General features: G+C 36.9%; 3 protein-coding genes across 3 annotated transcripts; all 3 read left to right on the plus strand.

Annotated features, from left to right (window-relative positions):
• The first annotated feature begins 213 nt into the window (after positions 1–213).
• On the plus strand, positions 214–20,253 carry LOC129449212 (cysteine-rich venom protein ophanin). The gene is made up of 6 exons (XM_073872548.1): positions 214–320; positions 2,179–2,269; positions 3,138–3,280; positions 3,667–3,752; positions 3,849–3,931; positions 19,791–20,253. Exons 1-6 carry the CDS (start codon positions 309–311, stop codon positions 19,931–19,933), a joined length of 558 nt encoding a protein of 185 aa, XP_073728649.1. The 5' UTR covers positions 214–308; the 3' UTR covers positions 19,934–20,253.
• LOC129448769 (cysteine-rich venom protein tigrin-like) lies at positions 9,419–19,749 on the plus strand. The gene is made up of 5 exons (XM_073872549.1): positions 9,419–9,781; positions 13,628–13,718; positions 18,647–18,789; positions 19,423–19,508; positions 19,588–19,749. The coding sequence occupies exons 1-5, from the start codon at positions 9,770–9,772 to the stop codon at positions 19,712–19,714; spliced, it is 459 nt and encodes a 152-aa protein (XP_073728650.1). The 5' UTR covers positions 9,419–9,769; the 3' UTR covers positions 19,715–19,749.
• A 3,432-nt stretch (positions 20,254–23,685) lies between the features above and the next one.
• Positions 23,686–95,256, plus strand: plcl2 (phospholipase C like 2). The gene is made up of 6 exons (XM_055211363.2): positions 23,686–24,148; positions 57,111–59,597; positions 63,788–63,991; positions 77,894–77,969; positions 88,884–88,993; positions 94,190–95,256. Exons 1-6 carry the CDS (start codon positions 23,924–23,926, stop codon positions 94,370–94,372), a joined length of 3,285 nt encoding a protein of 1,094 aa, XP_055067338.2. The 5' UTR covers positions 23,686–23,923; the 3' UTR covers positions 94,373–95,256.
• The last annotated feature ends 48,923 nt before the right edge of the window (positions 95,257–144,179 follow it).

Below are 144,179 nucleotides of genomic sequence, written 5' to 3' on the forward strand. Positions count from 1 at the left end.
TATGACTGGTTTTGTGCTCCAGGGTCACTTTTTTTTTTTTTAATAGATAGATAGTAAAATTCAGCTGTGATAAAACTGACTAACAAATAACATTCATCTCATGCATGTGTGCACGTCATGCGTGTGGTGTTTACAGTCAGGTGAGTGTTGCACATTTGTTTAGACATTAATACAACATGGGACACAACCCTTAAACTGTTTTGTTGTTTAACTTCACAGAAATCAGTACGACCATAACGTCCGTACAGGAGGAGATTGTGGACCTTCACAATGCCTTCAGAAAAGCAGTGGAGCCGACGGCCAGTAACATGCTGAAAATGGTCAGTTAATCTCGTAATTTCCTATTTATAAGTTTGCTTTTTAAAGACGAAGAGCTCAGATGCAAAACCCTCTAACTGTGAGTTTACACCAGACGCGAGTTCAACGATTTGCGCGAGTACAAAGTCAAGGCAAAGACGCGATCAGAAGTGTCCTCACGTGGGGCGATGCGAATGACGCTATATGAGAGGCTAACACAGTCTCACCCCATGTCGTCAATATTTGAAGTCGGTTTAGGATTAGATTACGCAAAATTAAACAGTGTACGCGAAATTAAACAGTGTACGCGAAATTAAACAGTTGTCACCTGGCGTTGGGGTTAGAAACAGTTGTCACCTGCCGTTGGGGTTAGAGTTAGGTTTGGGTAGGGATGTCATTATGTAAATCTAACCCTAAACCGACGCGAAAATGGTAAGAAAATAGGAGAAGAGAATGCAACGGACGTAATAGTATTGAAGTCCCCAGTTCGTCAAAAAATGACGCGAAAGGTATACCCTCCGCGTCACATATTGACGAATGGTCAAGTGTCGTCAAATATTGACGACATGGGGTGAGACTGGGTTGTTTGCTGTGAAAACACGCGCTATTTGCCTCAAACACGTCTCCGGCCAAGTTGAAAATATTCATCTCCAGCGGAAAATTCGCATGACACGAAGTTAAATCCCGCGAGTAATCTAGAGCGAGTAACGCGATGCCCCGCATTTGGTGTGTAGCATAAGTGTGTCTGACATTGTGAATTAGCATTTTTATGACTTAAGGATGTTATGACACTGTAGGCACAACAAAATTTAAAATTTTCTAATGACAAAGGCTCTATATGAACACTGACAATTATATAAATGCATAAACAACAGAAGTTTGATTTATATCTTGTTGTCTTTCTTCTGAAATTGCCTTTATATACTTAACTCTGTACCCGCCATTGACGAGTTATCTTGTCAAATTAGAGAAAACATTTACATGAAAAAAAATTCTGATGAGGTTTTATGGTAATCTGCAATACGCGATTATACAGCCCACTTACCCAATTTATAAAAAAACTGCAGCATAATAAATTTTTTTTTACTAATTTTACACTCTGTGTATGTTTTGATAATCGTTTGAATCTGATCTCTAACAACATTCCTTAAAGGAATAGTCTACCCTTTTGCCATATTAAACGATGTTATTACCTCAGCTTAGACAAATTAATACATATCTATCTTTTTTCAATGCGTGCACTGTACAGTGCGTCGTGAATGTGTTAGCATTTAGCCTAGCCCCATTCATTCCTATGGTACCAAACAGGCAAGCCACCAAACACTTCCATGTTTTCCCTATTTAAAGACTGTTACATGAGGAGTTATACCAGTAAGTATGGTGCCACAAAATAAAACTTTTTTTTGGTACCTTAGGAATGAATGGGTCTAGGCTAAATGCTAACATATTCTAGGTTGAGGTAATAACATAGTTTAATATGGCAAAAGGTTAGACTATTCCTTTAACAAAAATGCAATTATTTCATCTTTTTGCTAATTTTTTTTTTTTTAAAGAAAATATAGATAGGATGAAACGTTTTTTTTTCTGTTTTGTTTGTTTGAAAATTATGGGCAACTTACAGTAAAAAAAGGCTGGCGGCGAATGAGTTAAAGTAAATTCTAAATCTCTTGAATGACTCAACACAAACACATTATGTTAGACAAACACGCGTTTATCCTTGTTGCGAAATAACTTTGTATTTGCCGTTTTTGTTCTGTCTGATCCCAGAAAAGACATTTGGGGTGATTTTAAGTTACTTAATATTTATTGATTAGAAGATGCTTTACAAGTGGGACTATAGGTTGTCGAAAGAGTTGTGAAGCATCTTGTTTTTTTTTTCAGAGCTGGAGCGCTGATGCGGCTCAGTCGGCCCAAGGCTGGATCAGTCAGTGTAACATGACCCACGGTCCCTCGAGCAGTCGCATGATTAATGGTAACAAACTTACAGAGCTTTTCATGATACACGTTGTTGCAAATTGGCCTTACAAAGATAACAGAAAATAATAATATTATACTTTTTGTAAAACATTATGAAACATACACTGTAAAAATGTTGGGTTATTTTTACACTGCAAAAAAATTATTTTCAAGAAAATAATTATTTTTGTCTCGTTTTCAGTAAAAATATCTAAAATTCTTAAATGAAGATGCTTTTTCTTGATGAGCAAAACCACCCAAGAAAATAAGTCTAGTTTTTAGACCAAAAATATAAAATTTAAGTGATTTTGTGCATAACAAGCAAAAAAAAACTGCCAATGGGGTAAGCTAATTTTTCTTGAAATTTTCTTGAATTTAGTGATTAAGAAAAATGTTCAAGATTTTTTTGCTTACCCTTTTGGTAGATTTTTTGGTTGTTTTATGCACAAAATCACTTAAATTTTATATTTTATATATCGACTTATTTTCTTGGGTGGTTTTGCTCATCAAGAAAAAGCATCTTCATTTAAGAATTTTTAGATATTTTTACTGAAAACAAGACAAAAATACTAAGAAAATCTTTTCTTGAAAATATTTTTTTGCATTGTAACCCACCATTGGGTCAAAAATACCCTTTGGGTTGTAATTAACCCATGCTGGGTTGTTTTAATCCATTGCTGGATCAAATATAAACATTTTCTGGGGTAATTGTACTCAGTGTATGACATCAACAAGGTTATTTCTAAATGTATTTTATTTACAGAATGAGCATCAGAACTAAAGTGATAGTTTGGGCCGAGGCCCGGTAACAATTAGCAAAGGGTTCACAACTGCGACCCTTTCATTTCCGGTTAATGACTGTAATCTGTCTCTGTAATGGACAGGATATGAGTTGGGTGAAAATCTTTTCAAATCCTCTACGGTCTCTCCGTGGACTGATGTGGTGACTGCTTGGCACAGTGAGGTCAACAATTATCAATATTCCACTGGATCCACCAATGGCAAAGCGGTTGGACATTACACACAGGTTAAAAATGAGCAGAAATAAAATAAAGATGAAGTGTGTCATTTGAGTATCATTAGCAACAGCAGTACAAAATCATAATCGTTTTATGTGACCCAAGGCTGGAGAAGATTAACTATAGGTTAACTACAACCTGTATACATTCTTTAAGCTGATTGCTTGATCAATAGATGTCAACTAATGATGTGATCATTTGCAAGCAGTGAGAAACTTAAAAACGAATCTGTTGGTTGCTTCAGAAATGACACACTTTACCTTTACATACATCTAATTATGAGTCTATTACTTAAACATACTTTTAAAATGTGCAGTTAAATAAAAGGCATAGTCTTTATGATGGAAGCGTCTCAAGCTAAAATTGTATGTTTTTCTTGTTTGAATCTTTAAAGGTGGTCTGGTACAGCTCATATGAGGTCGGATGTGCCGTGGCTCAGTGCGGAAGCTACAGCTTCTACGGATGCCATTATTATCGCGCGTATGCACACTTTCTCTCAGTTGATTTTACCATTTTATGCTATGTTTTATTCCTGAATTGAAGTGGTTTCTTCGGTTATTTATTGATTTATTTCAGAGGAAATTTCAGAGGAGTACCTCCATATTCATTGGGGACTTCGTGTGCTGACTGCCCGGACAATTGTGAAGATGGCCTTTGCAGTAAGTGTATATTTTTCTTCATTATAATCTTGCAAGTTTGCATTGCAGCATGTTTGATTTATGAATAATTGACTTCTGATTCTTTGTGTTTTCTCTAGCTAATCCTTGCAAGTATATCAACACATTTATCAATTGTGATCAATTGATAGAAGAGGCCACTTGTGACAACTACTACGTAAATGAATGGTGTCCTGCTAGTTGTCAGTGTAAAACCGAAATCATCCCTATTGCACGTAAATGAGTCTTTTATGGCATTTGTTCATAAAAGGTCGACGTGTTTACAGCTGTCGTAAATCTGATCATTTGCATGTAGCGTTTCTTTCTTAATACTGTGAAATCTTTTTCCTTTAACAAAAGCTTACTTACCAAAGTGGCTCGCTATTCAGCACATAAATCATGTAATTTTCTATGCGGTGACCTCAAATATGACTTTATTACTTGCCAACTGAGAGAAATGAAGAAGGATATAGTGATTTTACAGCACTATGGAAATGGGCAATGGTATTGTTTTGCAGAATGATATTACCTCATCCTCTTTTTTAGTAAAGCTTACACAATCAAGTAAAACCATCTGTGTTTCATGAGTCTCATTTAAGTGTCAAGGGCAGAATTTAAATTAATCGAACAACTGAAATAAAACTGTGGGGATACGTGTAGGACAACCAATAGACTGTAGTACATACACATTTCTGTACAGTCCTGCATCAGTTAATGTCGTACACTTTTAAAACGTGTTATTAATGCGTTATTATTGTGTTATTAATGTGTTATTATTGGAACAACAAATGTTGTTGTCCCTTTTGCAAAATGACACATAATGTGTTAAATAGCATAAGCCAAAACAATGTGTAAACATTAATGCATCATTTTCTTGGAGTGTACCTGTTTGAATTCATGTCCTAATTCAATGCCCTAGTCGTGCATTTTACATAATCACTTCATCTGTGAATATTAAACTAGTAGAACCTTAAAATTTAAGTAATTAGGCTCAGAAGATCCATGTTTGACCAATAATAATGGTTAAATCGGTTCATCTGGACATCAAAAAGAGTAGCTGTAGACATGGTACTACAGAACAAGGGTTTTCAAACTGGGGTCCGGAGACCCCCAGGAATCCCCCAGAAGGTTCCAAGGTGTCCCAGTTACTATTTATCTAACACAGTTTAAATGTTTCGTTATAAAAAATATGCATATATAATTTAGGAAAGGAGTCCCTTGCTAAAGGTTCATCAACCATGGGGGTTTAAACCCCCCTGCTACAGTACATCCCAAAACTCCAAACAGCATTGTCAAACAACTTACTTGCCATAATCTAATTTGTTCGATAAGATTAAGTCCTGTCCCACATTTTTTTTATATTGCGTGTCTTAGATGTCAAAAGTGAAATGGGATGTGTAAGCACTTTCTATTTGACAAAAAAAATTAAAGGGGAAATGCTAAAAAAATTACATGAAAAACATAGGCAACGCTATATACCCAAATATGGAGCATTTGGGCTGTTGTAGTTGGCACTGCCCTATATGGCATTTGTAAAAATATTGTTGTTGATTTCTGTACTAGTGTTTTTCCAGCGGGTGGCTCTGCTGCACACTTCATGAAAGCACAAACCTTTATACTTCCTGTCTGCGAGTGATAATTTTTCACCAATGATGCTGTTTAAATGTATGGAAGCCCATTTCCGCCACATAAAGAAAAAACATTTTCAGGTAAAAGTCATAATTTCGACTTTATATCTCATAATTCTGAGTTTTAAAGTCGTAATTTCTTCTTTACCCAGAACATGATTTTTTGTATGTGGCGGAAATGGGCTTCCATATTAATGTGTTTATAACTAAACCATTTACTATAACTGCAATTTTTTGCTGTGTTTCTTGTGCACAACTTTCACCTGCTTGAAACCTCAATAAATATCTATATTATGTGCACTGAAATGTAATGAGAAAAGACAGGTAATATGGCTTGCATGAAACAATTTGACATTTATTTGTTTATATATATATTGCAAAAATAACTGTTGGTACAGTCGATATCTTGAGTAAGGTCCTATAAGCAGGTACACAATCACATATCTAAAACAATATCAGCCTATAATAGCTTTCAGTGGCTATAGACAATTTATTAGTTTGTGAGTTTATGGGCTATAGAAAGTAAACATTGTGGGTCCTATAGTTGGAACTGTGTTTAACTTCAGACAAATCTTTCACTACCTTTTAAGGGGAAACTGGCTTGATGGTTTAGTCTCCCTTATGCCAATTAACCATTGGGTTTTTTTTTTTTTTGTAAAAGTGTAGTAACCATGGTTTCTGGGGTATTGATGACTATTAACAAAATCATATTTTACGGGAACAACCATGGATTAACTATGGTTTTTGAAAACCATGGCTTTCAAAACCATGGTTATTTTGTGCAACCATGGTATTACTATAGTAACCATTGTTTTTTTTGGTTTTTACTGTAGTAAAACCATGGTTAATTTTCGTAAGGGATGGTTGTCTGCCAGTTGCGACAAGATTTGCTGATTCTGTCGCTATCTTTAAGAATCGACTAATACAGAGTTTAACATCTTTTTCTATTTTTCTATCTTTACCTTTTCTGTCCTCGTGTTAGACTTGATGAGACTTTTATTGCACTTATATATTGCTGTTCTTGTGTTGATCTAACTGCTTCTAATATTTACCTTTAGCATCTGCTAAATGATTAAATGTTGTTCCGCATCCTGGCAATAACTTGGTTTATCTATAAGATTAAAACGTGCTTATTTTTTAGTTGTTGGAGTAGTTTTAATATTCAGGTAAATTGATTGAAATAATATAAGCACATATTTCATTATTAAATCATCATATTTCAAGATCTGCAGAATGTGACCAGATATCCGTCTTGACATGCACAAATCTTTCAAAAATTGACCGATAAAAATCATACTCTAACTTAAAACTAGTTTATATCTTTTATTATCTTTATAAAAGAACATGACATTTTAGTCACTTTGACTGTCTCTGCACCTAAGTATATCACATTAGCTTTACAAGTCATTTCAATTTACTGTTTTAGTTGATTTTTTTGTTGACATTTTTGTGCAATATATAAAATAGTAAGTTAAAATGACTTCACCCACCTGCCCACAAAAAACAAATAAAACGTATACAGCAGCATCAGTAACTTAATGCTTATTGCTTTGTTATTTATACAAAGGGTGAAAGTGTTGTGACAATGTGTTATAAGATGTATTAGCCTTATTTTTAATGATTAGATATTTTTGTCTCGTATACATATAATTTCACTGTTAAACTCACTTATATTGTAAGTTATATTTTTACTTTTTAACTAATTCATTTAAAAATGAATGTCTAAACTGCTTTTAAAGTATTAAAGCAAATGGCAAACATTGATGTCATTATATTTAAAGCATTGATGTATGTTAGGATAAGACAATATTTGGCTGAGATAAGCTTACAAATATTTGAAAATCTGGAATCTGAGGGTGCAAAAAAATCTAAATATTGAGAAAATCGCATTTGAAGTCCTTATATATTACTAATTATAAATACATTTTGTATATATTTAGAGAAGGAAATTTACAAAATATCAAGGTCATTTCAAGGTTTAAACTCACATATATTGTACGTTTTATTTTTACTTTTTGACTAATTGACTTCAATGAATGTCTAAACTGGCAAATGGCAAACCTAATCCCAAATCTGATAATTTTAAGCGTAATGTAAATATAATTTATCATTCATCAAGTGCAGTCACAATAAGAATTCAGCATTGTTGCTGTTATGCATTATACTGTTAAATATAATTTGGGCATTCCTGTAATGAAATATATATTTTATTTTTCTAAAGCAGGGGCGTCGGACTGGGGGTAAAACCAGTACTGATTACCAGGGCCCCAAAGGAAGAGAGGGCCCTTGAAAAGTCTAAAATATATTATGGGGTGGGGCATGGGGGCCCATCAGGACTGCCTATGCATAGGGCCCGAGATCTTGTGCATCGCCCCTGTTCTAAAGATCTGTAAAAAACTGAAATCTTTGTTTAATTAATTGTTATGGTCAAAAAAATTATAAAGTGACTCTGGACCACCAAATCAGTCATAACGGTAAATTTTCTGAAACAATTCTGAGCTTTCTATTGATAGTTTATAGTTTATAGTTTATAGTTGATAGTATAGTTTGTTATAGGATAGGATAATATTTGATAAGATATTTGAAAATCTGAGGGTGCAAAATTATTAAAATATTGAGAAAATTGCCTTAAAAGTTGTCCAAATAAAGTCCTTACCAAGCATATTACAAATGATACATACATTTTTATATATTTACAGTAAAAAAAAATAATTTAATTTTAATGAATGATTTTAGGCTTAAAATATATAATTTTGACCCATACAATGTTTGTTGGCTATTGCTACAAATATCCTGTGTGACTTATGATTTTGTGGTCCAGGGTCACATATAAAGAAATAGTTGTGTAAACAGAGTCTTGTTTTGAAATACCAAATTACAGACTTTAATGTCACAATTTAACCTACACCGCATAACTTACACAGTATTTACATATAAAACCACATTAAACTGATTGTTGCCTATCAATAAAAGCTTTCCTTTTAAATGATGCTCACTAAGTTTAAACAATTTTTCAAACAATGATAAAATCTTACACATTTAAAATCTATTGTTTGCTTTTACTGTAAGTCTCTCAATTTTGCATTGTTTTGTGATCATATTGCACAAGTTGTGTCACGTGAACAGTGACATGGGGACACTTAGTCGGGTATAAAAACAAGGTTGTGTCGCCTAATAAAGAGCACAACAGTTTGGTCAACCGGACTCTTGAATAAAGGAGGAACATTTATGTCAATTTAAGTATTAAGGATATACAGTATAGTGTAATTGATAGATTTTTTTATTTCTGTTAATCTGATTAATTGTAGATCTCGGAGAAGAATCAATATGTTGATGTTTTTTATCCTGGCGTTGCTCCACATGAGCTCTGCCCTTAGATTGGTAAGTTCAATTTCATATACAGTATGCATAAAGTTGTATATAAAGAACTGATCATATAATAATTTCAACTGTTTTTTTCTGGTTATTAAAATTATAACTTTTTTTCTGGTTATTAAAATGTTAATTGAAATACATTTGTGATCACAAAACATATCATAAGGGTCAGTTTTATGAAATTGAGATTTAAACATCACCTAAAAGCTGAATAAATAAACATTGATGTATGGTTTGTTAGGATAGGATAATATTTGGCTGAGATAAGCTTACAAAAATGTGAAAATCTGGAATCTGAGGGTGCAAAAAAATCTAAATATTGAGAAAATCGCATAAACAGTTGTCCAAATGAAGTCCTTATATATTACAAATTATAAATACATTTTTGACATATTTACAGTAGGAAATTTACTAAATCTCTTCATGGAACAAGATCTTAATGATTTTTGCCAAAAGAGAAAAATATATTATTTTAACTTATACAATGAATTGTTGACTACAAATGTACCTGTGCAACTTATGACTGGTTTTGTGCTTCAGAGTCACATTTTTTTTAAATAGATAGATAGTAAAATCAGCTGTGATGAAATTGACTAACAAATAACATTCATCTAATGCATGTGTGCATGTCTCATTCCTGCGTGTGGTGTTTACAGTCAGGTGAGTGTTGCACATCTTTATATCTGTTCAGACATTAATATACAACATGGGACACAACCCTTAAACTGTTTTGTTGTTTAACTTCACAGAAGTCAGTACAACCCTGACGTCTGTACAAAAGGAGATTGTGGACCTTCACAATGCCTACAGAAAAGCTGTGAAGCCCTCGGCCAGTAACATGCTGAAAATGGTCAGTTACTCTCGTAATTTCCCTTTTATAAATTTGCTTTTTAGATATGAAGAGCTCAGATGCAAAACCCTCTAAGTGTGTCTGACATTGTAAATTAGCATTTTTATGAATTCTGCCAATAAATTGTATGCATTTACATGCTAACATAAAGTGGCAAATATTCAAATAGGTCCCAAGCCGTCACTGGGGCAGTACTTGTGGCGGCATTTCACAAAAATCTAGGGTATGGCATAACTTCTTCCAGTTGCTGCGTTTCACAAAAACCTAGGGAATGGCATAACTTCTTCAAGTCGCGGCGTTTGCCAAAAACGTAGGGTATGGCATAACTTCTTCCAGCTGCGGCGTTTCACAAAAACCTAGGGTATGGCATAACTTCTTCAAGTCGCGGCGTTTGCCAAAAACGTAGGGTATGGCATAACTTCTTCCAGCCGTGGCGTTTCACAAAAACCTAGGGTATGACATAACTTCTTCAAGTTGCGGCATTTCACAAAAATCTAGGGTATGGCATAACTTCTTCTAGTTGCGACGTTTCACAAAAACCTAGGGTATGACATAACTTCTTCAAGTCGCGGCTTTTCACAAAATCCTAGGGTATGGCATAACTTCTTCTAGTTGCGACGTTTCACAAAAACCTAGGGTATGACATAACTTCTTCAAGTCGCGGCTTTTCACAAAATCCTAGGGTATGGCATAACTTCTTCTAGTTGCGACGTTTCACAAAAACCTAGGGTATGGCATAACTTCTTCAAGTCGCGGCTTTTCACAAAATCCTAGGGTATGGCATAACTTCTTCTAGTTGCGACGTTTCACAAAAACCTAGGGTATGACATAACTTCTTCAAGTCGCGGCTTTTCACAAAATCCTAGGGTATGGCATAACTTCTTCTAGTTGCGACGTTTCACAAAAACCTAGGGTATGACATAACTTCTTCAAGTCGCGGCTTTTCACAAAATCCTAGGGTATGGCATAACTTCTTCTAGTTGCGACGTTTCACAAAAACCTAGGGTATGACATAACTTCTTCAAGTCGCGGCTTTTCACAAAATCCTAGGGGTATGGCATAACTTCTTCTAGTTGCGACGTTTCACAAAAACCTAGGGTATGACATAACTTCTTCAAGTCGCGGCTTTTCACAAAATCCTAGGGTATGGCATAACTTCTTCTAGTTGCGACATTTCACAAAAATCTAGGGTATGGCATAACTTCTTCCAGCCGCGGCTTTTTGCAAAAACCTACGGTATGGCATAACTTCTTCAAGTCGCGGCATTTCACAAAAACCTAGGGTATGGCATAACTTCTTCAAGTCGCGGCTTTTCACAAAAACCTAGGGTATGGCATAACTTCTTCAAGTCGCGGCTTTTCACAAAATCCTAGGGTATGGCATAACTTCTTCAAGTCGCGGCTTTTCACAAAATCCTAGGGTATGGCATAACTTCTTCTAGTTGAGACGTTTCACAAAAACCTAGGGTATGGCATAACTTCTTCAAGTCGCTGCATTTCACAAAATCCTAGGGTATGGCATAACTTCTTCTAGTTGCGACGTTTCACAAAAACCTAGGGTATGGCATAACTTCTTCAAGTCGCTGCATTTCACAAAATCCTAGGGTATGGCATAACTTCTTCTAGTTGCGACGTTTCACAAAAACCTAGCGTATGGCATAACTTCTTCCAGCCGCGGCTTTTCGCAAAAATCTAGGGTATGGTATAACTTCTTCAAGTCGCGGCGTTTCACAAAAATCTAGGTTATGGCATAACTTTTTCCAGTCGTGGCGTTTCACAAAAACCTAGGGGTATGGCATAACTTCTTCAAGTCGCGGCTTTTCACAAAATCCTAGGGTATGGCATAACTTCTTCTAGTTGCGACATTTCACAAAAATCTAGGGTATGGCATAACTTCTTCCAGCCGCGGCTTTTTGCAAAAACCTACGGTATGGCATAACTTCTTCAAGTCGCGGCATTTCACAAAAACCTAGGGTATGGCATAACTTCTTCAAGTCGCGGCTTTTCACAAAAACCTAGGGTATGGCATAACTTCTTCAAGTCGCGGCTTTTCACAAAATCCTAGGGTATGGCATAACTTCTTCAAGTCGCGGCTTTTCACAAAATCCTAGGGTATGGCATAACTTCTTCTAGTTGAGACGTTTCACAAAAACCTAGGGTATGGCATAACTTCTTCAAGTCGCTGCATTTCACAAAATCCTAGGGTATGGCATAACTTCTTCTAGTTGCGACGTTTCACAAAAACCTAGGGTATGGCATAACTTCTTCAAGTCGCTGCATTTCACAAAATCCTAGGGTATGGCATAACTTCTTCTAGTTGCGACGTTTCACAAAAACCTAGCGTATGGCATAACTTCTTCCAGCCGCGGCTTTTCGCAAAAATCTAGGGTATGGTATAACTTCTTCAAGTCGCGGCGTTTCACAAAAATCTAGGTTATGGCATAACTTTTTCCAGTCGTGGCGTTTCACAAAAACCTAGGGGTATGGCATAACTTCTTCAAGTCGCGGCGTTTCACAAAAACCTAGGGTATGGCATAACTTCTTCAAGTCACTGCCTTTCACAAAAATCTAGAGTATGGCATAACTTCTTCCAGTGGCGGCGTTTCACAAAAACCTAGGGTATGGCATAACTTATTCAAGTCGCGGCGTTTCACAAAAATCTAGAGTATGGCATAACTTCTTCAAGTCGCGGCGTTTCACAAAAATCAAGAGTATGGCATAACTTCTTCAAGTCGCGGCGTTTCACAAAAATCTATTACATAATATGTTAATATTACACAATATAATATACAGTATAAGATGTATATTAGTGAAACTTATTCAAGTGCTTGCACAGCACCAAGAATTTTTATGGGATTATCAAGACAGCAATGGTATATACTTAAATCTATACAAATTTGAATAATATACAATGTAAAAAGTTAAAGTTGGGTCAATTATTGATAATGCCTAAAAATTGAATGTTTTTTCAACTAAAATTTCTCAGTTTAAGTGAAATAATTAAAGTTAAAACCATTACATTTAAAGTGATATTAATAGAGTATACAACCCTGACCCAAAACATAATGTTAGCAATGTTGGCAGTGAGCAAGCCAAAGGTGAAAGTGGCAAAGACGGCAAAAATTACAATTGTGTTTAAGTGGAGAAATCCAACTTAACTTGATCATCTTGTTCAGGCTTGATCATCAAAGTATTTTTTATCTAAGTGTTTGCAAACTTAAGTCTTTTCTTTGTAAACAGCTTGTGAGTAAAATCAAATGATGTGATTAATCATTTTAATTTTTTAAAATAGTATTACATTTGTAATAACATGTTGAAACTTAATCAAAATGGGGCAAAATCGTGTAAAATAAATGCATGTACTTATTTGTAACATTGTTAAACATTTCATGAAGCAAATTAAAATTAAAATATTTAAATACTAATATAATTGTAATGTCTTCATGATTCATAAATGTATGGTTTCACATGCTGCTATGACTGTATAACGTTGCTGGCTGCCTATTGGCTGATTCCGAGGTTAAGAGCGGCCATTTTAGGTTGAAATCATTGTAGTCCTCAGTTTGCGGCACTTAAGTCACCACTTAAGAATGAGTCTTACACTTTACTGAAAGTTGCTTTTAGCTTCTTTATAAATGTCTCCTGCTCTCAGACTGGTCCTACTCCTTACTAAGTATTTTGACACTTAAGTCATAGCTTAAGACTATTGTTAAAAGCATTTCTGAGATGTTTTATACATACAGGCCTAGGTGTAAAAAGGCCCTAAAGTCATTTACAAGTGGGACTATAGGTTGTAGAAATAGTTGTGAAGCACTGGGTCTTTTGTAACATCTTGCTTCTCTTTCAGAGCTGGAGCGCTGCAGCGGCTCAGACAGCCCAAGGGTGGATCAGTCAGTGTAAAATGACACACGGCCCCCCAAGCAGTCACATGATTAATGGTAACAAACTTAATGACAAACTTTTCTGCAAATTGGCTTTACAAAGAACAGAGAAATATAAAATCATACTTTGTATAAAACATTATGAAATACACTAAAAATGCAGAATTATTTTCAACCCCTTGTTGGGTCAAATATAAACATTATCTGGGTTAATTTATCCCAACATCTTGGCCCGTATGTATAAAGCCGCTCAGAGTAAAATTTTAGTCTTAACTGTGTCAAAATTCTAAGAATGACGTCATTTTACTCTTATTCCTAGACTTAAGAATACATTTGATTTATAAAGCATCCTAAGTGTTAAGACTAGGTCTCAGCTCCTAAATTATTTAAGAGAGCTGGAGAGGTCTCTTAACCTAGTTAAGAGTAACAAGAGGGCAGCAGAGAGGCAGAGGATCATTCACTTTACAACAAAAAATTTGTTAGAATTACTTTAAAGAGCCCCTTTCATGGATTTCAACTTTTTAAATCTAGTTACAGTATAATGTAGCAGTTTTGAGCATAAAATAGATGTGCAGAGTTACAAAGCTCACACTCCAATTTAAAGGAAGATATTCCCTTTAACTGAAGGCATTTTTAATGTACTACAGTAAACGCCTGAGATGTAGTTCTACAGTTATTTCCGTGACCTGATGACGTAGACATGTGCATTTGAATAATGCCCGCCCACTAGCTGCTTATACCCGCCCACATGCTGTTGTCAGAGAGAACTGATTTGTTAAATAGCCCAAGTCTGTTTGCTAAAGGTATTGCGGAGTTATTGATTTAATGTTAGAAGCTGTTTTTTTATGTGAGGGTAAAATAATATTGTACAGTATGAAGAGTTAGTGAAATAGTGGTTACAGTTTATACAATAAACAGTAGCAATGCAATTCCTTCGCACTGAAACCAGAAACTATATTTCTCCTCTCGTCATTTTTGTGATCACTGCTTCCTTAAACATGTAGAGGTCAAGGCTGGATTTGTGCAATTTTTGCTCCTAAAGGATTAATCTGTTCCTAATTTGTTACCTAGTGCTTTAGGATCACAACCAGTATAGGCTACATTATTATGTGTATATTTATTAGTTGTGTACGATCGCGATGCTGTGGAAAACATAACAAATAGTTAAAAAAATTAAATAAACTGACATCATATATGGGAGTTTTTCATGCGTATTTGCGCCATGTTGTGTGGAGAATTCAGTAAATCATACAAAACCATACACTGTTACAATGTAATCGTTTCAAATCATGCAGTATAGTGTTACATTGTAAACTTGTAAACTTCAGAGGACTGTAAAATAGATCATCTCTTGTGCATGCACGTTAAATGAAGCATTTTAACGTAGCCTGTTGTATGTCTAAACTCAACCGCTGTTTAAACCTGTATAGCTCTAAATCGACAAGCAAATGCATAAACGACGACAATAGTTTTGTTGGTGTATAAAACGAATGAAGCAGTTCTCGTTTATACAAGCTCATTTGACAAGAGCCGCGTGCCGCGGTAAAAGTTTGAGTAGTGGAGAGAGACGGAGCTTCTATAAACCTCATAACCCCTCTTACATTTATACTCAGTGCTGTGTTTCTCAATAACGTTGTTTTTAATTAAACATAGCGTGCTATGAAGACTTTAAAACCTTTATTACTTACGATGTTAGCGGCTGCTGTCCATGGGAATGGTGCTGAATTGGTAGACAGCGATCTTTCTGCATCCATAGTTCAAACAGGCATGTTTATACATTCATTTATACTTATTTATAGCTAGATTGTCTATTCAAAGAGAGTAAAAAATATTTTGTATCCACTGCGCCTTTTTGGCAAGAAAGTATTTGGCTACTTTCATAAAAAAAAACTAGACTTTGTAAAACAACAGTAGGCGCGAAACTATCTGCACTAGAGCTGTAATGTCCGGAGCCCGACAGAATGCAGCCCGAACCCGAACGTACATTTAGATTGACAGCTTTCTAAAAGCCCGAACCCGTCTACAGCCCGACATTATTTAAATGTGCGCACACACACAGCTTTTGTCAAGAATGAGAAATTTACACAGGTTTTAACATTATTTATTCATGACTAATAATCTACACGCCACTTGGAAGTTGAAACAAAGAAATAAAATAAGTCATCTGTAACATTGTAACATCTCATTCTAAATGGGCTTATGCAATACACTATAAAAATCCCAATAAAATTATTATTTCTTAACGAATTAAATTAAGATAATACATTCTGACTTAAGATGGGTATTTGGCAATAACGAACTTAAGAGAAAGGCTCCGCGGGATTTGCGTACGCACTTCTCTCCATTACTGCCAACATTAGTCTATATCCTCTGTCTAAATTATGTATTTAAGACTCGATTCATATTTAGTTATACATTGAAAAACCTACTCACCAAGATTAGGCTACATGTTTTTGATGAGGAAAATCATTAAATCCACTGTAAATGAATTCAGCGCGGTCCTGCGCTACTGATAGTGCATCCAGCAGCATTGAACTTGACCGCTCATTTACCTCACAAAGCGCAAGCACGAGCCCGGTCCGAGCCCGTGTAAAATGTTACAAATCGGGTTCGGGCAAAGATCTTCAGTGTGTTTACCCGAGAGAGTTTGGTCTGCGCTGCAGAGAACGCGTGTATGGTAGGCTATTTATTTTATTTTAGCTGTTTAGATGTTTGGTGTCTGGACTGGACATCGACTGTGTTTATTATTATAAAGCAATTCTGCACCAAGGTTTGCCGTCATGCTTTTACACAGTGAACGAGAGTAACAGGGAATTATGTGACAGACAACTAGTCCAGTTCTCTTCAGTAGGCTACACAGCAGAGCTTCACCAAAAATGACAACATGTGGCCACGATCAGACTGCTGCACCTGTGCTCTCACTCTTTCTAAAAAGCCCCGCTGTGACATAAAGCGGTTTTACATTACAGACACTATGCAGACACTTAAATAAAGAATTGTAATACAATAGATTACCTTTATTTCTGAATATGGAAAAATTACAGACGTCTGAATTTTTGTGACCCTGTTGTTGCAGCCACAACACATCCGAAGTGTAAGGCGGTTACAAATGTAGCATTGTGAAGCATCCTGCTCAATTCGTCCTTGGGAAGGAGTTTCTGTTAGATTTGTTTCTTTCTGCAAACGTTCTAAATCTGATTCAGGCTCAAACTGCAAGGCAATACCGATGCAATAGCCTACTAGAGGCAGTTTACAGAGACCATTTTGTTTGATTATCTGTACACGCATGAGAAGCAGAAACCCGATTATGGTAATGGACATTTCGAACGCTACAAGGATTGACCAATCACAATTGTTTAGAATCCCTGACCAATCAGAGTATACTTGCCGTTTGTGGGGGTGGGGCTTTGAAGAGACGCGCTGCAATCAAGCGTTTTAGAGAGAGATGTTGCAAATATCTATATTATGAGAAAAATAATGCGTTTTTTTTAACTTTAATTCAAACAACAGATTTGTGGTAGACCACAACAATAAATATATAAACTTTTTTGTGGTCATTTAAGTGGCTCTTTAATTCAAATGTATTTCTATAGTACTTTTGAAAAAAAATATTGTTGCATTGTTGCAGAGCAGAAAATGTACAATATATACATGTTAGTAGTATATAGACAGTAGATAGAAATAAATATAACATGAAATATAAAGAGTATAAGGTTTTTATACAATGTATATTATATTACACAATATAATTACAGTATAAGATGTATATTAGTAAAAAAAACATATTTAAGTGCTAGCACAGTACCAAGAATTTTTATGAGATTATTAAGAGAGCAATTGTATATACTTAAATGGTATATACATTTGAATAAAATACACTGTAAAAAGTTAAAGTTGAATCAAATTATTGATAATGCCTAAAAATGTCATGTTTTTTCAACTTAAATCTTTCAGTTTAAGTGAAATAATTAAAGTTAAAAATGTTTAAATATTAGGTGTTACCAATTGAAGTAAGTTTTTAAGTAGAGACGATTTTACATTTTAAAGTTTATGATAGGTAAATAAAATACCATAAAAATGTAAATAAAATCTACAATAGCATTATCAACCTCAAAAAATGCGAAGTATATACAAGGTTGCAGTGACATCATTATGTAAAGTGATATTAATAGAGTATAAAACCCTGACCCAAAACATAATGTTAGCAATGTTAGCAGTGAGCAAGCCAAAGAAAGCGACAAAGATGGCAAAAATTAAAACTTTGTTTAAGTGGAGAAGTCCAACTTAACTTGATCATTTTGTTCAGGCTTGATCATCAAAGTATTTTTTTTTATCTTGTGTTTGCAAACTTTAGTCTTTTTTTATAAACAGCTTGTGAGTAAAATCAAAATGATATTATTCATCATCTTCATTTTTTTTTAAATAGTATTACGTTTGTCTATTTCATTAACATGTTGAATCTTAATCAAAATTGTTCAAAATCGTGTAAAATAAATGCATGTACTTATTTGTCATATTGTTTAACATTTCTTTAAGCAAATTAAAATATTTAAATACTAATATAATTTGAATGTCTTCATGATTCATGAATGTATGGTGTCACATGCTGCTGTGACTGTTTACATTGCCGGCTTTCTATTGGCTGATTCAGAGGTTAAGGGCGGCCATTTTGTGTTGAAATCATTGTAGTCCCTTAGTTTGCGGCACTTAAGTCAGCACTTAAGAATGAGTCTTACACTTTACTGAAAGTTGCTTTCAGCTTCTTTATAAACGTCTTCTATTCTCAGACTGGTCCTACTCTTTACTAAGAATTTTTTGACACTTAAGTCATAGCTTAAGACTATTCTTAAGAGCATTTCTGAGATGTTTTATACATACGGGCCCTGAAGCGATAGTTTGGGCCGAGGCCCGGTAACAATTAGCAAAGGGTTCGCAGCTGTGACCTTATCATTTTCGGTTGTGTAATCTGTCTCTGTAATGGACAGGATATGAGTTGGGTGAAAATCTCTTCGAGTCCTCTATGGTCTCTTCGTGGACTGATGTGGTCACTGATTGGCACAGTGAGGTCAACAATTATCAATATCCCGCTGGATCCACCAATGGCAGAGCGACTGGACATTACACACAGGTTAAAATGAGCAGAAATAAAATAAAGGTGAAGTGTGTCATTTGAGTATCATGAGCAACAGCAGTACAAAATCATAATCAAGGCTGGAGAAGGTTAACAATACAGGTGGGTTAACTACAACCTGGATACATTTTTAAGCCGATTAGTTGATTGATGAGTGTTGTGACTGACTCCTAATTTTAGCAAATAATGAGACACATGAAAACAAATAGTTTCAAATTGTTAAATGACACACTTCAGCTTTATAAGTACTTAAAGGAACAGTATGTAGGATTGTGGTCAAAACTGGTATTGCAATCACAAAACTTGTGGCTAAAACTGGTACTGCAATCTCACAACTGGTGGCCAATACACAACATGACAACATAAACATCAGTTGAGGGCTGCAACTCCACTTTTTAAATGAAAATATCCTGGCCGGACCACTGTTGTCAGTGATATAAGTATTTGAAATGCAAATAATTTCTTAATGTCTAGTGACTTGTCAGGGCCATTTTATGGTTAATTGATATACATTTCTTACATACTGTTCCTTTAAACATACTTTTAAAATGTGCAGTTAAATAAAAGGCATAAAGTCTTCAAGATAAACGAGGCTCAAGCTCAAGTTGTTTCTTGTTTGAATCTTTAAAGGTGGTCTGGTACAGCTCATATGAGATCGGATGTGCCGTGGCTCAGTGCGGAAGCTCCTTCTTCTACGGATGCCATTATTTCCGCAAGTATGCACCCTTTCTCTCAATTGATTTTCATGTTTCATTTGAAATAAACAATCTTTGTTTATTTATTGACTCATTTCAGAGGAAATTTCAGAGGAGTACCTCCATATTCATTGGGAACTGCGTGTGCTGCCTGCCCGAACAATTGTGAAGATGGCCTTTGCACTAAGTTCTTTGTTTTCATTATAATCTTGCAAAATGTCTCATGACTGTGTGGTCAGAGTTTGCATTGCAGAATGCTCGATACATGCATCATTAATTTCTGACTCTCTGTGTTTTCTCTAGCTAATCCTTGTCCGTATGTCAACCAATATGCCAATTGTGATCAATTGAAAAAAAAGCACACCTGTGACCACTCCTCTGTGAAGATATGGTGTCCTGCTAGTTGTCAGTGTAAAACCGAAATCATCCCTGTTGTACTTATCTGAGACTTTTATGGCCGTCGTTCATAAAGGGTCGGCGTATTTTTAGCTGTCGTCAATCTGATCATTTGCCTGTAGCGTTTCTTTCTTATTACTGTGAAATCTTTTTCCTTTAAACAAAAGCTTACTTACCAAAGTGGCTCGCTATTCAGCACATAAATCATGTGATTTTTCTATGCAGATAACTATGACTTTATTACTTGGCAAGTGTGAGAAATGAGCAAGGATATAGTGATTTTACAGCACTATGGAATTATATATATGGTATTGTTTTGCAAAATTTTACTTCTTCCTGATTTTTAGTAAAGCTTACGCAATCAAGTTAACATCTGTGTTTCATGAGTCCCATTTGAGTGTCAAGGCAGGACAATATTAAATAAATCAATCAACTGAAATAAAACTGTGGGAAAAGTGTAGCACAAACGACTAGACCAGTGGTTCTCAAACTGGGAACCACGAGATGGTGCCAGGGGGGCCCCAGTTTTATGACATTTCATAAAACACATTAATTTATCATGAATTCTGTGTAATTAAACCTAAAAAAAATAAGGCTACTAACCAACAGTTAGTATACTTTGTATACTTTAACAAGTTTTGTCTTATTAAATGTTACGTTTTAGAACAAATTTGTTATAAAAAAAAAATTTGGGGGGCCGCACGCTGAAAAAGTTTGAGAACCACTGGTATACACTGTAGTACATACACATTTCTGTACAGCCTTGCATCCATTAATGTTGTACCTGTTTGAATTCAATGCCGTAGTCATAATCACTTTATCTGTGAACAGAACGTTAGAATTTAAGTCATTAGGCATGTTTTACCAATAAAAATGATTAAATCAGTTCATCTGGACATCAAAAACAGTAGATTGACAAAAACAAAAGTTGAAATTTTCAAACTGGGATCTGGGGACCCCCAGGAATCCCCCAGATGGTTCCAAGGGGTCCCCAGAAATTTTCAGGAGAAAAAAAACAAAGCAAAAATTGTGACAATGTGTAGCCAATTATTTAAGTTTGTGAACAATTTGCTGTATTTTATACACAGTTACTATTTATCTAGTCTCAATGTTTCTTTATAAAAATATGGATGTATAATTTAGGAAAGGGGTCCCTTGCTAAAGGTTTATCATATGCGGGGGTCCCTGCTATTAAAAGGTTTTAAACCACCTGCTACAGTACATCCCCAAACTCCACCTAAACCTATTAAAAACAGAATTATTAAACTACTTATGTAATGACTGGATACAGTAGTGAGGACGCACTCGCAGAGTTTGTATGGAATAAATAACATTTAATAAATAAACAGAAACAAAACACGAGAATCAAAACAACGGCAGGTAAATGAAACACAGGAACAGGTAAACGTTAACTGGAACAGACAAGGAAGTAATGACAATGATCCGGCAAGTGCACATACAACAGGCAGGGGTATATATACAAGCAGACTAACGATATACAGGTGTGATGAGGCAGGTAATTAATTAACAAGAGTCCAGGTGACGACAATCAGAACAGAAACAAGAAATGACACGGTTTAACCGTGACATTACCCCCTCCTTAAAAAGTGGCTTCCAGTTACATAAACCCAAACATAAACAAAAGTCTGGAAGGGTGAGTCTGAGGGGAGGGATGGAGGGTTTGGAGACCACAGCGGAGCCATGACACGGTTCAACCGTGACAACTTACTTGTCATGGTCCAATCATGTCTCACTTCTTGTCAGAAGTGAAACAGGTTCTGCAAGCGCTTCTTTATGACTATACAAAATTAAATGGGAAATGCTAAAAAAATGTAGAAAAATAACATGAAAAATGTAGGCAACACCATAGAGCCAAATATGGAGCATTTGGGCTGTTGTAGTTCCCTAATATTGTTGCAGAAAGAACAAAAGAGAGGTTGATTTCTGTACTACAGTGTTTTCCAGGAGGTGGCTCTGCTGCACACTACATGAAAGCACAAACCTTTAATACTTCCTGTCTTCTAGGAATATTTTTCACCAATGATGCTGTTTATATGTGTTGACAACTTTAAACCATTTATTGTAACTACACGTGTTTGCTGTGTTTCTTGAGCCTTTCACCTGCTTGAAACCTCAATAAATATCTATATTGTGTGCACTAAAAATGTAATGAGAAAAGGCAGGAGATATGGCTTTTATGACAAAATTTGACATTTATTTGTTTTTATATATATATTGCAAAAATAACTGTTGGTACAGTCGATATCTTGACTAAGGTCCTATAAGCAGGTACACAATCACATCTCTAAAACAATATCAGCCTAAAAGCTTTCAGTGGCTATAGACAATTTATTATTTTGTGAGTTTATGGACTATAGAAAGTAAACATTGTGGGTCCTAATAGTTGGAACTGTGTTTAACTTCAGGCAAATCTTTCACTACCTTTAATGGGAAACTGGCTTAATGGTTTAGGCTCCCTTATGAAAATTAACCATGTTTTTTTAGTGGTAAAGTGTAGTAACCGTGTTTTTTGGGGGGATATTGATTATGATTAACAACAGTAACCATGGATTAATAGTTTTTGAAAACCATGGCTTTGAAAGGTTATTTCGGGGTAACCATGGCTTTTTGGTTTTAACTGTAAAACCATTAATTTTCGCCCGGCTAAAAAAACCAATAGACACCATTACAGGAATTCTATTGGTTTTATTGGGAATTTTATTGATTCTAATGTAATATGGCCCAAAACACAGTTTATTGGTCTTTGTTGGTCTCTAATGGTTTGTATTGGTTCTATGTATTGGTTCTAATTGATTATGGCCCAAACACACTACAGTGTAGTGGTTTTAATGGTAAAAGCTAATGTTTCCTATTGGTATTTTAATGGAAACCATTAGAATTTTCTGTAATGGTTTTATTGTTTTTTTCAGCAGGGCGGAAGGGCTGGTTGTCCATCATCCTGGCAATTACTTGGTTTATCTAAGAATAAAACTGGCTTAATCTTTATAGTTGTTGGGGTACTTTTAATAGTCAAGTAAGTTGATTTAAATAAAATAATATAAGCACATATTTCATCTGTTGTGCAAGAGCTGCAGAATGTGAACAGATATCTGTCTTGACATGCACAAATCCTTCAAAAATTAAGTCACAAAAGTCATACTCCTATTCTGAGTTTATAAATTATACCTACTTTTGTCTTTAAGGAATAAAAAAAATGACCTTATTGTGGTTTTAATGACTTTATTAAGTAGCAAAGTAATGGTTGTTTGCATATTGGTTAATCATAAGTTTACATTTTACCCTTTATGTTATATACATGCATAGTGTGGCTGGTGGATGAGAGGTAGCTGGACTTAAGATGTTTGCCTGGTAGACAATTAAACATGCAAAATAATTCATAAAGTAAAATAAAAAGGAGATGAGCCATATCTAGGCCATAAGCAACCACTCCATAGAACAACTCAGCAATGACTTGGCAAAGTAAACCATGTCCTAACAAGTACCTTAACTGGTAAAAGTTGTCAGGTCCACTTTTCAAATTTGATAATAGTTTGTTAAATTATGTGTTTTCATAGTTCCTGGGATTTCTTCAAGAACCAACACTTATTTCAAGCATTGCGCAACAGATATGTGTCTCGACATGCATGAACTTCACTTCAAGCACTTCCATGTGAAGCCAGCAAAAATGTAACACCGCGCAAACAGCCTTGAGTTAAGTTTGTGTTGATTCACGGGCTTCACCAGTGTGGATCGTCTGTGCATTATTTTGATGTGAAGTGAGTTCAGCAGATGGCAGTATCTGTCAGAAAGGGCTCAGCGGTCCAACAATGAGACTTGCAACATTGTATCGCACGCGCACATTCGCTTTCGAACGCGGTGCGCGGTGAAACAATGTATCGAGTCCGACACATGAAGCAACGCCGACGGGAAATAAACCTGCGATGGCTCATCATTTCTGTCTAATGTCTTTTCGGGAGCTCAAATCGCTCGATAGCTAATACTGCCAGGCGCAGGCTGCTGTGCGCGCGCATACGGAGCTCATGGCGGAGTTTGTCGCCGAGACCTGCGGGGTGTCATCGCCCAACGGCGGCGGGAAATCTGCCCACCCCGGCGATGAGACGGGCGGCAGGGATGAGTGCGAGGTGTCGGTCTCAAACGGGGACTGTGGATTGTGCGGACCCGAGAATCCAGAGCTGGAAGCGGCAAACGCATCTGTCGTGCCGGACGGAAAACCTGGGATACCACGGAAGGCGAGCATTATAAAGGTAAAGAATCATTGCAATATACACAGTTCATGGTCTTTTCGAGGCGTTTCACGGCAAACCTAGGCTACATCCACAGGTTTGGGGGGTTTGTGAATGCACGGAAACCAAAGCCTACACACAGTGGACATGACATTACTGTTGCAACAAGATCGTCTTTAAAACCACATTTGGATTTCATAATGCACATTACAGGAAAATAAAGTTGCATGTACCTTCTTGCACAATACATGTATGCCAGGGCTGGCAACTGTGACATATCAACCATTCCAGGCAGGTTTAGTTTACATATTTGAGTATTGAGGTAAAGCTTACTGTAATAACGGGTAACATGAGCATTGTTATTAAGTGTGTATATAATGGCAATCAATGGTTATTTAAGGCAGCACGTCGATGTATTTAAAGCAATATTGGTGCTTATTTAGCAGCAATAATTTAGCAGCTTTATTTAGATCACAAATATGTATTTGGTTACACTAAGTGGCCCAATTCTAGTTTATGGGGGTGAGATTGGGTATTTAAATAGTTAAGCTAACATTACAGTTTCATTTTAACAGTACAGTTGGTTCAAGGCCACTTTTAATTGCGTTTAGAGTTATTAACAAATGGTTATAATGCACTTGAATTATGAAACATTATAGATAATATTTTATGTTCACGTGTCCAATCAACACCGTGCTTTATTCAGTGACTGTATAGTCATTATTTTGCTATTGGGAAATTTTGACCGTTTGCTTGTGACAGGAAACATTGCTCTACTTCCCCTTGTTGACAGTTGTGGCACATGAAGCCATTTTGTCAGCTCTGTGTGATGCTACAGCATGTTTTTTTAACAGATCTAAGTCACTTTTGGCTCAAGTTTACTCCGACAGACAGATTAGATGTAGGTCATATTTTTGCTGAAAGATGCAGTCAGTCATACTAACAGGCAACTTTCAAACAACCTCATTTCAGTTTTGTCGTCGTATTTGCTTTTTATCAGAATGTCAGAATGAGTTGTTATAGTTTTGTGTTGATTCAGACACAAAGACAGAATGTGACAAACGTCTGAAGTCTCGCGTAAAAGTGCTTGAGAAGAGGAAACGCTTTCTCTGCCGAGTTAGTTTCGCTTAACACTGCTTTTAGTTCCTGTACTAACTACACTGTTTCCTGTGGAAAGATTTACCATTTGTTTCTCAGCTCAGTCAATTGATGCGGTAAAAGCGATCAAAGGTTTCCCACGAAAGAGCCGCAGTAACATCTTCAGCATCTTCAGCGGTTCTCACACTTGTGTAGGGTGCATCCCGCTCGCGGCGCCCTGTAGAAACTATTTTTCGGAGGTGTAATACACAGAATCTATGATAAAGTAAAGTATTTAATAAAATTTCATAAAACTGGGACGCCTGGCACCATCTCACGCCCCCCAGTTTGAGAACCAGTGGAGTAACACCAGCATTTTTACACCATCTTTGCAAATGGGGCCTTAATTTGGACTGACAATGTACTAAACCAGTGCTTTTTAAACTGGGGGCCCCTGAAATGGTGCCAGGGGGCCCCAGTTTATTGGCATTTTATAAAATACATAAATTCTTCATAAATTCTCAAATTAAATCTCATGAGGCTACTAACCAACAGCACTACATTGTAAAATTTTAATATGTTTTGTAATGTTTTGTCATAAATTTTTAGTGCTGCCTCACGATTAGTCGCGAGTCGTTTGCAGAATAAAAGTTTTTGTTTACATAATATATGTGTGTACTGTGTATAATAATTATGTATATATAAATACACACATATACATGTATAATTTTAAGAAAAATATATATTTATATAATAAATATTTATATTTATATATAATATAAATTATATATAAATAAAAACATGTATATACCCATGTAAATGTTCCTAATTATATACATGTGTTTGTGTGTGTATTTATACATAATTATTATACACAGTACACCCACTTATATTATGTGAACAAAAACTTTTATTCTGCAAATGATTAGTCGCGACTAATTGTGAGGGAGCACTAAAAAATGTTTTTTTTGGGGGGCACGAAAGGATGCACCGTACACAAGTGGGATGCTTGTTGAAAAAGTTTGAGAACCCCTGTACCAAACAATAGTAGTTCTTTTGTTTTAAGATATTGGTATTTGTTTTAAAAATATTTTTAGTTTACAATATATTGATTTAGGCTACTAGAGCGAAGCTTGGAAGCATATTTGAGGATATGCATGTATATTATACTGTAGCTCAAGCATTTTGTGCTCAAAAAAACCTGTGATAGACTAAAACTTCATTCAAACAGCACTTTGCTACCAGAAAATACCCGTAAAAATGTCAGAGAGGCTTCTGTGTGAACAGAAACACCTCCAGCTAATGTTCTGGGATCACTCCTGGAAAAAGGACCCAACATTCCCGGAAAGCCCCCTGTGTGAACATGTCGCAGATACGGTGCCGTAAGGGGTATGCCGTAGTGAGGACGTGCATGTCATCACAACAATGAAATTATGGTTTAGCTCTTTAAAATTAGGGATTTACATGCAGGTTTAGCTCAACATACCATATAGATAATTTATTATAGCATGTTAAAATGACCACTTTGTCTGTTTTTGGGCGTGTCCTTTAAAATACAAATGAGCTTATCTCTGCACTAAATGGCAGTGCTGTGGATGGATAGTTCAGATTAAGGCGCGGTATTATCCCCTTCTGACATCACAAGAGGAGCCATATTTCAATGAGCTATTTTTTCACATGCTTGCAGAGAATGGTTTACCAAAACTAAGTTACTGGGTTGATCTTTTTCACATGTTCTAGGTTGATAAAAGCACTGAGGACCCAATTATAGCACTTAAACATGAAAAAAGTCAGATTTTCATGATATGTCCCCTTTAAGGTGTTTATAAGCCAGTGATGGTTATACTGTATGTACAACTGTGAAAGTAGTGCAACTTGTGTGTCTTATGGTGCTGAACTTTGAGACGCACTTCGCCAGCAGATATGTAATGACACTATTGACATTTGTGTCTTAGAGTCAAGGAAAGCTCTGACTGATCTTTGTCCCCACAATAGTGTGTCATGACGAAAAGAACAAAGTATAGATCATATCAATCGTCTCCAAGTTCCTCTGCCAGTTTTATTTCTGTTAACTCCTCCAGCACGTACTGTACAAGCCCAGACTATAGATGAATATGGATAAAACACAGATCCAGTCATGTGTCATTATTAACAATATTCATACAGTGGTGGTCAAAACACCTGACAGATCTAAAAATATTGACCTTTTTGGCTCCAAAACATGATTTCATTTTATAACGATGTTTGCTTTGAGCACAACAAATATCAAGTTGAAGTAAGTCGCACTGTTTTTATCCACTTGTAACATTAATATTTGGTATGTCCCCCTTTTCGTTTTCTTCATCAGTAATCTTATCTCATCCCTTCTGCAACTCAAGCCAAAGGCTTTCCTCTAAAAGTCCAGTTTATTTTCCAACTTGCTGCAAATTTGTTTGATGGGCTTGAGGTCCAGACTTAGAGAGGTTCAGTAAGAAAAATGACCTACTATCTAAATCTATTCTATGGTTTATAGAGCATAATTATGACTTTGTATATACAGTGGTGGCCATGGAGAAAAAGACACAATTGAAATCAAGTCTTTTGATATCATTTTAGCGATTAGCTGTATCGTGTTGTCTCCTTACCTGTTCTCAGTCAAGATGTAATGTTAATGCTCATATGATTCTCTGGTGTCTCTTGACATTTGATGTTTAAATATGAGATGATAACCCATTGAACTTTTGATGGTGCTGTACATTTTGCACCTGACTGACTGTATTTCCGAAAATCACCGCATCCTTTTAAACCATAGTGCCTCAGTGATGTGAGGTGTGATCGGCGGGCTGCCGCGCATGGCGCGGATCGGCGGGTTGCTGCGGTGCAGGGGCACGGAATTATCCGTTTGTTTTTTAATCATGCATGGTAATGTTACTGATGTCAAACGCCTGTCTGCATAGCTCGACACGACGTCAAACACGCATCTCCAGACCCAGTCTTTACTACCACATGCGCTTGTAACGCTAACCAGACATCCAAATGCCGCCATATCCACAATAAATAAATAAATAAACCCACATGATCATCGTTTTCGTGATTGATCATCGATGCCACGTTCGAGTACTCGAGCAATCATGCCCATCCCTAAAAATTTCCTGTATAAAAAGTAGATTCATACAAATGTTTCGGCTCATAGTCCTTCTTTAGTGTAAGGAGTAACTTTGTGTGTCCACCCCAATTTATACAATTGACAATCCATCCGTTTAACTTTAATTTGTCTTAAAATCACATTCTTCAAAAATCATATCACATCTATGGCTGCATAATGATTAATCGCGACTAATCTTTTGCAGAATAAAAGTTTTTGCTTACTACATATATGTGTGTGTATTGTGTAAAATATAGGGCTGTCAAAAGATTAATCATGATTAATCGCATACAAAATAAAAGTTGTGTTTGCATAATATATGTGTGTTCGCTGTGTGTAATAATTATTTTGTATATATAAATACACACACATGGATGCATGTATTTTAGAAACATTTACATGTATATATATTTATTTAGATTTTGATATAATTTATATTATATATAAAAATATATACATGATGTGTATGTGTATTCATATATACACAATAATTACAGACTACACACACAAAAATTTTATGCAAACACAAACTTTTATTTTGTATGGATTAATCGTGATTATTTTTTGACAGCCATAGTAAAATAATTATGTATATAAATAAATACACACACATGCATACATATATTTATATATTAAGTATTTATATTCATATATTAAATAATTTATGTGTGTGTTTGTTTGCGTGAGTGTGTGTGTGAGATGTAAACAACTTTTATTCTGCAAACGATTAGTCGTGATTAATAGTTATGCAGCCCTTATTAAATCTTTAATATAGTACAACCTTTCCAATTATACAAGATGCAGGTATAAAGTGTTTATTTCATGTTTTTTTTTTTTTTTAAATATATATATACATTTAAAATAAAATTGACATTGATTTTACTGCAAAAAATAAATTAGTTGTATTGTGTTAAAAAGCAATATTTACCCATGTGTGTTTTGAACAAATAATTTTCATGTGTAGAAAATGCCACACAGAGACTTTGGTTGTATTTGGTTCGTTTACTTTTATTCTACTTCCTGTGGTCTGCGCAGACGCAGATGTGTCGTCAGAAGCGTGCATGCATGGGTGGACGCAGGCAGATTAAAGAGAGCCTCAGTTTGTTGAAGCACTTGTGTTAACCACTATGCCACACCTTCAGCAAGACCCATCATGTCCATTTGACAGTAATGTTAGTTTATTCAAATGCTGGGGAGACTGTTATGTCAAATTTGCCTTTGTATAATTTCAGTTTTACATGTGGAAAAATGTTTTTTTTTTATGCTTTCCAGAACAAGTCGGGTAAAATAAGGGCACCAAAAAGTGCTTTTGTACGCATTTGGACATTTCTGTTTAAAATTAAAAAGTGTAATTTTAAATGTCCATGAAATGTAGCTGTGTGGCAGGCAACAGACAGTATCAGTAGGGAGTAATTGCTTCTCGACTACTGTTAATGTCCTAATCCGTGGTTTGGTACAAGTGAGTTCTTCTTTGCTGTCAGAGGATGTGGTTTCAACATTAACAGACATGTTCATGTCGCTCTGTAAATGAAGCTATCTCTCAGGGGCGTTGGCTACATAAAGACTGCCATTAAGTTCAAATTTAGAAACGCAAAGTATTTATAAACAAAGTTATGAAGAAATTCGCGACTTACATATGTAAATCTCTTACGTGAGATGCAAACCTGACTGGTTATTTGAGTTCAACCCTGTTACACTACATCTGCTACATGTAAAATCACAATTTTTAGCAACTCATTCAACCCCAACCGTAGCTTAACCACATCTGTGCTGTTGACCATATACAGTAGTAGATCATGTATGAAACTCTCTATCTTGAGATACACAACATCTCTGTTTTATTGCATAAGCTGTTATTTTGTTTGACTAAAGCAGCAGTTTTAAAGGTTGTTATTGCTGACATGAGGCCAAGAGGAGTCATACCAGCATGTGCCCTCAAGATCAAGTGCAAGCCCTTTTCTTATGCATTCAACAGGATGATTTTACGTAGACAGCCTCCGATCAGCGGTTCAGATCATTAATATCCAAATCAAAATATTTATGTGACGTGAATTAATCGGTCATAAACTGATATTAAGCATGCTTTAAATATCACATACTACAGAGTGCGCATCTGGTTTAACATAAAAATTAGAAGTATAGACCCCTTAAAAGTTTGTAAACATTGCAAGGTCTCTGGGTGGGCGGGGCTTAGCTGGAGGCTAAAAGAGCCACGGAGGAAATGTTGACAAGCGTTAGCTAGCACATTTTAGGAGGAATTTATTAAACATGGATGTATGTGTACAGTCGCTAATTCTGCGGGACCGTGACAGCTATTTTTGTAAATTAACTCTCACGATTTTAACCAGGTTTTGGATATTTCCTAGACAACATATTAATTATTTTCGAGTGGTTTGGGGAATTTTGTCAAGGCTTATTGTCTAATGTAACCTATTGCTGGGCTAACTATGATTAGCAATGTGGATTATTTTAAGAAACTATTCAAATGATGACACACACACATCTATCGCTGTATGTTTGTTTAACATTTAAGCTTGGCGACTTTTCACCTATAAAACAGAAACTTGCTGATTTGTACTAGATAAACCAACACACCAGTACATATGCATAGATTCTTTTATCTGATATGAAGTGTGCACTGCAAACACGAGCATTATTTATGATCGTCTCCATCCAGTCTGTATGCCGTATTGCATTCAACCACATGTCTTCTTTATTTCTGTGAAGGAATGTCTGCTTTAGTTAATTAGTTGATTAAAACTTTAGTTTTGAACCAAAAGTGCTTTTCCTTCTATTCTGGCAGCCAAAAACACATCAAGATGACATTTTAAAGTCAAAACCTTAAACTTTTAGCGTGCCTGCTAAGTTCCTGCTTATTTTTTGCCTCCAGCTAGAGCGGTGACGTCACAGTGACGTAGGCGATTAATAGGGCTGGGTATTGGCAAGGGCTTTACGATACGATACATATCGCGATACATGGAGCATGATACCATGTGTCAAGATACGATGCGCTGCGTTGCTTTCTTTTTTTTTATCAAAAAATTAAAAAATAAAGCTGAAATAAAAAAAATGTAAAGCCAAAACTAACGAGACATTGGCCAAAAGGCCGTATATGACAGACAACTGATCAGCGCAACTACAGTAGCGGCGGAGAAGGTCATTTGACGCACACAGAGGGATTCGATTTTTTTAATTTTTTTAAATACTGGTACTAGAGATTAAAATATTGACGCACTATTGTGGAAAAATTTATCGTGATAGTTAGCCGTATCGATAGTTTTGCTCAGCCCTAGTGATTAAGCGATCTATTGTCCTGGTTTTACGAATACACGAGGGTTTGCGTACAGTGCACATGACGCAAATTTCTCCCTAGAATAGTACATGCAAAAGTAGCACTTACTTTGTACGTCTGTGTACTAGTGCTGGTCCGAATACCAGTTTATGAGCTTTCGAAGTTTTCGTTAGTAATAAAATGGCATTGTATTTCTGTGTTTAAAGCAACACTAGTTTCCATTTAAAAATGACTTACAGCTCCCCCATGTGGTTGAAAAGCGCAACAGTGCCTGGTATCAGACACTCTCCTGCAGGCAGGGGGAGGGGCGGGGCTGTGTGCTCTACCCTCCACTGCCACTTTCAGAGTGTGCTTGTAGCAGCTAGGAGGCTGCTCAGGTTGCAGCAACAGTACAATTTGTCCAGTTAAAAGTTGTTCTATCACTGAAATAATTTTAGAGACATTATTAAAAGTTAAAAAAAACTACATAGTGTTGCTTTAAATTGATATTTTCCATGCTATATGTGCGATGTTTGGTACGAAATGAAAAGGAAAATTCAATAATTTTATTTACATTTGCCATTTCCTACAGTCCTTTTTAACTACAGTTTTTTAATGCTTTATAATTTGCAAAATTTAATTGCAAATGTATTACCCAAATTATTTAGATGTGTTTTACATGGTCAAGCAAAAACTGTATCAGAATGATCATTTAAGTGTAATTTTCAAGTGGGATTGCATTTTCATTTACATAGCGTGCAATGGATGTAGCAAAATTCTATTGAAAATGCATTTCGAGTTGACCACGCCCCACCCCTGTGGCATCTCCCATTGCATGTGCTCTCATGGGAAACATCGCGGATTGAGAGTGTTATCTTCACTGACTGATTAAATAAGGAATAAACTGAGCAATTTTAGTGTTTATGGAGATTATTTCGTGTTAGTAGCTGACATAACTACAGCGTTGTTTGATCCTCTTACAAAATTGTCTCCATTATCAGATGCCATCAGCATGTATTTTAAGCTCTGTGTGTGATGGAGTGAGATAAGAGTACACATTTCAGCTTATGAATGGTGTTTTGTGTTGTTTTTGCACATTTTGATGCATAGATGACAGGGGAATGATAATAAAATACATCTCTAGTCATTTCATTCAGGAAGCCTCTAGTACTTAGTTTCAGGTAAGCTAAGCTTCTGGTTGCAATGCAGTTTGAGAGTTTTTGACTGAATCAATCATAATTTAGCACGAATTTAAGCAATAAGGTATGATAGGCTGTGTTGTAAAAAGCTATAAGGTATAAAAGCAATAAGGTACTTGAGGCTGTGTGAATAAGTAATGGCTGAAGGCCGTTGTTGGGTACAATGCAAAGCGGAGTGCCTGCAACCCCTTCAGCCGTTACTTATTCACTATACAGTACTTGCCTCGAGTACCTTATTGCTTTTATTAAATGCATACCACACAATATTAAAGTAAAACAATGTATTAGTGCAACTTTCATGAAGTTAAATCAATAAGGGTAGTGATAAGGGCACAGTGATGAATAGAACCGTTGGGTGAAGCGGTCATAGCCGTGTTTTATCGTAAATAAGAATAGATTGAAACTAACCATTTTATAATTGGCTATATTCCCTACATGCATTATTTACCACATTCATTGCATCTTGCAACATCTTTTGCAGCGATTTTTGTGTGAGCATATCAGTGAACACCCCTGACCCCTTAATGCATTTTAGGAAGGATTGTTCCAGTGCACCTATGCAGCCATAGTAGAGGTGGGGGCTGATAGAACATAAACCGAAAATTCTCGGGCCAGCATCATATGTCCAAATTTCAGTCAAAACCGCTCTATTTCATCATAAACAATCTGAAAACAAGGCTTTAAGTGTAAAATACCGAACTTTAAACAATATGTTAAAAATGCCACATTGCATTCAAAGCAATATGCGCCATATCAATAAAAGGTGCACCACTTGAGCAGAGTTTTAATGTGGGGCTTTGACAAGAAAGACGACAACGAGCCAAAACAGTAAAAGTTTGAGTAATATTAAATATTTAGGATGTAAGCGTTGGGATATCGTATCGAATCAAATCGTTGACATAACAACTGCAATTGAATCGAATCGTGAGACTAGTGACGATTCACACCCCAGATCCCTATAGCCCTTTTCACACAGAAATTCCGTAAAATGCACAGGACACGCATCCTGGATTTTTCCGGAATAGTTAGATTTTTTTTCCATTCACACTGCCAAGTTTACCCGGCATGTGATGGTCCCGGAAAGACACGTGACCTATTGAAAGTCCCGCCCTCTCTCCTACGCAGCGTCTGAAGTTTGCATATTATATATTATTTCTCTCTCCAAGAACCACTCGCATGCATTTTTGTTTATGATGAGATTATAAAGGAGCGCGTGACGCACCGTTCTAATGCTGGTGAATGATCTCAGCTTCAGAGTGGATATATGACGAGCTCCCTGATCTCTGCTTTAATACAGTTTTCAGACATTTCTCATCGTGATTGTTTATATGTATTTAAAACCCGCATTTTGAGGAGCTGAGCGATATATCTTGTTGGGATGACGCGCGGGTATTTTCATTTATTATAGCTCAAATGAGCACGTGACGCGATATGCTTTTATGCAGCTGAATGATCTCCGTTTCAACGCAGTAAGTAATGAGCTAACTTACCTGATATCTGCTTCAGTCCAGTTTGCTGCCATTTCTCGTCGTGAATGTTGTAAATCCCTCATTTTAAAGAGTTGAACCAACTTCATGTTGCCATGACACGCGCGTCCTCACTACGGCACGTGCGTCATTGTTTATGCGTCTCATCATTTCTTGATTACTGCGTCAATCTAGTTTGCAACATTTCTCGTGGTGAATTTTTATATGCATGTTATCTCTCGTTTTAAGGAGCTGAACCATAACTTGTATTATGATGACGCGCGCGTCCTCAATACGACACGCCCATTACGGCATTCTTTCGGCTTCTTGTTCACACAGAGGGTTATCCGGGTATCTGACTAGGTCCTCTTTCCGGCAACGATCCCAGAAGATTAGCGGAACAAGTTTTTGTTCACACAGACGCTTGTCTGGCAATTTTACGGGTATTTTCTGGGACCAAAGGTCTGTGTGAATGGGGTTTATGCTTGCCGAGGTTCTGTTTGTCACAGGTTTAGAACTTTGGACAGCGATGGGTTAAGCACAAAGGCTCATGGGAACATTTAATGAATGTGGGTGTTGTGAAGTAGTTCATACTAATAAACTGTCTGCCCCCACTTCAATTTATATATGGTCGTGATCAAACATCCGTGTTGCGTTGGCGTACAAACGCACCTCTGTCCTTGTAGAATGACAAAGGCTGGCATTTTTTCCAAGCTCTTTAATTTGTTAGTAGATGTTGACATGAGTAGTAGTGCTTTGTTAATGAAAGAACTGCTGTGTCTGTTAACAGGCATGTACTGTGTCAAAAAGGTCAATGTGCACGTTGTTTTAAACAACAGTAGATGCTTGTGTTAAATGAGAGATCTCGGTTTAATATCTGTGGTTTGCTCACTGTGTGCATTGTTTTAAAACAGTAATTACGGAAAACATTTAAGTACAAGAAAATTATAAAAAAATATTTTTTTCATCTGCAAGTACCCAATGATCTATCTAACAGTTTAAAAATGCTGGGAACGTTGGGTCAAATATAGTCTCAGCCTAAGACGTCACAGACCATTGGCTGAATGTCTAATGCACAATTGAATATTTCTAAGTGATTTTTAATGCACTTAATTGCAAAAATTTTGCTGAATTTATTATGTAAAAATTAAGGTTTCCGTTTGAGATGGACTTGTTAATCTTAACAAACATTGTATGATGTTTGCTTTATAAACATTTTTCAAGCTTGTATCACTTTCATGGTTAAAGAAGAGCTGCCCAGCACCCTGCATTAAGATTTATATTTCATATTCATTAGGAAAGACTTTAGTTATACTCTTTCTTCATAGTAAAAGAGATTGTGTGTAAAAAAAAAAGGGCCCGACGTGATTGATGTGCAATAGCCTCCCTGTCACTTCTTTCCTCTGTAATGCAGGACTTAATAAGCACTCCATGGCACCATTATAGAGCCGAAAGGGACATTTCACATGTCTCATGAGCATCTTGAGACGTGCCCTGCTGCTTTGTGAGTGTGTGTAGGAGGTTGAAGTTGGATCATGATGTTATGAACATGTCCCACAATGACAGAGGGAAGGTTATATAGAAAACTTTGGCTTTGGGAAATACACCTGAGAATGCACAACTTGGGAAACATCACATCCTTTGTGGCTGATGTCAGTATAGTGCTTATGCCAATGCAGTTTAATTACAGCTATTTAAATATACACATTTTTCTTAGCATTGACTGGAAATGTAGTAACAAAATGTGTAAACAAAAATAGTAAGAGTTTTACATTTTTAGTTAGAGTCCAACTAGGGATGCATAACGATTAATCGTGATTAATCTATAGCCGAATAAAAGTTTTTGTTTACATCATATATATGTGTGTGAACTGTGTATAATAATGATGTATGTATAAATATGCACACATGCATGTATAATTTGAAGAAAAATTTGTGCTGGGCAAAGATTAATCGCGATTAATCACATATAAAATAAAAGTGATTTTTGCCATAATATATGAGGGGCTGTCCACACGGAGACGCGTATCACTGCATACGTATAAATTTGTTATCGTATTGGCGTTTCATCCACACGGATCCGGCGTTTTGGGAGACTGAATCCGCTATTTTTTGAAAGCGGGTCCTAAAGTGGATAAATCTGAAACCGACACCCTTGCGGTTTCGTCTGTACAGCCAATCCGTATATTTTGTGAAGCGAAAACGTCATCACATCACGTGTCGGAAGCGTTACACGTAACAGCAACAAACATAACGGCGGACTACGTGATTGTGTTCGTGCTACAGAAGCTACTAAAGCCTACTAGCTTTATTACAGCAAAATCTATTGCTTCTATGCAATTGTGGTGACCAATAAGCGATAATGGACAACACCATACGTTGGTTATGCGCATGCTCAAAGTCTTCTTCTCCGTGTATAGTGTATATCTGTGGCAGAATTACAGCGCCCCATACTGGTCCGGCATATATACTACACCGCTTTCAGTCGGTTTCAGTGGTTTCGTGTTTACGGATTATTTTTTTAGAGCAAGGAAAAAAAATGATCGGATAGGGAATGCACCGGCTTCGTGTGGACATAGCCTGAGTGTGTGCTGTGTGTATTATGTATATATAAATACACACACACATTCATGTATGTATTTAAGAAAGATTTAAATGCGTATATATATATATATATATATATATATATATATATATATATATATTTATATTTTTATATATTTTATATTATATATGAAGAGTTTCGTTGCAAAACGAGATAACCACCATTTTTTTAATTGTTCAGAAATCTCGTTTTTTGGTTGTGCATTACAATTAATTTCAATTCAACTGCAGTTGGTTTGTTTTGATTTAAACCTTCATAACTTAAAAAATACAGCTAAGTAGCACCATAAAACAAAATAATAACATGATAACATAATAATAAACATGTTTTGACAAAAGTGTTAAAAATGGAGTTAACTCGTTTTGCAACAAACTCTTCATATATATAAATAAAAAAATTCTAAAATGAATATATATCTGTGTGTGGTAAAATATACATAATATTACACATAGTACACACACACACACACACACACACACATAATGCAAAAAAAAATTACTTTTATTTTGTATGCGATTAATCTTTGCCCAGCACTAATTTATATCATTTTAAATATTTATATACATTATAACTTATACCAGGGGCGGATCTACCGGGGTGGCACGGGGTGGCAGTTGCCACCCTAAATAAAAGCATTGCCACCCCATATGCCACCCCAGCGCTGGTATCCTAATATATATAATATGTACCCGAGTAGGCTCTTTTAACCAGAAAGGCAATGCAGCTTTTCTCTGTGTGTGTTTAGGGGTGGGAGACACATATCTGACGATGATTGGTGTGTGTGTCTTAGAGGGGGTGGGACAACTACATAGCTGATTATGATTGGCTTAATTTCCATCGTTAGCCAATCAGAGGCAGCAGAGTTCATACCCGGTCATAGTCCGAGCAGAAAGTCTTTTACCGTGTAAAAAAGCCCGCACAGTTTGCCAACTTGGTGACTTTGTCGCTATTTTAAGAAACTTTTTAGACACCTTTAGCGACTTTATTAAAAAATCGACTAGGACAAATCTAGCGATCTTTTCTGGCGTGGTTGGAGACTTTTGAAAAAACTGCCGTGAAAGGATGCATCGCCCCATCCAAGGCACTCACATACAGCCCGGTTCTCACGCTGCAGTCCATCCGTGATCCGAGTCGCACAAACCCGCGACAACAGAGCGATGGAAAGTACAACGAGCTCAAAGCAAAGGTAGCGGACGCAAGCACAAAGTATAAAAAGCACAAAAGTTACTTTTTCATCGTTGAGGTGAAAGGCAAGAATGTTTATGAACGTGCAACTTATGCCCATCGATCTCTTCACGTCTGTAGCAAGTAATTCTGATCTATTAAAGCACCTCACATCATCACGCATCCCTGCAAAACATTAGTGGTTTCTTTTTAGTGTCTTTAAATGATTGATTGATATGAAAAGAAAGGCTGATATCCATTTTTTTTAACCAAAAAGAATAGAAAAATCAAATACTATGGGAGTGGAAGGTACAAATAAAACATAAAAATATGTTATGGAAGAGAGAGGAGTAGATGAAGTCATGAAAGAAAGAAACATATGGATGGCAAAGACCTAAAAATAAGTGAAAACACAGAAATCCATCATGAAGTGAGTGAATGGATTAAAGAAGAGGGTTATGAGATGTGTGCCTTTCAAATATGTTTTACATTAATATAAACTAGGCAAACCTATTTTATTTATATAACAGTCTTTATACCATTATGTTCAACCTTGCTCATCATGGTTACAGTCAGTCTTTTTAGATATTGGTAAGATGTGTGTATTAAGACAAAGGGTGCTACAGTAGAGATGCTAAAGGTAGCTGCTTGGGTACTTATAGGAACATTTGTTGTTGCGTTTTTTATGTTATACAGATTTGAGGTCCAGTGTACACTCTTAAAGGGAAATTCCGCCTTGAAATGATCCTAGGGTTAATAACAAACGTGTACCGAGTTCGACCGTTCACTGGAGTTTGTTTTCATGCTAGTCTAACGTGACCAGTGTTATTGCTAAACGCAAATTAGCATGTTATGGTAGCCTTCGGGGCATCAGTGCATTAAAAACGAAATCGCTATGTCTATACTACTAATAATGCTCAAAATAACCCCACACTTACACTGTAGCACAATGAGGGTCTCTATATGTAAACCGAAGCATTGAGAACTTTGCAAGTGTACAGGCAGTTTATTGGAGAGAGGCATTTGCCGTTCGCGTCTGGATCGCGTGTCCGTGCGGGCGCCATCTTGGGAGGACTGAACTCTCGCGTGAAAGCACAACACCTGTTCAGGGCAACAACGTTTCGCGCGAGAGTTTAGTTTTCCCGGGATGGCGCCCGCGTGGATGTGTGGTCCGGACGTGAACGGTAAATGTTTCTTTTTGGTGGACTGCCTGTGCGCTTGCAGGGTTCTCAATGCTTCGGTTTGCATGTGGAGACCCTCGTTGTGCTGCGGTGTAGGTGTGGGGTTATTTTGAGCATTATTGGTGGTGTGGACATGGCGATTTTGTTTTTGATGCACTGATGCCCCGAGGGCTGCCATGGCATGCTGATTTGCATTTAGCAATAACACTGGTCACGTTAGACTAGCATGAAAACAAACTCGAGTGAATGGTCGAACTCGGTGCACGTTTGTTGTTAACCCTGGGATCATTTCAAGGCGGAATTTCCCTTTAAAATGAATGTGTTAAATTAACACATCTTGTGTCTAGTTAAGGACAACACATCTAGTGTGTTGTCCTTAATTTAACACATCTCTGTGTTATTTTTGGAACAACACACTTTGTGTTGTTTTAACACATCTTGTGTTGTCCCTTTTATTTTTTATGAACTTAAATGACACTTAATGTGTTAAAAACAACACATAATGTGTTAAATAGTTTAACACAAAGCAATGTGTTAAAATTAACACATCCAGGGTGTGTTAATTTTAACACATTGCTTTGTGTTAAACTATTTAACACATTATGTGTTAATTTTAACACATTATGTGTCATTTCGTGCTGATTTAGAGTTCATATAAATAAAAGGGACAACACAAGATGTGTTAAAACAACACAAAGTGTGTTGTTCTAAAAATAACACAGAGATGAATTTAACACATTCGTTTTAAGAGTGTATACACCGAATATAGTATATACAGTATATCATTTCTTGTATCCACGACAACCATGCAAGGATGCTTACTTCATTGCCACCCCTCGTAGTTCTCATGCCACCCCCTTGCCACCCCATGAATATTTTTCTAGATCCGCCCCTGACTTATACATAAATGTATATACAAATGTAAACATTTCTTAAACATAAATGCATGTGTGTGCATTTATCTATACAAAGTTATTATACACAGTTCACACACACACTTTTATTCTGCTATAGATTTATCGCGATTAATCGTTATGACCTAAGTTCAACATTTATCAATATTTTATTGTATCAAATTAAATATATGGATTTGTATATGGATTTTCTGCAATGCTTTATGGGATTGTCTTTTACTTGTCACTTGATACATCCCTACTAGCTTTGTGTCAAGAGTGCCTGTGATTAGGGCTGCAGCTATCGATTCTTTTTGTAATCGATTAATCTAGCACTGAATCGATCGATTAATCGAGTAATCGGATAATTTTTTGTGTGTTTTTAAACAACCAAAACAAATAATGCATAACGAAAATGACTTGGCTGTAAAATGTTCAAGCATTTGGCTTTTATTTCTAAAAAAAACAGAGGTATTTGGCTCCAAGAAATAAGCCTATTTATTTCAATTTTTTACCCATTTAGTGTTTATAAGTGCTAGTGCCAACAATTAAACACTTTAATTTATTAATATGAACAACAGGTTTCATGCTGTAATCTAGCCCTGACATCAAAGTAAATATCTGGTTTATGTACATTTCTACACCTGCAGCATTTACCATTAGGCTTTTAACATATAATATATCATTTCTGGGGTGAGCCTATTTGCTATGGTAACAACCTGTGTGTATGCGCGCACGTGCACTTGTGTTTGTGTGCACGCGTTCTGTGCGTGAGTGACACCCCAGTCAGACGTTCAGTTGCTTCATTGCATTTTGGTACTGCAGAAATACATACATTACTTTTCAATAGAACGCTGCATTTGGTTTGCATCACTTGCATTGCGGTGCATTTTAGGTTAAGAATCCGTTCGAAAAATCACAACATCACGTCCTGCTGTATACAGTGAATGCATGCTGAAATTATTTTTGCGTGGCTACATAAAAGTTTAAGCATATGTGATGCATTGCGCTATCGGTCTGACTCGCGTGAGAGAGAATAACTTCCTTATGCTAAACTCTAATAAGCCCATATATGATTGCACTGTGGTGCCGTTTTTTGGAACACACACCTGTAGTGCATGCGTGTGTGTCAAGGGGTTCTTTTTTAATCTATACTGTCCTGCAATTGAACGTGAATACGTTTACTACTTAAAAACATCAAAGCTAAACATCATATCTAGTCAAACCGCATAACGACATCGCTACAAATACAGTATGGGAATAAATCAGCGGAAGCTACGTTACCTTGTTTCATCGACGCTTGGTGAAACAGCAGTGCATGTTATCGGTTCAGATGCTGAATGTAATGATAATGTAATGATCCCAAACTTTAGACATTCTCTCTCTGCCGTTTATGGACATATTCGCTCCGCCATCACGCCAACTAAATTCAAAATGTACCACGCGCTATGATGTGCTTCCTGAACATTGAACAACGGTCCGTGTGAATCAGATCTCGGCGCGTGTAGTGCGCGTCATAGGAATTTAACGAGGCTTCGAGGCAGAATTTTTGCCTCGAGGAATTTTTTTAATTGAGTAAATCGAGTAACTCGATGAATCGTTTCAGCCCTACCTGTGATGCAATAAAATGCTGTCAAGGCAGCTCAATAAAGCTGTAGACATTGTATTGTTTATGTGTACACAGTAGGGCTGCAGCTATCGATTCTTTTTGTAATCGATTAATCTAGCACTGAATCGATCGATTAATCGAGTAATCGGATAATTTTTTTGTGTGTTTTTAAACAACCAAAATAAATAATGCATAACGAAAATGACTTGGCTGTGAAATGTTCAAGCATTTGGCTTTTATTTCTAAAAAAACGGAGGTATTTGGCTCCAAGAAATAAGCCTATTTATTTCAATTTTTTACCCATTTAGTGTTTATAAGTGCTAGTGCCAACAATTAAACACTTTAATTTATTAATATGCACAACAGGTTTCATGCTGTAATCTAACCCTGACATCAAAGTAAATATCTGGTTTATGTACATTTCTACACCTGCAGCATTTACCATTAGGCTTTTAACATATAAATATCATTTCTGGGGTGAGCCTATTTGCTATGGTAACAACCTGTGTGTATGCGCGCACGTGCACTTGTGTTTGTGTGTGTGCACGCGTTCTGGGCGTGAGGAAGAGTGACACCCCAGTCAGACGTTCAGTTGCTTCATTGCATTTTGGTACTGCAGAAATACATACATTACTTTTCAATAGAACGCTGCATTTGGTTTGCATCACTAGCATTGCGGTGCATTTTAGGTTAAGAATCCGTTCGAAAAATCACAACATCACGTCCCGCTGTATAGTGAATGCATGCTGAAATTATTGTTGCGTGGCTACATAAAAGTTTAAGCATATGTGATGCATTGCGCGATCGGTCTGACTCGCGTGAGAGAGAATAACTTCCTAATGCTAAACTCCAATAAGACAGAGATTATTATTATTGAACAAAATATGTCAGATTACAAGTTGCCCATATATGATTGCACTGTGGTGCCGTTTTTTGGTACACACACCTGTAGTGCATGCGTGTGTGTGTGGGGGTTCTTTTTTAAACTATACTGTCCTGCAATTGAACGTGAATACGTTTACTACTTAAAAACATCAAAGCTAAACATCATATCTAGTCAAACCGCATAACTACATCGCTACAAATACAGTATGGGATTAAAATCAGCGGAAGCTACGTTACCTTGTTTCATCAACGCTTGGTGAAACAGCAGTGGATATTTTCGGTTCAGATGCTGAATGTAATGATCCCAAACTTTAGACATTCTCTCTCTGCCGTTTATGGACATATTCGCTCCGCCATCGCGCCAACTAAATTCAAAATGTATCACGCGCTATGACGTGCTTCCTGAACATTGAACAACGGTCCGTGTGAATCAGATCTCGGCGCGTGTAGTGCGCGTCATAGGAATTTAACGAGGCTTCAAGGCAGAATTTTTGCCTCGAGGAATTTTTTGAATCGAGTAAATCGAGTAACTCGAGGAATCGTTTCAGCCCTAGTACACAGGCGTGGACATTTTTTTAGAGACAATTTCAAGGGTCACTTTCAGTTTTTCTAGATTTACTATTTATAGGTATGTGTTTAAGTAAAATGATAAATTCAACTGGGTGATTCTCGTGAAATTAGACTTATGAGGTGTCATGAGACATTTAAGATAAAAAAGTAGGGCTGTCAAAATAAACGCGTTAAAAATGCAGTTTTTCTTTATCTGCACGTTTTAGATGCGTCTTCTTTCACTTTTTATTTTCGTTTTTAAAGCATTCAGAAATTATAGAAAATAGTAGAGGTCGACCGATTTGTCGTCCGGCCGATTAATTGGCCGCTTTTCTAAGCGGATTTAAAAGAGGAACTATATTGTATGGTGTAATAGCACTTTTGGGAGTACTTCGACTCGCCTGAAAAGTCCGCTCCCCTTCTCCCTCTCATAATGGGAGAGAGAAGGTGTTACTGTGCTGAGTCGAAGTACTCCCAAAAGTGCTATTACGCCATAAAATATAGTTCCTCTTTTAAATCCGCTTAGAAAAGCGCTACGTTTTATTTCGTACCACCAAACTTGCTCGTATAACTACTCGTCTTAAATAGGAAAAACGTTGATGTGTTTGGTCACTTCTAACTTTATCTCTGATTGGTACCATTGAATGAATGGGGCTAAGCTAAATGCTATCGAAGTGTCGCAGCGCGTTCCAGCGCTTACGTGCACGCACACAGATGATAGAGGGATGTAACAACAATTCTTAGTTAAGGTAATAACATATTTTAATATTGAAAATGAGTAGACTATTCCTTTAACTGTTAAGGAAAAGTATCTGTTGTGTCATTATATTAAACCCTTGCATTATCCGACCTACAGTATCTTAAAGTGGTCTGTCTCAATGTCAAAGTTAAACAATAAAAGAAAAAGATATATGCAACACATATTGATATTGTTTTTGCTCTGCGTTAACGGGTATAGTTCTGTCATGCTTTGTCAGATTCCAACAATTGTTCCAATTGTTTTGAAGTTTTTTAATAGAGAATGTTAAAAATTAAATGACAAATTTTTGAACATTTGCTCATCCCAACTCAATTTGCCAGCACAGATCACAAATGATGCAGCAGCAAACAGAAATGGAGAAAGAACAAGGTCTTCTAAAGGCAAAAACATTTATAAAACTATGGCTGATGGTTCTGTTGAAAATGTAAACAGGCTGTTGTAGACATACATTTGCATATAGCATATATATTATCCAAATCCATGCTGATTAGAACATTAAAAACTAGAAAAATGTTACATTTAGGTAAATTTAGAACAGATAAAAGTGTGCGATTAATTTGCGATTAATCGCGAGTTAACTCATGAAATCATGCGATTAATCGCGATTAAATATTTTAAATCTATTGACAGCCCTATAAAAAAGTAAATGCAAAATAAGAAGCATACAGTTACAAACATCTCTTCATGTACTATTTTGCAGATCATTTTTAAATTACGTCATACAAACCAATTGTGTTGTTTTTTCCACATTTAAGGGGACAATTTTCACTACCGCAACGTGTCCATGGCTGGATTTAGGTTCTTTGACATGGAAAATTTATCATTAAAAAATCTAAAAAATAAAAAGCTTCAGTGCATGTTATACTATAAACATTTACATTAAAGAAACGTGTAGCATTTGGTGATCATTGGTAAATGTAGAGACAATAATAAGGAATATAAATGTGTCCAAGACCAATTTGCTCACCCCCCACAACAATTTTCAATCATTGTTTAAGCCTAACATTTTCAAAAAAAAAAAAAAAAATGTTGGTAGGGACATAATTGACTGTGACACTCAAGATGGCTAGCAGGTAAGCAGTTCTTATTTTTTTTCTCCAGATAAAAGTTGATATTTTGTTTATCATAGTACTTAGACAACTTTTTAGTTCTCATTACCGAAACATGAGTTTGTAAATGAATTTATTTAATGTAATATAATGTTGCTCTAATGATAATTGTTGATAATGATAATCTAAAAAAAATTTATAATTCTATAGGAAATATTTTTAAATTCTCTAAAAATAATGGTTATAGTAAGTTCAGACCTTAATCTTATAAAAAAATTGGCTTCAAGGGCTTTTTAAAAATTCTGATGCAGGACACCTTCTAAATCTGGATTTCGTGAGAATCACCCAACAACATTTCTGCCAAATAAAAATAAAGTTTTTATTTACATTAATTTACTAAAAACAGAAATGGGGAAAACATGGTCAAAATAACAAAAAAATATGGTGTGTGTTCCGATCTTCAATACTGCAGAGAAAACAAGTTCATTTCTCAACAACAAAATACTAATGTTTTACATGCATTTTAAAAAATTAGGAAAACCCCACATTTTTAGTCAGATCTTTTATCTCCAAGTCTTTTATATTTGCTGTTTGGTGACTTTGTGTCATTCCTGAGGTTTGCTTTTGTTGAAATTCAACAGACACTTGACTCAAGTGGTCCCAATACATCTAGAAATGAAGATTAAAGTCAAAACTGGAGTGGTCTCTTCATTTTTTCCACGGCTGTATGTGCTGCATATCAGTTGGACTTTAAAGATTTTCTCAGGCACAGACACATTTTGTGTGCACTTGTTAATGTCGTTGTAAAAATGTCTTAAACAATGTAATTAGATGTGAGAAAAGCTTAATCTTCTTTTTTGCAGGTGCCACTTGGTGTAATGAATCGACAATGAAATTCATACATTTTCAGCCATCCAGTTACCTTTAGCACTGTGTATAGCATTAGTGGGATGTTGTTGTGTTATTAAGATGAATGTGTTGAGTATATTAAAGCTCGCAGATGTCATCTGCTTTTCCTCAGGAAAGCACTACAATCTGTACTGCAGTGTAATCTCAAAAAGGGACATACTGAAGCATAGCAAATAAATATTCTCTGGTGCATATCTGTGAGGGACATACAGTTCAGAGCGGTGCAGTTGGCCAGAAAAAATGACTTGCAATCCATTTGGGACATAAACTCTGATGGGATCCGAGAAGCGTGCTTTATCAGACAAACACAGAGCAAATTCTAAAGACAAATCCTGCTGTTGGATCTTTGTCCTTTAGTCTCTTTAATCCCTCAATTAACATGTGTGCGCTTTTATCTCTCGCAAACCTTCGCTCGTATGTTTTGGGTTTCTGGGAATCTGTCAGCCAAGCAGATGACAACCGGCTGTTTTTGACTCATTTATTTATTTAGGTGGAGACTGTTCTGAATTATAATAGCACTTAAAGCAAAAGTGATCTTGGGAGTTTTCGTACATTTAATATTTGAAGACTTTTATTTTTTTAATGGACAATGGATATCTAGGAAATCAGTGATTGAAATCAAACATTGATGCTTCTGATCTCATAGTTAGATTTAGATTTGAACACAAATTTCACAGACAGGATGACATACTGTACAGTATTATGAACAATGCCAGATCTTCGCCATCGCCGATTTGCTAGTATGTTGCTTAAAGAGACCTTTAAATTGTTTTCGCTCCAGAATATACGCTTACATAATTGGGATTTTTTAAACAAAATGATTGTGTCGAAAAACGGCACACCTCTCTTGGATTTTGCATGCATTTTGCGGAAGTTTAATACTTTGTCATAAATGTTATGTTAGTTCGAGAAATGTTAAAGAGCAACTATCATCCGATTCATGATTTAACATTGTGTAGGTGTGTATTAGTTATGGGTGCAACGAATCACAAAACTCACGGTTTGGATCACATTATGGTTTTTGAGGCACGAAACGGATAATTTTTCGGATCAGCGAAAAAAGGTGGGAAAATCGAATAACAAATCAAGAAATTAGAAACATTCATAAAAAAGAACAAAGTTGCACATTAAGTAAGGTCTAAAATTATCATTAGGTATACAGAAATAGAATCAACACTGTATTTATTGTATTAATTAAATGTAATAATTATTTTTTCTAGAGCTTCAGAAGTGATTTTCTCTTTGTCTTGGGTTGTTTGAGTAACATTAATGACACAGAATTAAGTAGGTTAATTGAGGTTACTGTCTCTTTAAGACCAAATAGGCACAGACTGGTTTCTGCTTCTAATCAATACATACACTTTAGAGATAAACAAATGTTTTATTAGAAAAAGAATACTGTGGAGATCATTTAGTTTGAATCTGCTCTGTCAAGAACAGAAAGATTTAATGTTCGCTTGCTCTATGAAACGCGTCTTTCCGTGTGCGCAGTATTGAGTGCATGCGCGCGGCCGCGCACACAGACAGAGGGCGAATTACAAACGCCGCAGATAACGTCCCACATAAAAATGTCACGTTGTTTTTCATTGCTCTATTAGCCAAATGTATTTTAATACACTACAGTATGAGATACAGTGACGCAACTCTCTAAAGTTTACACATCGAGAGTTCTGAATCTGCTAATCTTTAAAAGGTGATCACATCTGACTAAAGCTGGACCGGACACATTCAACCGCAAGCGTGTTTTGCGTAAAGTGTTACTGCTCACTTTAGCGTCTATTTGTGGTTAAATTGTTTAAAATCACTTGAATGTTAACATTTGCAAACCTTTGAAACATGTTCAAATAATAAACTTTCCCTATTTAAATTTGTGTATTAATCCGCGAATCGTGCGAGCCGAACCATGGGTCGTGATCAGTACGGATCACTTATCAACTGCGTTCCATTGCAGCACTAGTATTAGTACATGCTAATGATATGCAAAAGGTACATACTGTAGCTTAAAGTAAACGATAACGTGAGTTGGCTCACGGGGGACACGACGGTCATTATCATAATTCCTCACGCTTTGACTCGCAGCTTGTAAGTTAACTCTTGTCAGCAATCATTGCATTGTGAGTGAATCTTTCAAACATGGTAAGGAGTGTCACATTTCCGGTTGATGTCAAATGTATTCAGGCCAATCACAACGTACAAATTGGCTGGCCGTTCAGGGACACAGAGCTTTTCAAATCGATGAGTTTTGTACAAATTAATGTGTTTGAGGAAGGCAGGGATATCTGGAGCTAAAAACTTTACGGTATGTGGAAAATAATGTTTTTTTTAACCATAAACCACATTGTATTATACCAAATACACAAAAGAATGTTTTTTTTAGCAATGAAATAGGTGCACTTTAATAGTCCTATTTAGTCATTCATGTGAATCATAATCAAAGCATATGCATTAAAACAATGAAACGCCTGATCCGACCCCAGCAGGGTTTAAAAGAGGCCATTATGTAATGGCCAGAAAAAAACTTTTACAGAAATAATATAACTGCCGTTTCGACACGAGGGGTTTTACAGCATTGTTTTCTAGCCTGGGGATGTAAGGGCTTTCCTAACACCGAATCAGGATATCCTTCTTGCCAAAAAAAAAACGCCTTGCCTAGAGGACACGAGTTTAGAAATGCACCGCCCCGTATGTGGCCACACCTAAAGGTCAAGCATCCTCTCAGACAGGACCCTCTGCATTTTTCTCCAGATCAAACAGATTATATTTAGTCATGTGGTTCGGCTTTTCCTCAGAGCTTTTTTTCTGTAGACTAGATGACTACTGTAGGAGTTCCCTTCTGCTTTTAAGTCTCTTTTGTTTCCACCGGGTTCACTCACAAGCTCTTTTTTGTTAGAAATGTCACTGTTTATAGACTTTAACACTGTCAACCAGCTTGTTACCACATCTAGCACAGATCAGATCAGTTGCATGTAAACAGGAAAACATGCCCCAGGTCACCACTTTTGGCCACTTGCATGTTTATATATTTAAATTTTAAATTCCTCATCCTGGTTCATGTACTGTACGTGATCCACTGATGTGTTCAATGTGAACATTGTTGTTAACTCTTTCACCGCCAAGTCAGAGAAAGCAATTTGATCATAGTCACATAACCTTGTGGCCCCCAGAATATTAAGTTTTATGCATATGAAAATTTAGTTAATCAAAAGAAAGAAAATAGCCTCTACTTTTATACAAACAATGATGATTTATTCATTCACCTTTTGTCAATACTTATGGGTAAGTTTCATAAAAAAACATATTGTACACAAAGCGATGTAAATCATTTCTTTGTCAATCACTTTTTCCAGATCGAATTTGGATTTGACTTTTTACATTTTAATGTAGTTAAATGCTTGATGATGACATTAGCCATCTGAGGCTGAGAGACTAAAGTTAAAGTAGGCTAAACGTCTCATGTATATGGCACACTTTTCTGGAAACACTTCAGCAACTTCACAAGTCGTCCTTTTTATTGGTTGAACTATACAGGATTTCCGGGAGACATGTGTTGCGTTATTTATTGGTCTGCCTTGAAACAACACACAGCTGTTTTTTGGGAGGTTCACGGCATAAAGTCTTTCAAAGACGTCCAATAGTTTTCCTGGACGCATTTGGTGGAGGTTTAAAGAGATATTTGTTGTTATGAGATGTTCATGAATTACTAATTTACTAGTTGCACACTGTTCTGTTATTGTGGGACATTTCCTCACCCCTAAACATGGCACTGCACAAAGCGAAATGTGATTGTTTGCTTTACGTGTCAGTCACATGGCCTCTTGGGTGGTCTTTGGGCTTTTCAAAGTGGCCATGGTTCCCAGACTTTCAATACTACATCAACTTGAGTGTAAGTAGGGGTGCCCGATAAATGTAGATATACACTCATAATACGTGGCCGATAACTATTCTGAATTGCACAGCCAATATTATTCACAGCTATTTCTTGTACTGCGGCTTTTGATCAGTAAGTCCTTATCGATCCGAATCACTTTTAGTTTGAGTCGTTTATAACATGCATTTGACGAAATACGGCGTACCGCAGGGATCAGTTTTAGGTCCTATCCTGTTCTCATTATATATGCTTTCATATATACATTTCATATATATGCTTTTCTTGTATAAGTTTTCACTGCTATGCAGATGATACCTCGATCTCCTAGGGGATTTTTCAACCCGGGAGTCAGCCTTCATTGGCTTAACTTAGCACCCTCTTCTATACGTTACATTAGTAATACGCTCGCTTATAATGTTGATTCATAGCTGCAGCAAATTCTGCTGCTTATGCTAGCTGTATTATGTTATGCTATCTGTCATTTCTCTGTGTTTTTTTCCTGATTTTATTAATGTAAAGCTGCTTTGAAACAATTACCAATTGTGAAAAGCGCTATATAAATAAAATTGAATTGAATTTGAAAAAAACAACACTCGTCAAACATAATCATACATATTCTTTATTATCATTAAAGTACATGAAAAGGTTTCAAGAACAGCAATATAAATATATCCTTAAGGCATTTCCTGGAGCTGTGTGTTATAGCTGCCTGTGTATGGTTCTTCGTCTGCAGCGCATATTGAGTTTCTGCACAAGAGCGCCCTCTGGCTTTTGGATGTAGTGGCATTTCACTGTAATTCATTGAGAAGCATAGCAAGCATCATCGGCTGATACATCGGTGCACCCCTAAGCTTTATCCGCTCCTCCTAGTTTACACAGATTATCTTATTCACTTGTTTTGGGATCTATACTGTAGATGCTTTACTCTTTTATAAGATGCACAACAGCACCCCCTACATATAACAGTGAAAACACGGAAAGGCTGTGATTTTTACAAAAGCCTTACAAGAAAATCTTATTCTATAAATATATAAACATACAAATATATCAGATGAAAGTACAGACCCTCTGCTTTCAAACAAAACAGGAAAAACACTTTCGTTCTATCTTCATTTGTTCTCTTTTTATAACGTCCTAAATATGGGTATGTATCTTCAAAATATATATATATATATTTAATTTAAAAACTTAAATAATTGCGCATTTGTAAAGAATATTTGTAAGAGATCAGATTCAGAATGATTATCAAAACATACACTTTTAAAATTTGTAAAATTAGCGGATGCTTCCGTTTTTTATAAATTGGGTAAGAGAAGAATTACAGATTACTGTAAAAACTCGTCGGGAAAGCGTTATTGGCACGGAAATGTTTCTTAATTGATGAGATAACTCGTCAGTGGCGGGGAAAGATTTAAACACATTTCCTATGTTTTGATATACATTACATATAACATACTGTAATTCAGGTGGCTAAAAGGTTTTTATTTACCTAGTTTTATATTTGTTTGATAATTGATTAAAACTTTTAAGAGGCCGTTCAGATGTCGCATCTCAAAACGTGTGCTAAACAAAGTTGAAAACGCTACTTCCTTCTTTCCAAAGTGCTCTAGTGGATACGCGTCTCCGTGAAGTCTTCTAGCAACCATGCTTCGCGCTCTCCGGGACGGCGAGGAAAAAGGGATGAGTGGTCGGATCTTAATTGCTCATCTGCACCTCATGTCAATCATATCATTGTCACCATGCAATCAATTAATCTATTCAGGACTTTGGAGTGTTTGCCCAGAGAAAAGCTGTCAGTCACTCAGAAGCACGAGAAGGAGGTTTGGGGTTAATTTGCCTCAAGTCACAGCTTCCAATAATGACACCTCATAGGGAGGGAGAGCTGGAGATGTAACGCAACACACATTGAACTGTGGATGAGGGAAAAGAGGCTTAAGCCATTAGATACCCAGATTAGGAAAAGAGGAAAGATGAGGAGAAATATGCAAAAGATTAAAGTATGTATGCTGCTGTGTCATTTCGTTTTGAGTATAATATGTATATAATTGTTTTTCAACACAGGGAGTCAGCCGACATTGGCTTTATTTAGCACCGTCTTCTATACATTACATTATTTATACGCTCGCTTGTAAAGTTTATTCATAGCCGCTGTATTTTGCCACTTATATTGTCTGTCGATTTTTCTGTGTTTTCTCCTGCTTCTATTAATGTAAAGCTGCTGTAAAACAATTACCAATTGTGATAGGCACTATATAAATAAAATTGAATTGGAAAAAAGTGTTTAGTATCTAATAAATCACTATCTAGTTTGCTATGCAATTACAAATAAATCAGTAATATAAATTTTTCTGTCCAACTAGCTTACAGTATGTAATATTGATTTCTACCATTTTAGGGTCACTTTTACTTATTAATATTTCTCAACATATTATTATAATAGCAACTTGATTAAAATTATGGAATAACACACATGGATTTATGAAAGTCTGTGACCGAAAAATCCATAATATATCAAACAAAAAACACTACCTAACTGGTCTCAAAAATGCATAATAGTTTACAAATGTGAAAGAAATAATAGAATTTAACCAGTATATTTACAGAAATATTGTGCTTTTTAATGTTAAAATAGCTCTGCGGCCCTCCTATGAGATGTCGATCTCAGAAATGGCCTCAAGCCTGTTTGAGTTTGAGATCCCTGCATTACAGCATTTATCACTGACTGACATTCAGTGTGTACTTATTAAGGTGAGCCTAAAAGTCTCATGTTTATTGGACCGTAATATCAATTTTTTTAGTTTGTAAGAATTAAAGATAACCATTAAAATATGTATAGCTTTTTATTTTTAAAATGATATATTTTCATATGAGGAGGTTTCATACTTTTTCAAAAAAAAATTCAAATGTTTTTGGTACAGTCATCCATTGTGGTAATTTTTTTAAGGCTTTTTAGTATGCATACCTTTTTTCCCCCAGATTTATACTGTATCGACCGAAATTAAGAAGTAGATCATGATAAAAATTTTGGCCATATTGTCCAGCCCTGTCATTGGTGAAGCATTGTTCATAATGTTAATGTAAGCAGGTCAAGAACAGTTGGTTAACAGAATTTAGGAAATTGGATACTGTCAAAATCATTAGGCCTTGCGTTTTAATATTTAATGGCACCAAAAACCAATGTGTAAGATATTCTTAGGTCGGTATTGAGTGCTGTCTGACAAGACCTTAAGCAGCTCCTGCCCTAGATGAAGGTCTGTTTCTCACCACTGATCTTGCCAAAGGCCCCTGTTGCTTGTAGATGATTGAGTCAAGTTATTTTTATCACTGTCTAAATTATTATTTTAAGTGTCAGTCAGTCAGCAGCAATAATTATTAAAGCTTATAAATTATATATTTGAACTAATTTAGATCTCTTTAAGGTGTTGTAGAAGAATATGCAGTAAACATGGCTTCAGGCCTCTTATAATAAACATCTTGGTGCGGTTTCCTGGACAGGTATTAAACAATAAGCTACACTGCAAAAATTACTTTTCTTTCTTAGTTTTGTTGTCTTGTTTGTCTTATTTTCAAAATACGTCTAGTTTTTAGATAAAAATTCTGACTGGGGTAAGTATGGGCTAAGGTAAATGTAATATAAATGTCCCTGGCACTTTATCTATTATATCTGTTTTGGTTTGTTAAACAAATGGCAATGAAAGCTGTAATAAATGCACTTTTTGATGTTGAGAGCCCAGATATAACAATGCAGACAAAAATACCCACGCAATAACAATTTCTGGTAGGGTTTGGGGAAAAACACGTCTTTTTTGTATTATGATGAAAGTGTATTTTAAGGGACATACTTTACTCAATTTAAAGTCCCTCTGAAGTCAGGAAGTCAGACCATTTATTAAAAATGGTTTGATATAAAATTCCCCAAATGCTGTTTTTCCACTATATTAAATGGCTTTGCAATGTATTGTGTTACACTGTCAGTTAAAGGAATAGTCTACTCATTTTCAATATTAAAATATGTTATTACCTTAACTAAGAATTGTTGATACATCCCTCTATCATCTGTGTGCGTGAACGTAAGCGCTGGAGCGCGCTGCGACGCTTCGATAGCATTTAGCTTAGCCTCATTCATTCAATTGTACCATTTAGAGATAAAGTTAGAATTGACCAAACACATCAACGTTTTTCCTATTTAAGACGAGTAGTTATACGAGCAAGTTTGGTGGTACAAAATAAAACGTAGCGCTTTTCTAAGCGGATTTAAAGAGGAACTATATTTTATGGCGTAATAGCACTTTTGGGAGTACTTCGACTCGCCTGAAAAGTCCGCTCCCCTTCTCCCTCTCATAATGGGAGAGGGAGGGTGTTACTGCGCCGAGTCGAAGTACTCCCAAAAGTGCTATTACGCCATAAAATATAGTTCCTCTTTTAAATCCGCTTAGAAAAGCGCTACGTTTTACAGTATTTTGTACCACCAAACTTGCTCGTATAACTACTCGTCTTAAATAGGAAAAACGTTGATGTGTTTGGTCACTTCTAACTTTATCTCTAAATGGTACAATTGAATGAATGGGGCTAAGCTAAATGCTATCGAAGCGTCGCAGCGCACTCCAGCGCTTACGTGCACGCACACAGATGATAGAGGGATGTATCAAGAGTTCTTAGTTAAGGTAATAACATATTTTAATATTGAAAATGAGTAGACTATTCCTTTAAGGAGCGCCATCTGATACTGTCTCGTTTATACAGGCGCTGCTGCAGCTCCTCCTTGTGTTTTTTAGAGAGCTATGCAATCATTACGGTGATCTGAAATCATTGCGATGAGGTCAAATAATCGCGGCGAGACGATAATTTAATTATTGTGACAGACCTTCTTTCTTTCTTAGTGTTTTGTCTTGTTTTCAGTACAAATATCTAAAATTCTTCAATTAACATGTATTTTTGATGAGCAAAATGACCCAAGAAAATAAGTCTAGTTTTTAGTTTTAAAAAAAGTGAAGGAAAAAAAAACGTTTTTCTTTTTTTATTATTAAGTGTTAAAGAAAAAAGTTCAATATTTTTTCTTACCCCATTGGTTTTAAGGACAAAAATTCACTTATATTTTATGTTTTTGCCTAAACATGACTTATTTTCTTATGTCATTTTACTCATCAAGAAAATGCTTAATCTTAATTTAAGAATTTATAAATATTTGTATTGCAAACAAGACAAAAATACTAGGTAAGAAAGTTATTTGTTTGCACTGTATACATAGATTGTTTTAGACTATATTATGGATACTTTTAAAGTGCAAGGCAGCGAAATGGCACTAAAATGGCTGCTTGTGTGTTAATAAACCAAAGCTTTTCGGGCTATTTCTGATGGTCCATTAGACACAGGATGATGCAGTACATTACACTGATCAGGAACATTGCTTTTTCTACGTAAGAGACATTTTGGAGGCTGTCGAAAAGCTGTCACTTTAAATTAAATCTGCATTTCCTTAACAGAACATGAGTAAATACAAAATAGCATTTTACTACATATTAAAATCAAAATGTTAGTCTATAACAAAGACCAAATCTCAATTCAGCATGCAAGTATGCACTAACAGTATGTATTGATGTATATGTGCAGTATACATTATATACCAGGGGTCTCCAACCTTAGCAAGGGCTACCACAATGGATAAAACAATCTGAAGGGCTACTTTTTGATAGCGTCTACTAAAACGTTTTTGTTTAACTTGTTTATTTTGTTTCAATTGTTGATATGTTTTTTCATTGTTTCAAATGTTAACATGCATAAAAGAAGCCAAGCTAATATAAAAAATGTTATAAATATTAAAATTGAGGCTTAATATAATGTGCTTTGGCATGCAACTCACAGACCCTCGGGCACCATGTTGGAGACCACTGGTATATACAATAACAATAATACAAGAATATTCAGCTGGTGTCAGTTGAAGATGTTGATGGCGCCTTGAGAGTTCATGATGAAAAACGATATACAGTTGTTACCGATAATGCAGATTGATTTGAGAAAGGAAGTCTAAAGTTAATTCAGGCTTTTTATTGTATCATATGATTACTCAGGAGGGTTATTCCCCACAACCACAATTAGGTTAACCTCCAGAGCTCAGTTATTTCCAATAGGAAAGCACATTTCCTTTGACCCAGCTAGAATAAATTTCCAATGGACTGAAGCCATTGACATTCATTGGGGCCATTAGTGTGAGTAAAAGCTCCAGCACCTGCACCACATCATATACGGAGACAGGCGGGTGGATCAAGGCCAAACTGAGCTCTTAAGAAGTGATACAGGAGTTATCATGGGATAGTGACTATTTGTGGGTGCTGGAGGTGACCTGAAGAACATTTTTAAGAGACTGCTAGAACAGAGAAAATGTTGTGTGCGTTATGCTGGAGACAGACCTAGATTAAGTCAGCACCAATATGAAGTGCACTGCATTTATGTAATCTGGTTGGCCCAGTGTATCTATTAACTGCTTATTTGTCGGAAAGTTGGGGAATTTTATAGCAAGCCATTTTTTATAAATGGTCTGACTTCAAATGGACTTTATATTGAGTAAAGTATCTCCTCTAAAATACACTTTATCATAATACAAAAAGAGACATGTTTTTCCCGAACCCTACCAGATATTGTTATTTGCGTGGGTATTTTTGTCTGCATTGTTATATCTGGGCTCTCAACTCAAAAGTGCATTTATTACAGCTTTCGTTTCCATTTGTTTAACAAACCAAAACAGATATAATAGATAAAGTGCCAGGGACATTTATATTACATTTACCTTAGGCCATACTTACCCCAGTCAATACTTTAAGTGCTCTCTCTTTGTGAAAGTGTTGTAATTATTTTCTTAATTAAACCCTGTTTAGCTCAATATTTTCCTGCCTTTGGGCTCTGGGAGTTATAAAAGAAAATGGCACATTGATGTTCCAATTGGGTAATAACAGCAGCAGTGATTACAGCACACATCAGCAGAGATGATGAAACTGAGCGAGGACACATCGAAATAACCTCTCCAAAGCTGTCCCATGTATTTGAGACAAGATGAAAGAAATATATGTCTTACATGACAGGACTTTATGTACTACAGGTGACTAGGCAAAAATGTAATCTCCGTTATTTGACAATGTTCTATGTTAAAATATTGTAACATAATTAAATAGACAATTAATCGCAAAAAAATTGATTGCACTGGGTCACTTCAAGCACTTCATTCAAACAAGTAAAATGCGCACGGCTGCACAGGCATTCATACGCAATTTAAATCCCACCTGGTGATACTGGATGCGCACTATCTTTCATATCTTTCAGTAGTTTATCAAATAATAATCATATAGTTGAATACTGATTTAGCATCCCTTTATTTTCCAGGATGGCTCCAGGCGATGCAAGGAGAGGAAGAAGACGGTGTCGTTCAGTAGCATGCCAACAAAGAAGATCAGCAGTGCAAGCGACTGCATTAATTCAATGGTAGACGGCTCAGAACTGAGGAAAGTTCGCTCCAATTCCAGAGTATACCATCGCTACTTCATGCTAGATGCCGATATGCAGTCTCTGCGGTGGGAGCCGTCAAAAAAAGAATCGGACAAGGCCAAAATTGACGTAAAATCCATCAGAGAGGTACGAACCGGCAAGAACACGGAGACCTTCAGGACCAACGGAATTTCAGATCAGATTTCTGAGGATTGCGCGTTTTCCATCATTTATGGGGAAAACTACGAATCGCTTGATTTGGTGGCAAATTCGGCTGATGTAGCTAATATATGGGTGACTGGACTCAGGTACCTCATGTCGTATGGCAAACACACTCTAAACATGATTCAGAGTAGTCAGGACAACATGCGCTCCTCCTGGCTGGGAGAACTCTTTGACGAAGCATGTGCGAATGGCGGAAAAAGCATCAGTCTTTGTTCGGCCGTACAGATGATCAAGAAGTTAAGTCCTGGAGTTAAAAATGTCAAGATAGAGCTCAAATTCAAGGAGTTGCACAAAGCGAAAGAAAAAATGGGTAGCAAAGTGAGTAAGGAGGAGTTCATCGAAGTCTTTCATGATCTTTGCACAAGACCAGAAATTTATTTTTTGCTAGTCCAGTTCTCCAGCAACAAGGAATTTCTTGATGCTAAAGACTTGATGATTTTCTTGGAGGCAGAACAGGGTATGGCCAAAGTGAGTGAGGACATCAGCATAGAAGTGATTCAGAAGTATGAACCCTCAAAAGAGGGGCAGTTGAAGAGATGGCTCTCACTGGATGGATTTACCAATTACCTCATGTCACCAGACTGCCACATTTTTGATCCTGAACATAAAACAGTATGCCAAGATATGAATCAACCTCTGTCTCACTATTACATCAACTCCTCCCATAACACCTACCTGATAGAGGACCAATTCAAGGGTCCATCAGATGTAACAGGGTACATCCGGGCCCTTAAGATGGGCTGCAGAAGTGTGGAGCTTGACGTTTGGGATGGGCCCGATAACGAACCGGTCATTTACACTGGCCACACGATGACCTCACAGATCGTTTTCCGAAACGTCATTGACATCATCAACAAATATGCCTTTGTGGCATCAGAATTTCCTGTAATACTGTGCTTGGAGAACCACTGTTCGTTAATTCAACAGAAGGTCATGTTTCAGCACCTGAAAAAAATACTCGGGGACAAAATTCACTTGGATTCTCCCAACCTTGACGACAGCTACCTTCCATCCCCCTCTGAATTAAAGGGTAAGATTCTTTTGAAGGGCAAAAAACTAGCGAGCAACTTCATTGGGACAGAAGGTGAAGTGACTGATGAAGACGAGGGGGCTGAAATGGCTCAGCGGGTGAACAGCGAACAAGTAGTAGAACAGCAGACAGTTGCTCAACCCAAAAAGTTTCAGCTCTCCAAGGACTTATCCGACTTGGTAACCTTGTGTAAATCTGTTCGATTTAAGGATTTTGTGTCAGCTTTCCAGAATCAGAAACACTGGGAGCTGTGCTCCTTCAATGAGGTCTTTGCCAGTAAATGTGCTACCGACCACCCTGGAGACTTCGTTAACTACAATAAGAAATTTTTGGCAAGGGTTTATCCCAGTCCGATGAGAATCGATTCTAGCAACATGAACCCACAGGACTTTTGGAAATGCGGCTGTCAGATCGTAGCAATGAACTATCAAACACCCGGGCTCATGATGGACCTTAACATTGGCTGGTTCAGGCAAAACGGGAACTGCGGTTACGTTCTACGTCCAGCTATCATGAGGGAGCAGGTGTCTTATTTCAGTGCCAATACTAAAGACTCGGTTCCAGGAGTATCTCCACAACTCCTTCACATAAAGATTATCAGTGGGCAAAATTTCCCCAAACCCAAGGGCTCGGGGTCCAAAGGCGATGTCGTAGACCCTTACGTTTACATTGAAATTCACGGCATCCCTGCTGACTGTGCTGAGCAAAGGACTAAAACTGTCCATCAGAACGAAGACAATCCCATTTTTGATGAGAGTTTTGAGTTTCAAATTAACCTTCCAGAATTGGCAATGGTGCGATTTGTTGTCTTGGATGACGACTACATCGGGGATGAGTTTATCGGTCAGTACACCATTCCATTCGAGTGCATTCAGCCAGGTTATCGCCACGTTCCCCTACAGTCTCTTACAGGTGACGTACTTCCACATGCCTGGCTCTTTGTCCATGTGGCTATTACCAACCGGCGCGGTGGGGGTAAACCTCACAAAAGGGGGCTTTCTGTCCGCAAAGGTAAACGGGGTCGGGAATATGCCACCATGAGGATACTTTTCATCAAAGCTCTGGATGAAGTCTTTAAAACTGCTGCACAGCCACTACGGGAAGCCACCGATCTGAGAGAGAACATGCAGGTGAGACAACTTTTATTTTAAGTATTATACAGTATTATATGTTTTTAATGCCAAGAATATCATATAGACTGCAGGTTTCAGTTATTCCAGTAAATGCAGATCTTAAAATTAGAGACTCCCTATTTTGAAATTAAATCAAGGCCTTATTTTGCTTTGTGATTTAGTTTTTGTTTTTTTAATAGCGTGAGAATGTTTTCTCCAATGATAAAGGGACCAGAAAGTTCAGCCTGAAGGGGGGAACACAGATATTACCGAAAGTTTGTCTTGAGAAGCCCAGGAGCATTTGACAAGTGAAGCCTTCTTGCGCAGATAAACAAAACCCAGAACTTCTGATTAAAATCAGTTGCAGTTCCTTGACGTTGTGAAACTGGTTAAACTCGCACAAAACACTTCAAATATCAGCTGTAGACTGATAATGTCCCTGATTTAGCCATGAGAGCTAAACTTATATTTATAAGTAGGCTACAGGTAGAAGACCAGCCAAATTCTTTTTAATATTTGATGTGGAAAATCAGTTACATAACACAGGATGAGCTTCTCCTCAGTCACGTGACGGTTATTAAGAACAAGAGATTAGGCCGTCTCATGGATAAAAGGATATTGTTGCTTTTATAAGGAAGCACTGAGAAGATTTTTTTAAGATGTTTTTCTGAAGATTATTCTGCATTATGTTTCAGTTTCTGGGTCATTCGGGTTTTAGTCTTTACATTAAAATGGACAAGATTGACCTCTGACCATACTTCTAATTTAATTCCAACATTCCAAACATTGTCACACTTTATCTTACCCAGACACGATTAGCATGATAAGATGCCAGCGAAAAGCAATTTGTCCACATTATGCAATATCAATAGAAAAGTAATGTAAATGTTGAAAACATATAATATTTTTCAAAATACATAAACAAATATATTTTTAAACAATCCTTATTTTTCAAGGTTAGATGACCAAGGTATTTTGAACACAGAAATAATGATATTTTATAATTTCTATTATAAGTAACAATATTGATAGAAATAATGCAAAGCAGTGTTAACATTCAAGGGATGGTTCACCCCAAAATAAAAATTATGTCATTATTTATGTATAAAGTTTATAACCAAACTGATCAGAAGCCCCACTGACATCAATAGCAAAAAGAATACTACAGAAGTCAATGGGGCTTCTGATTGGGACGTCCCTCAAAATATCTTCCTTCGTGTTCATCAGAACAAAAAAAATTATAATACAGGTTTGTAACAACAACATGATAGTGAGTACTGTAAATGATGACAGAATTAGAATTTTTGGGTGATCTATCCCTTTAACATAACCTGTTTATCATTTTTACTCAAATATTTAATGACAGGTTTATTTAAGCTTGTTATTGTATTAGTCTATAGTTCTTGCAAATTTAAGGTAAGTTAGCTGGTGATTTTTGTTTTTTGAGCAACCTGCTAGCTAGGTTGCACATGCCTGTTGATTCGATATAATTGTTGAGCGCTCTTGCTCACTTTATTTATGTGCATTATTTACATGCTACAGTAGTTACACTCCTTTAAGATATTAATAGTGGGAAATAATCAGTTTTTACAATCTTCACACTATCTATCATCGTTCGCCAGACGTTCTACAACATCTGTTTCAGTTTGTGTTTATTAACCCTTTAGTCTCACTTCATCACGCAGCTATTTTCGTTAGAGTATCTTTTAAAAACATTTAATTTATTAATTATCTAGTATGTGTTCATTTTCTATCATAGTTTTATTTGTTATAAGTATTATTTGAGTGTTTTAAATAAAAATATTTTTATTTTCATCATGACGTGTACGCCCGCCCCTTTGATTGCCACGCCCTCTGCTCCGCCCACTCGCCCAACCCTACCACCTTAACTAACACATTTTCTGCGGGAAACCCTGAAATCAATAGGAAAAAGAATACTATGGAAGTCAATGGGGCTTCTGATTGGAACGTCCCTCAAAATATCTTCCTTCGTGTTCATCAGAACAAAAAAATAATTATAATACAGGTTTGTAACAACAACATGAGAGTAGTGAGTACTGTAAATGATGACAGAATTTTCATTTTTGGGTGATCTATCCCTTTAACATAACTTGTTTATCATTTTTACTCAAACATTTAATGACACAAACAGCATTTTGAGTCAGAGTTTTGGAAAACACTTTTTTTATCAATATGGTATTCCAGGGTTTCCCGCAGCACTTTGCAGTTCGGGCGGCCCGCCTAAGCTGGGAAACCCTACCGCCTTAACTAGGTCGTCCAAAAAATAAAAATAAATTCGCTGCACAAAAGGCCATCAAGTGCATCTCGGAGAATAGCGCAGACGCACTTCATACTGCGTGCGGGCACGTGCGCCACACGGCCAAAATGGTCCGTCAACTGTCTAGAGTATAGCCAGCTGATAAAACGTGTGTCTGTGAGAACTGTAAGTGGACTTATGTTTTAGGTTTATTTAAGCTTGTTATTGTATTAGTCTATAGTTCTTGCAAATTTAAGGTAAGTTAGCTGGTGATTTTTGTTTTTTGAGCAACCTGTTAGCTAGGTTGCACGTGCCTGTTGATTCGATATAATTGTTGAGCGCTCTTGCTCACTTTATTTATGTGCATTATTTACATGCTACAGTAGTTAGACTCCTTTAGGATAATGTAATTAATAGTGGGAAATAATCAGTTTTTACAATCTTCACACTATCTATCATCGTTCGCCAGACGTTCTACAAATCTGCTTCAGTTTGTGTTTATTAACCCTTTAGTTTCACTTCATCACGCAGCTATTTTTGTTAAAGGTATCTTTTGAAAACATTTAATTCATTAATAATATGTGTTCATTTTCTGTCATAGTTTCTTCAAAATTAAGTTTTATTTGAGTGTTTAAAATAAAAATATTTTCATTTTTATCATGACGTGTACGCCCGCCCCTTTGATTGCCACGCCCTCTGCTCTGCCCACTCGCCCAACCCTACCACCTTAACTAACAAATTTTCTGCGGGAAACCCTGACATCAATAGGAAAAAGAATACTATGGAAGTCAATTCGTGTTCATCAAAACAAAAAATAATAATACAGGTTTGTAACAACAACATGAGAGTTTGTACTGTAAATGATGACAGAATTTTTGGGTGATCTATCCCTTTAACATAACTTGTTTATCATTTTTACTCAAATATTTAATGACACAGACAACATTTTGAGTTCGAGTTTTGGAAAGCACTTTTTTTAGATCACTACGGTATTCACAATGTTGCTTTAATATTGCCACCAAAATCATAATTAATAAGTCTATATATTAGGAATATTCAATACAATACAGTTAATGGTTTTAAATGACCGAATGGAAGTGAACAAGGTCTCCTGCTTTAGCTTACGCTTTTATTTCAACATAAGCTGTTATGTTTTTTCTTAACGCATTGTATACCACAGTTTATTTTGATAACCCTTGTTTACATTGCATTCTTCCTGTGGAAACAGTTCAATGCTTTGAGGCTGAGATGCATATGGTTGTTATGCATGAAAGTTATAATAAATACTGAGTAATTCAGCCTTATTAAATATTTCTATTGTTTGTTTTATAAACTCATTCAGAGATACTTTCACAAAAATTACGCTTCACCCACAATCACTGCTTTTGTAGTCACACAATCATACCTACTGAAACCACTTCCTGTTGCATTTCTTGTCTGTAGACGTTCACTACGAGGAAATCTGCACCTTGTTTCCTTGTTTTTTGTAACCTCCCAAAACTAGGTCACTGACTAAGATTGAAATAATACAGTACCATTACACACTTTTCTATTATTGCTTTATCTTTACTATTTCTGCAGTATGTAGTATTTACGCTGTGCATAGTATGCACTATGCAGGCAGAACAGTATGCATTAAACATCCCGTAAACATCAGAGCACACTACATTGCAATGCACATTTACAGCATTTTGTATTTAATTTGCTTTATACATTGATAGTATTGATATTTAACTTGACATAAAATGTAAACCAGCCATATTTATTTTCAATTTGGACATTGCATTAAAAATTTAATGTTGATATGTTTAATAAAGTTTGAAGCATGGTTGTAAAATGCACACTCATTTTTGTCAGTAAACAATGTGTGTTGTGCACAATAAGCGGTGTTTAGTGTTAAAGATGGTATCACACATGCATGCTCATACAATGACCTACATGTCCCTTACAGAATGCCATCGTGCCATTTAAAGAGCTCTGCGGTCTGTCGGCGGTGGCCAATCTGAAGCAGTGTATTCTGGCCCTCTCCCCACGCCTCACTGGACCGGATAACAGCCCGGTTCTGCTGTTTAACCTCAAAGATCAGTACCCGACCGTGGAGGCACAGGGGGTGCTGCCGGAAGTGCTGAAGAAAGTCGTGACGGCTTATGAGATGGTGAGTACTCTAAATCACATCCATCCCTATAGTAAAAGTAAACGGATTGCGCTGGTACTGAAAAATCTAAATATTATTTATTCGTTTTTTATTTTACAACCCTGTTCATACAAAGAAGAATAATCTAGGTGATGTTAAATAAGTGAACTTGAAGAAAAGCAGCAGTGTTTGAAGCTGTTGTCCGCCTCCTGCTCTTCTGCTCTATAAATACACCCTTACAGTGCTACATCTGCCACCGAAGCTGCAATTTCTTCAGCCATTAGTAATGTAATGAGAGTGAATCTGTCAGCCGCTGCAGCTGTGTCGCCTGGGTCACCCTTACAACCAGGGTTCATTATAAAAATGTAAAAATATCTGAGAATCTTCTAATAAAAACATATTTTTAGTTCAATACCTTTCAAGTTTAAAATGTAGTTTAGGAACTCCTTAAATGCCGAGCTAATAGTTTATCTGGTTTATCCACAATCTTGAAATGCCTCTGAGCATTTCCAGCATTATGGATGTGACGTCAATGTTCTGTATATGAAAGTATTTATTACCAATATATTAAATCATCTGTTACATGGCCATAGCCAGGGTTTGAAAATTACCGAGGTCCAGGGTGGGGTGTTAAGAGTTAACAAATTCTATCCCAGGTGTAAAAAGTGCACTTAAATAAAATACACTTTTTAAGTACACTTAGTAAATGTACTATTTTCGTGCACTCATTTTGTGGCTTATATATCACATTTGTTTTTGGTACTTCTTAAAATTAAGTTAAGAACATCTAAATGTTATTTTAAGACATCATTTATTTCAATAAAATCTAGTTGGTACTGGTATTCTTACTTTTTCAGGTAAACTGAAATACTGCTCAAGTAGAACTTTACTTTTGATAAGTATATTTGTAGCATAACTTTACATAACTTTCAAATGTACTTGCAAGTATTTAAGTGGTTTAAGTACATTGAAGCGGGATCTAAAATATTCTGTCTTATTCTTTTTACACTTTGGGTACACATCTGTTTTGGGGGATGGACTGGGACTGCTGGATTATTTATTATTTTTTCATGCAACAATGTTTATTTTTGTAATCATTTTAATAAGCAATATTAACAAAAACATTACAAGATTTTAAACGAGAACTTGTTTAATGCTCTTATTGTTTTCAGCATGACTTTGTTAAAGGTTAACTTTTTAAATTAAATGAAATAACAGAATTCTTAATGCTTATGTTTTGTTGAGATTAGCTTTACCGTTTTACGCTACGTGTTTTAACATATTTGGCATATTTTATTTAAACCCAATTCTTCTACATCTTTGTACCAGAGTTATTTTCTGTTTTTCGCTAGTGTTGTTGATACTGTTGATACTCTTACAGACACAATTATGATGATTACTGCTTTTATCTTACCGAATCAGCAATAACCTGCTCGCAGCTCGCGCTGAATGTTGCGTCTTATTTGATAACTTTTAGTTTCCATGTTGCCAGATATTATTACGGAAAACAAGCAAAAATAATTGGCCTAAAGAACAAAGTTCGTCCAAACCTTGTATTTCAGAAATAAATCAGAGAAATCTCTAATACAAACCTACACCTAACAATCACTTTATAGATAATGTCAAAGTGTCAAATTAATTGCTAAAACACACGTCTAAAGAGGATTTTTAACAATAGGATCTGGCAACACTGCAAATTCTGTACCCGCGCCATCGCAGCTTAAACCAATCTTCGTCATTTTACACTTAACTAAACAGGAAACTGTCCAAACTTACTTATATATGCGGATTCTTTTTTAAAAACGAATTAGTCATTAAGAGAACTTCAAATTTTATTTTTTTAATATGAAAAAATTACCGAGGTCCGGACCTCTGTGACCTCATAGCTGGCTACGGCCATGTCTGTTTATGTTTTTCTAAACCCTTGATGATAGACTCAAGACCTCAGAAAAATGTCCGTCTATACTAGGGGTGGGCGGTATGACCAAAAATCGATTTCACTGAATATGTTTTTTTTTACGGTAACATATATTTTACAGTATATATGTTTTTCAGTCTTGTTTTTGGAATATAAAAAATTGCTGAAATTTGCCACTCACTATAGCTTTTAACTAAATGCTTACCACAGTATTAAAATATGGACAAGTTAGTGTTAGTGTTAAAGTGAAAATGCCTAGAACATAACAACAGATTAAGTCATGATAGACAGAATCTTGTTTTAAATCCGTTATTAATTTATAGACTATTGAGGCTATAGTATGCATGCATTGTATTTTGTATTTATGGATACATTACATTAAAAATAAGCAATATGTCTAATGAACAGGTATGAATATATGCACAAATCTACAGGCAGGATAAATACGTGTAGGATATATAAGAGACGTATCTCCAGATATAGATATTATAAATATGACGAGTCGATGACCATGTTACACATTTTTTTAAATATGCTTATTTTCCAGCTCCCCCTGAGTTAAACATTTGTTTTTTACTGTTTTGGAATCTATTCAGCCGATCTTTGGGTCTGGCGGTACCATTTTTAGCATAGCTTAGCATAATCCATTATGATTAGACCATTAGCATCGCGCCAAAAATAACCAAAGAGCCTCAATATCCCTCCCACTTAAAACTTGACTCCTCTGTAGTTACATCGTGTACTAAGACCGACAGAAAATTAAAAATTGTAATTTTCTAGGCCGATATGGCTAGGAACTATACTCTTATTCTGGCGTGAAATTTGATATTTTAACAAAATATTTGTATTTTATTTAGCAGGCGCAATGATATTACACAGCGCCAGAAAATAGTCCCCTGCTATTGAAAGCTACCAAGGGGACTGTTTTCTTGCGCTGCGTAATATCATTGCGTATCATTGCTGAAGATCGGCTGAATGGATTCCAAAACTGTAAAAATCAAATGTTTAACTCTAGGGGAGCTGGAAAATGAGACTATTTTCAAAAAAATGGAGTGTCCCTTTAAGGTCTTGATGCTCTTTACTTTCTATTAGGCCTTAACGGTTGCGTCTCTTTCTTGTATTTCTATTCAAAGATGTTTGTACTATGAGCAAACGGCACGTCAAACTACATCGCTCCAGCTGCGCATGCGTCACTGATATAAATGCGAGTTTATAAAGTTTTAAAAACGTTACAACTGATAGCATTATGTGCGAGAAATGCTTTCTTTTTTTGTTTCTTTAGTTGGCTACGCCAAATCTCCATCACACTCAGTTTAACATGCGGGAGTGCCGTGTTGGCCACGCCCACTTATTTACATCCCACAGAATAGAAAAAAATCTCGTCTGACATTTTATTTCACGGTAATGGAATACACCGTCATAGCGCCCAGCCCTAATTTATACTCATATATTTTCTATTTGTTTTCACTATTTCTTAAAGTCGCCATGAAACGGAAGTATCAATTGGCTAATTTTCCCCGTGGTGACGTGTATCCGAGTAAAACCGGCCTCTGAAATGAAATAAGGCATGAAATTTGAATGTGTCCATTGAGATCGGATTGGATCGTTTGAAGTTGGGTCGTGTTGCTAATTGCTAATCGCAGCGATATTCTCCCGGACCCCGCCCACCTGCCATACATTATGATCGGAAGTAAAGAGAGATTGTTTTTAGGAGGGGAGGAGATTTGCATTTTTGATTAAAGATTATGAGGGCACATGAATTTTTAAAAACTAATGAAGCTCAAAGATAAATCATTTGTAAAAATACCACAATATTACAAAACAAATTACGGTTTTTCATTTTACTTTTCATTGCGACTTTAAATACGCTTGTTATGGATGTAACGAATAAGGACAGGTTTTTTCGAGACAACATAATGATGTGAATTAAAATGCACAAACCAGACACAATAGTCAACAAATGGAGTAGCGACGGCTCTTAAAATAACAAAAAATATTTATTTTATTTTTGTGTGTGCATTTACGAAAACAGAAACATTGTTATGGATGTGACATTTCTCTATTGTGGATGACAATACTAAAAGCTGCACTTATCTAACTATGAAAAATACAGAAAAATGCTTGAAAACTTAAACAGAGACATTGCATTGGCATTTTGACATCTGAGTTATCAGTATGTTTAAAAACTTGGTAAATTTTTTTTTATGGTAAGTTTGACATTTGCATGGTAAGTTAAGCATCAATCTCCAATAGGAGTTTTTTGCAGCTGAAATGATATCACTATTTTCAAACCCTTTTCAAAACTTTTCAAAACCTTTAACATTTATTTCAATAAACTCTGTCAAGTAATCGGAAGTATGCTTGCAAAATGTTAGATCTGAAAGAAGGCAAATCTTTAGTTCTAAACTTAAACAGGCCCAAACGTTTAATAGTTTTGTTAGTTAACAGTATTGTAGATATGATATAAAATAGATAATAAAAATAGATTGGTGTTAATGATTATGTAGTGGATCAGTTTGATTTATTAATAATCTTTAATTGATAGTTTGAAGTTGAGAATGAATTGATTTATAAATTGTCAAATATTGTGTCTTACATCAAGTTACAGTACTTCAAATTGATTATCGCTAATAAACGCTAATACTTAATAAAAGTACTACACCAGATTTTAACATACATTGAAGAAAATGTGAGTAATGCTGGCCTGTGCAGGATTCACCATCACATGTGTGGTTACCATGATATTGCTATGTGGTTGGTGAGAGGTGGTTAGTTGCTATGCATTTGCTTTGGTGTTCTGAGAGGTTGCTAGGCTGTTGTGAGCCAAGATGGTTACCTATTCGTTAAGTCAAAAGAGCCCCCCCCCAATCGTATTGTGGTTTCTAGATCACGCTCAGGTCGCTTTATTGCACGTAAACGTAAGGGATTTCTGTAAAAATGGTCTGGTTGCTTACGAAGTAAAGTAACAGCAAGCCACAGAGTCTGATCTATCATTCACATCCGTATCACATGTCTGTAATGTAACAAGACAAGTTTGTGCAAAAATGTAACATTTTTCTTTGCCACTGATGGCATGAGTCTCACAGTTGAATAGTGTGAAGAGACAGTTGACCATCATGAAGTGTTTTTTCTGACTTTCTGAAGCGTTGCCACAGCGCTATGATTGATTTGTGCAAGGCGAAGGTGCTGGAGCGAAAGCAAGGCACCCGCTTTCTCTTTCTTTTCTGCACTGACATGGAAAGACAATCTGGTGCTGGTATGTGACCTTGTCCCGCTCTGAGCCGCTATAGGGATGTACAATTAAATTGAACAAACCTGAGATACAAGCAAACCTGACCGCATTTAATTAAAAGCATTGTTTCTTGTCACAGAAGCAAGTCATTGCGCAGACAAGATATCAAAATCCTCTGAATCACTGATGCCACAAAGATATTGTGATAATTTTCACACTTCTGTGTTGTAAATATATGTACATATCTATATATATCTAGAATAAACAGTAATCACTACGTCATCCACTTCTTTTGACCTTATTAGTGGGTTTGTTTGTTTTTGGCTCCAGCACGATTTGACTCTTCTCCCGAACTCCATATGTAAACTCTTCCCGGAGGCCTTTGTTTTCATGATACAAGCCAACAATTAAAGAGGCTGAAAGGTTAAGATAAGCATATGCATGTGCTGTGTCCCTCCACAACAACTCATCTCACTGTAATGATGGCAACTGCACTGGTAACAAGCCCTTAATAGATCATCCCAAAATGAAAATTAGCCCATATTTTACTCACCCTAAAATAATCCTTGATGTACATGAATTTCTTTTTCAGCCAAACACAGTCATAAACTTTTATTGTGTTCGACTGAAAGTCATATACACCTAAATGTAGGATTACTTGAGGTTAAATGAAATATGGGCACTTTTTTATTTGCCGACCAATTTTTTCTTTGGCAGTTTTGATGGTATGGACTATGGATTTGTGTTGTGGTTGATTTGTGTTCAGCTGTCTGTGTGCTGTCTGTCTCTATTAGTTTTAATGAAATCTAAGAGTCATCTCACCTCATTAACCGGGTGCAGGACTACCACAAAAGAGCATCTATTATATAATCTGTTCCACTTTCTGTCCTGTGATGACTCTCATCATTTCACGAGTTCGCATTAACATGTAATCGATAGGGAATGAGATAAAGCATATTTGGCGTGCTGTCCGAGGAGAGGGCTCCGAGCTCGGAATTTTAGCCCGAACCCAGAGTACTCCCCTCTCTTTAACTGTGATGAATGAATCTAGATGAGAGTGAGGTAATGGGGTGGAGGAGGGATGCTGCAAAAAATCTGTCACGGGACAGAGGTGAGGGACTGCCATTTATAGGCACCTCTTTGCACTGATTGGTTGGATCACATGACCATGCTCCTCCCGAACTTAGTTAAATAAACTTCATTTCACGAGTTCGCATTAACATGTAATCGATAGGGAATGAGATAAAGCATATTTGGCGTGCTGTCCGAGGAGAGGGCTCCGAGCTCGGAATTTTAGCCCGAACCCAGAGTACTCCCCAAAAATGCCACATAAATGACAGACAGCAGCCAGAAAAAACACCCCCCAAAAAGTGTAAGCGTAAAGACCTATAGAAAGCGGTGGGAAAACTAGTGGTTTGACTGGGAGGGCTCTCGCAGCATCCGACGGGGGCATTGTCTGAGATGCTCGCAGCATCGGACGGGAAAGCCCCACCAGCAGTCAAACGGGGAGCGCATTTGCGAACTAGAACAAGGTGCGGAATTAAACAAGTTAAGGCCAATTCACTGGAAGGCCGCTGCAGTGTCCAACGAGAGCTTTGGTTGAGATGCTAGCAACATCGAACGAGACGTCTCCACATGCAGAGGGGAAATGCTGGTGAGGACGGAGAGAAATCTAATAAGCGAGACAAGCAAAATTCGAATTAGGCGTTTGACCGGGAAGACCCTCGCAGCATCTGACGGGGGCTTTGGCTGAGGTGCTCACGGCATCAGACGGGAAGTTCCTGCCAGCAGTCAAACGGGAATGCTTGACGATAGATTTTTTAAATAAGCAAAATTAAGCGTCCAACCGGGAGGACCCTCGCTGCATCCGAAGGGAGCTTGAGCGAAGATGCTCGCTGCATCGGATGGGTAGGTTCCGCCTGTAGTAAAAAGGAAATGCTTGATATAAGGATTAAAAAGCAAAAATTTTGGTGTTCGACCGGGAGAACCCTCGCAGCATCCGAAGGGAGCTTTAACGGAGATACTCACAGCATCGAACGAGTAGGTCCCGCCTGCAGTCAAACAGGAAGACTCTAGAATAGGGTTAAAAAGGCAAAAATTTGGTGTCCGACCAGGAGGACCCTCGCAGCATCCAAAGGGAGCTTTTGCGGAGATGCTCACAGCATTGGATGGGTAGGTCCTGTTGCAAATTCAACATGAAAATATAAAGGTAAGAAAATTATGAGTGATGGGGCTCGACCAGCGATTTGAAGGGGCGAAACTTAAATTGGTGGAAGAAAATCCCGCACTGCCTACAAACGGGGAGCCCATACAACGACGTGCACGGTAGAGTGCAACTGTGTGTGAAAAAAAAAATGCTGGGAAAAAATATATACGAATACTGTACATACAGTGTATTCTCACAAGTATAAACGCACGTAGATAAATATACATATAATTATTTATTCATTTTAATGAATGTGCAGGTGAAGCAAACAAAACAAACTAGGCGTACACAAGATTTTCTGATATGCAAGTGGTTGAATCTAATGTAGAATTTGAATGATTCTGACATCCGGCAACTGAGGGCCTAAGTTTGTTGATTAGAGAGGCCGTTTGGAGCGGGAGTGGTTGGGGCACTGATGCTGAATGAATTAGCTGAATGAAAATTTAATTGCTTGGATATCAGACTGGATTAAAACAAATTTTACCAAAATCTCGTAGCCAATTAAATTCGGTTGTCGATAAAAAGAGGATCAAAACAAGTTTCGACCAGGATCGTCTGTACTGCAGGTAATTTAGTAGCGAATTATATAATTGGATGGGGTTCGGTAAACTGAAAATAGAAGGTGCCCCTTCTTAAATTTGAAAGTCTTGCTTTGTTTGAAGAAAAACGAGATTGTATCAAGGTTTTAGAACTTTTTAATCAGAAGTTGTAGGGTAGATGACTGGACTGAAATTTTAGATGACTGCAAATCCTGAACAGTTTAAAAAGCAAAAAACACAAAATGAACACTGCGTCCAGCGTGCGGGCAGTACGGATGGAGTGGTAGAGAGAGTGGTGACCGAGCCGAAAGGCGGAAAGGCACCTAGACATTAAGTCAATTGTAATGGGCGGCATGGAGTTTGGGCGAATGGGCTTATTTCTAAATATAGTTTTGATGACAGGTGAGAGTTTTACAGTTGTTTATAGCTGATGAAGGTTTGCCAAAGATTAGATTATAAAAATTAATGCCACTTAATTAGCCTGAATGACTTAACTGTTGAATAAATGAGATGCCCAACAAAGAAAAATCCGGAAACTGACCTGAAATGCCCATGGCATCGGAGAGGTAGACCCCATATGCAGTCGAAACAAGAGTGCATATATTAAAAGGCGTGAATTTTTTGGAGCAAAACTGGGCATCGAATTTAAGTGTTTGACAGGGAGGACCCTCGCAGCGTCTGCGGGAGCTTTAGCTGGAATGCTCACAGCACCAGACGGGTAGGTCCCACCTGCGGTCAAATGGGGCTCACCCAGCACTTTGAAGGGGCAAGACGAATAAACAGAAGAAAGAAACTTTGCATAGTTTCTGATTGGGGGAAATGTGCAGTAATGCAAATAGCAGAGCTTAAAAAGAAAACTATTGTTATTTAATGACAATATAATGAGGTTTAGACAAGCATCAAATGCTGATAGAAATTTACGTGAAATAAGAGCTGATATGCAAGCGCTGAGCAATTAGAAAAAACACGATTGAATTGACATGTGAACACGCGAATGTGATTGGTAACAGCGGGAATGCTCAGGTGTTGGAAACGAGCAAATTAATTAGTTCTAGGTGTGGTTTCCTTACACTGTAAAAATCCAATTAATGAAATGTTGGACGGGCAAAAAATATATATATACAAGTTAAACCAATTTTCTTAGTTACTAAAAAATAATTAATTGGGCCAACAATTTGAGTTTTACAGTGTAGAGGAAAAAAAAGAGTTCATGGTTAAATGATTTACCGTTGAATAATACCTTTGGAGGATAGGGTAAATGTCTCCGAATATAAATCGAGGTATCAAGATTTTAGCTGGTGACTTTGTAAAAACGGTTTTGTATGATGACTTACTAGGGATGGACTTGCATCCAGTTCTGATGCCGGCAGGCTAACTACCGGTGATGGGGAAAAAAAAATTAATACGATTTGCTCCCTGGCACATGCGTGGCAGTTAAATTTGATTCCGAAGACCATCGTAAAAGCATAGCGAAGGGGCGCAGTGTTTCGTTGACAAATTTAGAAAATTTGAGCGTTTTCAATTTTATTTAGAATGCTATCAGAGCAGCATAGGACAGAACAAAATTTTAGATGAGAGGAGTTTACATTTAAAACAAAACTGGCTAAGGAGATTAAATACGACAACGCTATATGACCGAAATATAGCTTAAAACCCAGAAACCCGAAGGAGGTGGATGGGTCCATGATTTGCACTCAGCGATGCCAAAATGCCAGGATCTTTAAAACTTTTTGAACTGTGAGGGAGATCTGCTGGAAAAGCATCGGGTGGTTAGATTGAGATTTTTCAGCGAATATGGGAATTGCATAGTTACATTAAATAAAACCGAAAACCCAACTTTTTTGCGACTGATTTCCCCACAAGTTAAATAAACCGTGATGCGAATTGAATGCGGTAGCCTATATTACGCCAGCGGGCGTTAAATGAATGCTGCGAATCAGGGTATTAGACTAATGTCAACTTTCCCATGGTCTATACTTGCAGGTTTTTATTTTACGGGCTGGTTAAAAATAGGAAAAACGCTTAAAGGAAGATTAAGAGATTACCTTGTGCGGCATATGATTTAAACAGCTGGGGATCTGCAGAGGCAGATTGGAATAATATATTTCGAGTATGCCGGGATCCTGGGACAGAATTAAGCAATGATTAATGTCAGACATCATTTAAATGGTAAAATCAGCGTCATAGCTCCACCATCGACTACAAAAGAACGAATCGAATGGCAGGTGACGAATATAGAGTTAGATTTTGAAATAAATAACCCCCTAACGTGAAGGAAACATGCGGAGCGCGCTGCTGCGGGTGCTGAAAAACCCTGGTAAGCTGTAAATCCATCAGGGTATGACGCGAACAAGGAACAGCTTTTAACGTCGGCGGCAAGGATGGAGCTAGTTAGTGCACTTCTTAGGGAACAAAACACAGTCCTGTAGAAGGACATACGAGCCGACACTTTAACGCCGGGCACGATAGAGGCACGGTGTCGGCAGTAAATGATCGTCTTAATAGCGGGAAAAACCATTTAAGTAAGTTCGTATTGGGGGTCTGTGACGAGAAAACGCAATATATTCTAAAATAGTGTGTAATAAGCGAGTTAGGTCCGCCTGGTAGCGTATCACCAGCAGCTAGAGACGCTGCTTCTAGATAACATACATAATGGCAAATGTGAGATCGCACGACTTGAAAAACTACAGAACTGACTGACAGATTTGATTTAAAAGTATGATTCGGGCCAGTGGTGATAGCGCAAAAGTCTGCCGTTGTGATGAAAGCGTGAGCGGTTGCTTATTAGGTTTGCAACTAGAGGGAAAAGCAGAGCAAATTATTTCTGTACAGTAGCTAAATCAATACAAAACGAAGGATGTAAGTACAATACTTTAAGAGTAACGTGGAAAGAAAAATCAACAGGGTCTACATTGAGATCGAGAAGTCCGAGTTGCGGAGGAAAATATCGATAAAAAAGGGAAGCATATATTATATCGATTAAAAACCAATGACTATTTTGGGTCCCTGTGTTAATAATCCATGCGTTTCAAAACGATTGCATGGGGAGGTACTGAATGAATAAGGATCGGTGGTCTGCGGAGGCAATCTCCCGTTATATTTGGTGATATTTAGAACAGGTTGAACTAAAAACAGAGGAATGAGAGATAATAGCGTCAGTGCTTGAGCCGCTAGCGGAGGCAGCCTCACGCTATGAAGCAACTGAAGTTAACATCCTATGGACAAAAATACAGATGAGGAAAACGGATTGCGACGCTGGCGAATATAACAGAAATATTTGGTGAAATGGAAGCGGGAGTCACTGTTATGCGGGCGAGGGAACTGATTGAAACCGGCGCTCTAGGACGCGGCCCGGACCTGCCGAGCGCCTGCCACCGGTGGTGAGAGGCATTAGGAAAAAACCCGGTACTCGGCGGAGTACGGTGGAAGTTGGAGGCCGCGAAATTTGGGCCCGGTGGCCTTGCTTGCTAGATGAGTAACTACGAGAGGCTCAATGGGAAATGGTTAGTAGTCTGAAAGGAGACATTTAGTCATAGCGTTAAATCTGCGCGAAAGATATAGTTCAATAGTGATCGTTTCGAGGCTTCTATCAGTCCCTGTTTAATGATTCGGCTCGATTGGGCCGGATAGGAACCGAGGCGAAAAAATGGCGGACGTCTCGCTGGCAGGGGCGAGAGTAGGATTCGGCGTCCTGGTGTGAAGTGGAAAGTGTCGGTTAATATCCCCAAATTTTCAGGTAGAAAGAAATGAATCCTTGCTGAGTAAGTAGTGGCGGGCCGAGAAAGCATGTCGTCGCACAACAACGCTCGAAACCGGATGTGACGACACATGGGCGGGGCCAAATGCTGCAAAAAATCTGTCACGGGACAGAGCTGAGGGACTGCCATTCATAGGCACCTCTTTGCACCGATTGGTTGAATCACATGACCATGCTCCTCCTGAACTTAGTTAAATAAACTTCATTAAATGAGCCGTGCACATTTAACCATCCTGAATTTCCTCATCTGTAACGCAGAGCACTATGGATCTTTCTCTGCTGACTGTCAGGCCAAAAATTAAGCAGTTTGCTATTTTTTAACAAAATACTATTTGTGTCCGAAGCTCTGGGCAATCTGAGATACATATGTCCATCATCTTTCAGATCAATATATTTGGAGTTATTTTAGTGAATGTCCTTAATCTTCCAAGCTATATAATGGTAGAATACAGGGATCAGGGAACAACTTTTGACTTTGAACAATGCAATTCACGAGAGAGGCTGCACGGATTGACGAGAGAGGCGCTGTGCGGATTTACGAGAGAGGCGCTGCGCGGATTGACGAGAGAGGCGCTGCGCGGATTGACGAGAGAGGCGCTGCGCGGATTGACGAGAGAGGCGCTGCGCGGATTGACGAGAGAGGCGCTGCTCGGATTGACGAGAGAGGTGCCTGGCGGATTGACGAGAGAGGCGCTGCGCGGATTGACGAGAGCGGGAACAACTTTTGACTGTGGGGAACAACTTTTGACTTTGAACAATGCAATTCACGAGAGAGGCTGCACGGATTGACGAGAGAGGCGCTGTGCGGATTTACGAGAGAGGCGCTGCGCGGATTGACGAGAGAGGCGCTGCGCGGATTGACGAGAGAGGCGCTGCGCGGATTGACGAGAGAGGCGCTGCTCGGATTGACGAGAGAGGTGCCTGGCGGATTGACGAGAGAGGCGCTGCGCGGATTGACGAGAGCGGGAACAACTTTTGACTGTGGGGAACAACTTTTGACTTTGAACAATGCAATTCACGAGAGAGGCTGCTCGGATTGACGAGAGAGGTGCCTGGCGGATTGACGAGAGAGGCGCTGCGCAGATTGACAAGAGAGGCGCTGCGCGGATTGACAAGAGAGAGGTGCCTGGCGGATTGACGAGAGAGGTGCCTGGCGGATTGACGAGAGAGGCGCTGCGCGGATTGAGGAGAGAGGCGCTGCGCAGATTGACAAGAGAGGCGCTGCGCGGATTGACAAGAGAGAGGTGGCTGGCGGATTGAGGAGAGAGGTGCCTGGCGGATTGACGAGAGAGGTGCTGCGCGGATTGAGGAGAGAGGCGCTGCGCAGATTGACAAGGAAGGCGCCTGGCGGATTGACGAGAGAGGCGCCTGGCGGATTAACGAGAGAGGCGCTGTGTGGATTGCAAGAGGCGCTGCGCGGACTGATGAGAGAGGCACTGCGCGGATTCACGAGGGAGGCGCTGCGCGGGTTCACGAGAGAGGCGCTGCGCAGGTTCACGAGAGAGGCACGAGAGAGGCGCTGCGCGAGGTCACGAGAGAGGCGCTGCGCGGGTTCACGAGAGAGGCGCTGCGCGGGTTCACGAGAGTGGCGCTGCGCGGGTTCACGAGAGAGGCACGAGAGAGGCGCTGCGCGAGGTCACGAGAGAGGCGCTGCGCGGGTTCACAAGAGAGGCGCTGCGCGGGTTCACGAGAGTGGCGCTGCGCGGGTTCACGAGAGATGCGCTGCGCGGATTGACGAGAGAGGCGCTGCGCGGATTGACGAGAGAGGCGCTGCGCGGATTGACGAGAGAGGCGCTGCGCGGATTGACGAGAGAGGCGCCGCGCGGATTGACGAGAGAGGCGCCGCGCGGATTGACTAGAGAGGCGTTGCGCGGATTCACGAGAGAGGCGCTGCGCGGATTCACGAGATCAACGTACCCATGGCAACCAAAGCTCACTATGCTAAAACATGAAACATGTCAGTCCAAGATGGCTTCGTTACTGGAAGCTAGTTGTTATAGTTATTATAGTTATAGTTTATATAGTTAGTATATAGTCAGACGTTGTTCCCTGATCCTTTTTTCTATCATAATAAAGCTCGGCTGGAGTATCCCTTTAAGAAATGACATTTTATGCATGTTAAAAAACTTACATTTCATTATATTGTATAATTTGTTGTAATAGTAATATGTTTTGTATTGGGTAATGTCAATAAGTTCAAAGCTGTCATCATGATATTACATAAAGTAAAACAGTTCTTTATTACATGTCCTTCTTTTCTTATGTTCTCAGATGATTCAAACCAGTCGGACGCTGCTGGAAAACTCGGACAGCATTTACGATAAAATACTGCAGGTCCAGAAAGCAGGTAAGAAAAACTGCATGAGTAAGAAAAACAGTGCTCCAGCAGAGAGCTGTTTCTAAGAACAAAGTCGATCGACGGACCCCCTCGATCACCTGAAATAGAGCGTAGAAAACACAAGTGTGCTTGTATTGAATAGCCTCATAGATAAAAAACAAATGATGCTGTTTTTATAGTCGACTGATTACACAAGCTTTCTTTTACCTGTGTGATGTTCTGTTTTTCAAACAGCGTTCAAGTAGGGTTTTGACTTTTAATGGTGTCAGTGGCTCTCGGGGTCTGTGAGCTCATTAGCAGGGCACTAAAACACCTTCGGCCTATCAAAGCTCTAGAATCAATACTGATTCATTCACGACGCTGTTGCTGAAGATCGGCCTCAATTGCATTCGCTCCGAAATGAAAGGGAAGCATGAATGCAGGAAACAGGCGGCGTCTTTTTATCAAGCATTTGTGTTGTTTTAACGTGCATATGTGTACCCCTTTGAAATTGCATTGATTTTTTAGGTACACAGTGTAGTATGAAGCTTCGTGATCTTGTTTTGAACATCACTTCTAATCTGATAAATCAAATCAGGACAACTAGTCGAAATTTAATCTAGACCTGGTTCGGTTCTTTAAAGTGGCTAATGAGAACATTATGTGGTGTATTTGGTGTAATGCAATGTGTTTACGTGGTTTAAGTAAAAAAATTACATTATTGTTGCTCCCCTATGCCCTGCCTTTCTGAAACTCGTCGATTTTTACAAAGCCTCAACCGTGTGACGGAAATGTTACGCCCCTTACCATATTTGGAATATCAGCTCCCAAACACAGCATCTTATTGACATGGCCGTGGCAACAATACTACAGCGAGTTAAAATTGGCGCCTTCTTTCTTCGCGTATACATTTAAGGGGTGTTACACGGTCTCACACAGTGACGTATACGTGGGGGTGTGTTTGAAGGAAGCATTTTAGGAAGGCCTGGAGGAGCCTTGACTTTGGGACTTTTTCTTTGGGACTTTACGGATCTTCTATATGCAGAAACAGCACTCCAAAGGAAAACATGAAATTGCATCATATGATCCTTTTTAAAAACAATAATACATTACATTCCTACAATTTATTATCATGTGTTCAGATGTGGTGATGTGGGTTGGAAACATTGATAATGATTATTTTCAGGGTTTTTGTTGCTAGGTGACAGTGATTGGCAGCTGATCGATCCGGAAGGCTGGCAGTGTTTTTCCTCATTGATCTCAGCTGATGAAATTGTAAAACGGTGGCTGTTAGAGTTCACTGTGTGTTTTCTCAGTAAACAATTATTACAGCCACGCCCGAAACAAACAACAGCAGACCATTAGTCACACCAGCATCGACTCATCGACAGCATCATACCATATATATTTGCTTTCCAATGTCACAGGTGTCATTTTATGCTTTTCTTGTTTGATTTCATAAATAAGAAATGAGATATTGATGCACAGTAGTTTCTTATCTACAGTAGTAATCATTACATTACATATATGCTTTTATCCAAAGCAACTTACAATGCATTCCAGGTTACATTTTTTTCAGTATGTGTAATCCCTGGCATTTGAACCCACAACCTTCGTTCTGCTAATGCAATGCTCCAATACCTTTGGAACTGCATAGCAACCAACGGGAAGACTCCAGCATCCGCTTAGCAACCCTACAATGCTCCGAACACCTTAGCAACATTCTAATATCCATTCAGAACACCTTAACAACTCCATAGCAACCACTAGCAAACCCTAGCAACCGCATAACAATCCCTGGACTTAACATCGCTCCTTTTAGCACTTTTAGTGCAATTTAAAAGGGTGTGAGTAAACCACAAAGCCCTCATTGATTTCCACCTTCTGTGGCCACATCAAATATTAATCCTCTTTTGTCCCAGCACAAGCGCACAGAGAAACCGCTTCGTCTGATCTGAAGCAAACACTATACATCAATCTCACTAGTTTCTCGCCTTTCCTAAGCATCCAGTCACAGCCTTCCACACTTTACTGTCTTCAATGAAAAACATTTTTTCACATGAGCTGTGACAGATCGGAGGCAGAAAATGTGCTAATGGCTCATGGTCCGATGTCAATCATGTGGGAATTTTATCAGGAGGTAGAGCTAATTGTGAATAAGGAAAGTGGGTGTATATGGTGTAACTAACTAGTACTTTTTAGTAGCACCTTGGTTGAGATTTCGATACTAAAATGTGTTGTCTAAAGCCCTGGCTATAGTCTGGTTTTATGCGTATGCACAGCCAAGTTTAATTGACTTATACAGCTGCGCTAACCCATTGCGACAAATTGCAAAACTTCTCATGGCCCACATACTCATGTATGCGCATGCGTGCCAAAAATTCAGTAGTGTGTGTACAATACGTGCACACTCTTCTCATGATGAAAATTGCGTCATCGCGTGGCCCCTCGTGTATGCATGAAACGGACTATACTTTGACCTTTACACTGCAGATCACTGATTGGTCAGATTTAATCGTCACTAACAGTGTCTTTGTTAAATGCAAGATTAGCTTACATCGTGCGTGTGTTGTCGAGCAAACTAAGTGATGTCATCATTTGCGCTTTGTTGTACCAGTTTCCAAACTCCCTTATAGTGGCAAAAATCATTTGTTTGTATCGTGTTTACGAAGATGTCACGGCAGTAGAGGCGGTGCAATTATAATGATAAGTCTAAATGCCGCCCAGTTTAAAGCGTCACTAAACTGCAATAGAAAAGCAAACCAAGCCAAAGTAAAGCAAGCAAGCGATGTCATACCACACAAAGAAAAGCAACACAAGACCTCCCATGTACTGATCTACAGTCAGAATAAAAAACATACTGTCTTTATAGGACTCCAGGCCTTTCTGAGATAAATGCAATATTTGTTTCTGTAAATGTTTGTAAATATGTGGGTTGCTGCTAATAATCACAGCGATGATCTGTCTTAGCACAGAGAGGATGAGATGACACGCTTAAGGAGTTGTAATGTATCTGGAGATGACCATCTGTAAGTCTTTTCTTTCCATCAACCTGGATGCTGTCATGTTGGCTTCATGGGCACTCAGTTCATTCTGGGTCAATCACATGAGCTATCAATCCTACAATGGATTTTTTTGGCAGCGAGTTATATAGGTACAACTATTATAGGTTCACCAGTAATTTAAGTCATTTTTTTGTGATTGAAATACTATAGATCTATTAAAATATAACTCAATTTGGGACCGCCAACATAAATAAAAAATGAAGAGTTTGGTTCCAAAACGCAATAAATGCCATTTTTGAAAAAAAAAATGAGTTACTGCCAAAATCAGTATTATATCAGGTCAGTATTTAAAAGTAAATTCTTAATTTTACGCAAAATCCAATATCCGCCGTGTTATTCTGTCATCTTTTCTCCCATTTTTTCCAAAACGCAATAAACGGCACTTCTCCTTTTCCACAGAATGCAATAAATCCGCTCCACAAATTACAGCGCACCATTCCACCAGTGTAAACAAACAATCTACTTTGTACTTCATGATCAACAAACAAACAAAAACGAAATAATACTTTAATAGCATTGATAAACCTGTGATGGTTTTCTGTGAAGGGAAAGAAACGTAAGCCATCAACATTTAATAATTTACACGAGAGGCACTCAGGAGACGATCATACTTGTTCTCCCGACAGCATCTAGCTTCTCTCGTGCTAACACATTGACCCCAAGGGATCTTATGAAAAACTTTACATAATTTTACTCAAAGTCAACGAGAATCACAGCTGATCGCTGCGAAAAATGTTAAGTGACGACGTCAAGTATAACCGCAGCAATGACAGTGTTCCTAATATGAAAAAGTAAGTATTTTGATTAATGGCATTAATGTTCATTTTTTTAATCAGTGTGTACAACTGGTCAACTAAATTAATATAAAATGGCAAAAATGAATGCACATTTATACATTGATTGAATAGATTTATAGAATTTTGAAAAAAAAAACTTGTCATGGATTTATTGCATTTTGAGGAAAAAATAATTCGTTTTTATAATAAATCTTTGAAAATAAAGTTATGGATTTGAAATTTTTATGTTTTTATAACCTAAACATGCTATGTGAAAGTCCGCAACAGAAAATAGTGGCTCTCATCTTGTCACCCTCTTGGTACAGAAAACACGTTTTTACAGAAATTTGTCAAAATGGATTCACTGCGCCACGGAACCAAACTCTTCAAACATTATCATTTATTTATGTAAAGGAGGTTGCACAGCGGGCGAGAAGAGCAGCGCCGTGTCGCATTTAGGACAACTCGGAGGTATCATACACCGGACGTGCACATTAAATAGCGCAAGCTTAGTCTACTTCAAGATGCAAATTATACGTTAGCAGCCAACGTTAATCGCTAACGATTGAGGAACAATATTATGTTATTTAATGTTGAACTACGTGAGCGGCACCCCGCGGCGCACTGAGCATGTGAGCAACACAGTCCGTGTTTATATATGACTTTCAAAACATTTATTTTGTCAGAATACATCACTACAGATTATATCATTTAAGGCACCTTCATTCAACGCAATTTGCTCTTCAGATAAGAACAAAGTTTGCATGAAACTTTTGCATGCACTATATAAACCAGTCCCTCCAGAAAATTTGATTATGCGATCGCATGATTCAACGCAATAAATATTCGGGGCCCGCATTTTTTCAAATACACAGCATAAATTACAGATTTCCGTGCGCAAATTGCATGATTTCATAATCCCCGTTTTTTCGTTGCAAAAATCACATATATCTTAGCAGAAAGTAAAAGTTCCCGAAATTTTTTGCCAGTTACCGCAATTTTTGGCAAGTTCCCGGAATTCCGCAATTTTTGGCAAGTTCCCGGAATTCCGCAATTTTTGCAAGTTCCCGCAATTTTTGCAAGTTCCCGCAATTTTTGCAAGTTCCCGCAATCTTTGCAAGTTCCCGCAATCTTTGCAAGTTCCCGCAATCTTTGCAAGTTCCCGCCATTTTTGCAAGTTCCCGCAATCTTTGCAAGTTCCCGCAATCTTTGCAAGTTCCCGCAATCTTTGCAAGTTCCCGCAATCTTTGCAAGTTCCCGCAATCTTTGCAAGTTCCCGCAATTTCATTGAATAAAATTGCATAAATATCCTGCATATTCGTTTGCATTTAAAAAAAAAAAAGTGCTGCAAGATCAAAGATTTTGCCCGCAACAATCACAAAAGACTGATAAACAGTTAAAGGCATGTTGCTCTTGTCATTGACCACATTTGCATGCACCATCATAATGTCATTTTAATGGTATTTTGGCAATATTGTGATTATACTCATGTAAACACAATACTTTGATAAATATAATGCGATTGCTCATAATTGCAGCAAGTATAATTGTATTAATACAGGTGGCGTACACAGTATGCGGCCATGTAAACACTTTAATTGCATCTATACCGCAACTAACTGAAGTGCTTAAGCGTGAATTAATTTTAAACTTGACATTAAGAAGTTTTCCCTGAACTCTGTCAACACGACTCACTGTCAGCAGTCTGGCTTCATCCAGAAACAACTCAAATAGCGCAGCTGTAGCATATAAAACCATTACATGCACTATCATAATATTTCTGTCTTCATCACAGCACAGAATTACAAAAAATGTCCATAAGTAAATTAAAATAGTGGACAGTATATGAGTTCATCATTTGTGCTCTGGTTTGGGATATGTGTAAATAATAAACACAGAAGTGAAGAGGTATAGCTCCAGTCATGTAAACATCTTACTGCGATTAAGTCCTTACTCTGAATATTGGAAATAATCACATTATTGGTGTACATGTAAACGTAGTCATTGAGGCTGACAGACTCAACACGAGCCTCTTTATTTTCCCATCTGACATGATTTAAAGGGTCATGAAGTGACACGCAGGTGTCTCAGAAGCATGCTGCCTCCCCGCATGAGCGTTCAGGGGCTGTGGTTTTCTTTCATGCTGTCTGAACGTGCCACAGAGCATGCACTCACAGAGATGCTGCTCAGGAATCGTGTGTGTGGAATGACAGCCGGGTTTTCCCGCCCTACCTACAGTATGTTGCTAGGCAACCCCTGCAATGAAGAGCAGTCAGAGTGCCACTGGCCGTCTTCATTGGCACGATCGCAAAACCGACAGCGCCTCTCCATACTTACGGCCATCAAATCCGAGGGGCTCACAGACACGAGGACCCTCGGCCGCTGAGGGTAACCGTGTGTAAAAATAATATCAAGAATGAATACAAATCATCTTGCGCAGCTCTTCACGGTAATGCCCGTACCCTCTTGAGCATTGTTGGTGTATTTGTAAGAAGTCAAACGCTGTCTCTTTGGGCGTGTGTGCTGCCTCATTGGCCAGCGATCTGCATCTAGAGAGCTTTTGATGGTTAAATCGCTGATGTGCTGTTAGTGAGGTGCTGGTGGGGAGTAAAAAGGGTTTTACAGGGCCGCAGTGAGATCGTTCTGGCTGCTGAGTTTGCACATCTTTAAATGTATGAAAGGATTTTTCCCTGTTGCATTAAAAACAAGAAGACGCCTTGAACTGAAAGCATGTTTATGGATGCATTAACTCCCATAGACTGTTAATGTGCATAATACACTAGAGGCATTTATACTGCACCACCCCCAGATTCATCTGATTGGTCTGCTGTGCTACATGTCAAAAGTTAATTTGTTTTAAATGTGTTTGTCTCATGCATGTGTATGTAGGCTTACAATTTTAAAAAGTCTAAACAGAATGCGTAAGGACAGTTCCTTAGTTTTGCATAACCAGATGCATTTTTTCACATATATTTTTTTGTGGCAGAGAACATCACTTTTGTTAATCAATGTTAATCAAATATCTTAACATTCTTTAAACAATGATTTACAGGTTAATAGGAATTTTTAGGAGACTATGTATGAAACTGTTTATATCAGAGGTCTTTAACCTTTTTCAGGCCAAGGACCCCTTAATAGGTATAAAGGAGGAGTAGGGACCCCCAGTACACTGTACAATTCTTACTTAACTCTTTCCCCGCCAGCTTTTTTTAAGTTGCCAGCCAGCGCCAGCATTTTTTTATAAAAGTTTAAGGCCTTCCAGAAAATGTTCTTCTATAAATATATAATCTAAAATATATCAAATAAAAGAACAGACTGTCTGCTTTCAAACAGAAAATACGGAAAAAAAGTTTCATCCTATCCTCATTTGTTCTTTTTGTAACCTCTCAAATATGGGTAGGTTTTTCAAAAAAACAAATTAGCTGAGATAATTGCATTTTTGTAAAGGACTTTTGATAGAGATCAGATTAAGAGCGATGATCAAAACATACACAGAGTTCTTACTGTTTGCCCTAAGGGTTGCTTCCGGGTTTTATAAGTTGGGTAAGATCGCCACTTGGTGGATAATAGCGGAAATACGAATTGCCAGAAAAACTCATCATTGGCAGGGAGGCTTTTCCCCTTTTTGACGAGTGAACTCAAAATATCTTTGCTTGTGTACAACAGAATAAACAACATGAGGATGAAGAAAGTTGTGTAATAGTGCCACCTAGTGGATAATAGCGGAAATATAGATTGCCGTAAAAACTCGTCATCGGCAGGGAAGTGTTTTCTCTTAATTGACAAAGTCAGACAAAGAGTTAATAAATTTGAAATTACAATTAATTTTCAACTTTCTTGACTAGTGAGGAGTTGCTATAAATTATTAAAAAAAAACAATTAAAGCTAATTCAACTTTTATATTTTATATCAACTCCTCACTAGAAAGTTAAAGTTGAAATGAATTGTAAATTCAAGTTATACACTTAAAAATTTGTATAATTTGTATAAGTGCAACAGGGCGTTTTTTACAGTGTACATGTATCAAATTAAGACTGGATTTGGATACTTTGTTATTATGGTGCCGTTACAAAGATATTAAACTTCAATTTTTTGTATACACTGATGCGTACTGTTAACATATACATAACATTTTAAAGGAGTAGTCCACTTTAAAGATGGGGTGCATTAACTTTTTATAGTAGGACAAAAAAATGCTATGGTAAGTCAATGGGCCCCATCTTTAAAGTGGACTACTCCTTTAAAATTACTAAATAGATTTTAACAGGGGAACCTTAATTTTAATCAAGTTTATTTTTATTTTTATTATTAGCCTATTAATGCATTTCATCTTTCAAAAAATATTTTGAATTAAAAATAAATTTAGAGGAACCTCACAAATACCACCATGCACTGCAAAAAATGTGTTAATTTTTTACATATTGTGTGTGTCATGCCATTTAAGGCGTTATTTCATGTTAAAATAAATGAAAGGGACAACACAAGTTGTGTTAAAAACAGTGATGGGAGTAATGCATTACAATTAATTCTGTTACTGTAATTCCACTACTTTTAGCGGTAATAAACATGTAACGAAGTTTTTTTTTTAAAATCAAGTAACGCAGTTACAATGAGTGAAATTTAAATGAGTTGGTTAAATGTCTGGGAGTAAATGCTTTCTATATCTGAGACTTTACGAGACTGAAGGACACCGGGTCGGATACAGCGAACTTGCAAGTGGGGTATTCTTCCTACAGACGGTAGGGCCGGGCGAGAGAGTCTTAATTCGTCATGTAATGAGTCATTTAACCATATACCGACTTACGAAAATGATTTATTAACATAAAAATGCTGCCTTGTGTCCCTTTAACACAACTTGTGTTGTCCCTTTCATTTATTTTAACATGAAATAATGCCTTGGATGGCATGACACACACAATGTGTGAAGGGTTAACACATAATTTTTTGCAGTGTGGACCCCCAAGGGAATCTGGACCCCCTGTTGAAGACCCATGGTGTATCATTTAATAGGATAAATCTAAAGATTTAAAATGTCTATCAAACCTACAAAATCACAGTTTTGCTTCTTATGTACATTTAAAAATGCTGGGTTATTTTCAACCCAGTATTGGGTCAAAAGGAACGATCCCAGCATGCTGGGTTGTAATTTAACCCAAAATGCAGAGTTGTTTTAACCCCAAATGCTGGGTTGTTTTAACCCAATATTGGGTCAAATATAAACCTTTTCTGTGTTAATTTCAATCCAGCTGTTGGGCTCATCCCTTTTTGACACAACGCTGGGTTGAAAATAACCCAGCATTTTGTAGTGTGTATATTTAAAAATATTTAGTTTTATATAGATGTACTGTATTAATGTAAGTTTTTCGTCTTTGTAATAGTTATTATTATAAATGACAACTTGCATCAGCACAATTTAACCCATTCTTTATGTCAGTGCATTGGAGAGACAAACAAAAAATCAGAACTGTGTTTTCAGTTACAAATCTCTTCTCACGTTCTTTGTGTTAATGCGGTTTGGAATAATTCGACGTCCCTCTGTTGCACCCACGCTCACATCTTCTCATATCCTTCCTCATCTCTCTTTCTCACTCTCTCTCTCTCCTCACTGTTTTGAATGTGTACTGGATGCCTGTTTTTTATCTTGTCACTAGTGTTTAGCATCTTGGTTTGTTTGGTGCAGTTCAAGGAGAAACTTGACACTGTATCAGCTAAACAAAGAACACAATGAGGTGGATCAGCTGGATTTGACACAATAGGCCAGTATTCATGTCGTGAGCCTTTAATCCAAACCAACAGGATAAAATAGCGGTGTAGATGACAGGAAGTAAATGTGTTTTTTGAACTCGCATCCCATAGTTTCTTTGATCCTGGTAACTGACGTTGTCAAAGAACAAAGCATGTTATAAGTGCATTACATGCACGACCGCCTGTGTTTGTTGACCCAAACCTTTCTGCAAACAAGTTGAATCTGAACTAGGGTACAGTGATGTCAAATATAAAATATATATATTAAGAGCTCAGAGGCAAAAAAAAAAGTGCATCTGATATGTTTCTTGTGAACTTTTTTATCAGACTTTTGATGGATCCAGCAAACAAAGCCTGAGGCCAGGATTAAGCAGATTTGAAGCGAAAGTATTTGATGAACATAAAATACGTGCAGAGAGCATTCGGTTAATATAATTTGTAACTTTTCATTGGTAATAATAAACACAAATCGGTTATTAGGCAACAACATTAACTCTTTCCCCGCCATTGACGAGTTATCTCGTCAATTAAGAAAAAAACATTTGCATAAAAACGTGTTTCTGAAGATTTTGTATGTTAATCTGCAATACAGCGATTACCCACACTTACCCAATTTATGAAAAAACTGAAGCCAAAATGTTATTTACTCATTTTAAACCTTTGTTTTGATAATCGTTAAATTAATTAAAACTAAATTCCTTCACAAAAATGCAATTATTTCAGCTTTTTGCTAAATTTTTTTTTTTAATATTTAATATTTAATAGTTTATAAGCAGAGAAAAAAATATAGATAGGATGAAAGTTATGTGTATATATTTTTAGAAGAAAATATTTCTGTAAGGCATTTTGTTAAACTTTTGTGAAAATCATAAAAAAAATGCTGGCGGGCAACTTTTAAAAAAATGGCTGGCGGGGAATGAGTTAAAAAGTTTGATTTCTTTTGACTTCAACCAACATAATTAAAGCAACCCTAAATCTAACATATCATTTTATGTTTCAAACAGAGATGGTGATCATTATTTTTTTAAAATAAGCCTTTTTTTTTTTTTAAAGTGGAGTCTTCCTTTATTTTAATGTATTGTTTCAAAACTTCAAAGCATTGACGTTTTGATACATGATAAATATTATAATCCTGTCTATTGTTATTTCAGGGTCTTCTTTTAATATAAAAAAACTTTTACCTTGTTTTTAAATATATTTTGATTCTTATTTTGAATTTGGTTGAAATATTTATTGCACTTATTGGTGCAAACACATCTTTAAATCTTCTTCAAAATCAAAACCGATAATGTAACATTGAGGTACTGATCATATTTTAGCTTTATCATTCAGCTCTGACTTTGAATTTGTCATTTCAGCGATGGAGTTTCACGAGAATTTGCATGACATGGCCATGAAGGAAGGTCTGAAGGGACGAAAACTCCATAAATCTGTGGAGAGCTTTACCTGGAACATCACCATTTTGAAGGTAATCTCATTCAACACGGTTTCATCATTAATGCATCTGTTCAATACAGGGTTATACAACCAAGGACAAACAGTCTGTAACATTTTAAAACCAAATGAAAGAGCAAAAGAATGCCCAGTAATTGATTTCCAAAATGGAAAGCGGTGCACAAATTCTGCACAAAATCTCAAAATATGTGCACCCTTTAAAACAGAGGTCAGCGGCGTACATGCATTACACATGCTGAACAGAATTTCAGATATGAGTGCTAAAAGACTATCAAGGTGGCAGTTTGCTTTGTTTAACGAATATGAATGATAATGAAAAGGTGAATGAGATTACACGATCCGGTTATTGGAAACAAAACTGTTGTGTTAAAATGATGCTTGAGAAATTGTCTCCATCACAGATCAACCTCTCTTTTCTCATTTACTACAAAACAGAAATAACCATGGATTAGTTTAAAACCCTTGTCTAATGTGTAATGGTAACATTATAAGCTCGTTGATGTGTTATATGGCGCATATCGTTTACACAACAAATGCAGCGTGGTTTCAGTGATCGAATCATTGGTTGCCGATAACATCTGTATTCAGTAGGGCTGGATTATATAGCTCTAGTCTTGGTAATGCATCTGTATTTTTCACCACTGGGAAAGGATGAGATAATACCGTTTATATCTATACGGTCAGAAATGACCTTCCTCATGCCAAATTAGTTAGATTAAGCAGCGCACTTTGGTTTACTTTTGTTCTACATGCTAATTTGTTTGGATAAGTTTGTGTTTTTGACCAGTGACAAAATACTTGTTCAAGATTCCACTTCCTCTAAGGCAGTAATTCTTAAAGTGTGGTCCGCGGACCACTAGTGGTCCGCCAAACCCCCCCCAGTGGTCCGCCAAAAGATGACCCAAACTAGGCAAGTTTTTATACAAAATCATCACTTATTTAAGTCGATTTTTAATGCACTTGCGAAACTGTGATATCAGTTCTTGCCATTCTGTTTTAAAAACCTAAAAGTGGATCGGTGGCTAAACCAAAGAGGACTCAAAAGAAAAGATCAAGCCTCAACTAAAAGCAGCTGAAATCCACATATCTTTTAGTTTTGTTATGTACTAGTTTTTGTTTCATGTGTAAAATCCCTGTAATTTCAGTGATTTTGGAGATAAGGGGAACATTTTATTGTTACCATAGTTACAATCATAGATACCCATATACCCACCACCTCAGTTTTAAACTAATGGCTCTTTGGAATGACATTAAGTGGAACCTAGGCAGTTATAGTATGTTTAATTTTTTTTCACATGTGCAGTTTGTTGTTCATATTAAGCTGCAACTCATTTCACATTTACTTTTTCAAATGAAATAAAATTCATATAATAATTTCTGAACATATGATTTGTGTTTAAAAAATGTGTTTTTGACTTGAAACAGTTGCATATTAAATTTAAATTGAGCTTATCCTTCCTTTTTTGTTGTGTTTTGGGGGCGTGTTAGATTGGGATTCTGTTAGGTGGTCCTCAAAAAAAAATTGGAAGATAAAGTGGTCCCTTGGCTGAAAAAGTTTGAGAAACACTGCTCTAAGGCGTGTTTAAATGAAAAAGGAATAGTGAAATTGGAGGCCAGGGGATGTGTGTGATGTGTGTAAGTATTGTATAACTAATGATGCGATTTATGCAGCCCTCATACGAGAACAAAGAGAACTGTTGTGTTGACAATGAAAATCTTCATTAATGTTGACAACTTTATTAATTTTGTGTCTAAGCTTACTCATTAATTACCAAGAAAGCTATCACCTGTTGGTAAATAATTACATGTTTATTAGTAATACTGCAATGCTTCTAGTGGACATAATTTAAAACATGTCAACTACGAGCTCATAGTTGCATTGGCAATGCATAAGCCCGTTTTTACAGTGTGTGTTGATAGATACATAGTAAATATTAATAAGTCAAATTTGAGCATTAAATAATCGATTATAAATCGAATATTTAAAAAAAATAATGAATGAAATTCGAATGGGATAATAGAGGAAGATTGACAGCCCTATTGTGCAGCTAGGGAGGAAAACCCTGTCTTTGAATTTTATTTTACATCATATGTTGTTTTAATAAATGTAATTTTGAGATCTCAAATGAGGATTGATGCTGCATGTAAACATTATTCCACTTTGTAGAAAAAACTGAGATATTTATAATATGTAAAGTTTGGTTCCAAAACGCGATAAACGCCGTTTAAAAAAAAATAGTTGCCGCCAAAATCAGTATTGTATCAGGTCAGTATTTAAAAGTAAATTCTTAAATATATGCAAAATCCGATATCCGCCGTGTTTTTCTGTCATCTTTTTTTCCAAACCGCGACAAACGCCAGTCCTCCTTCTCTGCATAATGCAATAAATCTGCTCAACCAATCACAGCGCACCATTCCACGCATGTAAACAATAATGTTGCCGCTTTGAATACACACTGAATCCTGGTTTTCAAGCTTCTGTCATGCTAACACTTTGACCCCAGCGGATCTTATGAAAAACTTTCCATTATTTTACTCAAAGTCAACGAAAATCTAGTAGGACCAAAACATTTTACGCCTGATCGCTGTCAAAAATTTTTAGCAACGACGTCCCAAAGATGACAGCAGCAATGACAGTGTTCTTAATATGACAAAGTAAGTGTTTTGATTAATGCCATTAATGTTTATTTTTTCATCAGTACCACTAGTCAACTAAATGAATATAACATGGCAAAGATGAATGCACATTTATATATTGATTCAATAGATTTATAGCATTTTTTTAATAATAAATCTTTGAAAATCAAATTATGGATTTACATTTTTAATGTTATTATAACCTAAAGATGATATGTGAAAGTTTGTAACAGAAAGTGGTTTTCATCTTGTCACTTTCTTGGAATAGAAAACAAGTTTTTACCCAAATTAGTCAAAATGGATTTATTGCGTTTTGGAACTAAACTCTTCGTATATTGCAATTCATTCCAAAATGACTGATATATGGTCAGTTTCGCACAGCCGTGATATTTAATGATTACAACCCAAATGCAGTCCCAGCAGGATTTCACATTTCCAGAAATATGCAAAGAAATTTGAAAAAAGTAAAAAGTCAGGAGAGAGATAGTTGTCCGCTCTATGTATCTTGACAGATTATTGGATAATTTATTTATGAGACCTTTTTAAGTTTTGCAATTATGGGAAATTATGCGAGATCAGAAAAATAGCTATATTTAGTTGATTGTAAATAAAAGTGGTGTTAAGGTAATGTTTACCGCAAAAATGAAAGTGTTGTAGTTAAAAAGCCCTTTTTCACAAAGAGATTACGGAAAATGCCTCCGGTATCGTTTGATTTGGTTCATTTTCACTGCCAATGATTTTTCCGGAATCTGTCTGTGCTATCACACACATATCGTAAAGATCCCATGAAGACACGTGACGTATTTAAAGTCCTGCACTTGGTAGTTTTTTCCGCAGCGTGTGAAGTTTGCTTACAATCCATTTTTTTTTTCTCTTGCACGTGCATCTTTGTTAATGATAGGATTATACGGAGCACATGACGCGCTGTTCTGTTAAGGCAGTGCTTCTCAATTATTTTCTGTCACGCCCCCCCCCCCCCTAGGAAGAAGTAAACATTTCGCGCCCCCCCCAACTCTCCGCCGCGACTGTAAATAGTATAATTTATCTATAAAATGACACATCTGCAAAACATTGTATCCTTATTAACATTAAAGAAAACACAAAAAAAGAAATATTGATCAACTTACAGCAAAGAATAACTTTATTAACATTGTTTTTTAGTCTTAAAATGCATCAATTTGCCTAAAAAAAATCAATCCTTGTTTAAAGTATAATATTTTTGACCGTTTGATACTGAAAAATTAAATTAAATATAATCAATAAATAATAATAAAAACTTATCAGCGTGATTGGGGTGTAATGTCTTTAAGTGACAGTGCAAAAAAAATCACTTCCTGAAAAAGTATTTTTCCCCAGGGTCTCGCACACCCCCCCCCCCCTGGTGTCGCTTTGAGCCCCCCCTGGGGGTCCCGCCCCACTATTTGAGAAGCACTGTGTTAGGGCTCCTTATGGTTGTGCGTAGGTCCTACGGCATAGTTTCCGGGTCGGTTTTCATTTATACTTTTGCGTCGTCGTCCACGTCAACGTGCAAATACACTTGCAGACCGCTGGTAGGCAGTATCCACGCATGTAACCACAGTAGCAGCGCAACCATCAATGAAGAAGAAGCTTGACAAGTTAACCCACAAACGAAGAAGAAACAGCAACTTGTTGATGGCTACGGCATAGAGCTTCCTTGCTTCAGTGCGGACAGTAAAAAGCAGCTGGTTTCAGTCCAGTTTGCAGACATTTTTTGCATCATGCATGTTAATCTTCATGTAATTCCCTTGTGTCAAAGAGCTAAACAAAAACTTCTTGTTGTGATGATGCGCGTCCTCTAGGGGTGGCATGGTACATGAATAAACATCCAAACATTCGGTTCGCTTGTTTCGGTTCGGAACATGTCGGAAGATAGTCCCAAAAATTAGCTTAACGTCAAGTCAAATTTAGTTTGTGCATAATTAAATGGAATAACAATTTTGTTAATATTGTATTTTAAATTGTGGATAATTAAGCTATATATCATATGCTGAAGTAAATTTCTGGAGTGTTAACGATTAAAAGAAAAAACAACAACAAAAACAGTAAAGAACCGAAAACCGTAAGGCTAAAACCGTGATACAAACCAAACCGTGGGCTTTGTAAACCATGCCACCCCTAGCGTCCTCATTACGGTACGCCCCTTATGGCATTGTTTCTGTAATTTGTTTACACAATGCTTTCAGTAAATGTTACGGCAATGTTACTAGGTCCTCTTTACGGAAGCAGTTACAGGACATTTACGAAACATGTTTGTCCTCATACATATATATGCCAATTTTCTGGGACCAAAGTGCTGTGTGAATGAGGTTTATGTGTGTTCCCAAGACCCAAAGACCTTGTGTTCATCAAACTCAAGACCTTTACGCTGCAAACACAACGCTTTAGTAATTAAGCAACTCGCCCTCATGTTGGTTCAAACCCATGTGTATTCAGGCGAAAAAAGTCAGGCATGCTGGTTTGGAACGACATGAGGGTGTGTAAATATTGAAGTTTTTTTTCTATTCGAGGTATATCATTTTTTGGCTTACGTCTCTTTGCTGTCTTTGCTCAGGGCCAGGCCGATCTGTTGAAACACGCCCGTGCAGAAGTGCTGGAAAACTTGAAACAGATCCACTACGCCGCCCTCACGTCTAACCTGGTGAAGGGGTCGTCCGAGCCTAAGGGCCGCCGCAGTCTTGGGGCGATCCCGGAGAAGGCCGTCAGAGAGGAGGACATCCCGGATGAGGAGAACTGAGGTTACCTTTCCTCCAAATCCCAAAAGTCCTCTGTTCTCGCTCCAGAGATCGGTGTGCGCTGAGGGCTCGGGTCAACCGAGGAGGTTTCGATCGAGATCAGCGCACCACATCTACAGGATATCAACGATAAGGGAGAAGTGTTTTCATGAGAGGAGAAAAGGCCTTCTCCACTTCCTGTTTCCACCTCCTCCACTTCCTGTTTGTGTCTCTGCCCATGTGTCTCTTTAATGCCGCGGGTCTCTGGGGTCAAGTCGGTGTCTATGTGCCACAACTTGGCCCCAGAACTTTTCTACAAGCACAAACGTTGAGTATTAAGACTGGAATCATGAATGTAAAAGGACGTCGCGTGTGAACGTGAGAAAGAAAATCAGAGAGCTGTTTACAATAAAGAACTAATTCATGTTCTGTCTGCCAAACTAGTATGTATGTGTGTGTATATATACTGTAGTATAAATATATAAATATATGGAGATCTGTTACCTTTTTGCTATGTGAACTTTTAATGGATCAGATTATTTTGTTAACAGAAATGGGTGTTTTAAAAGAGTTCATATTTTATTTGCTTGTACAGACCTAAATGTGGCCAGAGCGGATCATACGAGAGCGTTTTTTATTATTATTTGTATAGATATAGGAGGAACGTAAGATGTGCATCACGTGAGATGTGATTCGAGAGATATATTACCAGCAGTTATCGTACTGTACATGTGAATAGGTGTCTGAGCCGATTGTTGCGTCTGATTTGCCACACACACATCGCAGAAACTTCCTAGTAGTGGTCGACCGATATAGTTTTTATTTTTTATGGCCTTTCTGATACCGATATTGAGAAAGCATGTGTGAGCAATATAAAGGCCGATTTAACAGAAATAAAGACAAATGAGAGACAAACAAAATGAGAGAAAATTGATGAAGCATAATATTTATAGACATACCCCTTTTAAGTACTTGAAAAATATCTACAAGACATATATAATGTGGATGACAGATATTGCTGCACAACTGGGTGTTGTTGTGTGTAACTTCACATTAAAAAGTGAATAATTATTGGAAATTTTACTGTCTGTCAGACTTTGGCTTTGCATCAGAGTTTATTTCTTTCCATAAAGAAAACAACAGTTAAGGAACAGAAAGATTTATTGGTCGAATTTTTACAAATATCGGCAGATATATCGGTCCATCACGACTTCACAGTGGGCAATTGATGTAAACTGAACGTCATAGATATTGACCTACATATAAATTAAACCAATTTTCGTTTAGGAATTACTTCCTCTGTCATCCATTATGAAGTCTTGACTAATATTTGATGTCAAATTGATATCAAGGTGCCCGCTGGGTTGGAAGTGAATGAATCCTCTAAATTGATTATTCATGCAGGATTCACTCCTGAACGCTTCACATACTGTAGTGATGACCATAGCAATGATTGCTGTAAATCATTCATGGATTTGATATTTTTAGCTTCAATTTTGTGACTTGATCCTATGTGAGGCTTTTTTGATCACAGAAGGACAGTATTAGTATAAACGGTCATTTTATTTATGTATATAAAACTGCTGATTTCAAATAGCATTGTGTTTTAGGACTTTAACATCCTGGATTCATTTTTTTGTGATTTTCTCGCACCTCGTACAAGCCGTCAGGGTCAGAAAGAAAGCGACATCACTGCATTAAAAAACAGTTTTGATAACTCTGTATACGCTACAGATTTAAAGTGGACATATCATGAAAATCTGACTTTTTCAATGTTTTAAGTGCTATAATTGGAACCCCAGTGTTTCTATCAACATCGAAAATGTGTCAAAGAAAAACCCAGTAACTTAGTTTTGGTAAACCATTCTCTGCAAGCATGTGAAAAAATAGGTAATTGAAATTTGGCTCCCCTTGTGATGTCAGAAGGGGATAATCCCGCCACTTAATCTGCACTATTATAGAGATTAACTCATTCCCCGCCAGCCTTTTTTTAAAAGTTGCCCGCCAGCATTTTTTGTGATTTTCACAAAAGTTTCCAGGAAAATTTTATTCTAAAAATATATAAACATACAAATATATCAAATGAAAAACAGAGTTTCCAAATTGGGAAAAAATTTTATGCAAATTTTTTCTCTTAATTTTGTCAATTGGGAGAAAACATTTGCATAACATTTTTTCCAAATTTTTATGTTAATCTGCAAAACCGCGATAATCCACTGACCCAATTTATGAAAAAAAGACAAAGCGTTATTTACTAATTTTAAACTGTGTATGTTTTGATAATTGTTCTAAATCTGGTCTCTAACAAAATTCCTTCACAAAAATGCAATTGTTTCAGCTTTTTGATTAAAAAAAAAAATTAAGAGTTTATAAGCAGGGAAAAAATATAGATAGGGTGAAAAAAAATTTCCCCGTTTTGTTTGTTAGAAAGCAGAGGGTCTGTTTTTCATTTGATATATTTGTATGTTTATATATTTTTAGAATAAAATTTTCCTGGAAACTCACAAAAAATGCTGGCGGGCAACTTTTAAAAAAAGTCTGGCGGGGAATGAGTTAATCGCTATAATAGTGCAGATTAAGTGGCGGGATTATCCCCTTCTGACATCACAAGGGGAGCCAGGTTTCAATTGCCTATTTTTTTCGCATGCTTGCAGAGAATGGTTTATCAAAACTAAGTTTCTGGGTTTTTCCCCGCCATTGACAAGATAACTCATCAATGGCGGGGAAAGAGCTAATAATAATCGACAGCAGAATTGAGTTTCAATTTTAACAAACCACCATTTAATGGCGATCAGTGTTTGCATTACATCAGCTCATTTGCATTTTAAAGGACACACCCAAAAACATCACATTTTTGCTCACACCTACAAAATGTCAATTTTAACATTATAATAAATTATCTATATGGTATTTTGAGCTAAAACTTCACATACACAAAAGATTTAATTTGCATCTTAAAAAAGTCTTGTGAAATGTCCCCTTTAATGTAAATGATTTTTCAGGAGTGAATTCGGTTCCAGAATTCAGTAGTGTAACCAAACAGTTTGCGCTTGCTAAAAGCTGTTGACTATTCAGCGATTTTGTGCAAAAACAGTGTGGAGTGACAATCAAATTTATCTGCAGTGTGTACGTGGCCTTTCAGAGCAAACTGAATACTGTACGTCAAGTGTTGTGGTTTAGCTTCTCAACCATTCCTGAAAACAAAAGTATCTCATCCGTTTATGAATACTGTCCAGATGTGATTCTGCTTTGTTATTTGTCTTGCATCGCCTTTTCTAACCCAACAAGTTGCTTCAAGTTTGTAAGTATTCGTCTCCGGCTCATTCCTTTGGTCTTCTTTGTGCCTATCTACTGTCGGACTTTGTGAATCACTTCCATTGGACTTAACAAGTTGTGACCATAGATACAACTGGACATGAAAAAAGAAGCGCTTTGTTTATACATTTCAGTGCTGTTATTGTGTATTTATATCTATTGTTAGCCATTTATACCAGTGAGGAGTGGGTGATATGTTTTGTTTAACTGTTACGACCCAACGCTCAGAAATAAACCATGATGTTCTTTAACCGTCTTCTAGTGAAGTCTCATTTTGGAAACCACAACCACAGAGGAGTCATAGACCATCTGAAGCGTACTGCACGTACAAATGACAAGAGCGTCATCATACTGCGTGCTGTCATCCGATTGGTTTGCTTTAGGCGATGTTTATGATTCAAATGTGCAACATTTTTGTGGGCTTAAACAATAATATAAATAAATGAAACTGCAGCCAAGGTTTTCAACATTTAATGTTGGCTGACATTAGATTTCACATATGCAAAATCACACACACACACACACACACATTAAATTTTTGTGTGAATCCCATGTGATCACACGTCCATGAGAGTCACACAATTGTTTTTAAAAAACACACATTTCCCATGTGCAAACAACATGTTCTACATGGGATTTTAACATGTTAAACACATTAAATTTCACACATGCAAAATCACACATACATGTTCACAAGTGAGCATGTGATTTTAACATGTTTTCATGTGTCACATGTGATTTCGACATTTTCACACATTAAATTTCACATAAATCTCATATCTCCCAAGGGTTTTCTCCTCCTAGGACTTTTTTCCCTCCTGGTTAAAAAAGCCAGGAGGTTTTTCTCCTAGGGTTTTTTCAACCCTGGGGAGTCAGCTGACGTTGGCTTAACTTAGCACCCTTTTCTATACGTTACATTATGAATACGCTCGCTTATAAAGTTTATTCATAGCTGCTGTATTTTCCTACTTATGTTGTCTGTAGCTTAATGTATTTAGAAGTTTTGAAAGTGGCTTTTATAATTATTTGTGCTGGTATTAGCCAATAACAAACAGTCATTAAACCAAACGTAACATGGGGCCTCATTTATAAAATGCTCCGTAGAAACCATCCTACATTTGATCTTACGATCATTTATCAAAAATGCGTACGTGTTATTCATAAACCAAACATACGCGGAGAAAACGCGCGTACCCCTTTCTTCCGAATGTTCAATTTATAAATCGCAAATGATCTTGACCTTCTGCGCAGCTGAGCAGTTTCAGACCTCTGCCTTTTAATGATGCCTAATTAATGTTATAGACATATAAAAGAACACTTGTCAATGTTTAAACCCAATTTCGTGCAGCAAGAATGGCTAATATTTCCAAAAACCTGCCGCAATCAGACAAGCAAAAGTGCGTACGTCTGCTCAGACGCTGACGTGGCGCCAAGCACTTTTCCACAAAAACAGTTTTTATAAATATGGACTTTGCCCTGGATTTTTTGCGTATGCACACTTTACGATCAAATCTGTGCGTACACATGCTTTATAAATGCTTTATAAACGCTTTTTGTGTTAAAATAAAACACAAGTTAAAAGTAACTCAAAATGTGTTGTTCCAATAACTTTATATACTTCAACAGACTGGTACTGTTTGTTTGTTTTTTTTGGGGGGGGGGTAAAAAATACAGAAAAGTCAATGATATGTGTGCTTCTTGTGTATATGAAAGATCATATATGTAATCCACTTTTACAAGGTGTTTAGACCATAGACTGTGAAAAAAGCTGGACAGCGCGATGTCGCCTCCCCCCACTGTAATGAATTGAAGCCAAAAATGTCAGACCGTGGTCGCCGCCATGTTACGCAAAAACGTCAGTTTGGAGCCAAGGCATCCGCAGAAGGAATCGTCCGTGGAGCCAGAGGCGGAGCTGCGGTATCAAACTTCCGCCCAAAGCTCGCTCGCCCAGTTCAATCACGTCAATCATAACGAAACGCCCCGTTTCTATAGCTTCAAATTACTAACTAAAATAAAACGTATCACAAAAACGAACACTTGAACATATATCAGCGTGATGATAACTACCTGAAAGCACCAAAACCATCTTTCGGAAACTTTTATTGGAAGTAGGGATGTAACAATTAAATCGCGTGTCCCATTAAAAATGCCTGTCCGAAATCGATTCTGAATCGCAATGTTGTGATTTTTTTGTTTCGTGTACAGCTTGTGTGTGTGTACTATGGCATTTGGTCAGTAGGAAGTCCTTATCAATCTAAAATCATTATGAGTCGGAGACATTAAAATGTTTTTGCCCCCACCTAAGTTGGGGCATTTTGGAGATACTATAATTAATGATCTGTGGGGTATTTTGAGCTGACACATTTTGGGCACACCTGAGACTTATTACATCTTGTAAAAAAAACATAACAGGTGCCCTTTAACTCACAGCTCTGGTACACAATAATAGAGACAGAGCGCAGTTATGCAAATTTGAAAAACACGCCCACCGGGGGGGGGGGGGCAATCCAACCATCTACATTGACTTTGTATTGCGAGAGGCCGCCTCCTTGTCATTTCTGGCCTATAACAAAAACTGAATAATGCCTAAAAGCTGCTGTGTGACAATATGTACAGCAAACAAGCCAAAGAACCCAGAAATAAGTTTTTATAAGTTGTCGAGCCATAAAACCCAGCCTTTGAGGAGAAAAAAAGTCGATCGCCGACTACGTTTCGCCCTAGTGGACGCAGTTCTACTAATATGAGTACTATGAAAACTTGCCTGTTTTCGTTTTTTGAGCTCGACAGCTTATAAAAACGTATGTTTTTTTTTTTGGCTTGTTAGATGTACACCTTGTCACACAGCAGCTTTTAGGTATTATTCTGTTTTTAAGTTTAATCTGTAAATACATTTTTATAAGCTGTCAAGCTCAAAAAACAAGCAATTAAAGACACAAAAGTGGAAACAGGCAACTTTTCATAGTACTACTATTAACGAAACTGCGTCCACTAGGGAAACGTAGTCGCGATTCACTTTTTTCTCCTCAAAGGCTTAGTTTTATGGCTCAACAGCTTATAAAAACTTATTTCTGGGTTCTTTGGCTTGTTAGCTGTACATATTGTCACACAGCAGCTTTTAAGCATTATTCTGTTTTTTGTTATAAGCCAGTAATGACAAGGAAGCGGCCTCTCGCAATACAAAGTCAATGGAGACGGTTGGATTGTTTCCCCCCGGTGGGCGTGGTTTTCAGGTTATGACGCGCTGCGCTCTGTCTATATTTATGTCTAGATAATATATACCTTAAACTTCTCTGTTAACCCTCCAGACATTAGATTTATCACATCAGGCTCATTCTCATAACTTGCCTAACAGCAACTGTAATAATGATTGAGATAAGAGTCTACGGTGTTATAAGCCAACAGCTTTCTCTCTCTCTCTCTCTCTCTCTCTCTCTCTCTCTCTCTCTCTCTCTCTCTCTCTCTCTCTCTCTCTCTCTCTCTCGTCTATCCTCAATGATCTATATTAGCAGCCCCAGAGAGTCAGTACAGATTTTTAACTCATTGACATGCCCAGACTGACTAAAGGCATTATATTGATTTACTGTAGATTACAGTTCATGAAGAGCAATGGAAAAATCCTTAGGACTCGTGGGAAGGTTTGGGACCCTAACACAGACATGCAAGCTGTGATTCGAGTCGCCCGTGTTTCTCTACATGCTGCACATTTGAGCATCAACAACAATAAATAAAATGCTTACATTTCAAACTGTCAACATGACCAAGACCACTTTGGCACCATTATGATTTTATTTTCAACATGCCTGAACCTGACAAGTCAAAGCTTTAAGAAAACTTAATAACATCTGCTGTGCATCTCATAAATATTTTTGCGACATGACTTGAAGGAAACATCTCAATGTGCCAAACTTCTGTACATCAATCATTTCACAGTACACTCCTCTTATATTCAAATGACTTTTCATTCAAGTCTATAATTTTAACAAAAGAGACAAAATTATGTATGTTACCTCTTGCATAATGTCTTAAATACGCCAAAAAGCTAAAGTTATATTAACTGCAATGTTTTAGTAAATTGTTAAAGCAGTTTACAGTAGAGGTCATTAAGAGTTGATACCTACCACAGGTTTCAGATCGACCGGGTCACTGAATGAGCAGGACGTAAAACAGAAGCATTCAACAATCGCACAACGCTATACAAACACAGCAAAATACCAGACACAAGTGTGTTTATAAAGAGTCGGGGTTTTGCTGTTTGATTCATATGTCATTCGAAACACATTAAACAGACACTTGTCGTTCCTAAATTGTTATATTTCCGTCTCTGCCACTTGCTTCAGATACAATACTGCGAAAATGAGGCAATGAAATGAGGATTGAGCTAAAAACATCTACAATGATCAACACAATATAGGCCATTTACTGCAAACCAATCAATCTGTTCCTAACAAAACAACAGTGTTGTCGTTCACCGCTGATACAGTAACATTATTATGGTAAGGTTCATTTAAAGTGAATTCGATTCTGGTTGTGGTTTCAAGCAAGAACCCCATACAGAAAAAAAAAACATTTCTTGGGCTAGAAATATATTTTGTAGAAAGTAATAATCAATTGCATATATTTTTGATTTCGATAAATATATTTAGTTTTAACCTTCACATGTCAACGTATATTTCAAAATGTATTTCAAATGCATTTCTAATTTTACAACCCATATGGCAAAAAAGTATTCTTTGCCAAAATATATTTTAAATATATGCTAAATACAAGTTCATTTTATAAAGTATAATTTTAAAGTTGAAAATATATTAAAAAATTTAATATTTTTAAAACTGTTATGTTTACAGGTTTGTAACATAAACAAAGCAGATATAGAAAGTCTAGATATATTTTTTAATGCTTTAATATATTCATTTTTAAAATATATTTCAAAATATACAAAAAATATATGTGAAAAATATATTTTTGTAAACGTATTCCAAAATATATTTCAGCATATATACTTTTTGGCTATAAAAAATTATATATAACTGCACCTTTAAATGATATATAAATATATATATCATTTAAATGTGCCTTTTTCCAGATCCCATTTTATATTCCATTTTGTATACCTGCAAAATTATAAAGTTCAAGGTTCAATGTCAAGCGATATATTTTCTTTAGCAGAATTCACTTTTCAAGGACTACAGAGAACGTCTGGTTTGGACTACAACCCTTTACTTCCCATTTAGATGATGACAATATTTTAAATTTTTGACTAATCTTCGTCTACAGGAATACGGCAAAAAATGGCATTCCACGGAGAAGATGTAAAGTTGCTTTGGTAGAGTGTTTTTGTCCCCATGCCATCAAGACGCTGTTATTTTCATCCCGGAGTCAAATCCCCTTTGTTTGGCATTTGCTGAGGACAGCTTCCTGACCTTTCCAAACAACGTGCACAAAGCTGCTGCCGTTGAATCACAACACACTGTACCAGCTACACAATGAAAACTCATTACGTATTGTGTTTCATAGAACAGGGAAAACATCAGCCCGTTTTTTGGACACTCACAAAAAGTCCAGCAGTCGTTTGGTTGTGCTAAGATAAGCTAAGAAACACTGCCACCTTTAAGGCTGCTTCTACTTCCTGTCATGTGACTGCAGGTAGGATTTAAAAACACATAAAACATTAAGGGCTCTATCTTACATCCGGCGCAATGCAGCGCAATGCACGACGCAAGTGTCTTTTGCTAGTTTCCACCCTGAGCAATTATAATTTTCACGTTTAGCGCCGCGTTGTTTAAATGGCAAATGCATTTGCGCCCATGGTGTGTGGTGTGCCATTATGTGTCAAAGACAGCACACCAAACATGAACAGATTTTCAACCAGAGTCTCGACTGTGAACAAAGGTAATCTCACAAAATCTCGCGATACTTCAGAATAAGCACGGCAGATAATATGCATGAAGAAATTTCAATGAACAGATTGTGTTTGGAATGATTTTCACAGAAAATTCAAGGAAAAAAGAAAAGGGTTTGGGTAAAGTCGTGGAGACAGCAGGAACATGGTCTGTACAAGTTCACTTTGCATCAACTTCACTTTGTGCTGTTTCGGTAATACCGCTTCTCTTCCACAATTTATAAAACCAGGAAATATCGCCCTAGGGCAAACAGCTGTATGTCCGTGTAGTTAAAAACTTAATTATCTCAGATTTTTGGTGTTTTTGAAAAAACATATTCATGTTTGAGAGGTGATAAAAAGAGAACTAATGAAGGTAGGATGAAACTTTTTTGTTGTTGTTGTTGTTGTTTGAAAGCAGAGGGTCTGTTCTTTCTTTTGATATATTGTAGGTTTACACATTTTAAGAAGAACATTTTCTGGAAGGCTTTAAACATAAAATGTGCTATTTGACTAGTGCAATGTCTTCGTACAGTGAATAATAAGCTAAAATAGCTACATTTTAGTTTAAGGCGGGGTGCATAATTTTTGAGTCGGGCAGAGTACCAAAACACACTTGTTTGTGTTTGTTTAGGTAATTTCAAATATCAACATTGGCTTTCAGAGATCATGCACCCCGCCTTTAGGGATGGTCTGTGAGGCAAGGTCGAATTTTGATTGGTCGCTTGACTAAGCATGCTTTCCTACCCTTAAAACATTACGTAAAATTTCTTGCAAAACGGAAAGCAAACACAAAGGCTTCAAACATTATTTATGCAATTTTACGCGATGAAATTGCAGGAACTTGCCAAAAACTGTTTGCCGCTTTTGCAGCTTTTCATTGATGTTCTCATGGCGTAATTACGTCACTTCCTAACATTCCCATGACAACAGGGGACATGGCTGTGCATGTGTAAAACAAATGCAACATTTTCCACTTTCTGCTAAGATATACATGACTTTTTATTTACATGATTAAGAAATCGTCAATTTATGCAGCGAAAGTGCAAGGTATTTAAAAAATGCGGGCGGCACATAAACATGCAGACTTTGGCTGATTATACATTGAATCACGTTTTTCTGGAAGGACTGTAATATATAGGTGTTTTTTTTTTTAGTTATTGTTGTATATAATTAGATGTAGGTACGTTGCTTACAATAGCTGCAGTTTTGTGGTTGTATTATTGTGATGTTTGTTTATAATGCGTTTAAACTAAGGGACGTACCAAAGCTATATGTATTTTCTAGCTGGGGGAATTATATGCATTCATTTGATCGCCCCCTCATCAACGCTCGGCTGGCGCCGACACTGATTGAACACATAAAATTGATGACTTTTCAAAAATTTGACCCTAGACCATAAAACTTTCAATTGAATAAGCTGATTAAATAAGCTTTCCATTGATATATGGTTTGTTTGGATACAAACATTTGAAAATCTGGAATCTGAGTGTGCAAAAAATAAAATAGTGAGAAAATGTATAGTCCTTAGCAACACATATTACTAATAATAAATAAGTTTTTTATATATTTATGGTAAGAAATGTATAACATATTTGCATGAAACATGATCTTTAATATCCTAATAATTTTGATCCATATGTATTTCTGGCTATTGGTACAAAAATATACCCGTGTGACTTATGACTGGTTTTGTGGTCCAGGGTCAAAAATGGGGTTGTATTAAAAGGATAGGATGAGGGTGAATATGATGACAGAATTTTCGTTTTTGTGTTAATTATCCCTTTAAGTAAACTGAAAAAGAAGTCAAATTTTAGTGCACAGTTCTTTGGCAATTAAAAACAGAAACCAATGGAAAAATGCTGAGATGTTTTTACAGAGCTATATAAAATGAATGTTTACAGCATAGCTCAGATTATTCAGCCTTCTTAATTAAATTAAAATGTTTTATATTGTAATGTTTCACTTTTGACTGCTGACTTATTTTGATTTGAGGTATCTTGGCAAATCTGCGTTCAATCTCAATGAACTCTAGGAGAAAAATAATTAGATTTTAGGGTTACCCCAACTGTACAAGAAAATAAGAAGTGTTATGAGGTCTTTATTTTGCAATGAATGAATTTTCCACCTCTCAGATAAACACAAAAACAGTTGCCTCAAACAGGACTGCTTCAAATATAATCTCCCTAGAGTCCCTTTTCTGTTAAAGTGGATGACAGCCAGAGGCTTTGACGTGTTTTAGCTCTCATCATTTCATGCTTTGAGCTGAGCATTCAGTGTTTCATGCTTGGCTTGTTGTTAAACTAAACCCTCGGAGTGACGCTGGAATAAGACTGCCTGTTTTGTTGTGGTCAAGCGTGGCACCTCCTGCACTTAAGAGTCCAATTGTGTCCCTGTAGAACTCATTCTGGGATCATGACCGGTACACAGACCCCGAGGCGGGACACAAACTGCCTGCAAATAGCTTTCATAAACACACATACCAGCTGTTTACACTGCTAATGTAACCCTTTTCTCTATCCGGTCCTCAATGAAACAGCCATTGAGAATACAGCAGCCCTCTGAGAAGAGATAAGAAAAGGCAGAGAAGATCATGAGAGACAATTTATTAGACACACATTGCCTTCTTTATGTGTAAAAGTGCCACTGTTTTTTTTTTAATAGTTCACGCAAAATGCTAAATTCTGTAAATATTTCAAACCCTTAACTCTTTCGCTGCCATTGATGAGTTAACTTGTCAATTATGAGAAAACGCTTCCCTGCCAATGATGAGTATTTCCAGCTTTCTGCAATACCACTATTATCCACGAGTGCCGCTCTTACACAACTTATGCAACCTGGAAGTAACGCCTCGCGTGTAAAAGTAAGAACTCAGTGCACTGCAAAAAATTATTTTCAAGAAAAAATTGTCTTAGTATTTTTGTCTTTTTTTTTCAGTAAAAATATCTTAAATTTTTTTAAATTAAGATGCTTTTTCTTGATGAGCAAAACAACCCAAGAAAATAAGTCTAGTTTTTAGACCAAAAATATCAAACTTAAGTGATTTTGTGCATAAAACAAGCAAAGCAATCTGCCAATGGGGTAAGCTGATTTTTCTTGAATTTTTCTTTGAATTTTTCTTGAATTTTTCTTGAATTTAGTGTTTCAGAAAAAATTTCAATATTTTTTGTATATTTACTTTTTGGCTTCTTTTATGTGAAATGTATCAATCCCAAATGATCTTAAACTTGTGTGCAGCTGGGCAGTTTCAGATCTCCGCCTTTAAACGATATGCCTAACTAATGTCATAGACATATAAAAGAGCGCTTGTCAATGTTTAAACCCATTTTCGAGCAGCAAGAATGGCTAATATCCAAAAACCTGCAGCAATCAGACAAGAAAAAGTATGTACGTTTGCTCAGACTCTGTCATGGCACTAAGTACTTTTTCACCTCAAAGACGTGATATAAAAATATGGACTTTGCCGTGGATTTTTGCGTACGCACACTTTTTAAATGAGGCCCCTGGAGCTTTACACTGAAAGGAAGAAAGAACGAAAGAAAAAATGAAGGAAAAAACAAAAAGCACAAATGAATGAATGAAAGAAAGAACGAACAAACAAACAAACAAAAGAATGAAGGAAAGGAAGAAGGAAAGAAAGAATGAAGGAAAAAATAAAGAAAAGATTAAAAGAAAGATTGAAAGAAAGATTTAAAGAACAAACACAAGATTAAAGGAAAGAACAAAAGAAAAGAAGAATGAAAGAATGAAGGAAAAAAAAGACTGAAAGAACAAGCCAAAAAATGAAAGAAAGAACGAACGAAGAAAAGAACAAAAGAAGGAACACAGGAAAGAAAGAAAGAAAAATCTAAGAAATTAAAGAATGAATGAAAGATTGAAAGAACAAATGAAAGAATGAAAGAAGGCAAGAATGAAGCAAAGAAAGAACGAAGGAAAGAATGAAGAAAATGTTGAAAAAAAGATTGAAAAAACAAGCGAAACACTGAAAGAAAGAAAGAAAGAAACAAAGAAAGGAAGAATGAAGGAAAGAAAGAAAGAAAAAACAAACAAACAAACAAATGAAAGAAAGATTGAAAGAACAAACAGAAGATTGAAAGAAAGAACGAAAAATGAAAAAGGAAAGAATAAAGGATAGAATAAAGGGAATATTGAAAGAAAGAATAAAAACGATTGAAAGAAAGATTAAAAGAACAAACAGAAGATTAAAAGAAAGAAAGAAAGAATGAAGGAAAGAAAGAATAAAGGAAAGAATGGAGGGAATATTGAAAAAGAAAGAAAGATTGAAAGAACAAACAAAAGATTTAAAGAAAGAAAGAAAGAAAGAAATGAAGGAAAGATTGAAAGAAAGAACAAACGAATGAAGGGAAGAATGAAGGAAAGAAAGATAGAAGGAAAGAATGAAGGGAATATTGAAAAAAGAAAGATTGAAAGAAAGAAGGAAAGAACAAAAGAATGAAGGAAAGAAAGAACAAAGGAAAGAATGAAGGAAATATTGAAAAAGAAAGATTGAAAGAACAAACAGAAGATTGAAAGAAAGAACGAAAGAATGAAAGAAAGGAAGAATGAAAGAATGAAGGAAAGAAAGAACAAAGGAAAGAATGAAGGAAATATTGAAAAAAGAAAGATTGAAAGAACAAAGGAAAAAAAGAATGAAAGAACAAAGGGAAGAATGAAGGGAATATTGAAAAAAAGAAAAATTAAAAGAACAAAGAAAAGATTGAAAGAAAGAAAGAAAGAAAGAAAAAAACAAATGAATGAAAGATTAAAAGAAAGGAGAGAGAGAGAGAGAGAGAGAGAGAGAGAGAGAGAGAGAGAATTACAGCTTAGCTGTCTCTCAAAAAGTAAAAATGAAGAAAGATAAGAGATTTTTGCTAAAGTTTTTTTTTACAGGATCACAAACATTTCTCATTAAATTCTGTTTCTCACAGTTGGACAGTTTGGAGGCCCTTTTTAGTTCTTTGCTCTTAAAAGTTCTTAAAGAGTTCTTAAAAGGTTCCGAAAAGCGATGACATAGAAAACAGTTTTGGTTCCCCAAATAACCCTTCAATCAAAGGTTCTTAAAAGATTCATTTCTTTCTTTTATTTTTATCATTTAAAAAAACTACAAGAACTACAAAGAACCGGGTGAAACAAAAAGGTTTTTCAAGTGTTAAAGGTTCTTTATGGGATCATTTAGCCTAAAATGGTTCTTTTATGGCATTATGAAGCACCTTTATTTTTAAAAGTGTCTCTACGCTCTTCCCAAAAGGTTCTTTCTCAGGTTTTATGTTCATAAAGAACCTTCAACATCCAGATAATCTTTTAGTAATGAAAGATAAAAAAGTAAAGGTAAAGATATTTTTTTATTAAAAACCTTTGACTGAATGTTTTTTAGGGAACCAAAATGGCTCTTCTCTGCAAATAATCATTTTCATTTTTAAGAGTGAACATCAACAGTTGTCTGATTTGTATCTATTTCAACTTCTCTTGAATAATTTTCAGAGACACATCTGAAGGTAACATGTATTTAAATGAAACCTCATTAACTAATCCCGCAATTTTCTTGGCCACTGACTGAGAACAGTCACAATCGCTTTATGGATTTTCTATATCACTGTGCTGTTTTTTTATGAACAGTCACTTTCCTAAAGATCGGTGAAGGTTTTTAGGTCACCCATTAATGAAGTCACAAGACATTAACCAAACTAACAGCATTTCTCATTGACTAACACAATGCCTGCTTGTTCTGGTTAACCAACACTGTGCTTCTTTCTTCTGAAATGAGTCCGTGTGTGCGTGAGCAAAGATGCTCTCATCTATCTCCAAAACTCAAGCACCAATAGAAACGTCAGACCACAGAGGACCGATGTTTTGTACGTTTACGGAGCAAGACTACATAATTAGTCATTTAATTTATCTCTCAAGATGCCGGGCTATTGTACACACTGAATGCTAAAAGCTCGCTGAAGGGCCTGAAGTGTCTGAATGCTTTCGCTGAAGAGTTGAAGAGAAACAATTTTACATGCAGGTCGTGTGAGACAACTTGTCCCTCATATTTCATCCTATATCATTTCCCTCAAAATGTTTTTTAAGGTATGCGTGAACTTTAATGTTGCTCTTACTAAAGATTTGAATACTGAATGATCACGCTTTCAAAAAAGTACAAATCTGTAAAAACATGCAGTGTTAAAAACACCACAATATTCATAATCCCTGCAATTAGATGCACTACGTCTTTACTTTTTAGGTTTTGTAGACACCTCAGGGTTTCCATTCATGATCCTTAAAAGCATCACCAAAGCCTTGCCATTAGTCGGATTAGCTCATTTGTTTCGGCTCATCTATATTAATGACTGAAAAATCCCCAATATGAACCCGTTTCCTTTTGGGATCCACCATTTTTCTTTCAAGCTCTTCGAGCTTTCGCTTGATTCTCTCCCAGTTCACTCGACCGAAGGGAAATTCATTCTGACTTTCATTTCTTCAGCACGATGACAGCAGAGTTATGAGTCAACGCTTGAGAACAGGAAGAGCCGGGGCAATTCCATCTGTTTCATAAACATTTCTGCCTGACAATGCATCCACTTTACCGCTATTGTCACGCTTAGCGACAACAGAAAGACATCAAAATAATATTTACTTTTTAGCAAAATGCTAACATAAACTGTATAGTGTTTGGGTTATACTGTTAATATAAATATACTAATTGAGATGCAGCCTAAGGCTACAGTATGTTTGGTAAGGAAAACTAGCTTACTGTATAAAACAAAACATAGTATGGAATGATGAATGTTTCAATTAGTACTACTATGCTAAATTGCTGTCACATGACCTCGTGTTAGCATCCAGTTATAATTTTTACATTTATACTCTGTAGCTCGGTAAACTAATGAGCCAAAACATAATAGTTACACTTTCATTCATCTTTATTCAGCTTAGACTGCACATTATGGGAAATACAGTAAATATTTAATGCATAAACAACATACTGTGCAGTACATATACTATAGAGACATTCAGTGCAATAGGTTTGTAAGCTATTTCCAACACAGCCTTGAGCACTGAGACAGTAGGGATCGTCACATACAAAGCTGTGCTTATACTGCACTCTAGTGGTACAATTACAGTACTGCAACACTGAAATTACAAAAGCAACAATATAAAATGCAGCTTTTAAATGTGCAAACGTTGAAATATGACTAGTTACCTAATAAATGAGCCATAAAGATGTTTTGATTTAATTAATTCCTTCAAAAATAAGTATTATTATATTAAAATCATATTATACTGTATATTTTGATAAATGTATTCTCAATGTTTGTTTAAATTCAGAGAATTCACAGTTTTCTCCAGCACTGTTCAAAATTCATTAAACTAAGACATTTAGGTAAACTGAACTTAAAATAATCAGTACATATTATGAGGAATACCTAATTTTTACAATAATACATTATTAAATGTATTAAACATAATTAATTTGTTTTTCAGTTGATCAGTTTACTTACATGAACCATGTTTATTTTATTTCTCTCCACAGTACTGATAATGAATGCCATAAACATGCACTGTAAAAAATTATTTGCTGCCTTAAATTTTTTTGATGAATCAACTCAGATTTACAAGTCATGTCAACGTAGTTTTATTTATCTTGACAAGAGATGAGTTGTCATACAGATAATTGCTATAACTAATAAAGTGAAATTGACATTTTTTAACTATATATTATAAATTATAACAACTCTCTTGTCAAGATAAATAATCGTAAGTTGACATGACTTGTAAATCAGAGTTGATCCAACAAAACATTTAAGGCAGCAAAGATTTTTTTTTACAGTGCAGTTTTGTGTGTGTTTCTGTGAAGAACCAAGAATCACTTATAGTCAGTCATGAATTTTGTGTTATAATCCCATTTATAAAACCAAAAGTTAATTAATTAAAAAATAGAAAAACTTTGAACTTAATTAACTAAGTGGAGAAGTTGGACAGAGCAATAGATATTGCAAATTAAACCAACTTAAAATTAAGTTTAGTGAACTAGAATTTTTTTGTTAAATGTACTATTTTACTTATATTTAATATTTAATTATAACTTATATTTTCTAAAATATATCCTCAAAAAGGAATAAATACTACTAATGCCAACCTAATTTATCTGCTACACCCTATGTTAATACAACTTAATCTGTTTAGTTTCACCCAAAACTAGAATGATTTTGTGCAACCGGTTTCCAAGCAATTTTTTAGTAAAGTCAACTAATTTGGATTAAGAGTGTGTTTATTTGTCAATGCCATTATGGTCGATTTATCTCAGTATCTGCTTCTGCTTCCATAAAAAGACTTTCCTACTATAGGCGAAAATAGTATGTGATGTGATAAAAGAAGTATGTCTAAATTCACAATACTCATAAAAGAGGAGGCGAAAAGTACCCGGATAACCTACTTTTTTCAGCTGGATTCTAAAGTCTGCATTCGATGGACACTTCTTAGCCTACTTTACTATCTCATGAGGCCATGGGAGAGGATTTGTGAATGGAGATGATGTGATGCAAATGATGCTAGTAGGTCACATGACAATGACAACATGGCGAATGTAGTTCAGATCTTACAGTACTACACATTCATACATTACATCATGAACATGATTTGTGAATCCTGTCGGATCAATTCTGCTCGACAGTAAAGATGTCTCTCCTAAAAAATCCAACTAAGACCAGCATACAGTAAGCTGGTTTTAGCGGATTTACGGTGGTAGTAGCTGGGTTAAGCTGGTCCTTCCAGCCTGGCAAAGCTGGTGGGTTAGCTCTTCCAGTCAAAAAGTGACCAAAACACAGCTAGACCATACACTAGCTAAAACCAAGCTGGGAGACCAGCAAAAACCAGCTCACCAGCTTATGTTGGTTTTCGCAGTTTTTTCAGTAGGGTAAGACTACAAATCCCATCATACCATGCTGGTAACACTTTACTTGAAGGGTTGTTCATAAGTCTAACATGACATCTTCATAATCACGCCATGACACGCCCTATGAACATGAAGGAGATTTTATGCACGTTTATGACAACTGTCATTAAGTGTCATTTGTTCAATGATGCCATTTTCAATGCAAAGATGACCTAGTTTGAGACGTCATTATTATGACAACTTAACATAAACCAATATATCATAACTTGTCATGACAACTTGACATTACCAAGACAACATAACTGAACACTTTTTACCAGTGATACAAATTGAATTTGTCATCAAATTGTCATTAAGTGTTAGTACTCTGTCAAATAGTTTTATAACAGCGTCATGAATATTTTTCCAGGAAAATTTTCTTCTTAAAATATATAAACATGCAAATATATTTAATGAAAGAACAGCCTCTCTGCTTTCAAACAAACAATAAACAAACAAACAAAATGGGAAACAATCGTTTCATCCTATCTATATTTTTTCTCTGCTCATAAACACTTAAATATTAGTATTTTTATTCAAAAATAAATTTTTTAGCAAAAAGCTGAAAAAAATAGCATTTTTATGAAGGAATTTTGTTAGAGATTGTTGTTTATCAAAACATATGCAGTGTAAATTAATTCAAAAAAATTGCTTCAGTTTTTTATAAATTGGTTAAGTGGCGGTATTACAGATAGAATAAAACCTCATCAGGAACGTGCAATATTTCCTCTTAATTGACGAGATATCCAGGTGTTAGAGAAATAAAATCAATCATCCAATACTACTACTGCTACTACTACTACTAATAATAATAATAATTAAAATTGATAAAATTATATTTAATTGCATTTACATTATTCATAAATAAAAACAGTACTTACACAGAAAAACAGTAACAGTAAAGTTAATTACATTAAATTAATGAAATTTTTTGTTCGTTTTTTCTTCTATGTCAGAAACTTTCAGAACCCTCTTTGTGAAGAAGAACAAGTTCTGTTAATTGTCCGTTTTTCTATGTATTGTGCACATACTGTACATAAAGTTAAGTATAATCTTTTGACATGTCTGTTGCATTTTGTTAAGGTATTTAAAATTATTTGACATAGTATTAACCAACCTGATCTCACAAATTTCTGTGAAATAGTCACACATTATTTTTCTCAGTTTTGCGTGTCACGTATTTCCACCATTTTACGTGCCCGTGCCACGCATTTCTTTTTTTGTGTGTCAGTTTCACGTATTGGTTACTCAACTGTTTTTCTTATTTTTAAACAATTGTCGCTTCGGTTAGGGGTTAGATTTGCTGTTTGCATTAGGTATCACTTTAAGTATTGGTTTATACTGTTTTTTCGTATGGTTTGTCGCCTGACATTAGGGTTAGAGTTGGGTTTGGGTAAGGATGTCATTTTATGTAACAGAAAGTTGTTCTAACCCCAAACCGAAGCGACAATTGTTAGAAAATAGGAAAAACAGTTCACAGAAAAAAAAGGTGGCACAGGCACGTAAAATGGTGGAAATTCGTGACAATGCCATGCAAAACTGAGCAAAATAATGCGCGACTATTTCACGTATTTTGTAAAATCAGGCTGGTATTAACACTTCATGACATTTAAATGACAGCTTAATGTAATGTTATAAGGGTTCTTAAGTTTGATAATTATTCTGGTATGTCATGTCTATAACAGATTTATGACGAGCTATGATGTATTGGTTTATGTCAAGTACACTGTAAACCCTGATAAGTTCTACTAACTCAAAAAATTGAGGCAACTGATTGCCGCTATTTTTCTAAGTTTGCCAACTTAAAAATGTTGAGTACTGACAACTTCAATTCAAATCAAAACATTTTATTTATCTAAACTTAGATAAAGTCTTATATAAATTAAATTATATAATTTATGTAACTTAAATTGTAGTAGTAGTTTTACTTAAATATTTTGTGGCAACTGATTGCCTTGTTTTTCTTAAGTTTCCTGTACTCAAATATCTACATTTTACAACTTAACAGAACACTGTAAAACCTGACAAGTTCAGAGGACTCAAAATATTCAAGTAAACTAACTACCATTTAATTTTGTTCACAAATCACAGAAACATATCATGTGAATACCAATTTGATACCAGTGAAAGTGTGTTGAGACTGAGCTCAGCGCTGATATTGTTTATATGATAAAGCAACACATTATTGACCTAAAGCCTAAGCACAGGCACTACACTTCTGAACAATGGTAAGCAAAAAACTAAAAAATAGCAAACTTTTCTAAATCTCCAACATAAATAAATGTTTAACACTACTGAGTCTTTTTGTTTACTAAAAACCACATAAAATATCACTTAATTTCAAATAATGCTCTCGTTTTGCGGGCTCATGCAAAGCATGCTGGGAACTGAACCTCCTCAACCAATTGTGTTGATTTAACTTTAAAATGAAGTAAATTTGCAGTGAAAGACTCTTTCTTAGCTTACCTGACAAATTGAACTCATCACAACCACCAAAAGTTTTTAATTATTTGCATCCAAGAGCAAATTCATCCGTTTAAAACACGTCTGAGTGCCCTTTTAATGATGATGTCACTTTTTGGTAAAAACCTACCCAGTCTCCTGAGGATGCGTATAAATAGCACGAAGTGTAAAACTCGTGCAATACATGCGCCAAATTCCACTTTGGCGTGGATATGATACGCAAGTCCTTCCCATTCACTTAAACGGTGCATTTTTTTTGTCGTTTTATTTATTGGTTTCTAAATTTTTTTCTGTTTTTAAACCATTTTCGCTTGGGTTTAGGGTTTTAGATTTGCTTAATGAGGTTATTTAATATACGGGTTTCTCCATGTTTTTGTCCATATTTAAGCCATGGTCGCTTGGAGTTGGCCGTTAGAGTTGGGGTTTGGGTTAGGATGTCATTTTTATATAACAAAAAGTTGTTCTAACCCTAAACCCAAGCAAAAATGGTGAAAAATAGCAGGGAATTTGAGAAACCAATGAATAAAATGACAAAAAAGATGCACCGTTTAAGTGAATGGGAAGGACTTGCGTATCATATGCACGCCAAAGTGGAATTTGGCATATGTATTGCATGAGTTTTACACTTCGTGCTATTTATACGCATCTTCAGGAGACTGGGCTCTAAAAAACGCCACTAGAGGGCTTTTGACTTAAAATATTTAATTATGGTTGAATCTACTTTTCAAGTTCCCTAAACTCTTTACCTTTGGTGTAGTTGTAAAAACTAAAAAAAAAAAAGTACTGTTAACTTAAATATATGATAGATGTTGAATGAAATCAAAAATAATAGTTAGCTAAACTTTTTGGCACATTTTGAGTACCAGGTACTTTCTATTATGAGTTAGTTTTCCTGTTTGGTTTTACAGTGTTGTCATAACAAAGACATCTCAAACAATGTCATCTTTGCATTAAAAATTACATAACTGAACAAATGACAATTAATGACAGTTGTCATAAATGTGCATTAAATTCATATTTATTACACTTGTCATGTCTTTCTTATGAACACCCCTTCAAATAAAGTGTTACCCAAAATACTGTTATATTGTAGTTACTGTGTACACTGCATTCTTCTTGTATTACAGTCATTGTCAAATTTGTTGTATCTACTGTACAGTCATTTTTGTGCATTGGTCTGTGCACTGTAAAGATGATACAGTCAATCTGTTTGTGCTCCACTAGAGGGCAGCTGAAGCTTACAGTACGATGCATAATTTTACGTGTTTGCATTCATGCGTGTGTCACAACGCCCTTTCTAAGTGTTTGTATCTAATTATGTATTTAGGCCTCGGAGGACCACCGTAAGGATCTTCAGAGAGGAGCTGACACCTGTCTGTGTGTGTATTCACCCCCGCTCACCTGCACCCAACACGCCACGTCTGCAAAAACTAACACCATCCCTCACAGAGTAACCTTTCCCATAATTCCCTTGGGTTGCTATACGGTTTGTGTGCACTGCTCAACTGAGCATTTAACAGTTTTTGGCTTCTCCTAAACACAAACATCTCTTTGTAAATACTTAATCAGTTACACATGGTGACCTCTGTTTTTCACCTTTCAAGCCATTCTTGTGTATAGGGGGCCAAAGGTCCTGGGTTTAAATCCCAGGGGGTTACCCTTAACACGTGTAGGGTCAGATCACTACTACAGAAAAGTCAGAACTTTAAATGTTATACTTTTCCATACTTTTGCTCATATATTTAATTTTTGCCTTGGTTGTACAGGACAGTGACACTGATAAAGAGATAATGTTTGACTGCTTGCCGTAAACCAGAAAGCCTGACTGTTTACGCTGAGATAAAAAACAGCCAACGAAGTGCATTAACATGGAAGGCAGCGTCGAGGTGACTTTAGCGGCTAATTAAAAACAGATGTGTCCATTTAATATTCTTAATACTTGGAGGGAGAGAGACAATCACTGCAGAAATATCTATTTGCCTCATTAAATTGAGAGGTTTGATCATGATGAGGGATGAAATAATGAATGAAGACAGGCATGTTTACCAGGTTGTTTAAATAGAGTTTGATGCCGTGAACAAAACCTGCTGGCTGAGGGAGCGTGCGCCTCAGCGGAGACACAAGGTGCTGATGCTTATTATGACTGACGCGAGTACACCGGTACGAACACACCGGGCGGCTTAAGATAAATCACACGCTTGTCAAAGCAGCATATTGTACCCAAAGTGACCATTAATAGACGCGGGGACAGAAATATTCTGCCTTGAACTATCTTCATCACTAACAGTCACGTAGCGTTAACATCTGAGAGAATGGACGTTGTGATGTCAAAAGAGTACAATCCCTACTAAAAAATCCAGCTAGGACCAGTATACGCTGGTTTAAGGTGGCAGTAGCTGGTTTAATTAAGCTGGTCCTCCCAGTCTGGCAATGCTGGTGAGTCAGCAGGTCTTCAAACCAAGTCCAGCTCAGAAAGTGACCAAAACACAGCTAAACCAGCTTGCTACAGCAGCTAAAACCAAGCTGGGAGACCAGCAAAAACCAGGTCACCAGCTGTTTTTCAGTAAGAATTTCAGTTTATTTTCGTCGTAATGTTGGCTTGACCAATTCCCATATGTTGCCTTTATTCGATGCTAAGAAGAGTCATGTGATCGCGAGTGGGGTCCACATGAGTTGACGTCACATTTCGAATGATGCATGACACCTCTTGACATGGTAATATCCCATCTGTCTGCTTCCATTGCAGGCGCGGATGCATTTATCCAATTCATACCTGATTTATTTCCACATATGAATAAGGTCGAAAAACTATTGAAAAATATTGGAATCAATGCGCTTTTTTCCTGCTTAGACGTTTGTGGATCATATCCGATCTGTGTCACATGAAAAAATCGGAGTTGAGTCACTTTAAACATGCAATGTAAATGCAGCCTAATGGGGAGTACACACCAATTGCGAATTCAACGATTTGTGATGCGAATTAGATGGCGCGTTTGCCTCGAAAACATGCGCTATTCCCCCTTAACGCGTCTTTAGGCAAGTTGAAAATATTCAACTCAAGCAATGCAATGTAAATGCGGCCTAATGGGGTGTACACACCAATTGTGAATTCAACGATTTGCGCAAGTAGATATCGTAGAAATTGATTACATACAAAATTAATGAAAAGACGCGAATAGACGCAAATAGACGCAAACTCGTGTGAGGCGAATTATGCGAATTGGGCAGTGCATGTGCCGCAAAAACATGCGCTTTAACCTCAAACGCGTCTTCTCGCAAGTTGAAAATATTAAACTCAAGCAATGCAATGTAAATGCTGCCTAATGGGGCGTACACACCAATTGCGAATTCAACAATTTGTGATGCGAATTAGACGGCGCGTTTGCCTTGAAAGCATGCACTATTCCCCCTTAAACGCGTCTTTACGCAAGTTGAAAATATTCAACTCAAGCAATGCAATGTAAATGCGGCCTAATGGGGTGTACACACCAATTGTGAATTCAACGATTTGCGCAAGTAGATATCGTAGAAATTGTTTACATACAAAATCAATGAAAAGACGCGAATAGACGCAAATAGACGCAAACTCGTGTGGGGCGAATTATGCGAATTGGGCGGTGCATGTGCCGCAAAAACATGCGCTTTTAACCTCAAACGCGTCTACTCGCAAGTTGAAAATATTCAACTCAAGCAATGCAATGCAATGTAAATGCTGCCTAATGGGGCGTACACACCAATTGCGAATTCAACAATTTGTGATGCGAATTAGACGCCGCGTTTGCCTCGAAAGCATGCGCTATTCCCCCTTAAACGCGTCTTTACGCAAGTTGAAAATATTCAACTCAAGCAATGCAATGTAAATGCGGCCTATTGGGGTGTACACACCAATTGTGAATTCAATGATTTGCGCAAGTAGATATCATAGAAATTGTTTACATACAAAGAAGTCAATGAAAAGACGCGAATAGACGCAAATAAACGCAAACTCATGTGGGGCGAATTATGCGAATTGGGCGGTGCATGTGCCGCAAAAACATGCGCTTTCAACCTCAAACGCATCTTCTCGCAAGTTGAAAATATTCAACTCAAGCAATGCAATGTAAATGCCGCCTAATGGGGCATACACACCAATTGTGAATTCAACAATTTGTGATGCGAATTAGACAGCGCGTTTACTTTGAAAGTATGCACTATTCCCCCTTAAATGCGTCTTTACGCAAGTTGAAAATATTCAACTCAAGCAATGCAATGTAAATACGGCCTAATGGGGTGTACACACCAATTGTGAATTCAACGATTTGCGCAAGTAGATATCGTTTACATAGAAGGTCAATGAAAAGATGCAAATAGACACGAATAGAAGCAAACTCGCGCGGGGCAATGCGAATTATGTGAACTGGGTAGCGTGTTTGCCGTGAAAACAAGCGCCATTCACCTCAAACGCGTCTTCTCGCAAGTTGAAAATATTCAACTCAAGCAATGCAATGTAAATGCCGCTAATGGGGCGTACACACCAATTGTGAATTCAACAATTTGTGATGCGAATTAGACGGCACGTTTGCCTCGAAAGCATGCGCTATTCCCCCTTAAACGCGTCTTTACGCAAGTTGAAAATATTCAACTCAAGCAATGCAATGTAAATGCGGCCTAATGGGGTGTACACACCAATTGTGAATTTAACGATTTGCGCAAGTAGATATCGTTTACATAGAAGGTCAATGAAAAGATGCAAATAGACACGAATAGAAGCAAACTCGCGCGGGGCAATGCGAATTATGTGAACTGGGTAGCGTGTTTGCCGTGAAAACAAGCGCCATTCACCTCAAACGCGTCTTCTCGCAAGTTGAAAATATTCAACTCAAGCAATGCAATGTAAATGCCGCCTAATGGGGCGTACACACCAATTGCGAATTCAACAATTTGTGATGCGAATTAGACGGCGCGTTTGCCTCGAAAACAGGCGCTATTCCCCCTTAAATGCGTCTTTACGCAAGTTGAAAATATTCAACTCAAGCAATGCAATGTAAATGCGGCCTAATGGGGTGTACACACCAATTGTGAATTCAACGATTTGCGCAAGTAGATATCGTAGAAATTGTTTACATACAAAATCAATGAAAAGACGTAAATAGACGCAAACTCGTGTGGGGCGAATTATGCAAATTGGGCGGTGCATGTGCCGCAAAAACATGCGCTTTTAATCTCAAACGCGTCTTCTCGCAAGTTGAAAATATTCAACTCAAGCAATGCAATGTAAATGCCGCTAATGGGGCGTACACACCGATTGTGAATTCAACAATTTGTGATGCAAATTAGACGGCACGTTTGCCTCGAAAGCATGCGCTATTCCCCCTTAAACGCGTCTTTACGCAAGTTGAAATTATTCAACTCAAGCAATGCAATGTAAATGCGGCCTAATGGGGTGTACACACCAATTGTGAATTCAACGATTTGCGCAAGTAGATATCGTTTACATAGAAGGTCAATGAAAAGATGCAAATAGACACGAATAGAAGCAAACTCGCGCGGGGCAATGCGAATTATGTGAACTGGGTAGCGTGTTTGCCGTGAAAACAAGCGCCATTCACCTCAAACGCGTCTTCTCGCAAGTTGAAAATATTCAACTCAAGCAATGCAATGTAAATGCCGCTAATGGGGCGTACACACCAATTGTGAATTCAACAATTTGTGATGCGAATTAGACGGCGCGTTTGCCTCGAAAGCATGCGCTATTCCCCCTTAAACGCGTCTTTACGCAAGTTGAAAATATTCAACTCAAGCAATGCAATGTAAATGCGGCCTAATGGGGTGTACACACCAATTGTGAATTCAACGATTTGCGCAAGTAGATATCGTAGAAATTGTTTACATACAAAATCAATGAAAAGACGCAAATAGACACAAACTCGTGTGGCGCGAATTATGCCAATTGGGCGGTGCATGTGCCGCAAAAACATGTGCTTTTAACCTCAAACGCGTCTTCTCGCAAGTTGAAAATATTCAATTCAAGCAATGCAATGTAAATGCGGCCTAATGGGGCGTACACATTCAATTGCGAATTTCAACGATTTGTGCGAGTAGATATCGTTTACATAGAAGGTCAATGAAAAGATGCAAATAGACACGAATAGAAGCAAACTCACGCAGGGCAATGCGAATTATGTGAACTGGGTAGCGTGTTTGCCGTGAAAACACGCGCTATTCACCTCAAACGCGTCTTCTCGCAAGTTGAAAATATTCAACTCAAGCAATGCAATGTAAATGCGGCCTAATGGGGCGTACACACCAATTGCGAATTTCAACGATTTGTGCGAGTAATCTAGAGTGAGGAACGCAATGCTATGCATTTGATGTGTACGTAGCATAAGACTTACACGTCACGTTGTTTTTGTGTTTTTGAAGCTTTGATTGTGTTTACAGTGAGTAATATAACATGTGTAAAAAAAACAGTGTATTTTTCATACATGTTATTTCTATAGCGCTGTTTTAACTGTCCTAAAAACGGGCTGATGTCTTCCATGTTCTATGAAGTCCCTCCTTCAGAAATACGTAACAAGCTCTGATTGTGTAGTTTGTTTAGTGTTGTGATTCGACAGCAGCTTAGCAGAGCCGTTTGAGCCAAAGCTGGCGACTGACATGTTCCCGTGGGCGGAGTTTTATTGACGTCATTCAACCGGGAAGTAAAGGGCTGTAGTCCAAACCGGCCATTCGCTGTAGGCTTTGAAAGGGGACTTCTGTTAAATAAAATATATTGCCCGGCAATAAACTGCAAGATTTACAACTTTGTAAGTATTATGCTCTAACAGCAACATTACACACTAACTAAAGTTTGAAAAATGGGATCAGGAAGAACGTGGCCTTTAATAAATATCTAATGTCAATAATGTGTCTATACAAGAACCACAGAAAGCACTCGGAATACCTTAGCAACCACTCCAACATCCTAAGCAGCTGCCTAGCAACCACTCAGAACATTTTAGCAGCTCCTTAGTGACACCCCGTTATGTATAACTAATCCGGATGCTAACCCTTAATGCAAGAACACAAGAACATGAGGTGTATCTGAAAACTCTTCTTTCACCGGCTTGTCTTCTTCAGTATGTCAGTTTGCCAAAGATCCTGTATGTAAAATTTCAGAATTAATGAGACTAATGGTTAATCTATTATAAGGGATAATTAGTCCAGTAGATAATAGTGACACTTCATCAGCCGGTCTCTTTCTCTCTAAAGATGATGAAATGATGTTCTGTCACTTCTGATTTCATGTCTGCAACAGGCAGCCAGCACTGAGGGAAAATCCAGGCCGCTTTCAGCTACAGTGAAATAATCACTGACTTACAATGTTCACCACATAAAATACAATGTTTTATAGCTAAAGTTGCATTTGAAGAGTTCAGATGCAAAAGCCACTAAATGCCACCTCCGTCAAAAATGAGATAATAATATTACCCGAATGCTCTCAGCATGTATTATACGTTAATCAAATACTTTAGCTTCAAATCTGCTTAATCCCGGCCTCAAGCCATTGAGTAATACTACTCGATTGTCAGAATTCATTTAATTTCAGCAAAAGTGTACAGCAAAAGATGATTTATACAAACAAAGGCACGATTCAGATTTCAATGGTCAAGCTGCAAGTTTTTCACTCAGTTTACCGAATGCATTTGGACAATATCCGCATTTTTGAGCCTTTTACCTTTATTCATATTGAAGAGTACAACCCGAATGTGCCAGAAACATGCATCATAGCGCCCCCATTGTGTGCTTAAGTTTCGGACTTTATCATTCGCAATGTTTTTGAGTTGCATCTTTAGTGATTTTGCAATTGTTTACTGTGCCTATGTCTTGCATGCAGTTAGAGGGTTTTGCAGCAAAAATGTATGACATTTGTGAGAACAAAGCATATCAATTACTGACTAATAACCTTGCCATTAATGTGAAATTACCCAAACATAAGAGCCTTATAAAAATGCTTATTTACAAGAAAACAAGGCAGACGCACTTAGAGTGTTTTGTAGTTTTAAGTTATTCACTTAAAGGGGTAGTTCACCCAAAAATGAAAAAGGTCACCAAAGTCACGTGACTGCAGTGACGCTGATGACGTGTTATCCTCAGACATGTTTGCGAAGTTTTTTTTCTGCCTCAGACTGTAAACAAAGCCCAGGCGCACAAAAAAAAACAGCTGGGGCACACCAGATAACACGTCAGCCGCGTCATACATCATCCAAAATGTATTTTTGATGCTTCAACACATTCTTACTGACCCACTGATGTCACATGGGCTACTTTGATAATGTTTTTATTAGCTTTCTGGACATGGACAATATACCGTACATACATTTTCAATGGAGGGTTAGATAGACTAAATATAAAACATCTTAAACTGTGTTCTGAAGATTAACAGAGATCTTATGAGTTTGGAACGACACAAGATTGAGTCATTAATGACATTATTTTCATTTTTGGGTGAACTATCCCTTTAAGTGGGAAAAAGCAGAGATGTGAAGTTCAAAATTTGTCATGTAAAATATATAAAATACAGAACCAAAAAGTATTTTGAATGGTGGGACTACATGTTTAGGTAGATGAACACCAGGTAAAGTCAAGTGTTACCAACATTTCCCACTAAAAGATTTTGTTGAATGTAAACATTTCCCTTCTAGTATTTTTCTGTATATTATGTGAAATAATTGTCTGTGGTATTCACCAGCATACCATAAACACTGTGCACAGACTTGTCTTTATAGCCATATTTCTTTAAAACACTAAAACACTGAATTTTACTATTATACAGTTTTGGTTTACTCTTGAAATGGAGTTTTGTGACACTGCTAATATTGTCAGCTCCTTAAGGATAAACTGATATTTTCCCTTATTCGTATAAGGCATCTGCTAAATAAGTAAATAAAAAGCAATGATTGATTGATAGCAGCAACACTGATAATAAAATAATAACACATCCCTGTTTCTTTTCTCCAGTCTGGAAACAAAACGTGAACGATGGAGACAAAGTTTTCCCCAGAGGAGAGATTCAAGCGTTCACTCAAACGTCCCTCGAGCACCAGCACACCCGTCCCAGTAAGGGACTGCTTCATTAGTCAGCCGGTGACAGGGGAGTTACTGTATTACCAGCGGCTCGGTGTAAAACACACTGTCTGCTAATATACTGAGAGACAGGTGGGCTAACCTATTAATACCAGCGTTAATGTTCAGCAGCGAGAAGAGCTGACGTCCACAGAGAGAGACTAAGAACGAGAGAGATAGCGTGGAGTATTACCAGAGGCGTAAGGTCGAGATGGTCTGGAGAGACACTGAATTGTCGAGGATCGGGCTGTAATTAGTAGCCAGTGAAAACATGGCACACCGGAGAGAGACTTTCAGATTGGTAAACAGGGACATCAGCACTTGAGACACAATCATCATAATTATCAATCCAGAAAACAATCATTAATGCATTTACATTTCTATTAAGACGAAAACTGAGTGACCGGAGGGCTTGGCCTTTTAAAGCCTATACGTTGCACATCAAATGTTTGTTGAATGACCAAATACATTTTCAAACAGAACTGAAAGTACTTTGTGGTGTTCATTCAGCTATCTAAACTATTTACAGACAATTTCACTTAAAATCTATTTTTTAGGCTAGCATATAAGTGATTTCTTTTCTTTTTTAATGCATTTTTTATGATCTTAATTTTTTTCTAATGTGTGTTTGTATTATCTTCATGTTTCTGTAAAGTGCTTTTAAGATGCAACTACACTGAAAAAAAAATGATTCATTCAATTTAATTGTTTGAGGTATGGTCGCAATCAATTTATTTAAGCTACATTTAAACAAAAAAATTTGAAAAACAAAACAAAACAAAAAACTTTTGTTTAAATGTAGCTTAAATAAATGGATTGCGACCACTTACTTAAAAATTGAGTAAATTAAATGAATCATTTTTTTCAGTGTATATAAAATAAAGTTTATTATTATTTTATATTAATAAAAAGTTTGTTTTGGACTTGCTGTAAACTTTAAACATTTTTATATTTTTATATCACACGGCAAAAAAATATACAAATGATACAAAGTGAATTTGTGCTTAAAACAAGCAAAAATATCTGCCAATGGGTGAGAAAATTTTGCTTGAATAAAGTGTTTAAGAAAAAAGAAAACTAAATAAAACATTGCAAAAAATGATTTTCAAGAAAAAAAATCTTAGTATTTTTGTCTCGTTTTGAGTAAAAATATCAAAACAATTCTTGAATTGCTTATTTTATGCACAAAATCACTTAAATTTGATATTTTAGGTCTAAAAACTAGACTTATTTTCTTGGGTCATTTTGCTCATCAAAAATCATCTTAATTTAAGAATTTTTAGATATTTTTACTAAAAACAAAAAATATTAATTTTTTATTGAAAATAATTTTTTGCAATGCAGACCCCAATATCACTACTTCAAAAGCAAGTTATACGTTAAGTTTTTTCCATGGGCATCACTTTAAGCCTAAATGAAATAGCAAATTATCTGTAAAAAGTAAATGTTATGCTATTTTTGCAAGAAATTTCAGCCAGAATTACAAACAAAACAAAAGTCCTTTAAAAAAATCAACAAGCTTTCTTTCACACCTTTAGGGAAAATCATTTGATCCACGACAGCCTCTTATTACATACCTCCAACAGGCTAAATAAACTCTATTTTAAAATATAAAAATAGCCAGAGAGCAGGCAGTGATAGACAGTGAATCCCGTTTTCCGATGGGAATACAGGAGCGACTGCAACACAGTATCAAACGCTGAACTCTCCATGCGTTGTGCCAAGGGGCTGATGGGATATCCCCGGGGAGCCATTAGTGCGTCGATCTGTAGTAAAGCGCTGGGGAACCGACACAAGTCATGTGAGAGAGCAGAAAAACTCACAACACACTAACAACACCTGTCACCCCTGCGCCTAATGAGAGACACAATTAGCAATTAACAGTACGATCTGTCAGCACTGTTACCTGCCTCCCCGAGCTCTCGCCCTTTGCCCAGCTGGGACACTATCACGGTGGGGAATCATCCAGAGCTCTTCATCAGTGCCCAAACACACCCAAAGACTTATCTCTCTATCTATCTGTGCATCAAAAACTGATATCGATGGCTACTGAGCTGATAGGCTACCAGTCAAGATATACTTGAACATTTCGTTACAGCACTAACTAATAAGAAAATACAAGTTGAAAAAGATTGAATATATGTTTCTCATGATCTGAACCTTTTAATCCTTCATTAGATTACACCAGTGGTCTTCACTATTTTTTCATGAGAGCCACACTGATAGATCAGAATCAATACAAGAGCACCCTTTACAGCAAAGTATAAAAACAGTTACATTCACACTGCAAAAAATGATTTTCAAGAAAAAAAATCTTAGTATTTTTGTCTTGTTTTCAGTAAAAATATCTAACAATTCTTAAATTAAGTAGCTTTTTCTTGATGAGCAAAATGACCCAAGATATAAGCCTAGTTTTTAGACCAAAAATATCAAATTTAAGTCATTTTGTGCATAAAACGAGCAAAAATCTGCCAATGGGGTGAGCAAATTTTTCTTGAATTTTTCTAGAATTTAGTGTTTAAGAAAAATATTCAAGATTATTTGCTTACCCCATTGGCAGATTTTTTTGCTGGTTTTATGCACAAAATCACTTAAATTTGATATTTTAAGATACTGTTTTTTGTGCAGATTGTTAATGTAATTGTTTTTCTGTAATAATACAATATATCCTATATACAAAAAGCCAATGCGAGCAAAACTTTTAGGTGCGAACACCGGCAAAAAAATCTTATTTCCATAATGGTCAACGCAATTTAAGTCATGCTTTTTTAGGTGTTAAATATTGCCGCAAATACATAAGTGGATTTTCACATTTGTGCTATTGGCAAAAAAAGAGTACTGCAATACTTTGAGATTAGCGAGAGAGTGCAGCTTCATCATTAAAACTATTTTAGCCTTAAGTTACTCAGTCTTACTATTAAAAAATTAAGATAAGACAAATAAAATATATAGTCTTATATTCTATTTCATTAATAGGTCAGACAAAATCATAAATGGCTCTGATCTGGGGGCAGTGTCCCCCACAGCCCCCCAATCTTCGCCTATGCACAAATACCAGTAAATTCATTAGTGCAAATGTTAGTAAATCGCATTGCGTGATTCATTTAAATACTCTTTATCTAAAAGGGAAACTCCTACAAATGCATATGAAATAAGGTCAGTCTAAAAACATGCATTTCAATGCTAATTTTTCACTGCATGTCTTTTAAATGCTGAAAGTAGTTTTTTAATAGCAATATAGGTAAGATGTAAATCTTCCCCCAAGATTGAATTGAATTTATTATATTTTCTAAATGCATTAAAGGACACAATGAAGGAAAAGCAGGCAACCAGTGGCCAACTCACATTAGTTGCATTCTTGCATGCTGTGTAAAGAGTTTTGAGTTAAAGTCTGCAGGAATGAATTGTTGCTCCGTCATAACAGTAGTTGACCAGCAGGAAAGAAACTGATTGCTAGACTGTTGATGCTAATGCAATGCTAACATGCGTCCGGACACATTTCTGAATGCAACACCGTTTGAAACTGAGTGCTATAAAGTAAATCAAACCTGAGTGGTGCTCGCTTATTCTGAAGCCCAAAACCAAGTGTCATGAAACATTTTACATGTATGCATCAGGCAGACACTTTTATTCAAAGTATTGAATAAACTCTGACTGGAAATGACACAAGAAAGTGGGCAAAGACATTTTGTTAGTGATATTAATGAAAAATATGAATATATAAATTATTAGCTAATTTTTACCCCTTTCATACGCCAGATCTTTTCGCAAAATTCTCAGGAAATGCAATCTTCTGCACCATTTTCAATTCTGTTTACTTGTAGTATGTTTTAGAGCAGTGTTTCCCAATCCTGGTCCTCGGGCACCCCCTCCCAGAAAGTTTTAGATGTCTCCTTATTTAAAACACCTGATTCGACTAATCAGCCTCCTTCCAAAATGGTAAACATGTGTCCCTAACAAGCTGATGAGTTAAATCATGACTCGTTGCCTCGCTGCCTCATGAGGAAATGACTTCGGAGGCATGAAGGCAGCTCAGAGAAAGACTTTTGGACACACTTCGAAGGCAGCGTGTTTGAAATGTAAACAGAGAGCGCCTTTGTGATAACTAATCACATATTTGAAAACTACAATAATAATTTCTCGCTAGAAATGCACTTAAAAGGTGTAAAAAGTGAAAATCTACCTTTATTTAGACTAAATTGGTGGTCCAGTCGCGTCCTTGGCCGCCATTTTATTTTTTCGAACTCGACCGGGCTCGACCAATCACATTCTTAATGTACGTCCACGCATAGGTATCTCAGGAGACAGGAAGTAAACCAAACATTGAATTCGGACATGCCTTGATGCCTTCCTGCCTTGGAAAGCTGCCTCAGAAGGCAGCCATTTAGAGTTTTCGGACGCAGACACTGTTTTAGAGCATTCAAATCAACTATAAATTCAGAACAGCTGATACATCAATTGCAAATTATGGGTAAAATTAAGGAGCTTAGTGTGGACCTTCGGTTGTGCATAAATACTTCCAAGAAAGGTAAAGGCTACAAAGGTATTTCCAAAGGTTTCAAGTACCAGAAGCCACTGTGCCAAGCATTATTAAAACATTCAAGGAGTTTCACACTGTCGAAAATCTTAAAGGACATGGTAGGAAGCCAAAAGTGACCCCTGCACTGGCAAGACTGGAACTGTGGGAGGCTAAAAACAATCTAAGTATCACACGCAAGGCCATCATGAATAATTTAAATAATGTTGGTAACAACATTTCAAGGCAGACACTCGAGCGGACACTGCACAAGGCTGGCCGACCTCCATGGATATCAACCAAGGAGGGCTCTGTTTCTCTCAGAGCTCATCTTGGCTTTGCAAAAGCAAACCTGGACAAGAAAGAAGCCTTTTGTCAACAATTTTATAATCTGATGAGACAAAATTAAGTTTTTGTACATAGAGATGTGCCTTTGTTTGAAGAAAAACAAGGCAAAGCATTCAACCCTAAGAACACCATCCCCACGGTCAAGCATGGTGGTGGGACATACCCGTCAACCTTCCCGTTTTTGCTGGAATTCTCCCGTATTTTACCATTCTTTCCCGCCATCATCCCATTTAAAGGAACAGTATGTAGAATTGTGGCTAAAACTGGTACTGCAATCTCACAACTGGTGGCCAATACACAACATGACAACGTAAACATCAGTTGAGGGCCGCAACTTTACTTTTTATATGACAATATCCTGGCAGGACCACTGTTTTCAGTGATATATGTATTTGAAATGAAAATAATTTCTTAATGTATAGTGACATATCAGGGCCATTTTATGATTAATTGATATACATTTCTTACGTACTGTTCCTTTAAATAATTTCCCGTATTTCACCAGTATTTTTAGTCTATCTATAAAAACATTCCACTGGCCATATTTGATGTTGGTTACATTCACCTCCGGTAAAGCAGGTGGCAGTATATCTGTTACATATCACTCAAACGACACCTGCCAATTTAACAAGAAGTAAAAGCTTCCCGATGATGAGTGGGGGATGACGAACCACGCGCAAAGCTAAAATCGTTAGCGCATTTAGCGTGCACGTCCGCCGCCAGCATATTGAGCGTACACAAACTCAAACATTTGGATGGCTAACGCGTGTGGCCGGGTGTGCATTTTTTGTAACTTTGCGTGTAGGGAAACTTTGCTGTTTTTGCTTTAATACTTAACTCAGAACACTTCAAAAAATGATTTAAGAATTTTTTTTTTTTTTGTATTTTTGTCTTGTTTTCAGAAAAAATATCTAAAAATTCTTAAATTAAGATGCTTTTTCTTGATGAGCAAACCGACCCAAGAAAATAAGTCTAGTTTTTAGACCAAAAATATCAAATTTAAGTGATTTTGTGCATAAAACAGGCAAAGAAATCTGCCAATGGGGTAAACAAAAAAAAAAAACTTGAACATTTTACTTAAACACTAAATTCAAGTGTTGCTTACCCCATTGGCAGATTTTTTTGCTTTGCTTTTGATTATTGAGAAAGGATATGAAGAATTTTGGATATGGACATTTTGTCAAAATGTAAATAAAAGAAAAAATTGCTAATATTTTTCATTAATATCTCTAACACAAAGTCTTTGGCCACTTTCTTGTGTCATTTCCAGCCAGAAGATGCCTATTTGTCAGAAATATAAATTCACCATAATTAAACATTTGGCCTGGTTATGAATAATTTTGAGCACAACTGTACATTTAATCATTATGTGTGCACCCTAATCGAACCTATATGACGTTTTTGATGCTAACACAACGCACTACTGACAAACGGCTACTGTCACCCAGTGAGATCCTGTTTGAAGAAGGTTTTTGTCTTTAATATTTGCTAAAGACAGCCAACAATATCACCTACAGTATCTTACAAAACACTGAAGCACGAGGGTGTCAGGTGTTGCCGATCGTGTTTTTCTTCAGGCTGAGAAAGTCCAGACTGGGACAGATCTGTGGAAGAATCACACGTACATTGCAGCTATTGTAATAAGATTAGACCCGCTTGATGCACCTTCAGGATAGTAATTGTGTCAGCCCACGAGGTCATAAGGGAATTGGAGTGTTAAATCCAATTTTGAACTTGTCTCTCTCGTTCTGCGGGGTGTACGGCAGTACCAACCATATGCTACATTCCCCCATTTCAGGATGAATATGGATGAGAGCAGAACCGGTCTCACATCTCCAACTGGAAGCCAAATCTACCTGTAAGACTGGGAATAACCTTAGCCCTGTTTCACTGTTCAGAGTCAAAGTGCAGGAACAGAGTTTAAATCCACTGTGTACACTACAGCAGCTCACTCTTTGTCTGTAGTAAACGCCCTTTTACTATAGTAAAATAATTAATAAATGGCTGACTGGCAGATTACAGTCATTCTTAATAAACATTTTTAGGAGGTTGTCATTGTTCAAATTAAATAGCTTTTTGAACTGTTTAACTAAACCACTTGAAAGTTTTGTAAAGAAATGTACTGTAGATTAGCAAATATTATTATGGTTGGCAAATATCAGGAAATGTAATTAAAACAAATGGCATGAGGCCTTAAGTATTTCTCATATTAAACATTGCTTCAGCGATTCAAGACAAGTAAACAGTCTGTCATAAAATAACAAACAAACAGAAACATAAAAAGAGGTTTAAAATAACCATAAAATCAATAAAATTAAAATTAATAAAAGTATTTATTAATAAAATAATTACTTTAGAAATATAAAGGTATTGATTAAATCAAATATACACTGTAAAGTGAAAAGTTGGATCAACTTCAATTGGTACCACTTAAAATTTGTAGTTTTTTTAACTTAAAATTTCATTGAAGTTGAAAAAATATATTTTTTAAGTGTTAACAATTGATTTTTTTAAGTTGAACCAAATTCTCAATTCAATTTCAAATCAATATAAAACATTAATACAAATTTGATGCTATTTGGCATTTGATTTCAAAGCAAGTCTGTATAAAAATTAGATTAGTTTAGTTTAGATGAGTTTAGTTTATTTTTAGGCCTGCTTTTCACTAATTCCCTGCCAGTCTTTTTTAAAAAGTTGCCCACCAGCATTTTTTTCTGATTTTCACAAAATGTTTCGAGGAAAAAAATTCTCTGTTTTCAAACAAAAATATTTTTTAAGTGTCACCAATTAAATTTTTTAAGTTGATCCAAATTCTCAATTCAATTTCAAATCAATATAAAACATTAATACAAATTTGATGCTATTTGGCATTTGATTTCAAAGCAAGTCTGTATAAAAATTAGATTAGTTTAGTTTAGTTTAGTTTAGATGAGTTTAGTTTATTTTTTAGGCCTGCTTTTAACTCATTCCCTGCCAGCCTTTTTTAAAAAGTTGCCCACCAGCATTTTTTTCTGATTTTCACAAAATGTTTCGAGGAAAAAAATTCTCTGTTTTCAAACAAAAATATTTTTTAAGTGTTACCAATTTAATTTTTTAAGTGATCCAAATTCTCAATTCAATTTCAAATCAATATAAAACATTAATACAAATTTGATGCTATTTGGCATTTGATTTCAAAGCAAGTCTGTATAAAAATTAGATTAGTTTAGTTTAGTTTAGATGAGTTTAGTTTATTTTTTAGGCCTGCTTTTAACTCATTCCCTGCCAGCCTTTTTAAAAAGTTGCCCAACAGCATTTTTTTCTGATTTTCACAAAATGTTTCGAGGAAAAAAATTCTCTGTTTTCAAACAAAAATATTTTTTAAGTGTTACCAATTTAATTTTTTAAGTTGATCCAAATTCTCAATTTAATTTCAAATCAATATAAAACATTAATACAAATTTGATGCTATTTGGCATTTGAATTCAAAGCAAGTATAAAAATAAAATTAGTTTAGATGAGTTTAGTTTTTTTTTTATGCAGTGCAATGCGCGACGCAAGCGTCTTTTGCTATAGTTTCAACCCGGCGCAAGACTCTCATTGGTTTATTACACGTTACGTCCAAAAACACACCCATAAATCATTAGGAGAATATGAACAACCCTTTCAGGCCGTGCGCTTGGCGCATAAACCATTTTTCCCATTGTTAAAGTAGCAAAAGTGGAATCGGAAACGTCCGTTTAGACCGTGCGCTTCAGACAATGCCCTTACATCGTTAAAATAGAGCCTCATGAGTTTAAATCCAGAAAAAACATAATGATAAATTGTTTACACAAAGACAAATGTAGCATTTTAACTTACACATGTTACACATCATCTACCTTTTGCACATTTTTTATTAAATTAAATATAATAAGCTAATTTGATCATGCTTTCAGCTAAGACTGTAGTCATCTCAGATCCACTAACCACAATTACTCAAGTAAATGAACTGAAATGCAACTTGTGTGGGTGTCAACATTTCATATTTGTCCTCAAAATTCTGTGGCTTGTCTTGTGCAAACAGCAAAGCGAATCTGAACTGTGGTCAGCAAGTCATTGATCTTTAGTAACTGTATATAGGCGAGCCGTTAGCACGCCATCTCACGCAATGTTCAGGGCACGTCCTTATCTTATTTACACGAGAGTTTGCCCTCTAAGCACTCAAGACACTAAATATGTTTAACAGCAGCAAACAAAGGCGCAGCTCTGTGCTCGGTGAGTCCTTATAGCTTTGAGAGTGGAAATATTACATTAATGCAGTAGTGGAAATACTGCACACTAAGAATGAAACAAAGTTCAGACTTTCACACAGTCAAGAAGAACACATACAGTGATAGACTCTACAGATAACTGGAAATGACAGAAATTGAGAAACCACCTAAGTTACAAACTTGTGGAGATTTTCATGTTTAGTATTGAGTAAACCTTGTTTGAGAGATGTTAGTGTGGCTACTTTTAAGTATCTCAAAAGTAAGTTAGGCCTGCATAATTTCCACACTTTGATTTGTGCCGTTTTATATTGTTGATGACTTTTATATTTAGTATCTAGTTTCATTACATTTTCTATTTTATTTAATGCTTTTCATGCTTTTTCATACATTATTGTAAAGCAGCTTTAAATAACATACATTTGGCTTTAGATACAAAAATAAACAGTAAAAAGAAAACTATAAAATCTAACATTTATATAATAGATGGACAGACAGACAGACTGATGGACAGACAGACCATAGATAGACAGACAGACAGACAGACAGACAGACAGACAGACAGACAGACAAATGATAGACAAACAAACAAAGAAACAGACAGACAGACAGACAGACAGATAGACAGATAAATGATAGACAAACAAACAAAGAAACAGACAGACAGACAGAAGGACGGGCGGACAGACGGAAGGACAGACACACAGACATATAGACAAATGATGGATGGACATATGGATAGATAGATAGATAGATAGATAGACAGACAGACAGACAGACAGACAGACAGACAGACAGACAGACAGACAGACAGACAGACAGACAGACAGACAGATATTGTAGATAGGCAGACAGATAGATGAAAGACAGACAAACAGACAGACAGACAGACAGACAGACAGACAGACAGAAAGACATTGTAGATAGATAGACAGATGACAGACAGGCAGACAGACAAATAAATAGATAGATAGATAGACAGATAGATAGATAGACAGACAGACAGACAGACAGACAGACAGACAGACAGACAGACAGACAGATATTGTAGATAGGCAGACAAATAGATGAAAGACAGACAAACAGACAGACAGAAAGACATTGTAGATAGATAGACAGATAACAGACAGACAGATGACAGACAGGCAGGCAGGCAGACAAATAAATAGATAGATAGATAGATAGATAGATAGATAGATAGATAGATAGATAGATAGATAGATAGATAGATAGATAGATAGATAGATAGATAGATAGATAGATAGATAGATAGATAGATAGATAGATAGATACATAGATAGATAGATAGATAGATAGATAGATAGATAGATAGATAGATAGACAGACAGACAGACAGACAGACAGACAGACAGACAGACAGGTGGACAGACGGAATGACAGACACACAGAGATATAGACAAATGATGGACGGACAGACGGACAGACAGACAGATAGATAGATGGACGGACAGACAGACAGACAGACAGACAGACAGACAGACGGACGGAAGGACAAACACACAGACATATAGACAAATGATGGATGGATGGATGGATGGATGGATGGACGGACAGATGGATAGATAGACAGACAGACAGACAGACAGACAGATGGACAGACAAACAAACAAACAGACAGAGAGACAGACAGATGGACAGACAGACATATAAACAAAGATGGCTGGACGGACAGACGGATGGATAGATGGATGGATGGATGGATGGATGGATGGATGGACGGACAGACAGACAGACAGACAGACAGACAGACAGATGGACGAACAGACAGACGGATGGACAAATGATAGATAGACAGACAGACAGACAGACAGACAGGATTTTTGTGTAGTGTACATCATACTATTATAATACAGGGTAGGCCCTATGCACATTTTTTAAAATCAAACTGGCGTTCATAAATGTAAAAAAAAATTAAAAAACATTTATACACTATTATTTCCAAAATGCATGGCTATAGATCTATTTATGTGTTTAAAGCATGTTTAATGTTGTACATTTTGTTGATCCTGGATCCCTTTTTTAATCAATGCAACCCCAAATTACCCTTAACTCAAACCCTAATAATTTTTACCCCTCAAATTAGAGTGTACCCAATCCCAAATCTAACAATCTGTCAATTCCTTTATAGGGGGGCAATTGCTTTATAGAGGGTCCTTCAATGCTTATAGGAGGTCTGGGACCACCGCTCGTGCCCTCATCAGCTCGGCCTCGCAGGCGCACACTGCAACGCAGTAATTCAGTCAACTCGAGAGCGTGTCAGTGATAAATCTTACTGTCGCTAATGAACTGCATTTAACAATAAAATGCAGCGGGAAACGGAACATTTCATTTAGACGAAGATCAATGACACTGACAGGACCTTCTTCTCTTGTTCCCGGAGAAGCGCTAGCGGGCTCGCGCTCCACCATCAATCACCTTACACTACAACAACCAGATCAATCAAACGCGATGCTCGCGTGAAAACAAGAAATATCACGTAGACAGTGAAGGAACGGAGGAAGAACTTAAGAAAGGGGGGTGAATCTGCTAAACACATGTCTGAGAGGAGCTTTAACCTGCGCACTGAAGCGCTGTCGTGTTGGTATTACGGGGAACACACACGCGGGCATCAGAAGTGACTGATCGCGTGCGGGGTCGGGAAGCGTTTCATCACCGTCGTCCTCCATCTGCGAGCCGACAGTTCATAATTCCAGACATCTGCTTTCATTTATAAAGTCATCACTTAGGTGTCCACGACTCTCTCTTCCTCCGTGAGCGGTTCATGGGGTGAGAGTTCTCGTTTACCCCTGACTATGTCCATGCTACACCCATTTAAACATGAAATAACCTTTAAAGACAGATTTTTTGGCACGATTCTGGTCATGGTGTGTATTTTGTCTGCCAATTAAGGTCTATAATAATCTTGGAGAAAGAAGTTTGCCATTCATGTCGAAGCATGCAGAGCCACATTTGAACCGCTCATTGTCGCCATATTGGACAGGGCAAGACTGTCCTGTATACACAAAACACTGAAAGGGGAGCTGAGGGTTTTTGGATAAAATGCATAATAAAATTGATAACTTTTTAAAAACTAATTTAAAATATAGCTGCAAGCAGCAATGCCGGGGTCAAGCCGAAAAGGGCACAGAAGGATGTAAAATTGAGATCGGATAAGCGATTGAAGAACCTAGGTAAATCTTATAATTTTAGATGAAAAAACAAAAAGTTATCAACAAAAATAATCTAAGTTCTTGTCTACTGCAATCGTCCTTCTGTTATTGACAATCATGGAACATTAGAGCACTGAATGACATGTGAGTGGTGTTTGCAGTGGCAAAACATGGGTCACATCATGTTATAACAAGTTTAATTAGTCAAAAGAGACCATCCCCGTGTCTCTACGATGTTCTGATGCAGAGATATTGCTTTTGCAAAAACGGTTGATAAGGTATTCTCAATGGTTGCTAGGGAGTTAATTGGCAACATCCAGTGATTATAGTCAAAGCCATGAAATGAATAATCCATGATGACTCATGGTTTTAGATGTGTTGTTGCAGTAGTTTTAGGCAAAAATACCATATTCTATCTCAAAACCAGTAGGTGGCGCAAAGACAAAATTGTGCATGCAACATCAAGTCATGATTGTGTTACATCTAGCTAGTTTTATGACTATACACTTTAGTTTAGTTAAGAAACAGTTGTATGACCATAAGGCTGGCTTGTTATCAAAGGTTTTGTTCAATTATAAGGCCATCTAGTGGTGCAAGCATACAATTTTTTTTGTGTAGCCTCAGAATGTGCTCATGCATCAGCGTATCAAATCTGGTGAAAAAATCCCTTTTCGTTACAAAGTTACAACCATTTATGTGTAAAAAACACAAAATTTGAAGGTAATTTTTCGTTTTTTGCAATTTTCGGCCATTTCTGATGAAAATTTTAATATAACGTCAATAGAACTTTTTGTTCAGAAGGTAAGGTTAGTTTCTTCCTATGGTGTTTTCGAGTCGATCGGAAAAACGCTCGCGGAGATATTCACGCGTGTTTTTTAAGCGCTATTTTGCTGCGCAGGGTTAACCGTAAGGCGAATTCTGGCATGTTTGGTATCGTTGGACTCGGCAACTATTCAGAACTCCAAAGAAACAAGTCCCGTGAAAATACGTCAATCGGAGCCAAAGTTATAGGCGTGTAAAGCATAAGTCTGACCACTAGGTGGCGCTGTGACGAAACTCTGCAGGCACCCGTAGTTCCTGACTGGCATCACAAGTACCAAGTATAGTGTCAATAGGCTTAAGTTTGCCGAAGATACAGCCTCAAATCCGTTTTTTTGGGCTCTACGTAAAATTCGTTGACGCGGTTTATGGAAACGGATTGACGAATTGACATGAATTCCATAACTTTTTGCCGTGAGGGTCCGTAGATGCTACATACCGATTTTCGTGGAAATCGGGCAAAAGCTCTAGGACGAGTTCGCAAAAGTAGGTTTTACGAATAATTAAAATGGCGGAAAAATTTTCATGACGGAAAATGACGTCATAGGGTCCAGTCGAATTGTCTTGAGCCAAGGAATCAGAGGAAACAAGAATTTAATTTCTAGGACGTACGGGTCAGAAGTTATAAGCAAAAACGTAAGTGCAACTTTGGACTGTTGGTGGCGCTAGCGGGTTAGACATAGAGACTCCAAATTTGCTATGGGGACACATTGGACTGTCCTTTATCAGTGTGCCAAATTTCATAACTTTCCTACGTACGGTTCTATGGGCTGCCATAGACCGCAATGGCGGAAGAAGAAGAAGAAGAAGAAGCAGAATAATAATTATTATAATAAGAAAACTAACAGATACAATAGGGGTCTTCGCCCATTCTGGGCTTGACCCCTAATAATTGACAATTTTTTATGATAATTAATATTTTGCTGACAATAATTGTGTACAGTAAGTGGAATGTTTTTGTACTCCATGTAGATTAAAAACCATTAAATCAGTTGAGAAATGTAAACGTTTAAGTGTTTTTACCAAGAAAAACATAGCTCCCTGTTCCCTGTATGTGTTAATAGGGCAAGTACATGGCAGACTTGTTGGCATTGTAATGGGTCAATGTGTCTGTGTAGGCGTATGCTTTGTGCATTAGCACATTTTTGGTCAATTATCTAAGCCATAAATGCCATGTGACTAATCAATCTAGAATCACAAGAAAAATGACACTTAGTGTATGTACTGTTGCTTGCCCTTTAAGTGTGTTTGCATTGTGATGTCCAGGACAAAGAAAATATAAGGTACATAATACGTACATTAGGCCGACTTTAAAAATAACCATACAATGTACAAGGATAAAATATATGAATAAAAACTATAAGGGGACCCAGGGTCTCGTTATGAAGTTGGACGCTCTGACATACATGAAGCAAATTCATCTTTGAAATTACAACCTTAGCCAAAATTTTGGCCCAGCCATGGAAAGACACATATGCATATGTGAATCATGCACTTTGATAGGTCAGTAGCAAAGCGGCCAAAGTTGAAATTGTTCGAACTTTAAGTGCAGCTCAATCTTTACTTCATAAACTTCAATGCATATCACGGAGCAGTGAAAGGCCTCTAGTGAACTACCTTGTTTAAAATAAAAGAAAGATAAAGTGGTAGTACAATATCTTGTTATTGTCTGTTCAGCAGCTTATAATAAATGAACCTGACTGTGATTTTACTATCTTCTTTTTTAATATTTATTCCACCACATTTCAACAATTTTAAACATTCACCTACTATGCATATTAATATATTATGTGAGATTATAGTGCAACATGGTATGTTCAAATAATGTATGCAGATGTATCTCACATGCTACAATTGTATACACTTGAACATGAATTATTTGTGGCTGAGGACAGGCATAAAGACAGTACACAGACAGATGGATATTGTAGATAGGCAGACAGACAGATGGCAGACAGACAGATGACAGACAGACAGATATTGTAGATAGGCAGACAGAGAGATGATAGACAGACAGACAGATAAACAGACAGACAGACATTGTAGATAGGTAGACAGACAGACAGACTGACAGACAGACAGACATATGCCAGACACACAGACATGCAGATATTGTAGATAGACAGACAGACAGATATTTGGCAGATAGTCAAACAGACAGACAGACAGACAGACAGACAGACAGAGAGACAATAGATAGACAGACAGACGGTAGACAGATGACAGACAGACTGTACAAAGACAGACAGACATATAAATATTGTAGATAGGCAGACAGAGAGACAGATATTGTAGAGAGATAATAGACAGACAGATAAACAAACAGACAGACAGAGAAATTATAGATAGGCAAACAGACAGACAGATAGATAGACAGACAGACAGATGACAGACAGACAGACAGACATATGGATATTGTAAATAGGCAGACAGACAGATGGCAGACAGACAGATATTGTAGATAGGCAAACAGAGAGACAGATATTGTAGAGAGATGATATACAGACATATAGACAGACAGACAGACAGACAAACAGATAGACAGACAGATGACAGACAGACATATGGATATTGTACATAGGCAGACAGACAGATGGCAGACAGACAGGCAAACAGAGAGACAGATACTGTAGAGAGATTAAACACAGACATATAGACAGACAGACAGACTAGATAGATAGACAGTCAGACAGTACACAGACAGACAGACAGACAGACAGACAGACAGATGTCAGACAAAGAGATATTGCAGATAGGCAGACAGAGAGACAGATATTGTAGAGAGATCATAGACAGACAGATAAACAAACAGACAGACAGAGAAATGATAGATAGGGAAACAGACAGACAGACAGATGACAGACAGACAGACAGACAGACAGACAGACAGACAGACATATGTATATTGTAAATAGGCAGACAGACAGATGGCAGACAGACAGATATTGTAGAGAGATGATACACAGACATATAGACAAACAGATAGACAGACAGACAGATGACAGACAGACATATGGATATTGTACATAGGCAGACAGACAGATGGCAGACAGACAGGCAAACAGAGAGACAGATATTGTAGAGAGATGAAACACAGACATATAAACAGACAGACAGACAGACAGACAGACAAATGATAGATAGGCAGGCAGACAGACTAGATAGATAGACAGTCAGACGGTACACAGACAGACAGACAGATGTCAGACAAAGAGATAGTGTAGATAGGCAGACAGAGAGACAGATATTGTAGAGAGATGATAGACAGACAGATAAACAGACAGACAGACAAATGATAGATAGTTAAACAGACAGACAGACAGATAGACAGACAATAGATAGACAGACAGACAGTAGACAGATGACAGACAGACAGTACACAGACAGACACACATATGGATATTGTAAATAGGCAGACAGAGAGACCTATATTGTAGAGAGATGATAGACAGACAGATAAACAGACAGACAGACAGACAGACAGACAGACAGATGATAGATAGGCAAACAGACAGGCAGACAGACAGACAGACAGATATTGTAGAGAGATGATACACAGACAGATAAACAGACAGACAGACAAATTATAGATAGGCAGACGGACAGACAGATGGCCAGACAGACAGATATTGTAGATAGGCAGACAAACACATGACAGACAGACAGACGGACAGACAGACAGACAGACAGACAGACAGACAGACAGACAGACAGACGGATAAACGGACAGACATACATTGTAGATAGGCAGACAGACAGACCGATTTTTATCATTTTTTTATTCTTTTATTCTGACAAATATGAAAGTTGCCACAGCAGTTTTTTAAAGTATGAAACTGAAAGTAATCACTTTAAACTCGCTAAATTAAAAGTTGTATTGTCTCTCAATAGAAGCAATGACAACAAACTTCATCACAGTTTCCTGAGCACCAGTTTGTCATTAAGTATTGAAAAAAAGTTTATTATAATAATACGTTATAATAAAAGCACTTGAATGTGTCACATGCTGTTGATGTTGATGACCTCTGATTATAACTGCATCACTATCTTCTTTAAAAACACCACGGGTTATACACAAATTACATCATTACATTACATTCAACTATGATTTCATCTTATTTGTGTACTGTACTAATGTTTACATACTACAGTGAAACCTAATGATTATGTTGAAAAGCAATTCATGACCAGTAGGTGGTACACTTCTCACATTAAACTGCAAGCAAAGGGCTCATTTAAAAACTTGCTATTTGACGATAATGAAAATCTTAAACTCTTGTTCCATCATTAAAAAATAAAAACTAACATCTGTTGCAAATATATTTGGATACATTAGTGTCACCTTTGGGATTTGTACCAAATCGAAATCCTTGACGATTAACGACTGCATCATAGCAGTGAAATGTGGTCCTGGAGCCATTACAGAGATAATACATATCAGGCTGCTTATTTACCGCTCTTGACAACTAAGATATTACGCCTGTAAACCTGCTCTGTTATGCTCATGGGCTGAGAAACAGGACGAGCATTATTTTAGCTCTAATGCGCTCTCTGCTGGGATCCACTGGGACAGATGACTCCAGAGAAAAAGGTAACACGCTGCAAAATTCCTCATCAGAATGAAGAGAATAACACGCAGATGCCTGAAAATTAGCTGCATGCAAATGATTTAAATTGTGTGAATGGTGAAATTAGAAAATGTCTTTATTAAAGACGCGCGATTAAGAGCTGCAGTCATTTCTCTCTGCGGCCCCAGTTGAAATGGCTCTGGTAACAGGCCAACTGCCTTCATTTGTGTGACATAAAGGTCCTTGATGTTTTCTTGAGCTCTAGATTATGTTTGACATATGCACAAAATATCTGAATGCATGATTTGCAATAAAGGAAATAACTGAAAGAACAGACAAATTGATGAATTGATGAATTGATGAATGGATGGATGGATAGACAGACAGACAGACAGACAGTAGACAGATGACAGACAGACAGAACAAGACAGACAGACAGACAGATGGATATTGTAGATAGGCAGACAGATAGATGATAGACAGACAAATAGACAGACAAATAAACAGACAGCTGCACCTGTAGACAGCTGACAGACAGACAGACATTCTATATAGGGAGACAGACAGACAGACAGACAGACACATGAACAGACAGACAGACATTGTAGATAGGCAGACTGACAGATAAACAGACAGACAGACAGATATTGTAGATAGGGAGACAGACAGATGAACAGACAGACAGATGAACAGACAGACAGACAGACATTCTATATAGGGAGACAGATAAACAGACAGACAAATGAACAGACAGACAGATATTGTAGATAGGCAGACAGACAGATAGATAGAAAGACAGATGATATATAGATAGACAGACAGAAAGACTGTAGACAGATGACAGACAGACAGACAGACAGACAGACTGTAGACAGATGACAGACAGACAGTACACAGACAGACAGACAAACAGACAAACAGAGAGACAGATGACAGACAGACAGTACACACACACACACACACACACACACACACACACACACAGACAGAGAGAGAGAGAGAGAGAGAGAGAGAGACAGACAGAGAGACAGACAGATATTGTAGATAGGCAGACAGACAGACAGACAGACAGACAGACAGACAGATATTGTAGATAGGAAGACAGACAGACAGATAAACAGACAGACATTGTAGACAGGCAGACAGACAGACATTGTAGAAAGGCAGACAGACAGACAGACAGACAGACATTGTAGAAAGGCAGACAGACAGACAGACAGACAGACAGACAAACAAACAAACAGACAGAGAGACAGATATTGTAGATAGGCAGACCGACATATAAACAGCCAGACAGATGAACAGACAGAGACAGAAATTCTAGATAAACAGACAGACAGATGAACAGACAGACAGACAGACAGACAGACAGATGATATATAGATAGACAGAAAGACTGTAGACAGATGACAGACAGACAGTACACAGACAGACAGACAGACAGACTGTAGACAGACAGACAGTACACAGACAGACAGACAGACAGACAGACAGACAGACTGTAGACAGATGACAGACAGACAGTACACACACACACACACACACACACACACACACACACACACACACACACACACACACACACACACACACACACACACACACAGACAGAGAGACAGACAGGTTTTGTAGATAGGCAGGCAGACAGACAGACATTGTAGATAGGCAGACAGACAGATAAACAGACAGACATTGTAGACAGACAGACAGACAGACCTTGTAGATAGACAAGCAGACATACAGACAAAAATATATAGACAAAGACGAAAAGATGACAGTCATACAACCAGACAGATAGAAAGACAAATGAAGAAATGACATAGATATAAAATTGACATATAGATAGACAGACAGGCAGAAAGATAGACAGATAGATAGCCAGAAAAATCCCAGATCGGTTGTTCGTCTAAATTGTTATTGAAATGAAATCAACCAATGGCATGAAAACTCCTCATACTCATAAGTGAATATTTCAAATATGCCATCATTGCACCTGCAGACAGTTTAAGTCCTCCACTCCACCCTGTAAAAACTCCACGCTGCTGAAGTGGAGTAATTTATTAGACTTAAGTGTCTCATTGACAGTCTAAATGGTGAAACCGTCCATGTCACCCAGCTGGCTGTCTCCACGGTAATGGCCGCCCAACAGGAGAAGCCAGGTCACTCGTGTCTTTACAGTCATCATTTAGCACCATTGATTTAATGAATACATCATTTATGAGTGCTTGGACCTTCATGGCCCGCTGCCTCATTAAGTGCAAAGCAAACTAATATGAAGAGGCACCTCGCCGTCACCTCTAGAGACGAGCCATTCACACGCCTCTGAAGAACAGATGCTTTTTCTCACCGCTCATTCCCCTGACCACCCACCGACACCTCACGAACAGAGACCGGGCTCGGGAAAATGCAGAAAATGATGTATATAAATACAGTACACATACCACGTGCGTGGTAATGTACTGGTAAGATGTTTTTAATGAAGCAGCATCAGGACACTCGGTAAGAAAAGTCCCTTAACAGTCA

Source organism: Misgurnus anguillicaudatus, chromosome 10, assembly GCF_027580225.2.
Source record: "Misgurnus anguillicaudatus chromosome 10, ASM2758022v2, whole genome shotgun sequence".
NCBI classification, from domain to species: domain Eukaryota; kingdom Metazoa; phylum Chordata; class Actinopteri; order Cypriniformes; family Cobitidae; genus Misgurnus; species Misgurnus anguillicaudatus.

Excerpts from the sequence above, each read along its gene's own strand:
- plcl2 (XM_055211363.2), top strand. The coding sequence starts at position 23,924 with ATGGCGGAGTTTGTCGCCGAGACCTGCGGGGTGTCATCGCCCAACGGC. Across the intron at positions 24,149-57,110 it reads GGAAGGCGAGCATTATAAAG|GATGGCTCCAGGCGATGCAA; the intron begins GTAAAGAATCAT and ends TTTATTTTCCAG. Across the intron at positions 59,598-63,787 it reads ATCTGAGAGAGAACATGCAG|AATGCCATCGTGCCATTTAA; the intron begins GTGAGACAACTT and ends TGTCCCTTACAG.
- LOC129449212 (XM_073872548.1), top strand. Across the intron at positions 2,270-3,137 it reads GAGCAGTCGCATGATTAATG|GATATGAGTTGGGTGAAAAT; the intron begins GTAACAAACTTA and ends TGTAATGGACAG. Across the intron at positions 3,932-19,790 it reads TTGTGAAGATGGCCTTTGCA|CTAATCCTTGTCCGTATGTC; the intron begins GTAAGTGTATAT and ends TGTTTTCTCTAG.
- LOC129448769 (XM_073872549.1), top strand. Across the intron at positions 13,719-18,646 it reads AAGCAGTCACATGATTAATG|GATATGAGTTGGGTGAAAAT; the intron begins GTAACAAACTTA and ends TGTAATGGACAG. Across the intron at positions 19,509-19,587 it reads GGATGCCATTATTTCCGCAA|AGGAAATTTCAGAGGAGTAC; the intron begins GTATGCACCCTT and ends GACTCATTTCAG.